The 144179-nt window shown below is 44.6% G+C and overlaps 1 protein-coding gene and 1 long non-coding RNA gene across 2 annotated transcripts; one reads left to right on the top strand and one right to left on the bottom strand.

Moving 5' to 3' along the window:
* Positions 1-47026: 47026 nt before the first annotated feature.
* LOC141147722 (uncharacterized) lies at positions 47027-49363 on the bottom strand. The gene is made up of 4 exons (XR_012245119.1): positions 48605-49363; positions 47489-47586; positions 47283-47391; positions 47027-47156 (listed from the first exon to the last, which is right to left on the bottom strand). It is a non-coding gene; the product is annotated as an uncharacterized lncRNA (long non-coding RNA).
* A 9755-nt stretch (positions 49364-59118) lies between these two features.
* WIPI2 (WD repeat domain, phosphoinositide interacting 2) lies at positions 59119-139236 on the top strand. The gene is made up of 12 exons (XM_073633110.1): positions 59119-59335; positions 77219-77301; positions 93250-93419; positions 97407-97503; positions 97947-98044; positions 104304-104396; positions 114313-114383; positions 115273-115380; positions 123714-123878; positions 127543-127650; positions 131229-131356; positions 138718-139236. The coding sequence occupies exons 1-12, from the start codon at positions 59262-59264 to the stop codon at positions 138828-138830; spliced, it is 1308 nt and encodes a 435-aa protein (XP_073489211.1). The 5' UTR covers positions 59119-59261; the 3' UTR covers positions 138831-139236.
* The last annotated feature ends 4943 nt before the right edge of the window (positions 139237-144179 follow it).

Below are 144179 nucleotides of genomic sequence, written 5' to 3'. Positions count from 1 at the left end.
TGGCTGTGTGTTTGTCTATAGTGCCCTTGCTTTTTGCCACCCATTCCTCTGCTTCCTTTATTTCATTAACCCTGCATATCCACTCCTCTTTGCTCGGTATCTGCTCCTTCTTCCAGAAGATGGGCAGTAGACGCTTAGCAGCATTTAGCAAGTGAGGTAGTGCGCTTTTTTTGTAGCGACTAACAGGTATAAGAAGGAATATGCAGGAGGAAATGTTCTGGGGAGAGGGAAATCTCTATCCCGAGAATATCTTTAATCTGGTCTTTAATAGTCTGCCAGTATATCTTTATACGTGGGCATACCCACCACAGGTGTATGAGGGTACCTCGGCCTCCGCATCCTCGCCAGCATAGGTCTGAACTAGCAGGATATATCCGTGCCATGTCAGATGGAACTCTGTACCAACGTGCTAATAATTTGTAATTTGTCTCCTGCATCTTTGAGTCCACTGAGCTGGAGTGTGTGAGTTGATACATATATGTTAGCTGAGACTCAGAAAACTCTTTCCCAAGGTCTCTCTCCCAGGCACGTACATAAGTAGGTTTAGAGACCGAGGCCAAGGACCCCAGCAGTTGGTAAATTTTGGAAATCATGTGGGGGACCGGTTCCTCCGCTATAAACATTCCCTCAAAAGGCGTGAGTGTTGAGATATCTCTTATAGAGCTACCGTGTACAGCAAAGAAGTGGTGTAGTTGCCTATACTTCCAGAATGTAGGTGCGGTCTGCCAGGCCTATTTCCCAAGGACTCAAAGGGCAGAATCTTCCCATTTCTCAGTAATTTACCACAACTTTTTGTCGTTTTTGTCGTCTACCCAGGCTCCAAAAAAGCCCACGTGTTCCCCCGGAGGGAACCAGAGGAATCCGCCCAGAGGCGCCAGCGGGGACACAGGCCAAGTTCAGCCTCCGGTTGATTCTGTCCCATGTGTCAAGTGTGGATATCGTTAATGGGGACGTAGATTCTGATAGTCCCCTGTGTTCCCGCGAAAGCCACAGAGCGTAGGACAGGTCTCTGCCTGCCATATATTTTTCCATAGTCACCCACATTTTGGATTGTCCATGGAAGTGCCAATTTAGAGTCCTCTGCAGGGCAATGGCCTGGCAGTACCGCTGCAAGTCCGGGACCCCCAGTCCACCACAGTGCTTCGAGCGCTTCAACACCTTCATAGCAATCCTCGGTTTCTTTGAATTCCATATGAAGGTGGTGAACAGGTTAGACACTTGTTTGAAGAAAGTTTTAGGCAGGGGTATGGGGAGCATCTGCATATAAAACAGAATTCTGGGGAGAACGTTCATTTTTATTATGTTCGTCCTGCCTATCCATGTGAAGGCTGTTTTCGTCCAACGTGTTAAGTCTTGCCTGATTTCGTTCAGAAGTTTGGGTTAGTTTGTAGTATATAGAGTGTCAAAGCAGTCAGTCAGTTGTATGCCTAGATAGCGTAGGGAAGAGTTAGTCCACGTGAAGGGAAATGCAGCCTTTAAGCTATATGTCATAGGGGTAGATAGATTTACAGGTAAGATTTCTGATTTATTGTAGTTAATCTTAAAGTTAGAAAGTGTTCCAAAATATTGGAGTTCCCGCATCAGGACCGGCAACGAGATCAGGGGATTAGTTAAGTGAAACAATACGTCATCTGCGTAAGCTGAGAGTTTATGCTCCACAGCTCCTACAGTCAGGCCTGTGATATCAGTATTTGCTCTTACTCTTTGTAACAGTGGCTCCAAGGCCAGGGCAAAGAGGAGGGGGGAGAGTGGGCACCCCTGTCTCGTGCCGTTCCCGATCGGGAACCTGGATGAGAGGATTCCATTAACCTAGACCTGTGCACTAGGTTCTGAATAAAGGGCTAGTTTCCAAGTTAGCATATTTGGGCCCAACCCTATTGAGGTTAATACCTCCCTGAGGTAGGACCAGTCAATGCGGTCGAATGCCTTCTCGGCGTCGGTGGAGAGTATTCTATAAGGGGGGGTACCTCTTTAGTTTTGGCCCAATGTATTAGTTGAATCGCACGTATTGAGTTGTCTCGGGCTTCGCGTCCCGCGATAAAACCCGTCTGGTCTAGATGTACTATAAGGGGGACAAGGTGTTTCCCCTGACATCATTTGACAGCTCTTTGGGCTTGCCCATGATATGCCACATGGGCACATACTGTAGCCAGTTTGTGGGAGCCAAAATTATTGTTGGTTGGTAGGGGACCAAATCTATATATACAGTATCTCACAAAAGTGAATACACCCCTCACATTTTTGTAAATATGTTACTATATCTTTTCATGCGACAACACTGAAGAAATGACACTTTGCTACAATGTAAAGTAGTGGGTGTACAGCTTGTATAACAGTGTAAATTTGCTGTCCCCTCAAAATAGCTCAAGACACAGCCATTAATGTCTAAACCACTGGCAACAAAAGTGAGTACACCCCTAAGTGAAAATGTCCAAATTGGGCCCAATTAGCCATTTTCCCTCCCTGGTGTCATGTGACTCATCATGTGACTCGTGTTACAAGGTCTCAGGTGTGAATGGGTGTTAAATTTGGTGTTATCGTTCTCATTCTCTCATACTGGTCACTGGAAGTTCAACATGGCACCTCATGTCATAGCACTCCCTGAGGATCTGAAAAAAAGAATTGTTGCTCTACATAAAGATGGCCTAGGCCAGTGATGGCGAACCCATGCCACAGCTGGCACGCAGAGCCCTCTCCGTGGGCACACGAAGATGAAGAGCCGGTGTCTTGCCGAGAAAGTTCCCCCGGCGGATAAGGACCCCCCTGTACTGCGCAGGCGCAACGCTTGCGCAGTACGAACGACTAGGAGCCGCCGAAAATAGCCGAAACTGAAAAACTTCAATCAGCTGTACACGGCGCCTGCGCCCTAAGTCCAGGTTCAAGCCCCACCATCCAAGTGGACCTAGAGGGAGAATAACAAACGTGCCGAGTGAAGCGAGGCCATGCCCGAAGCGTGGCGAGCGGCGCTCTCACAGGCGCCATGTACAACTGATTTCTATTCTATTCGGCTATTTCCGCCGGCTCCTACGCAGTACAGGGGGGTCCTTATCCGCCGAGGGGAACTTTCTCGGCAGAACACCAGCCATCCTGTACGAGGTGCATCTCGTCCACACCACACACCTGCCCCATAGAACTACGTTTCCCACAGGGCTCTGGGGCTAGGGGTGACGTGTCCGGGGTGGGTGTGGACAAGACAAAGCCGTGCCGCTGGGTTGGATGCCGCATCTCTCACGGGTGGTCTCGCACAGCAGAGTGGCTGTGGACCAAAGCCGTCTCCCCCCTCCTCGGCTGTGTATGTCTACACAGCCTGGAGCAAGGATACCCACACTTTTCTGAGGTATGTCCTACGTTTATTTTATTGTAGATGGATACAGGAGGGGGACAGAGTGACCAGGAAGGGGGTCTGTACTGAGTGGGAAGGGAGGTCTGCAATGACTTCATACATCAACTGTGTTTTTAGATATACAGAGGTTGGATCTCCAGCATAAGAAAAAGGGTCTCCAGAATAGCAGACTTTGGGCACTCTGGGAGGTTTTGTGTTGCAGTTTGGGCACTCTGGTTCAAAAAGGTTCCCAAGACACTGAAACTGAGCTGCAGCATGGTGGCCAAGACCATACAGCAGTTTAACAGGACAGATTCCACTCAGAACATGCATCGCCATGGTCGACCAAGGAGGTTGAGTGCATGTGCTCAGCGTCATATCCAGGGGTTGCCTTTGGGAAATAGACGTATGAGTGCTGCAAGCTTTGCTGCAAAGGTTGAAGGGGTGGGGGGTCAGCCTGTCAGTGCTCAGACCATATGCCACACACACTGCATCAAATTGGTCTGCATGGCTATCGTCCCAAAAGGAAGCCTCTTCTAAAAATATGCACAAGAAAGCCCACAAACAGGTTGCTGAAGACAAGCAGAGTAAGGACATGGATTACGGGGGGGCGTGTCCAAGATGGAGACGTGAGCGGACGCTTCTTTCTGAGCTCCGCCAGAGTCCTCACTGCCATCCGCGCCATCAGGGGCTAATCACCCTGCAATTCACAGGCGGAGGTAGCCTGAGGCATCGCCTACCTGAAGGACCGCTCGGCAGACTCCGGAACGCCCGGTAGAGGCCAAAATCCTCCATGCCCTGTCCCCCTACGTGGCGCATGGAGCCGGCGCCTCCTAGGCCTCCAGTGGGACCGCAGGCTTAGTTTGGCCGCTAGAACGGGGACCCCCCCAGGCATTGGCATAGCCTATCGGCTCCCCCTGCACGCCACAGCGGCTTTCGATTGCCCCCTCTCCTCCAGCTCCGGCCTCCCTTCTCCGCATAAGCCAGCACCCACCACCATCTACTAGGCCCCGAACGGAGCCGCGGCCTCGCCTGAATAGAAGGCTGGGAATCATCCACGGGCGCACCGTCCGTCGGTGGAAGCCGGGCACCTCCTCCTGCTCCAACACCATAAGGGACACCCCACTCAGATCCTGGGGCATAGGAGGCCTTGGTCGTGCAGATGCAGGATCCTGAATGAGGTGCCACCAGTTGGGTGCAACGGCCAGTAAGGGGAAAAAATACAAGTTTCCTCCCTCCCCAGAGACCCCCCTTTCACTGCCAGCACCTCCAACAGGCCCTAGGCCCACTCGCAGCACACACAAGGCTTCACAGACTGCCCTGATGGAAGCTAATGAGGCAAGACCTCCCCTGGCTAGCGAAAGTCATGGCGGCCATAGCCACCTGTCAGTCCACACTCACCGCAAAAATAGAAGCAGTGCAAATGGACGTGGGCCTTTTGAGACAAGACATGGATAAGCTCAAATCCAGGGTGGCAGAAACAGAGCAGAGGGACAGCAACACAGAGGACACAGTTGCAGAACACAGCGCGGCACTCCACACACTCCAAACCAAGGTTAAAGCCCTAGAGTACAGAGCAGAGGACGCCAAGAATAGGAACAGATGCAACAACCTGCGCATAGTGGGTCTGGCAGAGGGGTCAGAGGGTAACAACTCAACATGCTATGTGGAAGACATGCTACGCAATCTTCTGCCTGATGCCCGCCTTTCCCCCCACTATGCAGTAGAAAGGGCACACAGAATCCCACCCAAACCCGGGCCCCCCCTCGCACATTCATTCTAAGGCTTCTTAATTTCTGGGACAGAGACGAAATTCTTCGCACTTCCAGAAATGTGGATGACTTAAGGCATCAGAAAAACAAACTGATGATCATCCCTGACTTTTCAGTAGAAACACAGAAACTCAGGAAGTCATTCGATCACGTGAAAGCAGCATTGAGGGCGCGAAACATCAGTTACAGTGTCCTATTCCCAGCGCGCCTGAGGGTCCAGGGTGGAGAGACAACTCGCTTCTTCACCTCCCCCAGAGAGGCATTCGCCTGGCTGGATATGCTGCCACATGATCAACAACCAAGAGCCTGACATGTGAGTACTTACCATCAACGATTAGAATACACTGGGCCCTGAGTTCATATCTCCTGCAGTTGCTAACTCTACAACTCTTGACTCAATCCTCGTCGAAAGGCGGTTTAAATTGCATCTGTTGTGGCTGTTTCCAAAATGACTGCCTGCACGAGAGGCCCACACAAGAACCAAGATAGTGCCCCTGGATAGGTGAACCAGGAGACTCTCAATGCCGACATGGCGAGCGCTATTCCCTCTCACATAAGGACTTCAGGGAACTGGACTACCACTCACATTTACCGATGGTTGTTTTTTTCCCCTCCTTATTTTTTTCTTTTTTTCTTTCTCCATCTTCCACACTGAAGGGACACGCCCAGCTCTATGCTCAATTGGTCATTTCCCCCTTCTCCTCCTTACTATGGGTCCCCGACAGACTCAGCGACACTCCAGCGGAGCCCTTAGCCGGAAGGGAGCAGCTCTGCTCATCCGAGACCCCCAGGAACTCTTGAGGGGTCGAGGTGTCTCTTGCACAGGACCCCCCTTTTGCAGCCAGCGTGCTGATTATGGTTGGGATGGATACCTGCCTCAGTTTTAAGGGGTTGGGTGGGTTGCCCCAAGGGGACTGGTTTATTGTTTATGGTTAATTTTTGGTTTTTGAAAAGATTGATGTTGCTAATATGTTTTATAAATGCATTGCAAATGTCAGTACTGTATGTCTCCTCATGTCGTCCCCTCTGAGTCGGGCGGGCGGCCTCGGGGAGAGAGCATCTCGTGAGTCCTATTTTCCCCTTATCAAAAAGCAAATATGTCATCCCTTAACATACTATCATGGAACACCAGGGGCCTGAACTCCTCTGTCAAAAGGTCACTGGTGTTCCAATTCATCAAGGCCCACAGCCCACACATCTGTATCCTCCAGGAAACCCATCTTGTGGGTAGTAAAACACCAGCCCTAAAGAAACCCTGGATTGGATACCATTACCATTCCACACATTCTAATTTCGCAAGGGGCATTAGCGTCCTGGTCCATAAATCTCTCCCTTTTAGGCTGCTAGACCTGGTGCTGGACTCGGAGGGAAGATATGTAATAGTTCATGCTCAGATACGTTCTATGAAGTAGGTTATAGCGGGTGTATATTTGCCACCCCCAGCATCAATACCTCTTCTACACCAGAAAGATAGCCTCAAAGATAGCAGAATTTCAAAACGATAATATAGCTGCTATTCTAGGCAACTTCAATATGGCCCCTAACCCAGGCGTAGATAGGATGTCCACCAGTGGACACTCCCACCCTGGACTGGTGGAATGGGCGGAGATATATGGCCTGGCGGTGTGTGGCGCTGTAGGAATCCTCACCTTAGAGCATACACCTGCCATTCCGCCTCCCACAGATCCTTCTCCAGGATCGATTTGACATATGTGGATGGCCCTGCCCTATCCAAGGTAAAGGACACTAGGATACTTCCAATGGGTATATCTGACCATGCGCCGCTCCTCCTGACGCTGGAACTCTCCTCCACTCCAGAAAAATACCTTGTGGAGACTGTCCAGATTCTGGGTTTCGGACGAGGCGGTGGATGGTCACTTTGGGGGGCGATGCAGGAGTACTGGGCCATCAATCCCGGCTCGGCCAGTGCATTAACGGTGTGGGACACTTTCAAATCGTACACCAGGGGAAGATACCAGACCATTATAGCCAGGGTCCGTAGGGAGAGGAGAGCTGACTTGGTTACCGCAGAAAGAAAGGCTGACCTGCAAGAAGCGCAATATCTTAGATCTAAGGATCCCAGAGACTATGACTTACTTCAGCTTCTGAGTGGGGAGGTAGTTCGCATTCACACCTCCCTCACTCAGAAACGCCTTCTCGCCAAAGCGCATCGCATATTCGAACAGGGGGAATGGTCCGGGAAACTATTGGCATGGCTGTCCAGGGAACAAATGAGGGGAATGTGTTACCACACATACAGGGACCTGATGGGGATCTCAGATACGCCCCGGACGAGATAAACGACTGCTTTGTATCCTTTTATAGAAATCTCTACAGCTCTAAGGCCACATATACCAGCGACAAACTGACCTCCTACCTAGACCCCGTTGACGTCCTGACCGCAAAATACTGCGATAACCTTGACGCCCCAATCACTACAGACGAACTATTGAAAGCCCTTAAGACTCTCCAATCGGGCAAGTCTCCGGATCCTGACGGCATACCCGTCGAGTTTTACAAACAATATGCAGAAGAGCTGACGGGCAAACTGCATGCTATGCTAACCGAGGCACAAAGGCTGGGGGCACTTCCAAACTCCTTGAGCGAGGCAGTGGTGGTGGTGATCCCCAAGCCGGGTAAAGAACCGTCCCTGTGTCCCTCCTACCGTCCCATCTCCTTAATCAATGTCGATGCAAAGCTCCTGGCCAAAGTGCTGGCCATGAGACTCAACACAGTCATAACAGCCCTAATACACCCAGGCCAAACAGGGTTCATGCCGGGGAGGGGAGCAGACATCAACATCAGAAGGCTTTTCACTCATATGGATAGGGCACAGTCGGAATCGGCGGCAGTAGTCGTCTCACTGGACGCTGAAAAAGCCTTCGACTCCGTAAAGTGGGAATTCCTATGGGGGGTCCTCTCGAAATTCGGATTTGGACTGAAATTCTTCACATGGTTGCGGATGCTTTACGCTGATCCTAAAGCAAGGGTCCGCACGAATGGCACCCTCTCCGAGACCTTCCCTTTGGGCAGGGGCACCCGCCAGGGCTGTCCCTTGTTGCTGGGGTTTTTCGCCCTGGCGATAGAGTCCCTTGCCATTACTCTGAGGGTGGAGACAGGGGTGAAAGGTATAAAAGTGGGTACAATTGAAGAAAAAGTGTCCCTATACGTGGACGACACCCTACTTTATCTCGCTGATCCCTTGCAATCACTGCGGAAGGCTCTGGACATATTTGAAGACTTTGCCGATTCTCAGGCATCCGTATAAACTGGGGAAAGTCAGTTTTATTCCCACTGCACCCCTCGCTTCCCTGGGCGGACACCGGCACCCCACTCCAATGGGTGGACGAATTCACCTATTTAGGCATCAAAATTAGCAACACCACACACAAGTTTTTAGAAAAGAATGTGCAGCCTCTCATCACCCAGCTTACAGTAAAATGTACAGCTTGGCGCACCTTACTGCTCACCCCCGTGGGCAGAGTTAACTTGCTCAAAATGGTGTTCCTTCCTAAATTTCTATACTTTTTCCGCAACACCCCCTCCCATATACCCAGATCATTTTTCAGACGTCTAGAAGGGATTTTGACTTCTCTTGTCTGGGCTGGGAGGCCCCCTAGAGTGGCAAAGCGGGTGCTATACTTTCCTCTGTCGGGAGGAGGTCTGGCCCTCCCAACTTTCTATTATATTATTGGGCTACCATACTGGTCATGGTGCGCTGGTGGTTCTCCCAGCCCAGACAAAATCCTGCAGTGAGACTTGAAGCTGCCATTTTGGGCTTATACGCGGCCTTGACCAATCTAGTGTATAGTGGACCTAAAGCCCCCCACCCCCTGACGATCTCCATGAAGACTACTGTTAGAGCATGGAGGGAGGCCAGGGTAATATATGCTAAACCGAACTGCATATCTCCACACACTCCGCTTTGGTAACCCTACTCTCCCCCATCTTTACGAAATACCAGACCCCTCACAATGGGCCAAACAGGGAATCAACACCCTAAAACACATAATAGCCAACGGCAAGATTATGCCTTTCCAGGACATAAAACGACAGTACTCCCTCCCCCGATCCTTTGAATTCAAATACTGGCAACTGAGACATGCGATAAGGGCGCAATTCCCAGACAGGCTGACTCTGGAACTGGACTCAATCGATCGACTGCTGACCTCAAGTGCGATGGGAAGCCTCTATACACTCTGTACCTATACCTGACGGTGGCCCATGATGTTAAACCCACCCGCTCCATGGACAAATGGAGGGAGGATATCCCGGTTTTGGGGGAGGACGAGTGGGAAGACTGCATCTCGACCTACATCCCAACTATGATAGCAGCCAAGGACAGGTTCATCCAGCTCAAATTTCTTCACAGGGCTTACTTCACCCCGCATAGAATGGCCAGAATATACCCACATCTTGACCCGTACTGTCCTAGGTGCAGGACCGAGGAAGGGACATTCTGGCACATGGTATGGGCCTGTCCAAAGCTTGGACCATACTGGGAGGGGGTGGCGGACATGCTTAGCAACATTGGGGGAGGCCAGGGCGACCAGGGTGTCACTGGATCCCATTGTGCTTCTGCTGAGCTATTTGGATGAGGTGGAAGGGGATAGGTACACTAAACTCCTAATTACAATCTTGTTCTATGGAGGGAGGGAGGGAGATAATGTTACATTGGAAGTCAGCCGAAGACCCTACCCTCAACTCCTGGAAGAAGGCGGTGGACTCATTATACAAACTCATATATGAGAGCAGATAGTGCCCTGCCAAGTTCGAAAAGTTTGGTCGACCTGGATGGCTGCGCGTAAATGAAGGGCTGGGGATAGGGGACCTATTGATGGATTCCCCTCTGCTCAGTTGGGGATGCTTACTCCCCCCCCCACTTCATGCCGAATGCTGAATGTTTTGTAATGCTGATTTGTTAAATAAAAACTCTTTTCTGTAAAAAAAAAAAAAAGGACATGGATTACTGGTGGTATGATGGGACCAAGTAAAACTTATTTGGTTCAGATGGTGTCAATCCCAGGTGAGGAGTACAAAGACAAGTGTGTCTTGTCTACAAGCATTGTGGTGGGAGTGTCATGGTCTGGGGCTGCATAAGTGCTGCCGACACTGAGGAGCTACAGTTCATTGAGGGAACCATGAATGCCAACATGTGCTGTGACATACTGAAGCAGAGTATGATCCCCTCCCTTCCCAGACTGGGCTGCAGGGCAGTATTCCAACATAACGAACCCAAACACACCTCCAAGACGACCACTGCCTTGCTAAAGAAGCTGAGGGTAAGGTGATGGACTGGCGAAGCATGTTTCCACACCTAAACCCTATTGAGCATCTGTGGGGCATCCTCAAATTGAAAGTGGCGTAGTGCAAGGTCTCTAACATCCACCAGCTCTGTGATGTCATCATGGAGGAGTGGAAGAGAACTCCAGTGTCAACCTGTGAAGATCTGGTGAACTCCATGCCCAAGAGGGTTAAGGCGGTGCTGGAAAATAATGGTGGCCACACAAAATATTGACACTTTGGGCCCTATTTGGACATTTTTACTTAGGGGTGTACTCACTTTTGTTGCCAGCGGTTTAGACACAGGCTGTGTGTTGTTATTTTGAGGGGCCAGCAAATTTTCTGTGTTATACAAGCTGTACATTCACTGCTTTACATTGTATCAAAGTGTTGTCATATGAAAAGATACAAAATATTTACAAAAATGTGAGGGGTGTACTGACTTTTGTGAGATACTGTATGTATATATATATATATATATATATATATATATATATATATATATATATAAAATGTATTTATTTATGGTCCTGGCCCTATGACCAAGACAGATATGGATCACATAAACACGCGACAAGACTTACAACATAAATAGACCTGAAGTGTGCCTTGGTGGTCTGATCAGTATGCTAAGAAAAGGGGGCAAAAGACTCAGATAGGGAAATAACTTTTTATCGGTTCTTGGGGTTATTGAGCCTGCTTGGTGAAGGCCCGTGTCATTTCCACCTGAGGATTTGGGATGTATGTAGCAAAGCAAGCTGACTTCCATCTGCCTAACTTCTTGATCACGTGGTCTGGTACTCCGTGCTGGGATGCAGCTGAAGCTGCTTCAATCCGGAAGGAATGTCCAGAGAACGGACTTGGTTTAAAGCCCAAGTTGCCTAGGAGGATCCTGACGTGCCTGATAAACTGTCTGCCACTCAGAGGGCTGGTCAGAAAGGGTAGCATCGGGCTACCAGCTGATTGGCTGGGTATATGGGACAGTAGTCGGTCGAGCACCGTCACTGGGCACCAGGCCATGTTAGTCTGAAACAGGTTGATGTCAACCCCGGGGCCGGACGTCGGAGCAGTGTCTGACTGGCGGCGCTGTTAATGGTAGATTCACTAGGCCACAAGAAACTATAGAAGGCCAAGTAGATGGCTGCTTGGATGACTAGGCTGGCCAAAGCCCCAAATGGAGAACGAGTAAGGATTTCAGACATGTCCCTGAAGATGGCACTGGTGATAGTTAGGCGTTTGCCACTAGCTATGGGCTGGTGTTTCTGTATGCCCTGCAGGAGGGACCTGACTGCATCGGCCGTGAATACTGATGGTTTACTGGGGTCCTGTAAGGACAGAAAATGTTTGACACCGGCTAGGTATAGCCTGATGGTATTGTGAGTAAGGGCCAGTTGCGTGTGGCAATATGATATGAAAGCTAAGCAGTGCGATAGACCTTTGGTGTGTTGCGTGCCAAGGAGTGGTTAATGACCTGGGTTGCGTTGGCGAGGTGCGACTTAAGTCCAATCGTCAGCAACAACCAGGGTGGGACAGGAGTAGTTGTTGTGTTGGCTCCAGGCTCCTGCTGGAAAAACAAAGTAAAGTTGAAACGGACAGCGCATCAGCTGCGATATTGGATTTGCCTGGAACATATTTGCAGAAACTATTAAACTGATGATGGAGTGACAGCTGCATGAGCCTGTGCAGGATGGACATAATGGGGAGTGACTTGGATCTGCCTTTATTGATCATGTCGGCCGTGGCCTGATTGTCCGTGGTGAAGACCTCCATTTGTCCTGTCCAGATGTGGCTCCAGACCTGGGCAGCTGCCACGATGGGATACAGCTCGATGAGTGATGAGGACATGGTGAAACCAGGGATTAAGAGGATTTCTAGGGCCAAGGTTCTGGCGAACCAGTGGCGGTCGAAAATGGCCGCAAAGCCCATGGAGGCTGTGGCATCGGTGGCCACCTGTGGTGACTTAGCTGATATTGCTGGGATGAACATTGAAATGCCGTTCCAGCTGGTGAGGAACTCATCCTAAATGGCTAAGTTTGCTACTGCTGCTTGGTCTAGTTTGAGAACCCGATCTGGATCTTGCACTGGTTGCTCGATGAGCAGGGAGTCATCAAGGTAGTGGATGACTGTGTGACAGCGGGCCTGGTGAGAGAGAATCCATGTGAGGGCCTGAACGAAGATGTCGAACAGCCATGGGCTGCTCTTGGACCCGAAGGTCAACTTGGTGGCAAAATAGTAAGACTCCCTCCGCTTAATACCATGCCACCCCCAGAGGAACTGTTCAATAGGGAGGAGTTTGAACGCATCAGAGATGTCTGCTTTGGATAGCCAGGCACCGGGACCTATCCTAATGATGGTTTGGATGGCCAGGTCAAGAGGCGTACTTGAGGGAAAATTCCTCGGAGGGAATCGATTCGTCGATGGCCACCGACTGGAGGTTCCTGCACTCATGGATAGTGAGGGGTAAGGTGATGAGGCAGGTGTGGAACCCCGTTGTGAAGCCGTGCACCAGGAATATGGCCGGTGATAGACATGTGCTCCGTCAATAAATTTGTTTAGTTCCGTTTCGTATTAGCCGTTAATTCGTAATTTGTGTCCGAAATAAAATTTGGAGTCGTACGTCTTAGGTGCGCCCCTCTTCCTATGCTCGAGCTGGACTTCTAGTGGTCAATGGAAAAACTCTCTGACCGGTCAGGTAATCAAAACACCATGCACAGCGTGTGGATTATCAAGAATACAAGGTTTATTTCCGGCTTCACAGAATATAAGCAAAACACAATCAGAGCTGTACAAGGGGGAAGGCCCCTTGGGTAACCAATCACAAACAAATTACAAAAATGACAGAGGTTATACAATCGATACTATAATGAAACATATTTATGCCATTTCTGCCTAGAGACAGACTCAGCAACATATTCTTAAGAATACTCTAAACTTATCTACTTGACCTCAGACCAATGTCTCTAACACACACTATATGTTCTGGACATGTAACTGCTAAATATCAGCTCTAACCGCAGGAGCATCCTGCTTCGCATTCTGCACTTAGCACTTCTGAAAAACTTGCAAAAGCTAGCATGAGATACTCTGATGTGTTAACATAAGCTAAAACTTTGTTACAAACAACATCTCTGCTAAAATCAAGGTTAAGGAGAAACCCTGAATAAGGCCTAAAGTTGGCCCTGGATTATGTCTTATCCTTACAATCTCTCCTTTGATCATTACAAACGAAAAGTCTGTATTGATCACCAATATTATTCATTATACCATCTCTGTTTTGTGTAAAGCATAGAAACAAAAGAACATATTATACATGTCATTGAAAAAGCTGATAGGCAGATTGAAAAGTTTCTTTTAGGAGGGGAAAGGAGGAAAAAGAATGTGGCAAGTCACTTCACCCATTTGGGGAACAGGGGGAGAACCAGAGTCTGTAGGGGGTTCCTGTTATTGAGAGAATTGGAGTTCCATTGTTTCATCTGTGGACATGTATATTTTTCGGTGATCAGGGGCTTTTTTTATCCTTGATGTGTGGATCCATTGTGGGCTTTGGTCAGTCAGTACTGCTGTTCTGGATACTTTTTGGACTTCAAAGGGGCCTTGAAAGACAGGACCTGGTTGTTTACGGACCGTGAGCTGTTTGATGAGCACCTTGTCCCCCAGGACGAAAGGGTGTGTTGGTTCTGTGAAAAGAGGAGGAAAGGTGACAGCAACCTTGTCATAAGTTTCAGTAAGGCTACTTACCAGCTTTTTCATGTACTCTTCCTGTAAAGAATATAGATTAGGTTCCTCTCCTATTTCTGTCTATTTCCTCTGTGCTGGTTTTCCCATTAATATCTCATAAGGGGATAAGCTGTTTCTGGAATGGGGTGTGGTACGGATTTGGAAAAGTATTGCGGGAAGAAAAGCTAACCAGTTTCTCAAAGTTCCTCCTGTAGCTTTCTTTAGTTTATCTTTAATATTTCTGTTCATCCTTTCTACTAATCCTGCACTTTGGGAATGATAAGGGATGTGTAGTTTCCATTGAATACCTAACAAATCAACCTATCAGCGAGTGCATTCCCTTTTGCTATTTCTGTTTTATCATATGAGTGCCCGCGAACCTTAATTACATTAATGTGGCGAGGAAGAAGGAGCGCTTTCAATAAAGCGTCCACATGTTATCTGTGTAAACATTCACATCCTGTCCTTCAAATGGCGAACATGCTCTAGTAACAGCAATTCTGCTTGTTGCGCTGAAGTTACTTGCAGTGGTTTACTTTCTAAGATAATGTCTGGGAGCATGACAACTGAGTAACCAATCTTGTATGTGTGATAGTCAGGACGTGTACAGCTACCGTCTACAAACACATGTAGGTAATCAGGGTTGGGGGTGTCTTTTAAATCATAACGTGGTGAAGTAGATTCTAGAAGTTGCTTGTTACAGTAATGCTGTGGGATAGGGTTATCCTCAGAAAGATGTAAGAGAGAGTGTAAAAACCTGACTTGTGGTGTTGTCTCTGAGCATGATTTGATTTCAAGGTTCTGTGTGTTAAAGAGTATAACTTCATAGCCACTTGTATGTTGTGCTGTCATATGCTGAGTACTCATGTTCTGCATAAGGTGAACTACCGAATGTGTTGTGTATAATGTTGTCTGCCCTCCCAATGTTATTTTGGATGCCTCCTTTACAGTCATTGCACAAGCTGCGAGAGCTTGAAGGCAAGAGGACATCCCCCTGAACCTGCACGGGTAATTTCTTTGACAGATATGCAACTGGTCTCAAAACCCCACCATGTTGTGCTAGAATTCCTGCAAACACTGGGCCTGAGACTACACAATATAAACAGAATGGTTTATTATGGTCAGGTAGACCCAATGCAGGTACCCTTGAGAGGGACGCAGTGAGGGTGGCAAATGCTTGTAGCATTTCCTCAGTCCAATTAATCATTTTTGGAGAGCCCAACAACGTAGCTGCTCTAAGGATCAAATCCCAGTGTGAGCAATCAGGTATCCATTGTCTGCAGTAGACAATCGAGCCGAGGAAGGAGAGAAGCGCGGCTTTCTCCTTCGGGGGACTGAGGCATGTAAGTGCTTTGACCCGAGCCGGTGACACCAAGCATTCCCCTTGTTTGATTATACACCCCAAATACTCAACCTGTGACCTGCACCACTGGATCTTTTTGCAAGACGCCAAGTGACCTTCTGAGGCGAGGTGATGTAAAAGGTGCTCAGAGTCGGACTCACAGCGTCCCTGGCTCTCACTACACAGCAGTAGATTATCTACTGAAGCAGTATGGAACCCTGAGGAGGTGTCCAGTCGTCAAGGGATAATTTCAATACCATAGAGACAGCTGCTGGGCTGTCAACAAATTCTTGTGGGAGCCGTGTCCAGGTCAATTGACCTGGCCCCAAACAAAACCAAAGATCCTTTGTGCATCCTCCCCAACCGGTACACAAAAAAAAAATGTGTTCCATGGACTAACTATTTCCTTTAGTATGCCTTCCTTTTTGTATTCTTCAATCAATGGTGAAATGCCCTGAAGTTTTTCTTCTGTAAGGGGATATTGTTTTTTGGAAATGTGGTATTGTGTTGGGTTTGAAAGTAGGAGAGTAAGGTGTACAATTAAGATGTCCTACAGAGGTTTTGTCCTTAGCCCAAATTGGATGATTTTCTAGAGTTCCAGGTAGAAGCATGTAATGTCCCCTGAAGTCTTGATATTTAGGATTAGTTAAGTCACATAGTGGAGACTTTGCTGTCAATCCACCTTCCTGGTCAAATCTTATATTGATTCTTAAAGCAGACATTAAGTCTCTTCCCATTAAGGAAAGGGGGCAGTCAGTCAAAACAGCAAAACACATAGTTGTAAGAGGTTCGTCCTATAATGTACTAACTTGTAATGGAGGAGTCACTTTATGTTGGACGTCAGTTCCATTAATACCCATTGAGCAACCCTCTGTACATTCTGGAGTAATAAACCTTTGATCAGTGAGTGATATATTTTATGTAGACGAACTAAAAATGAGTAAAAATCTTCCCCGGGATTTTGTTTGCAAGACAACATAGTGTGTACACTTGTGTCCCCATTGTATGCTTTCTGCCAAGCTAGTCCTAGTTGGCCCCAAAAAATATCCCACCCTTCAGGTTTGTCATAGGGATCTGCCGCGATAAAAGCTGCCGCTACATCAAATTCAACCGTGATTTCAGGGTATACTGCTTGAATAATGATTTGGAGATCTTCTGAACTCATCCTAGCTCCTGTACAATACCTTTTCAGAAAAGCTGCAGCAGCTCTGGGATCCTTTCTAAGTTTGGGACATGTCTCTTTGATCTCCCTAACAGTGCCTAATGGCAGGGGAATTTGGACCTGGGTAGTGCCCATGGTAATAAGGGGAAAAGCTAATGCCATAGTTCCCCCGGATTCCTGACCCGTGGTGATCGGTGTCCCAGGGCGAACAGGGGATCTTACAGGGGAGGTGTCCGGTGTGTTGGCAAAAGTAAGTAAGGGGGCCCTGTCAGAAGTCTCGTCTGGTATATCCCCAAGTTCGGGCATATCCTCCTCATTAGAGGATGTGTCCTTTGTAGATGAAGGGGAATATACGGGGGAAGACTTTCCTATGTTTTTGATTTGGGACCTAGTCCTCATCTGTCCCTCAAAGGACAGCTGCTGAAGGGCTTTCCAAGTGTCCTCCTCTCTCTTTTTATCCCTTTCTCGCTTTGCCTGCAGTCTTTTCTCCCTTCTCTCCTCCTGAACTCTCTCTTCTTCCTCCTGCTCCTGGTCTCTCATTTTTTCTTTCTGAATCCTGTTAATTGTTTCTGTGGCTTTCCTATCCTTTTCTTCTTGGTCTAACCATGCCGTCCCCTTGTGGTCTACTATGGCAGTCAATGCCCCCATCGTTAATTCTAGGAAAGGATAGAGTTTTTTCTTTGGTCTCTGGGGCTCTGGATCTGGGTCTGTTTTGACCATAACGTAAGGTGGTGGGGGTGCCAAACGTACATATTCTCCTGGTCCTATTTCTTTGTTCTGACTGTAAGACCGGGTTAGAGGAGTAGAGGCAGTAGGGACAGGGGCAGGCAAGGCTCCCCTTTGGGACCTCTCTGGGGGTTGGGGAAACTTCTTTCTATATTCTTTTAATGCTTTGGACCAAATTTTATAACAATCAATCATATAGTCTTTATCATGAGGAAACGGTGGATAATTGTACTGTTTGTGTTGCCCACGCATTTTAGTGACCTCCTCCCATTCCTCCCCGTAACATGGACCATATTTAGTCAGTCCTGAAATTTGTAGAGCATGCACTCTGGCCAATATATTTGTCCAAAACAGTTCAGTACAATGTTTTCCATAGTTTCCCGACACGAAATCTAAAGGGGTGGGTCGATCCAGCTTACCTTCTGGACTACCCTTTCCCGGTTGATTTCCCATATTCAAATTTGCAAGAAATCCTCAAAATCTTATACTCTATATTATGTCACTATTTATACACATCAGATGCTGAAAAAACCATCAATGATTTGACAGACAACAAATCTTACACCAGTTCTAAATTCAATTGTACTCCTGACACCTTTGACTGTTAAACCTTCTTGAAATTCAAAAGTATTATGTATATTGAAAATAATATCTGTATTCGGGGTATACCCCTTCCCGAAACAAAGGGTCTTTGCCCACCTTATGAAAGTATCCACCTGGGACTGCAGAGACTAAATATGTCCCCTGTCCTTTGTATACAAACAACAAACCTGTTAAACATTCGGGGCAACGTCCCCCTGGCATTGAATATATTAGAGGTTTCCACTGACCAGTCCTATTGATTGAAAACAAGGTTTTCAATCTTTTATTATTCCTGGGATCCTGGCCAACCTAGCGAGGACTCCCCTTTTTGAGCAAGCTACCTATTAATGTCGCTAGAACTCAGGCAGAGATGACACTTCTGCTGAGTGTTACAGCCTGTTGGGGTGCAACATTGACAGAGCAAGCTATTCAAAAATACTTTTTTACAAAAGTAAATTTAAAGAAAGCTTACCTCTGTTCAAATGTACCCCACTTCCGGTACCATCTCTTAGGTGCGCCCCTCTTCCTATGCTCGAGCTGGACTTCTAGTGGTCAATGGAAAAACTCTCTGACCGGTCAGGTAATCAAGACACCATGCACAGCACGTGGATTATCAAGAATACAAAGGTTTATTTCCGGCTTCACAGAATATAAGCAAAACACAATCAGAGCTGTACAAGGGGGTAGGCCCCTTGGGTAACCAATCACAAACAAATGACAAAAATGACAGAGGTTATACAATCAATACTAATATGAAACATATTTATGCCATTTCTGCCTAGAGACAGACTCAGCGTCATATTCCTAAGAATAAAACGTATCTACTTGACCTCAGACCAATGTCCCTAACACACACTATATGTTCTGGACATGTAACTGCTAAATATCAGCTCTAACCGCAGGCGCATCCTGCTTCGCATTCTGCACTTAGCACTTCTGAAAAACTTGCAAAAGCTAGCATGAGCTACTCTGATGTGTTAACATAAGCTAAAACTTTGTTAAAAATAACACCTCTGCTAAAATCAAGGTTAAAGTGGAGGGCCACCCTGAAAAAAAAAATTCACCAAAAATCCTAAAAAAAATGTGAAAAAAAAATTTGAAACAAAAAAAATTTTTTTAATTTACCTAAACCCTTGTTGCTAGGCAGTCTTCCTAATCTGCCTCTTCCTATTCCGCGGCGTGTTCTGCTCCTCGTTGAGCAGCCCCGTTGTCTTCTTTTTTTTTCAGGGACGGAATCCCGCTTTAAGGAGAAACCCTGAATAAGGCCTAAAGTTGGCCCTGGATTATGTCTTATCCTTACAGTACGAAATACGAATTTTCAAACAAAGGTTTGTTAACTTTTCGTAATAATTACGAACGTTCGTTATGATGAATTTAAAAAGCAAAAAATACCTTTCTCAATATGGCAGTCGTCGGACTCATTATGGTCATTATGAGAGGCTCCCACCATCCCTATGCTGTGCTGACTTCCTCCTGGGGCTGTACCCCTGCTGTGCTTATTATGAGGGGCTCCCACCATCCCTGTGCTGTGCTGACTTCCTGGGTTTGTACCCCTGCTGTGCTCATTATGAGGGGGCTCCCACCATCCCTGTGCTGTGATGACTTCCTGGGTTTGTACCCCCGCTGTGCTCATTATGAGGGGGCTCCCACCATCCCTGTGCTGTGATGACTTCCTGACTTCCTGGGTTTGTACCCCTGCTGTGCTCATTATGTGGGGGCTCCCACCATCCCTGTGCTGTGCTGACTTCCTGGGTTTGTACCCCTGTTGTGCTCATTATGAGGGGGCACCCACCATCCCTGTGCTGTGCTGACTTCCTGGGTTTGTACCCCTGCTGTGCTCATTATGAGGGCGCTCCCACCATCCCTGTGCTGTGATGACTTCCTGACTTCCTGGGTTTGTACCCCTGCTGTGCTCATTATGAGGGGGCTCCCACCATCCCTGTGCTGTGCTGACTTCCTGGGTTTGTACCCCTGCTGTGCTCATTATGAGGGGGCTCCCACCATCCCTGTGCTGTGATGACTTCCTGGGTTTGTACCCCTGCTGTGCTCATTATGGGGGGCTCCAACCATCACTGTGCTGTGCTGACTTCCTGGGTTTGTACCCCTGCTGTGCTAATTATGAGGGGCTCCCACCATTCCTGCGCTGTGCTGACTTCCTGGGTTTGTACCCCTGCTGTGCTCATTATGAGGGGGCTCCCACCATCCCTGTGCTGTGATGACTTCTTGGGTTTGTACCCCTGCTGTGCTCATTATGAGGGGGTCCCACCATCCCTGTGCTGTGCTGACTTCCTCCTGGGGCTGTACCCCTTCTGTGCTCATTATGAGGGGCTCCCACCATCCCTGTGCTGTGCTGACTTCCTGGGTTTGTACCCATGCTGTGCTCATTATGAGGGGGCTCCCACCATCCCTGTGCTGTGCTGACTTCCTGAGCTTGTACCCCTGCTGTGCTCATTATGAGGGGCTCCCACCATCCCTGTGCTGTGCTGACTTCCCTGAGGAAGTCAGCACAGCACAGGGATGGTGGGAGCCCCTCATAATGAGTACAGCACAGGGATGGTGGGAAACTGCCATTCTGCTCCTGGACAGTGAGGTTGCTAGTTCCTTTGCTCCTGTGCTTCCAGAGACCAGGGGCTAGAGTTACTTCTCTGTCCCAGGAGAGATGCTGGATCTTGGGAAGGATCCTGGCGGGGGCCCCCTGGATAGGCCTCAGCCTGTGGAAGATTCTGGGCCTGGCCCAAGGAAAGATGAATCTCTGTCTGCCTTTAGACAGAGGATTGTGGAAACGTTGAAGGAAGAGGAGAAGTTGGTAGTTTTGAAAGCTGAATTTAAAAAGAAAAAGCAGATTTGTGCCAAGGTGTTCAGCAAGAAGAGACCGGCTCTGAGGCCTGAGTTGAAAGACCTGGAGCAAGCTGTGCGGAAACAGAAGGAACTGGTGTGTTCTCTGAAGGAGAATAGTGGAGCATTTAAAGAAAAATATAAGAATGAAGAAAGATTTAGGCAAATGAGAAGAGGAGCCACTTCCTGCATGGAGGCTGAGGAGATGCAGGTACAGAGAGCAGAGAGTGAGAAAATGGGCCCGAAGGATGAGCCCAGCTTTTCAACACCTCAGACATCTGCTGAGCCCTCAATGGTGGAGGCCTCTGTCCCCTTCCCTCCCCAGCAATGTGGAATATCTGAGCAGAAGGTTGAAGGTTCTGGCATGCTGGATTTCATCAATAAACTGGAATCCCCTCCAGATGTGGCTTCCCAGGATGATGAGGAGAAGATGGACACCATTCCTATCCCTGTCGAAAAAAGACCTGTGGAGAGAGCAGGTGCAGGTACAGTGTGTGTGCAAGATGTGAACTTTAATGACAATGGGCGTGCTGAGGGTTGTAGTGCTACAGGCAGTCAGCCCAGACCCATGGACAATGCACAGCATGCAATAACATCTGCTAATATCTGTCAGCCTCAGTCTGCAGAGAGGTCCATGGACTATACAGAGACTTTGCCTGGACCAGGTACAGCGGCTGTTCCTGTGAATGGTGGAGGAGATGCTGGGTGCAGTAGTGCTACAAGTCTCCTTGAATCTGCAGTGGACAGGATTGAAGCTGAGTGTTCAGAGCAGAGGGAGAGGGCAGGTCCTGCCTCTGCTAATCAGAAGACTGCTATCCCAGCTGATTCAGACTCTCTGCCAGCAGGTTTGAATGTGTCAAAGGACAAGACTGCAAATGCTGGTGGTGTAAAAAAACTTATGCTGGTGTTGCTGCCACAGGTTCTGTGAAGGAGGAGCAAGCAGGGAAGGAGCATGGGAATGTTCCATCTTCCTTCCTGTTTAAAAGGAGGAAAGTTGTCCAGTTAAAATGGGAAGGCGGTGGAATCCCACCACATAGGAGGGCAGTGGTGGATAAAATCCTGCAGATGGGGTTTACGCCCACGGATATCTTCGCCCTGATCAGTCCGGCAGGTTCCTATGAGTATGATTTGTCCTTTATCCGTCCGGAGTCTTTGGACATATTTTGGGAGAAGTATGGACATGTGTGTAGGGGCCTGCCAGACTGGAAAGGGCTCATCCCCAAGCTTGTTTCACGCCAGCCCCTCATTAAAATGGTGACAATTCTTGTCCGTAATGTATCCATACCACAAGGGGATATAACTGTATGGTTGAGGAGGTATGGAGACGTCCTGAGCCCCCTAAAAAAAATTTTGGATGATCGGGGAATATGGACGGGGGGATGGTCTGTGCAGCTAAAATTAAAGGTCGTTGACAATGTTGTCCAGCATCTGCCATCCTCAGCTTTCCTGGGGAGGGACAGGCTAAGCATCTTCTATCCAGGCAAGCCAAAGCTATGCAATAAGTGTGGAGATAAAGGGCATCTTGCATCCTCCTGTCCAGTGATGAAGTGCTCTCTGTGTCAGGGTGTAGGACATTTGGCAAAGGACTGTAATATCATCAGGTGCAATCTGTGCAATGCTGTGGGACATCCTTACAGTCAGTGTCCTGAGGCAATGCACAACAAGCCTGAGCTCATGAGAGAGTTCTTCCACCTGGACATGGAGGATGCTCAGAGCTCAGCAGGTGGAGTGCCTGTGATTCCATCTGAGTCTGCCAATACCCAATGTGTCTGTGTCTCCCCAGTCTGTGGTGCCCCAGTCTGTGCCAATACCCAGTATGTCTGTGTCTTCCCAGTCTGTGCATTTACCTAGCGTGCCTGTGTTTTCTGTAGGTAAAGTATCAGTTTCCGAGAATGTGTCCATTCCTTCTGTGTCTATGTCTTCTAAAATTGCAGAGGCAGCAAGAGGTGCTAAGGCAGGTGCATCAAGTGCAGTGCTAATTCCCCTCCCCAACGCTGCAGGGTTTCTATTGAGGATTGTGGGGTGCAGAGGAGTGGGGAAAATGGTGGAGAGGCTGGCCTGGTGGTAGATAAGGGAAGGGAGAGTGGGGGGAGGGAGGTGAAGGGGAGGATAGGTGTGGGGAGGCTGTTGATTCTGGTTTGTCTAAGGATGATATGGAGTGGTTGGAGGATAGGAGGGGCAAAATAAGGAAAAAAAGGGGTTCAGTTACCTTAAATCCTAAAGTTTTGCCTTTAGAAAATATGTTTGGGGTCCTGTCAGATGATGATGACGATGAATGGGACTCGTTCAGTTCAGCGTCCTCTATGGATGATGAGTGCCAGGGTGCAACGAAGTGCGCTGGTTCTCCAGGCAGAGGGAGTAGTCAGGCTAAGAAACGGCTGCCTCAACTACCCTAATGGCAGTTCCCACTCTATTAAAAGTGGCAACCATTAATGTTGCCAGCTTAAGATCAGTAAGTGCTCATCATATGGCCTTATTTTTGCTCAGCGAGTTTGATGCCGACATTTTGTTTTTGCAAGAGACCCATCTGAGTAGTCTGGCCGATTTACATCCGGCAAAGAAGGAGTGGAGACGTGGTCCCTCATATTGGTCTCTTGCGGCCGAGCCTTACAGCAGGATTGCGGTCCTTTTTTCTGGTATGGTACCATGCCGGCTGGTAATTGAAGTAGAGATAGGGAGATGCATGGTCTTGGACGTCTCTGTGAAGGGGCAGGACTTGCGCCAGATTAACATCTATGGTCCCCAGACGAAGTGGGACAGGAAATGCATCTTTACAAAGATTAAGCCTGTTCTTTTTACGGCCCAGCAGGTTATCTTTGGAGGTGATTTCAACACCATTACTAGGTCTAAAGACAGGAGAGGTTTCAGAGATAAGCTGGGCTATGACACCCTTTTTCTCAATGCGATAGTTAGGGAAGCAGGTCTGGTAGATGCGCACATTAAGCGCTGCCCAGACAGCACGGGGTTCACTTTTCAGCGAGGTAGTAGTCAGAGTAGGATAGATAGGTTTTTTTAAAGGGGGACTCTGCTTTTTCGGCACCTGTGTGTCGGGCAGTGGAGTTTTCCAATCACTGTATTCTATCTGTGACTCTGAATGCCTCAGACATGCCACCTAGGGAGAGGGGTATCTGGAGATTGAATTTGGCCTTCTTGGAAGACGAGAGAGTAAGACAATCCTTTGAGGATTTTTTTCAAGCACAGGTAACTATCCTAGACTTTTGCAGCAGCAAGTCAGAATGGTGGGAGCTTGTAAAACAGCGGAGTGTTGGGCTTTTCAAGGTCATAGGAAGAAAGAAGCAGAAAGATAAGTAAATCACCTACCAGCGTTTGCGGAGGAAACTTGACCGCCTTGTTTTGAATGGAGGAGATTCTGGGGCGATCTCTGAGGTGAAGCTCCTCCTTAGGAGACATCAATATGACCGGCACGCCTCTTTGGTTCAGGAGAGGGATTACGGGAAATACTATTCACCTGACCCTTACCAGAACTGTAAACAGAGCGTAGCAGTTAAGACGGTCAATGGCCTGAGGGACAGTACGGGCTCTCTGACGAAGTCTAGGTCAGGGATCCTGGAGGTTGTCAGGTCATACTATGCCCAGAGGCGGCTCTAGACTTTGTGAGGCCTTAGGTGAAATTTACACATGAGGCCCCAATCACGCCCATAATGGGAAAAGAAAAGTCAAGCAATAAAAATGGCTGCAAAAAGATGGAAAGATCTAGCACACAGTTCATCAGCACCACTTCCAGGGCACCCTACTCACCCATCAGACATATGCAGCCAATCAAACATCTGGGGCCCAGCAAGGTGGTAACCCCTCTAAGAATTTCCTGTGTCTTGGGAGAATGGGGAGGGGATGTCACTGAGTCATTCCACATCCACAGTAGAGTGGGGGGATCCCAGCACAGCGCAAGGGGAAAGAAAGAGGGGGGAGGGAGAGAAAGGAGGGGAGAGAGAGAGGGGGAGGGAAAGGGAGTGAGAAAGAGAGCGAGAGAAAGAGGGGAAGAGGGGGGAGGGGGAGAGAGAGAGAGAAAAAGGGGGATAGAGAGAGGGAGCAAAAGATTGTGAGAGGGGGAGAAAGAGGAGAAGGTGAGAGAGGGGTAGAGAAAGGGTGCGCAAAAGGGGGAGAGAGAGGTGGGGAGAGAGAGGGAGGGGAGAGGGAGGGAGGGAGAGGGAGGGGGGGAGAGAGAGAGAGGGAGTGGTGGGAAGAGAGAGAGAGCGAGTGGTGGGAAGGGGTAAGAGAGAAGAGTGTGATGAGAAAGAGGAAGGAGGGAGAGAGAGAAAGAGAGCGGGGGTAAGAGAAAGAGGGAGTGAGGAGAGTGACAGGGGGTGAAAGAAAGAAGGGGAGGTGAGAAAGAGGGGGGTGAGGGAAAGGGGGTGAGAGAGATCTCTAGCCCTGTCCCTGTCTGCAGCCCCTCCTGTGCCCCATGTCCCAGTCTGTGAAAGCACTGGGGGAGGCAAGGAGCAGAGAGGAGCTGGAGAGTGCTGGGGGTGGAGAGTGCTGGAGGGTGGGGGGTGGAGAGTGCTGGGGGGTGGGGGGGTGAAGAGTGCTGGGGGCGGAGAGTGCTGGGGGCCAGAGAGTGCTGGGGTCAAGGGAGTGCTGGGGGGTGGGGGCCGGAGAGTGCTGGGGGGTGGGGGCAGAGAGTGCTGGAGGGTGGGGGCCGGAGAGTGCTGGAGGGTGGGGGCCGGAGAGTGCTGGGGGGGTGTTGGCCACAGAGTGCTGGAGGGTGGGGGCCAGAGAGCGCGAGAGGGGGGAGAAAGAATTGGAGTGGAGAGCAGGGGGGGTGCTGATGAAATGGGGGCGGAGCCAGGGAGGACAAGGATGGGCTGAAGAGCAGGAGGGGTGGAGCCAGGGGGCACAAGGAGGGGCTGGAGAGCAGGAGGGGAGGAGCCAGGGGGCACACGGAGGGGCTGGAGAGCAGGAGGGGTGGAGCCAGGGAGAACATGGCGGGGCCGGAGAGCAGGAAGGGCGGAGAGCACGGGGATGCAGAAAAAGTTAAATAGGGGGAGCGGTGGGGAGACTGTACATAGTGGAATTGATTTTTCCATATTACTCCATGCAGCTGCTGAATGTCGTCAGGAAGGAGAGGAGGAGAAGTGATCATTCAGCGACTGCTATTGTCTATTCAGACACACAGGGAGGCTGCACGGACACTCACCTTCTTGCTGGTCGGCCAGGCAGCATAAGAGCTCTTTCCTCTTCACAATCATGGGGCACTGCAGCTCAGCTGGATACCTTCAGGGACCCCCCTGCCCCGACTGCAGAACCAAATAGGAGGCAGGTGCGTTGAGGTCGTGTGAGCGGCACAAGCAGAAGGAGCAGCTCAGCTGCGGGTCCCACATGGACATGCCGCTCGCATGCCTTGGAGCCAGGTGCTGTCACCCAGCCGCTGCCACCACCACCACCTAGAGGCCTCTATTGTCCCGCTCCCCACACTTGCTACCACTGAACCGGGATGAGACCTTGACAACATCAGTGATTGATCACAGGCAAATTAGGCAGCCGCGAGGCCCCTGTGACTGCGGGGCCTTAGGCGATCGCCTAATTTGCCTAATTAGAGAGCCGCCTCTGACTATGCCGATCTCCAGGGAGGAAGGAACCTTGATCGGACAAGGATGTTGGGTTTTTTGGACTCTGCACCATGACTGGAAAGTAATGTTCCTTTGATGAATTTGACAGATGAAATCACTGTAGATGAGGTAATCCAGGCTATTGATAAACTAGCCATCAAGAAAACGCCAGGGCCAGATGGTCTGACAGACGAATTTTATAAATGTTTTAAGACAATCCTGGCTTCCTACCTTGCGGAGGTTTTTAATAGTTGTTTGTATGAGGGTTCTCTCCCTCCCTCCATGAGGCAATCTGCAGTGATCCTTCTGTCAAAGGGTAAAGAACCTTTGATGATTGGGAATTGGCGCCCCATTAGCTTTCTTAATGTCGATAGGAAGATACTGGCAAAGATTTTTTCTGGCGATTATCACCAGTGGCAGGCAGTTTGTTAACCCGCCACCAGCACTGTCCAAGGTAGAAGCACTTTCTCAACGGTGTTAGCTGTCCAGGAGGCCTTGGAGCGTTGTAGGGCTGCTGGTTGGGGTAAATTTTTGCTGACATTGGATCAGGCTAAGGCCTTTGATCGGGTTAATCATGAGTACTTGTGGCTCCTTCTTAGCAAATATGGCCTGGAGGGGGGTTTCATTGATTGGCTCAAGATTTTGTAAAAAGGGGCTGAAAGCTTTCCTCTGGTTAATGGATGGGTCGGGCAGCCCTTTGAGGTCGGCTCAGGGGTGCGTCAAGGGTGTCCATTGAGTCCTCTGCTATATGTGTTTGCAATTGACCCCTTCATTAGAAGGTTAGAGAGTGGACCATTGTGTGGGGTACTTTTGAGCATCGCTGGTAAGCCTCCTTTGAAAGTTGTGGCCTATGCGGATGATGTTTCTGTTTTTGTCTCTGGCACTGGGGAGGCGCAGGAGGTGGTCTCAGTGATAAGGCAGTATGCAGAGGCATCAAGTTCAAAGGTCAACCAGGACAAGTGTGAAGCTTTCTGGATGGGCGTAGAAAGGTGAGAGCTTTGTTCTCCCAGATGACTTCCCGGAGCCCCAACAAAAAAATTTGAGTTCTAGGCATTGATTTCGGCCGAGGTGTCTATGGTCATGAAAACTGGGTGAACAGGCTGGAGAATGCCGATGCCAAGGTGGCAAGCTGCAAAGGTTGCCGGCTTTCCTTGAGGGAAAAGGTTGATCTGATCAAGACTTACCTGATTCCGGTTTTCTGTATGTCAGTTTTGTTTGCGTTTTGCCAGTTTCTCTCTATACCAGGGTCTATAGTTGTTTCTTCCAGCTGTTATGGGGGAGGTACATGTTGGCAGAGAGACCGCCTGGGTGGGTTGGTATTTTCCAGTCCTGGTTTAGGCCCTTTCTGCGAAACTGGGAAAATGGTGGGCCAGTGAAAATGATGGAACTAAATAATGGGGACAAAGGGATGTCTCCCGAAAGGTATAAAATAGGAGGGTCAGCTACAGTCTATTTGCAAAAAATGTAATACTTTATTGATGAAACAAAATTAGATAAAAGGCGTTAGGTTCACCAGAGGCGGTACAATCCGCGCACCCCCTCTAGTGTACCACGCTCTCACTTGTACCAATGAACAAATTACAACTGTAACACAAAAAGACATAAAAAGTCAATAAAAACCACTATGCTCAAATAGCCCCCCATAAACTCCACAGTCCAGGTACCACTCTCAAAAGGGGGGAATTAATGGACACTAGGTTGGAAAAATATTCATGCAAGATATCCCGTGGACATCCAGTAGAATTATCTGGCAATTAATAATTGGTAGCCGTGTCATGCATAGCTATACATTCCTTGCTGTCCACAAGCCAACTACTGGTGCAAAAAGCCGTGATACTAATTGAATTTGTTTCACTCCCAAATCTTGCTGCTATGATAGACGTAGACCAGACCTGTAGTTAGAGCCTATGTATTGCGGACCGTCACACAGAATGAGGGTTGTAAACGGATGTCACCCTGCAATCATGGATAACTGCATATTGCAGTTATCTACTGCAATTTTTTTTTTTTTGTGAGTCTATGCAGTTATCCATGATTGCAGGGTGACATACTTTTACAACCCTTATGCTATGGGACGGTCCGCAATACATAGGCTCTAACTGCAGGTCTGGTTTACGTCTATCATAGCAGCAAGATTTGGGAGTGAAACAAATTCAATTAGTATCCCGGCTTTTTGCACCAGTAGTCGGCTTGTGGACAGCAAGGAATGTATAGCTATTTGTTCATTGGTACAAGTGAGAGTGTGGTACACTAGAGGGGGTGCGCGGATTGTACCGCCTCTGGTGAACCTAACGCCTTTTATCTAATTTTGTTTCATCAATAAAGTCTTACATTTTTTGCAAATAGACTGTAGCTGACCCTCCTATTTTTTACCTTTCAGGAGACATCCCTTTATCCCCATTATTTCATTTCATAGTTAACTACTGGTACAACAGGAGGTATCCCGTCTGATTGACGAACCAGTCATTGCTTGCCAATTCATTATATGGTGATGTGGATTCAGTGGGGTTTTTATCTTTATTCTATAGATGGGCCAGTGAAAAGCCTGAGGGTCAAGCATGATAAGCTCCCGGCTTATGTTGCCCCATGTTTGAAAATGCTTCGGCAGTGGCAAGTAACATCAGGAGAAGTCAGATCTCTTCCAAGGAAATTTCTTGAGAAGCGGATCATGAGCTCTGCTTTTTGCGAGCCACTGGCCTTGAGAGATTGCCCAAGCCTGGTTTTTGGGGTGGGTTTGCAATTGATTAATTTGGAGAGAATCCCAATGAAGTTTAGGGATCAGGCTTGGCTTGCCTTTCATGGAAAACTATATGTGGCAACTTGAAGTTTCTTTCCATGAGTGATCAGGGCTGCCCGAGAGTGGAGTGTGGAGGAGTGGTGGAGTCCATGGATCACTTTCTACTTCAGTGCCCTTGTAATATAGAGGTGTACAAGAGGGTTGGGAGGGCTCTGAGTATACCCTTCCTCCCCCATATGAGTTATGCAGAGTGGGTGTATGGGGCATTCCAGACTCATCGGGATTATGATTTGGAAACACTTTTTTTAGTTAGTCTAGTAGTCCGTTATTTCACGTGGAGTGCACAGTGTCAGGTATCCTTATGGGGTAAAATTCTCCCTGTCGAAGTGGTGATGCAGGACATTCTGGGTGAGGTTGGAAAGATTCAGGGTCTTGAGAAAGGCAGGTGGTGGCAGGAGGCCTGGGTAAGGGTGTGGAGGAATATCAGGACTCTGTAGCTGCTGCTTGTTGATCTTGGGGTGTGCAGCTTTTCTTTGTATTCTTGTTTCACTCCCCTAGATTTTCAGATCAAATATATATTTTCATAAAAGGCTACATGCATGGTGACGGTGATGTTCTTTAGTCTGGCTCTCCTGTGGGGATTGTGTTGTGCGCAATTTTGTTTGCACCATTTATTATGTTCTTGTTTTGTATAGTCATATTCAATTACTTTGTAAATATGTTTTATTTATTTATTATGGTTTTATTGTATATAAGTTTTTGTTTGTAAGATTTTTCAATAAACAAAATTAGCCCCTCATAATGAGTACAGCAGGGGTACAAACCCAGGAAGTCAGCACAGCACAGGGATGGTGGGAGCCCCTCATAATGAGCACAGCAGAGGTACAGCCCCAGGAGAAAGTCAGCACAGCACAGGGATGGTGGGAGCCCCTCATAATGAGCACAGCAGGGGTACAGCCCCAGGAGGAAGTCAGCACAGCACAGGGATCGTTAACTTTTCGTAACAATTACGAACGTTCGTTAAAAAGCAAATAATACCTTTATCAATATGGCAGTCGTTGGACTCATTATGTTCATTATGAGGGGCTCCCACCATCCCTGTGCTGTGCTGACTTCCTCCTGGGGCTGTACACCTGCTGTGCTTATTATGAGGGCCTCCACCATCCCTGTGCTGTGCTGACTTCCTCCTGGGGCTGTACCCCTGCTATGCTCATTATGAGGGGCTCCCACCATCCCTGTGCTGTGCTGACTTCCTGGGTTTTTAACTTCATCATAACGAATAATCATAATTATTATGACAATAATAGAACGATATTAACGAACATTCTTATTTTGTCCGATTCTGAATCTCCCATCAACTATTAGTACCAGTCTCTCACTCCCATATTAAAAAAGGCAATTTTCCCAACCCTCACTCAGCAGCAGAAGAAAACCTCTGATTGGTCAACAAAACACCAGTCACATTTCCGTTGTAACGGAATTTGGATCCAAAATTTGTCAACGAAATTTCGTATTTCGTATACAATTCGGAAGCATAGAAATTCGTATTTCGGATGCTTCCGAATTAACGAATTTTCGGAAATTCATACGAATTTTCGATTCGTACGAAACAAACCGCACATGTCTAGCCGGTGAGGGGGTCGGATGTGTAGAGAGATAGAACCCTAACCAACTGACATCTATCCGGCCTAGTCAGGACTTTCCCTCCTGTTTCAGTTGACAGGTGGCCTTCAGGTGTGCTTCATGGCATGCTGTGGAAACATGGAGTAGCCTGCACTGGCCATGGAAGCATCTGCCATGATTGTAATTGTTACATATGGCGGACCCCTACAGAAATGATAGGCCATTCTAGTCTGTCCAGTGGCCGCGGCTGACCAGGGGCTGGCAAGCCCTGACCGGTGCCGTAGGAGGAAGGGGGTAGAAAGGACGCCTTGTGGCTGCTTCAGAGCACCAATTCGCCATGTGGGTAGCAGACTGGCAAATAGTACAGAGCGGGGAGGGAGGCTTGCGAAGTGGCGGTATAACAGCTCCATGTCAGAAAAGTTCCAGTCTGTCTTGACCTGGAACTAGCTGAGCCTGGCAGCTGCCTCGGCAGAAAATGACTGGTGGTAGTCGTAAAAGGCGTGCCCTCCGTACTTGTATCCTAAGACCGTGCCTGAGTAGAGATATATAGTGGATATAAAAAGTCTACACACCCCTGTTAAAATGTCAGGTTTCTGTGATGTAAAAAAATGAGACAAAGATAAATAATTTCAGAACTTTTTCCACCTATAATGCGACCTATAAACTGTACAACTCAGTTGTACAGAACAACAAACTGAAATCTTTTAGGTGGAGGGAAGTAAAAAAAAAAAAAAATAATAATATGGTTGCATAAGTGTGCACACCCTTAAACTAATACTTTGTTGAAGTACCTTTTGATTTTATTACAGCACTTAGTCTTTTTGGGTATGAGTCTATCAGCATGGCACATCTTGACTTGGCAATATTTGCCCACTCTTCTTTGCAAAAACACTCCAAATCTGTCAGATTGCGAGGGCATCTCCTGTGCACAGCCCTCTTTAGATCACCCCACAGATTTTCCATGGGATTCAGGTCTGGGCTCTGGCTGGGCCATTCCAAAACTTTATTCTGCTTCTGGTGAAGCCATTCCTTTGTTGATTTGGATGTATGCTTTGGGTCGTTGTCATGCTAAAAGATGAAGTTCCTCTTCCTGTTCAGCTTTCTAGAAGAAGCCTAAAGGTTTTGTGCCAATATTGACTGGTATTTAAAACTGTTCATAATTCCCTCTACCTTGACTAAGGCCCCTGTTCCAGCGGAAGAAAAACAACCCAAAAGCATGATGCTGCCATCACCATGCTTCACTGTGGGTATGGTGTTCTTTTGGTGATGTGCAGTGTTGTTTTTGTGCCAAACATATCTTTCGGAATTATGACCAAAAAGTTCAACCTTGGTTTCATCAGACCATAACACATTTTCCCACATGCTTTTGTGAGACTTTAGATGTGTTTTTGAAAAATTTAGCTGGGCTTGGATGTTTTTCTTCGCAAAAAAAAGGCTTCTGTCTTGCCACTCTACACCATAGCCCAGACATATGAAGAATACGGGAGATTGTTGTCACATGTACCACACAGCCAGTACTTCCCAGATATTCCTGCAGCTTCCTGACCAGTTTTCTTCTTGTCTTTTCATCAATTTTGGAGGGACGCCTAGTTCTTGGTAATGTCACTGTTGTGCCATATCATATTTCTCCACTTGATGATGACTGTTTTCACTGTGTTACATGGTATATCTAATGCCTTGGAAATTCTTTTGTACCCTTCTCCAGACTGATACCCTTTAACAATGAAATCCCTCTGATGCTTTGGAAGCTCTCTGCGGACCATGGCTTTTGCTGTAGGATGCGACTAAGAAAACGTCAGGAAAGACCTACTAGAAAAGCTGAACTTTATTTGGGGTTAATCAGAGACACTTTAAATGATGGCAGGTATGTACTGACTCCTATTTTACATGATTTTGAATGTGATTGCTTAATTCTGAACTCCGCTACATCCCCATTTATAAGAGGGTGTGCACAATTATGCAATCATATTATTTTAGTTTTTTATTTTTACTCCCCCCCCGCTAAAAGATTTCAGTTTATTTTTTAATTGAATTGTACAGTTTATAGGTCACATTAAAGGTGGAAAAAGTTCTGAAATGATTTTTCTTTGTCTCATTTTTTAACATCAGAGAAACCTGACATTTTAACAAGGGTGTGTAGACTTTTTATATCCACTGTAGGTCCAGATCTTCCCTCCTGCTGGGGGCAGCTGAACATACAACATCTCTGAACATCCCAAATGCTAAAATGAAATTGGTGTCTGTCTGTTTACGGTTGAGCCTGGAGTCTTTCGACTTGATGACCACCAAGACATTCCCCCGGCGTATGCTCTGTTGTCAGCCAAATCGTGCACCGAAATCAGCAGAGACGCTAGATTTACGTCCTTGCCCTCCAAGATGTCCTTCCTGAGACTGGCAGGGGTGAGGTGAGCAGGGAGGATGGTAGATGTGGACTCTGGCATACCTACGGGAGGGGATGCCAGCGCCGTGACTGGGTCAGGGAGGGTCGTGGGAGGGCGAACCTCCAGAGCTGCCACTCTGGTTTGCACGTCAGTAACTGATGCAAACTGTATGTCCCCCCTTAACCACTTCAGCCCCGGAAAAATGTATCACCTTCCTGACCAGGCCATTTTTTGTGATACGGCACAGAGTCACTTTAACTGACAATTACGCGGTCGTGCGACATTGTACCCAAACAAAATTTATGTCCTTTTTTCCCCACAAATAGAGCTTTCTTTTGGTGGTATTTGATCAACTCTGCGGTTTTTAGTTTTTGCGCTATAAACAAAAAAAGACCAACAATTTAAAAAAAAACATTTTTTTTTTACTTTCTGCTATAATACATATCCAAAAAAAATATATATAAAAAAACAAATGTATTCATAAGTTTAGGCCTATATATATTCTTCTACATATTTTTGGTAAAAAAAATTGCAATAAGCGTATATTGATTGGTTTGCGCAAAATTTATAGCGTCTACAAAATAGGGGATAGTTTTATGGCATTTTTTTTTAAATTAGTAATGGCGGCGATCTGCCATTTTTTATCGGGACTGCGACATTATGGCGGACACATCGGACATTTTTTACACTATTTTGGGACCATTGTCATTTATACAGCGATCAATGCTATAAAAATGCATTGATTACTGTGTTAATGACACTGGCAGTGAAGGGGTTAACCTCTAGGGGGGAGTGAAGGGGTTAGGTGTGTCCTAGGGAGTGATTCTAACTGTTAGGGGGCTGGGTTTTAACACACAGGACAGGGATGACAGAGAGCTGTGATCTCTGTCCTGTCACTAGGCAGAACGGGGAAATGCTTTGTTTACAAAAGCATCTCCCCGTTCTTCCTCTCCATGACACGATCGAAGGGACCCGGCCGCAGGCACACGCCCGTGACACTGCTTCTTAAAGGGGGCATACCTGTACGCCCTTTTGCCTACCAGCGCCATTCTGCCGACGTACATCGGCGTGCGCTGGTCGGCAAGCGGTTAAAGAAACAAGAACAACACTATCTTGCAAACACGAGAATGATGTTTTGGATTCTATTGTATGTATTGTATTGTATTGTATTGTATTCTAATGCACACTGAATGTTTTTATAGCTGCTTCTAGGGGCGTCTGATGTTTTTTTCTTCCTGCCTCTAAACAGTCCTCCACGTAAGCCTATGTGTCCATGCACACAGACTTTTAGAAGCCTTTAGAGGCAGGAAAAAAAAAACACTGCCAGTGCATCCAGGAGCAGCAGAGTTTGGGCAGAAAAAATGCTTGAAGCAACTAAAAGCTACTAGAAGCTGCTAAAAGCGCCTAAACATTAGTGTATGAGCATTAGTTCATTTCAAGGACAAGAGTAAAAATATTTTTTTCTGGCTAATTAACGCCCAAGAACTTGACTCCTGTAAAAGCTCCTAAAAGTTTGTAAAAGCTATAGATACTTCGGCTTTGTGCACACTGGATGTTTTTACAGGTGCTGTTTTCGGCTTCAGCAGTTTTTTCCTGCAGCCAGTAAACTCCCCAGTGTGTTATCCTATGCACACATAGGCTGTTATCTGCATTTTTTGGCAAGGGCCAAAGGGCCAAAATAAATCCAGAATTATTGGGGTTGACAGGTGTTTTTCCTCTGTAAAAATGCTCTAATTCTGTAAAAAGCTGAAAAATGCTGAATAACACAGCTATTCAACATTTATGATTAATGATTAAAAACGCTACTGCAAAAACGCGGAAAAACTTATTCTATAGCTACAGCTTTCCACAGCTAACGCTACTGGCACTTTTATAATGTCCAGTGTGCATGAGGCAAGCTTCAGGTATTTTTTCTGCAAAACCATTGCTGGCTTCTAGGAGAGTTAAAACGAAAAATTGTATACTCACCATTCCGTAATTTTCCTTTCCTGTCGCATCTTCAAGGCAGCATGCACTTTGACCTGATAGGACCACATAACTATAAGTTGCAGAAAGGGCCCCCGCCCCAGTATTCTCTGTATATATACACATCACCTCAGAAGGGTGGGCGATTGTATGCTGCCATGAAGATGCGACAGGAAAGGAAAATTATGGAAAGGTGAGTATACAATTTTCCGTTTTCCTGTCGCATCATGGCAGCATACACTTTGGGGAATAACTCGCAACTGGGTGGGAATGCAAATTAAGTTTATTAACAAAGAATAGAAGAGTTGGCCTGGATAACGGTTCTTCCGAAATCCACTGTGGATAAGTGAGCGGAATCCACCTTATAATGAGATATAAAGGTGTTCCTGGAAGACCAGGTGGCTGCTCTGCAAATGGTTTCCGCCGAGACTCTACAGTAGGCCACCCAGGAAGTTGCCACTGCCCTGGTGGAATGTACCTTTAAGCCCTCAGGTATCTGATGGTTACTCAGCGAACAAGACTTCTTGATGGCTTTTACTAGAATGACGCAATGGTGTGTGAAGATGTCACCTGACCTCTCTTGAATCCATGTGGGATAATTAGAAGGCTCTCTGTTTTTCTGATGGATCTGGTTGCCGAGAGGTACTCAAAGATGTGACTATGTGCTTGCTTCTCTTGAAGTTGTGAGGCCGTGTCCACCATCGCAGTGATTGCTTGACCTCCTCTGAGATGGAGATCGGCTGAGACATAGACATGCCATCTCATTGGCGCAGAAAGGAGATTTGGAGGGGTCTTGAGTTCCATTGTGCCCATTGGATCATTGGAATGGTCGCTGATAGTGAGCCTAAGATACTGAGGCATGCTCTGGCTGGTAATGTTGTGGTTGAGATTGACTTCCTCACTCTCTGGATTAGGAGAGGTATTTTTTCTGGAGGGAGCTCCACTGTATTCGCCCTGGTGTCCAGTTCTGCTCCCAGGAAGACCATTCTCTGGGTGGGCTGGATATTGCTTTTCTTCCAATTTATTAGCCACCCTAGACCCTGCAGTGTGGAGACTAGAATTTCCTGATGTTGGATGAGAGACTCCTGGCCGTCTGAGAGAAGCAGGATATCATCCAGGTAATGGTGGACCCTTAGTCCCTTCTCCCTCAAGTAAGCTATTACGAGTAACAGGACCTTCGTAAATGTCCTGGGTGCGGTAGAAATCCCGAACGGGAGGCTTCGGAATTGGAAGTGCCAATGGTTTAAGGTGAAACAAAGGAATTTCTGGAATGCGGCTTGGATAGGGATATGCAGATATGCGTCTTGGAGGTCAAATGAAAGCATCCAATCTCCGAGGTTTATTGCTTGGAGGATCGATTGTAGGCTTTCCATTTTGAACCACTCTATCGGTTGATCGGTTGAGGTTTTTCAGGTCCAAGACCGGACGCAAATCCCCTGGGTCCTTTTTGACTAAGAAAAGTGGGGAGTAGAAGCCTTTTCCTCTTTGTGTTAGCGGAACCTCCACTATTGCCTGTTTTTGAAGAAGATCCTGGATGTACTGGATTAATGACAGCTTTTTCTCCCGGGATGGTGGTAGTTTGGTTGAGCAAAACTGATCCCTTGGGGGGTGTCTTTTGAACGACCATCTGTGCCCGAATTGGATGGTGGCCACCGTCCATGGTTCTTTTTTTGTTTCCGCCCAAACCAGCCTGAACTTTGTGAGTCTGGCACCCACTACCGCTGGGTGGGCGGGCGCACCTTCAAAAGGACTTCTGGTCGCCGGAGGTGGGGGTTTTGGGTTTCTGGAATTTAAGGAAGGACGTCTGAGGGTTCTTCCAGCTCCTTCTATATTCCTTCCCAGATGCATCCCTGTATCTCTCAGGGAGATTGCGTCTGAAGGGAGGAGGTCTCTGCTGTTTTGGTCTTTTGTCCGAAGGGATAAGGCCCGACTTTCCGCCTGTCACTTTCGAAATTGCTGTATCCAACTTCGTCCCAAAGAGGTTTTCCTCGTCATACGGTATTTGGCACCAGTTGGACTCAGAGGTGGGGTCTGCCGACCAGGGCTTTAGCCCATTCTGGCCATTTCAGAGGCCAGCATGGACCTTGATGCGGATCTAATAGTGTCCACAAAATCTTCTGCTACGAAATCCCCTGCAAGGCGAAGTTCTTGTAAGGCCTTGACTATCCGCTCTTGGTCCGCGCCCTCAGCAGCGAGTTTTGCAGTGCTTGAGGACCACTGGAGATAGCTCTGCCCACCGCGGCCAGTGCCACGGCTGGTCTGCAGGCACCTCCCAGGAAATATGCAAGCTCTTTTAAGGTCAGTGTCAACTTTCCTATCCAACACGTCTCTAAACGTCACCGCATCTTCGATAGGAAACGTCACATGTCTAGCTAGACGCATAAAGGATGCGTCTACTACTGGAGGGGAGACTAGAGGGGACACCTTGGGCTCCTTGAGCGGGTACAATTTGGCAAGTCTGTTAGTTAGACTAGTCTTCTTTTCAGGATTCTGCCATTCCTCCTTGATAAGCTCATCTAACTCGTCGATGAACGGGAAAGCCTCTGGAACTCTTTTGAGATTTGGGAAATATTTCCTCTGTTTCTGTTGGGTCTCCTTGGGCTCCTCCCAGTTTATCGCTTCCTTGACCGATTTAACAAATGGTTCTATTAGCGAAAAATCGAATCCTGCTGATGTTTCCAGCTCTTCGGTGTCAGACAGAGGTTCTTGCTCCCTTGATGTACTGGGATGAGTGGGTGAGGCGCTTTGGGCTGTAAACTCCGCATCAGGAGTTGAGACTTGCGGAGTTTCTGGAGAGTTATATGGCGTCTGGCTCTTTCCCTTTGGTGGCTTCGTCGATGCATCTGCGACAAGCCAGTTTATCTGGTAGGGCGGTGGCCCCGCAAACCCAGCAAGCGTTCCCAACAGGACGGGAGGGGTGCACTGGTGACTGGTGTCTGCGTGCAGGGGATCTTCTGCGATAAGAGCAGCTATGTCTTGAGTAGGATCTGGAGCGACTCCTTCTGCGACTTCCCCTGTGGCCTGAGTGACTTCTTCCGCGTGAGCGGCTTCATCTGTGGCCGGAGCGGCTTCTCCTGTGCGAGGTCTCTCTTCGTCTTGATTTGGACGATCTTGAGGACCTGATAGGGCTGACCAATTTAGGCAGCGTTAGTGGAATCCCGCTCTCTTTTTCAATCTTCACTACTTACTAAAAGGATCCTCCCCCTTACCTGTTAGGCTGATGGTGATCTGCTGGGGCAGCGGCCTCCATAGAGAAAAAGAGTGATTCACCTAAGAGAGACAGGAAGGTAAGAACCTGCAGAGTAAGACAAGAAGAGTGTACATGCAATAAGACAGCCACTTACCCAGAAGGGGGGGAACACCAGGATCGCAGACAGAGCACACAGATAGCCAAACACACAGTGAACGGGCAGGAGCAGAGAAAAACAGCATCAGGAGGTTTTTAAAACTGTCCGCCGCCCAGTGAAGGAAACAGAATCTTGGAGACTGCTGCAAAATAACTAAGCCTGTTTAAGACTTATACTAAAGCCGCTGACATACCCCTGAGATCACCAGAGTGGGGCTCCTTCCATCTAGCTCGTTTAGAGGCTGCACAGGTAAGGACTTCCACCCAGGAGAGGCTATAACCTGGCTGGGGCGAAGCGGTAAGGGGGTGCTTCTTAATCCGTTCGGTCCTGACAGGTGAGGAAAAATAAGACAATACTGGGGCGGGGGCCCTTTCTGCAACTTATAGTTATGTGGTCGTATCAGGTTGTGGGGGCGTCACAACCCAAAGTGTATGCTGTCTTGATGCGACAGGAAAGCGGAGTTCCATCCATTTCTGTGTTTATCAAAAGTCAGCAGCTACAAAAAGTGTAGCTGTTGACTTTTAATAAACAGACATTTACCTGGCCCACGATCCAGCGATGCGGCCGCCCGAAGTGTCGCTTCTCTCCTTCTCCTCTCCGTAGCGCCGGCATTGCAAGTGTGGGCACCTGGCTGTGACAGCTTGCGGCTTCACTGCTGGGTGTGCATGCGCGAGTCGCGCTTCACGTTTTGAATGGCCAGGCAATCTTCTGGAACCTGTGACGTGTCCCAGAAGATTGCAGGGAGGGTGGGGGGAGAGGAGAACTTCAGCGCTGCGCCATGAGTAGAAGTGGGAGCTGGGTACCAGTCAAAACTAGGTACCCGCTCCCCCCCAAAAAAATGACAAGCCAAATGTGGCCTGTGAGGGGGTTAAGAGTTCTTAAAGTGGAAGTTCCACTTTTGGGTGGAACTACGCTTTAAATAAAGTCCTGTGTGCATAAAGCCTTATGCCCTGTACACACGACTGGTTTCTCCGACGGAATTCCATTCAAGCAGTCTTGCCTACACACGGTCAAACCAAAGTCTGACCGTCCAGAACGAGGTGACGTACAGCATGTACGACGGGACTAGGAAGTTCAACACCCAGTGTGCCACCCTTTGTGCTCCTTCTGCTAATCTCGTGTTTGTCTCGTGTTAGTAGAACTTTGGTTAGAGACGATTCGCACTTTTCAGACTCCAGCTTTTTCAGATCGTTTTACTGCTGTTCAGTTTGTGCTTGTGGGTTTGTATCCAGTTTTCAGTGCGTGTAGTCATTTCGTATCTGTTTTTTCAGTGCATTCTTGTCTGCTCGTTGCTGATTTTCAGCTCACTCTTCACAGGCCTTGCTGTTCTTTAGCGGCTCTGTTCTGACCAGCCGACCGTTTTGAAGCCATGTTGCGGGTACATACTCATAGAGTTTGTGCTGTGTGGGGGCTTGGTGTTGGGGTTCATACTTTGACCCAAGTCCAGTCCATGAACAGGGCGAGGAGGAGTTCATGGACCAAGAATTGGTTACTCCAGCGTGACCAATTCTTGCACATGCCTTTGCTTTGTGAGATCCGTGAGAAAATCCTGATCCTCTCAGGATGACGGACCCTGTTTTTCACCGTCTGTTAGCTTTGCTGACCCCTTATATCAGCAGGCAGGATACCTGCATGAGGCAAGACATCACTCTGGAGCAGAGGCTAGTCACCACGATGCGGTACTTGGAGACTGGGAGAAGCCTACAGGACCTCAAGTTCTCAACAGGCATCTCCCCACAGGCTCTGGGGATCACTATTCCAGAGACCTGTTCTGCCATCATTCAGGTCTTGCAGAGGGACTATATTAAGGCGTAGTGTAACGGTCACAGCCAAATAATCAGACCAGTGGTGATGTGCAATCTCTACTTTACTTAACAGTAAACTTCAACATAAATTGTACCGGAAATCGTGCGAAACTGGGTATACAGTACAGAACATTAATATGAACCGTAAAGGAGGAGGATAAAACTATTACACTGCCGTTCAACTAATGTCCACAAGGTGGCAGCAGTGTGTTCTGAGTCCAATCTACAGATAGAAATGAAAACTTAAGAATCTCACGTGTCCCAAAATAGTAATCGTTCGTTCCACAGACTGTGAGCTGAGTGGACCTCCTGCTGACACAAACTTCACGCTGGCACTGCTTTCTACTTGCTTTGGTCAGGGGGTTCTGGTAGCTGGAGATAGGGCCAAATCACTTAATGAACAGCTTCCACCAATGGACTGTAACAGAGTCCTCTCCAGTGACTGGGGCTTGGAAAGATACTGCGTGCTCTTGTGCTCACTGCTGGTGGCCTGCACACCAGACTTAACAGGGGAGGACCCAGCACCTGGGAACAGCTCACTTGCCCAGTCACTGCTGTCCGATCAGGCAGGATCTCTCTGAGCACAGGAAGCTGGGTGGAGCTGACTTTTATATCCCCTGGGCTTGTCCAGGAGCTCAGAAGATTGTGCGGAGTTGAGTTAAAGGGACCTGCACCAGAATCTGGACAAAAGGGCATCCCACTACACTCCACCCTGCTTGAACTTGCGAGTTTTACCGACCAGACAAAGTTCTCCTGTTCAAAACGTTCAGGTGGTTTCCCAAAGTTGTGTCTCTGAGAGCATCTCAAGGGTTGAGGTTCAGGCTCCTCTCCAGGAGCAGGCAAAGGTACATCTTCACTTTCAGGCATCTCAGTGGGTCAGAGGGCTCCACAGCAGGAGTAGGAATCTGAGCTGGGCAATCATTGGGCTGCCTGGCATTGTCTGTATCTGTAATCTCTCCTTGGAGGTTTGGAGGCAGCAGTGAAGGGACAGGGAGTAGCCACCACAGATTCTCTGCTGGGACTGCTACGGGTGGCTCGGAAACCTGTTCCTCCGGCTCTCTAGATAAGCTTTCAGGCACCTCTACGTAATTTCGAATAGGTTTGAGGAGCCGGCGGTGTAGCCTCCTCGGCCTATCTTGTGTATTTTCCTTCTGGACGTCATAGACTGGCACTCCTGGAATTGGTTGCTGTAGCACAACTCTGGGCACTTCCTCCCATGGAGTTTGTAGCTTGCCCTGCTGATGTGCACCTTTACGCCTGATCAAGACCCTGCCTCCTGGCTTCAGGTAATAGACCTCCGTTCCTGACTCTTCTTGTTCCTTTACAAACTGTTGGACTTCTGACAGGCGTCGCCTCCACTCTCTAATCCAGGTTGCTGGAGTATACTCCAGATCTTCAGTGGGGACAACACCCCATAGATCTGTGGGTCCCCCAAGAGTACGGCCAAACATCACGTGGTAAGGAGACCGAGCTGTCGCTGAGTGCACAGTATGATTATACTTCCAAACCACTTCGGCCAAGTAATGGGTCCATCTGGTTCGTTTCTCACGGGCCAGCCCTCTCAACAGTTGTATCAGGGTACGATTAAACCTCTCGCAGGCTCCGTTACCCTGTGGGTGATATGGGGTCGTATGCGTCTTCTTGACACCTAAGGAGCGACACCACTCCTGGAAGAACTCACTTTCAAAGCAGGGCCCTTGATATGAATGTATCTGCTGAGGGCAACCATAAGGGAGACAGAAGTGCTTCCACACTGCTTGAGCTGCAGTCTTTGCAGTCTGGTCACGAGTTGGTACAGCTACTGCAAACTTGGTAAAGTGGTCCACCATGACAAGGACATGGCGATGTCCATCTTCCGACATGTCGAGGGTGAGGAAGTCAACTGTCAATACTTCCAATGGGGCAGACGTGTTCCAAGTCATGGGGGGCACCTGGTCCTCTGCTCGAAGGTGTAGGATCAACTTCCTTGCTTCCCCTTCAAGGGCATTAATGGCCAGGTCTGCCTGCTGTGCAGGTGGGACCCCATATGACCGGATTAACCCCCGCAACCTCCTAATCCAATCCTCTAAGTCCTGATCCGGTCCTGTGTACTTAGGCAGCTGTTGTGGTAGCAATCCTGCCAGCAGTAGAGAAGCTATGGCAGACTGTTTAACTCCCTCAGTGCCGCTGTAGACTGGCTCTGCCCTTGTGCTGTTCTCCTCATCACTGTCTGACATGGCTGTATCCTGTTCGTGACGCCAAGTGTAGTGTAACGGTCACAGCCAAATAATCAGACCAGTGGTGATGTGCAATCTCTACTTTACTTAACAGTGAACTTCAACATAAATTGTACCGGAAATCGTGCAAAACTGGGTATACAGTACAGAACATTAATATGAACCGTAAAGGAGGAGGATATAACTATTACACTGCCATTCAACTAATGTCCACAAGGTGGCAGCAACGTGTTCTGAGTCCAATCTACAGATAGAAATGAAAACTTAAGAATCTCACGCGTCCCAAAATAGTAATCGTTCGTTCCACAGACTGTGAGCTGAGTGGACCTCCTGCTGACACAAACTTCACGCTGGCACTGCTTTCTACTTGCTTTGGTTAGGGGGTTCTGGTGGCTGGAGATAGGGCCAACTGACTTAATGGACAGCTTCCACCAATGGACTGTAACAGAGTCCTCTTCAGTGACTGGGGCTTGGAAAGATACTGCGTGCTCTTGTGCTCACTGCTGGTGGCCCACACACCAGACTTAACAGGGGAGGACCCAGCACCTGGGAACAGCTCACTTGCCCAGTCACTGCTGTCCCATCAGGCAGGATCTCTCTGAGCACAGGAAGCTGGGTGGAGCTGACTTTTATATCCCCTGGGCGTGTCCAGGAGCTCAGAGGATTGTGGGGAGTTGAGTTAAAGGGACCTGCACCAGAATCTGGACAAAGGGACAAAAGTGCATCCCACTACAAAGGTAAGTTTTCTCCTTTAGCATCATATTATATGTATTTAATGTTTGCTAATGTATTGTATTTATTTCATCATTCCCTAATTACCATGATTGGAATATGCCGTGAATGTCCCCTTTAACTTCATGCAAGCTGGAAGCGTTTGATCCTTTTTTGGCCTACATGCATATTTGCCTTCAATAACCTCCCCAGCATGCTATCCTGGGCCCATATACGCCTATAGCCTAGTACCTCTCTTAACAATGTATATTGTCAGCTCCATTGCACTGCTTTCCCCGAAACACCCCCTAAAAGGGGTTTAATAGTGTAGTGTTAATGGCAGTGCTGTCGGCACACTATGAGCACCTCTATGTGGACGTGGGGAAGAATGGCCGGATGGAGGAGTGTTTGCCCAGACTGAGTTTTACCAGCGTCTCCAGACTGGTGGCCTGGCATTGCCACCTGATGCGGAAAACGTGGAAGGACTCCCCTTCGTCTTTATTGCAGATGAAGCCTACGGTCTGGGCGAGCACCTGATGTGGCCATTCCCCCAAAGGACCCTCACCCCAGAGAGGAGGGTTTTTAACTACTGGCTGGCCAGAGCGAGAAGAGTTCTTGAGAATGCCTTCGGGATAATGGCCAGTCGGTTCCACCTGTTTCTGACAGCAATCCATATGCGGACTACAAAATTAACCATATCATCCTATGCTGCTGCATACTGCACAATTATTTAATTTAATTCACAGAATTATATAGCCTCAGTTGGGCCTGAGGCCAGACTTATTACAGAGAATTCCCTGATGGGCCTGGATACTGGCCGTACTGACTTGGCCCCCCAAAGCACCCGTGAAGTTAGGGAGAAATATGTTAATTATTTTACGGGTAGGGGGGTCATTGCAATGCCAGACAATGTCTCCTAGGTTCTCCTAGTGCACTTGTAGTGCCAAGTGGATTTTCCTTTAGTAAAATTACTTACAAAACTGGTATTGAGTATTGAAAGAAGAAGCCACACATTGTTGTTTCTCAAAAATTTTACTCTGTTAACATTCACATTTTTTTTTTCTCAATATTTTTTTTTTACAAACAGGTATGTTTTAAAACATAACATACACAACTCTGGAACTTAAAAAGTTCAACGTATAAAAACTGAAGGCAATATCAGACATTATAGTGTCAAAAATGTCTTAATATTGCCTTCATCAGATGGGATGATGTCACCCCTGTAAAAGCCAAATTTTGAAGATGCACACAAATTGGGAGTCCAAATGGGTAATGTCAACATGTGCTATCTCCCATCATGGGGGACCAATGGAAGTGTTTTGGGGGTGCAACCCCTTCCTCTCACCTACTAGAGTTACGAGGAAGGGGTTGCACCCACAAAACGCATACATTGAGATCCCCTGATGGCAGATAGCACATGTTGACACGTGTGCATCTTCAAAATTTGGCTTTTAAAATGTACAAAAACATTTTTTTTTTGGGGAGTCCAACAAAACTGAAAATAGATGTGATTAGGCAAAAATTTAGATTCTCCCCAACACATCTATCATGTTCTTCATTTGCTGTTCCATAATATTCAGTCTATTTCGAACATTGTCGATTTCCCCATTCCATTGCATGATGTCGTGGATGAGCCTTTGGGCGCTGTCCCTAGTGAAAGGTTCAGCTTCCTGTTCCACAACCAGCACATCACCTAAAAATTGGTTTAAAAAACATATATTTAGAAATATGCAGGCATACATAGATTACCTCAAGCTGGGGGTGTCAGACACTCACCTATTTGGGTGACCATCTCGCCCACTTCCTCCACCTCTCCTTCCTCCAGATCCTCGGGGGGGACTTGGGTTGATTTCCCAATCTTGTTGGCGATGTGGGGGATCTCTGGTGTCCTCTGAGTGTTGTCCTCTGAGTCTTTTCTCCCCTATGAGAATGAAACAAAAGGTATACTTAGCACACAGATATTTGAGTCCAGAAAACGGAATATGAAACATTGCTTGGAAATGGTGTACAATTGTCTGTTTGGACAGAGATCCAAGTTGAAGACATGATTAATTCCCTTTTAACCAAGCTGGAATAATTACCTTTTTTGGCCAAGTTTCACAGATGGAGACATTCCAAGTATCCACTGGAGCACCTGTGTGGGTCACCCTACAAAATGTGCTCTGGTGTCCCACACTAATGCTCCTGAGCCCAGATGTGTAAACAGCTGCTGAGTGTCCTCTCCTTACATTCCACTGATTGAAGTTTGCAATTCATTCTAGTTTCAAAAACATCTAGACAACAATGTCCTCAACTTCTTTTAATAAGACAAATTAGCATGACCAAAATGTAGTTAACCCTGTATCAGCTAAAAACATCATATTTATTTTTAAACGAACGATGTTTACTACGAACGATTACTGTACCCACGAACATGAAAGTAGCCATTTAAAACTGTACAACAGTAAAGAAAAGCACATGGAGTAGCATGCAAGTCAAGTACTTACTTTTTTGAAGCACTTTCTTTATTCTTCTATACTGATCGGGCTCCCTCAGTTTAAGGTCGGACCAGCGTTTCCTTAATTGGTCTTTGGAGCGTCGTACCCCAAAATTCTGCTACAGAGTCTTCACAACTTTTGTCATGATTTTGGCCTTGCGCAAATTCAGCTGGGTGTATGGTCTATGCTTCCCATCATAATCGTTCCTCCGCAAGATATCCACCATTTCTTCAAAGGCCATATTGGAGGCCTTAACTCTCCTCCTCCGGGATCAGGACGTTTCGGGCTCCGGGCTTTCCTCGTTACTGGAATCATTTCCAGCCACCTGCTATGTCTCCACCATGTTGCTCCTACTGCGCACCAAAGAAAGAATGGGCGGGGAATATTCGTGAAAAAGAACGTCAGGGGCAACGTGGGCGGAGTTTCACGCATGCGCAGTGTATATAAAGCAAACACTTTAAAAACACTTTAAATTTGTCGTACGTACGATCTGTGTGTAGGGAGGACGAACGGAAGTGGCGAGTGTGCTAAACAAAGGTAAAATTTTAACTTGGCCCATCACAGTGGCCTATTCTGCTTCAACATTGAGGCCTATATTGGGATAAGATAATGAGAGTTTAGGCTGACATTAGTGTCTCTGTCTTGTGTATTGTCTTACAGCAAAGATGAATCCCTTTAAAGACCCAGAATTCATGGGCAGTTTCATAGACAGATACAGGGAGATGAGGGATTTGTGGGAGGTGAAACACAGCTTATATTATAATAAACCAGCTAGGAGTTCATCGCTGGAGAAACTTCTGCAATTTGTGAAGACTCGGGTCCCCGATGCAAACATCAAGTTTGTGGAAAATAAAATTGGGATCTTGAGGAACATGTATAAGAAGGAGCATAATAAAATCAAGAAATCCCTCAGATCAGGAGCATCAGCAGCGCAATTGTACTGTATGTACCCAGACTGTGGTACTTCAACAAACTGCGGTTTCTGGATGAACAGACTGAAGCCAAGGAATCACTTTCTACCTTTCCCTGCAACCTTCCCTCCACCATTCCCTCAACCCCAGCAGAGGCTGACGAGAAACAACCTAGGGCCTTCCATCCTGGAAGAAGTGGATGCACCCAGCTGGAGTCAGGTATATTCTTTTTTAGACATATTTACTGTCCTAATATTAATGATGTTAGAATTGCTCACAAATCAATGATTTTATACAAAAAATTATGTATACATATGGTAAAGATTTTGATTCCGAATATGGGAAAAACACCCTCATATGTAGGCACCACATCCCTAAACAGAAATATATATAAACATGAGAAAGGACTAAAGGGATTTTGACGGTGCGATTTTTCCTTCTTAAAAACAGTTTATTGTTTACAATCAATTAAAAAGAGAACATAATTTGTATATAGTAACAGACAAAATTCATTTTGCAAACAATATAAGAACAGGGTGGTCAAGTAGGGAGAAAAGGTGTATACTACAAATTCACAGATGGTGGTTGTTGCATATTAACCCGACATGTTTCGCATTGTCGCTTTTTCAAGGGATATGCAGCTGTTAAGTGAGTCATCCAATACTTTTAGCAATTCTACAAAAATAGAAAGGAGAAGAATTTTTATGTGCATACATAGATGGGGTTCAATATTGATACAGCAGTAAATAAGTACAATGGAGAAACACGTGTTGTCACTCTGAGAAATCCAAGGTGGCTTACCCCCAAATTTGACCCAAACAAAGCCTCAACAGAACCGGCGTGACCAGACCCAACCAAAACGGGACAGCATGGAGGCCTAATTGCAACCACAGGGAGCAGAAAGATGGAGCTGTTATATGAATAATAGATGGTAGAGATTCAGTATCAACGGAATGATATGCAAAGGGTTAATTTAAATTAAAAAAACCAATAGGTTTGACACTTACACCGATAAATGATTAAAACTGCAACCAAGGATACAGGTGTACGTCAGTATCAGTAAAATGATGGTTACAGGGATTATTCGGATGGTAAGTAGATCAAACTGGAAAGTTGAATGAAACAAAAAATCTTATTACTACATGGAAAGATACTGAACTAAGTGATTTAGACTGGTAATATATTTATAGATGGATACTGAAGATTTACATATATATATCATAATAGTATATATTAGATTACTATCTCAAGGCCAACAAAGTCTCAAGGTTTTATGAACTGTAACAGCAATAGATACATATGCAGTTATAGATCTAAAAGGGTTCAATAGATAAGTAAGAACGAAGATAGGCATGTATGTATAGAGCAGAGTGTGATGTACTCACCAGTCACTCACTCTGCTGAAAACTTGGCTTCCATCTACCGGCGCTGGCAGACTGAACTGTCAGATGGGCCGGTTAAATAATGCTCCCCACATTTGTTGGCTTGTGAGTAATGATTGAATCGTCCCTTATCTCGGGCAATTAGGGACCTTTCTGCGAAAATAAGCAGGAGGTCCCTTCTTGCATTGGAGAGTTCTAGGAGAGACGAGTCAACTGGGTCTTTTTTGTGTGATTCTTCTAATTTGGCGATAGTGGAAAGAAGTCGTGTTATATCCGCAGTACGGGCATGTTTCAGTCGGGCTCCGTGCTGGATTAGTTTGCCCCTGAGTACACATTTAAGTGCCTCCCATTTAGTGAATGGGTTAGTAGTGTCTTGGGCATGATCCGAGACAAAGTGTCTAATGGTCTGTATAATGTCCTGCGAGCATACAGAATCAAATAATAAATTATCATTAAGTCTCCAGGAGGAGCTCCGTTTGCGTGTTGGGATATGCCCTAAGCTCAAGTGTATGGGGGCATGGTCTGACCAGAGGGTGAGACCGATAGAGGCGGAAGGTGAATAATCCAACATTGATTGGGATATGAAGAGGTAGTCTAGTCTGCTGTAAGAGTTATGTGCGGGGGAATAGAATGTGTAGTCCTTAGTGTTAGGATGTAGCATCCTCCATGTGTCTACCAAGGATAAATCAGATAGGAGTGTTCTGATGTTGGTCAGGGAGGTCGGGGAGATCGAGGACTTACCGGTGGATGAATCAAGACGAGGTATCAAGGCGGCATTGAGGTCCCCTCCCAGGATCATGTTGATTGTGCAGAATTTTTTCAGACGGGAGATCACGGAGGAGAGGAAGTGTTGTTGATTCTGGTTAGGAGAGTATATGTTAATGACAGTATAAATAGTATTCAGATAAGACAATTTAAGAAAGATATATCTTCCTAGGGGGTCGATATAGGTATCAAGGACATCTGGCGTGAAGGAAGCGTGAAATGCTATAGAGACTCCCTTAGATTTTGCAGAGGGGTTGGTGCTATGAAACCAAACAGGATATTGCTTATGGAAGACCTGTGGGCATTTATCTGTTCTAAAATGAGTTTCCTGTAGAAGGATTTGGGTCCTTATTTTATGGAAATGATATAATATTTGCCGTCTCTTCTCTGGGACGTTAAGACCTCTGCAATTCAGCGATGAGATCTTTAGGGAGGGTTGTACTGCCATGTAAAAACAAATTTACTGTGTGTACAATAATAAGGACCATGGAGGCTCGCTGCCTCAAAAGTATGGGAGAAGGGGGAGAAAGAGGAAGAGGAGAGACCTCTAGTGGCGAAACAAGAAAAGGGATTTAAGTGTAGAAAAAGGAAAAGACATACAAAAGTAAAAAGGGGAGAACGAGGCCAAAAAAGCCTCACTAATGGAGTTGTTAACAACATTTCAGCTAATACCGCTGTGGGCGCTGAAGGGCCTAAGTGGGGGGACAGCGGGTTATGCACAGAGGAGCCCGCACACGCCGGGCGACAATTATCAAAGGTTCAAGATATGAGAACTATAAACTTAACATCTCAGAACTCCGCGCTGCTACATAAATACTAAATAGGTACACATCTTAGCTAAAGAGGGCCTATTTCATAAAACATCTCAGAGTGTAGGCAGCCCAGAGGGCCTTCATATCCAGCTATAAGATACTAACATATTCAAAAGGGGATGTATAGGAGGAGGGAGGGGGGGAGGAGGGATGGGGGGGGAATTGGATGGGATGAGGTAGGGTTGGGTATAGTTGAGGAGTGGAGAGATGTGTGGCCCGCATCACAGGCAATCACACTACACGGGAGGCAAGTGCATGGAACATTGACACAAAACCTGTGTTTAAGGAAAAAGAAAGTAGGTTAGTAATAAAATGTCCCAACAAAAACTGCAATCGGGGACGTCTGCACTGGTCTGGAGCCTGTGAGAGAACTATAGAAAAGAGTCAGATATCATAGGACTGGATTCAGCCATCTGTCGCAGTGGAGAAGTCCTGTTTGGATCTCTTGTTCATCTTCGTTCGTTTCTGCCATCCTGCTGCAGTTTTGAAGCCGGGGGTGGCCGCATGAAGTGGCCAATCTGGAATGGAGATCTGTGGTAATTCAAAAGTTCCGAGGAACCTGGGGAGATCACCCAGTGTGCGAAAGGTCGCCGATTTCCCTTCATGAGATGCAAACAGATTAAAGGGGAAACCCCATCGGTATTTGATTTGTTTTGCTTGCAGGGCTCCAGTCAGAGGTTTTAGGGCACGCTGCATATCCAGAGTCAGTTTGGAGATGTCAGGAAGCAGGGATACAGCAGTACCATTAAAGTGTACTGCAGCTTGAGAACGTGCAGCTTGCATGATGGCATCTTTGACTGCATAAAAGTGTACTCTGCAGATCACGTCTTTGGGGTGCTCTAGGTTTGATTTCTTAGGGCCAACGACTCTGTGGATTCGGTCAAGTTCTATAGGGGCGTCTTTGTCTTTCTGGAGGAGTTCATTGAACATGGCGATTACTGTAGGAGCTAAGTTCTTAGTTTCAACTGATTCGGGTAGGCCGCGTATGCGTATGTTGTTACGTCTGGCCCTGTTTTCCTGGTCATCCTGATGGTACATCAGTTGCTGGATCTGGAGGGTATGTTCATGCAAGATAGTTTCATGCGCATGCAGGGTGGATGCAGTCTCTTCTATGTTATGTTCCACTTCCTCAATTCTATTGGTGAAGTCTCTGCGAAGTTCAGACATTTCTTGTTTGTATGAACGCTCCATGCGTTGCACACAGGCCTCAAAATCATGTCTGGTGGGGAGTGCTTTAATATAAGCCTCCATGTCCCATCCATAGGATCTGTGGGATTCAGGGGAATGACCTGCAGAGCGGACCGAGCCTGTCTCTGAGTCAGGGGGAGAGTGAGTACGCTGCCTGGTCTTCATGTGAGGTGTGGAGCGCTGAGACATAGCTCCCTGTGAGGCCGCATGTGTGCCTGGGGTCCGGGCCGGCGCCATCTTGGACGGGGGGGGGGGGGGTCGGAACGATTTTGGCCCAAATGTGTGAAAAATCGGTCGATCTCACCTGCGGGGTGTGGATCGGAGGAACGCTGGCTGTCTCCCCCACCTCTCCTCCCCATATCAGGCCTGGATGCTTGTGCTGGGAAGCGCTGAGAGCCTCTGTATGTGCGGCGTGTGCGGGAGCTCCAGGAACAAGCGTCCTACTTCCTCATGTGCTAAGCCACGCCCCCTTTAAAAGCCTTTAAAAGTCTTTACAGGTTACCACTTTAGATTTACAGAGGAGGTCTACTGCTAAAATTACTGCCCTCGATCTGACCTTCGCGGTGATACCTCACATGCATGGTGCAATTGCTGTTTACATTTGACGCCAGACCGACGCTTGCGTTCGCCTTTGCGCGAGAGCGGGGAGGACAGGGGTGCTTTTTTTTTTTTCTTTTTTTTTCTTTATTATTTTTTTTCTTTTTTATCTTATTTTTAAACTGTTCCTTTCATTTTTATTTTTTTAAAATCATTTTTATTGTTATCTCAGAGAATATAAATATCCCCTATGATAGCAATAGGTAGTGACAGATACTCTTTTTTGAAAAAATTGGGATCTATTAGACCCTAGATCTCTCCTCTGCCCTCAAAGCATCTGACCACACCAAGATCGGTGTGATAAAATGCTTTCCCAATTTCCCAATGGCGCTGTTTACATCCGGCAAAATCTAAGTCATGAAATGCTCGTAGCTTCCGGTTTCTTAGGCCATAGAGATGTTTGGAGCCATTCTGGTCTCTGATCAGCTTTATGGTCAGCTGGCTGAATCACCGGCTGCATTTTCAGGTTCCCTGTTGAGACAGGAGAGCCAGAGAAAAACATGGAAGACGGTGGGGGGGGGCGGGGCATTCCCTCCCACTGCTTGTAAAGGCAGTCTAGAGGCTAATTAGCCGCTAGGATTGCTTTTACATGAAAGCCGACTGCTGGCTGAAAAGAATGATACCAAGATGATACCTAAACCTGCAGGCATCATTCTGGTATAACCAAAGTCCAGCAACATACCAGTACGTTGCTGGTCCTTGTTGGGCATATATTGTAAACTTTTTTTCATGCAGCCTGTGGGCTGCATGAAAAAAAGATATTGATCGGTGGGTATGGCCACCATTAGAATACCACCCTTCATCCACCCACTTCTAATGATGGGCATACATGCACCGTTTATATATGCCGAAGCATGGGGGCATCCTCCCGCAAAAGGCTTGAGCAAATCGCTCCTCCACCTACTGCTGCCCCCACGCTTCGGCATATATGCTGAAGTATGTAACTGTGGTGGTGAAATCACCTCCGACAGCGCTGGAGTCACGGCTTTATGTATCGTGGGAGCAAACGCTGTTGCTGTCAAGATAAATAAATCCGCGCTGCAACTGAATGGCGTGCCTGCTAAGCAAATGATGGTTAACAAAAAACAAAGTAACATTACAGTATAACAGTAATACTTACCATACCTGCAAAGCAAATACAAAAAAACATAGTAAAAAATAAAACATTTAACGCAACCTGTGCCTACCTAAAATATATATATATGCCGAAGCATGGGGGCATCCTCCCGCAAAAGGCAGGAGTAAATCGCTCCTCCACCCACTGCTGCCCCCACGCTTCGGCATATATGCTGAAGTATGTAACTGTGGTGGTGAAATCACCACCGACAGCGCTGGAGTCAAGGCTTTATGTATCGTGGGAGCAAACGCTGTTGCTGTCAAGATAAATAAATCCGCTCCGCAGCTGAATGGCGTACCTGAAAACAAAAAAGTGGTTAACAATAAAAAAACAGTATAAAAAACTGCATACCTATAAAGCAAACATGATAAAAACATAATAATAAAACATTGCAGTATAGAATGCAGAACAATAGAGAGAGAACAATAAAATGATAACTATTTTTGTTTTTTTTATTTTATATATTTTTTTGTTTTTTTCTTTTTTTTTTTTTACACTTTTTTTTGTAACTTTTGTAACCAGGTTTGGGTCTCTCAAAATGCGATGGCATCTTGGGAGACCCTGTGAAAGTGTGTCCTAGTCTGTGCAGTGCTGTACCCTACGCTAATACTCAACTAGTGTATGGTAGCGTTCAAAACATTCACCAATGCAAAGACCAGGATTGTCAGGACAGAAGGGACAATAATACCGGGTGTCACGCCTAAATCCGTGCTCGCTGCAGACACGACATCTTTTTTGGGGGGCTCGTTGGGTAGGGGTACTCGGGAGGACATATTGAAAATGCCTCTCATGCAGCCGGCTTACTGCATTTGGTTGGGGATGGTGAGGTGGAGCACCGTCTGGAAATAGAAGGGCTCTGACGATCTCTTCCTGGAATTTAAGGAAGGATACAGTTCGTCCTGAAGCTCTGTATAGCACATAAGCATTCAGCAAAGCCAATTGAAATAAATAAACAGACACTTTTTTGTACCAGCGTCTGGCCTTACGGGCAACTAGGTACAGCGCCAACAACTGGTCGTTGAGGTCCACCCCTCCCATATTAAGGTTATATTCGTGGACACAGAGGGGTTTCTCCACAACACCAGTCGCCGTAGGAATTTGGACCGTCATGTCTGCATGAAGGGAGGTAAGAACGAAAACATTCTTATTGTCCCTCCACTTCATAGCGAGCAAGTTATTACACTTCAAGCAGGCTCTCTCCCCCAGCCTAAGACGGAATCTACAAGCCGCTGGGGAAAGCCCCGCCGATTAGGTCGCACGGTGCCACATGCTCCAATCTGATGATCAAAAAGGTGGCTATAAAGTGGCACGCACGTGTAATAATTGTCCACGTACAAGTGGTACCCCTTTCCGAATAAGTTTGACACCAAGTCCCACACTATCTTGCCAGCGCTTCCTATGTAGTCAGGGCAGTTTGTCGGCTCTACGTGACTATCTTTGCCCTCGTAAACCATAAATCTACATGTATAGCCTGTGGCCCTGTCACAGAGCTTTTACATCTTGACCCCGTATCTGGCACGCTTGCTGGGAAGGTACTGTTTGAATGACAAGTGGTCAGAAAATGTAATCAGGGACTCATCAACGCAGACAACTTGATGGGGAGTAAACAAGTCTGCAAAACGTTGGTTGAAGTGGTTTACGAGGGGCCGAATTTTGTAGAGCCGATCGTATCCAGGGTCTCCACGAGGACGACAGAGTTCATTGTCGTTGAAGTGCATGAACCGCAAAATCTGCTCGTATCGTGCCCTGGTCATGGAGGCAGAGAATACGGTCACATGGTAAATTGGGTCAGTGGACCAATATGACCGCAACTTACTCTTTTTATTTATGCCCATGTTGAGGGAAAGGCCCAGAAAGAGCTTAAATTCGGAAACCGTAATTGGTTTCCAATCTCTGGCAAGGGAGGACTGGGGAATAGTGGCGATGTGTTGACCAGCGTACAAATTGCTTTGGTCCACAATAGATCTATAGAGATCTTCGGTGAAAAACAGCGAATAAAAATCCAGTGGCGTAAAATCAACTGTTTCCACCTGAATTCCGGGTTGGCCAGTGAATGGGGGAAGTACGGGTGCTGCAGAAGTGGTGGGTTCCCAATTCGGATTGGCGAATGCAGCAGGAAGGGCACTATGGGCACGATGGGCCTGTCTTTGTCTTCTTGGTGGCAGCGGGACACTACTAGTGCTTGCCACCTCACCAGCTTGAACTGCACTTATGGGACTCGCCACGTCACCACGTGATACTGCAGTGCTGGATGTACGACCAGGGTGTACTAGGCCGCTGGTGCTTGCCAGTTCACCAGAAGGAATATCGGCGCTAGTACTTCTCTGCTCCATACGAGAGCCCTGCGGTTCTTGCACTTCAAGGACAGAAGAAGAAGTTTGGGGTCTGGTACGCCTGACCTTAGCAGGGACCACAACTCCGTCGTCAGAGCTATCTGTCATGGAGCCGCTGTGGTCTACAGGATCGTTTTCTGAGCCTGAATCTGACAGATGAGTGACTTCCTCTTCACTATCTGTCATGCTCAGAAACGTGTAGGCCTCTTCACTAGTGTACCTTCGATTTGCCATTTTGGGCTCCAAATTTAGGGGTACACTAGTGAGACTCACAGGCAAAAAAGCTCCTGACTGTTAGCGACTGATTCAAAACGCTACCAAAAAACTGTTAGCGATCGCAGGGATCAGGCCTGACTCTGCGAACGCTGCAGTTATGTGTGCTTAGTGTTTTGTAAGTGTCAGTGATCGATCGATACTGCACTTGGGTGGGCTGGGCAGGGCTGGGCCGAGGGGCAAAACGCAGGTGCTAGCAGGTATCTTCAAATATATATAACGTGTAGCGCTATGTGTATAAACAAAAAAACTTAAGTTGGAGCCATCTTTCAATGGCCAAAAAATGAAGTGAACATGAAAAATACTTCAAGAATGAGATAAAAGTGACTCTATACAAAAAGTGCACTATATAATACAAAATGATATGTAAAACATAATAATATCAACAATACACCAGTAAAATGTGAAGACAGGGCCAAATTATAATTAGATGGGAAATCAACCCAAAGAAAAGTCTGTAAATAATTAAAATTGTGTTCCTGGTGAAAATCAAAAACCACCACCAACAGTCTCTGAGGATTAACTGATGAAAACAACAACGGAATGTCACTGATGGGTGAGGAGGTAAAACACCAAATGAAATGTGACGTCTTGAATAGGTAACAGGACCATCACCAAATCATCTGCGGAGGCTTACCGGAAGTAGGGGACTTGAAAAGACATACGTCTTACAAGTCTCAAAACGCTTGTTTAGCCGCCAGGGCTGGCAGGATAAAACATCGGGTATCCACAACTTCAATTCAAGGAGGGGGGAAGATCTCAACAGCTCGAACCGTCCAGACGTATCCACAGACCCACCGGATGTTTATTTAAAAACCATGAGAGGAAAAAAACTCACATGGCATAATATCGTTTAAAAAGCATACATTTAATGGAACAAATAAAAAAACACTCACATGGTATATGATCATAAACAGCTCAAATAATGTCAAACGCGGTGATCATAGGGAATCCACCCAACATGTTTCGGCTACCAAGCCTTCATCTGGGGTGTGGACCCCCCCTATCCCACCGTTATTTAAACTAAAAATGACCCCCACTGGGAGTGTCACAACACAGGAAGTGACCGACTGACGTCACTTCCGGTTCTCAAATTAGTGTGTACATACTGTATATAAAATGTATCATAGAAACAGTAGGCGATGTTTATATCGCCAATCAAAAGATTCATAGTCAGAAGTAAAAAAATGTAAAAAATGCTGATATTGTAGCCGGCCGGTCCGGAAGTATTCGGGGTTAAAGCCAAGCCTCCTTCTCGGCCCGGCCAGATTGTATAGGACAGAGCGTCATCACGCTCCCCCCCCTTCTTTTTCCCTCGGTCAGACCCTGGAGCCATGCGCGGAAGCGGAACTCACAAACAGGAAGTTCGCCCGCGCACCACGCCTCGCTTTGGGCGGTGGATCGTATAGGTCGGGGCACCACAACACCACGCCCCCGGATCTCGCATCGATGTCTATTAAAAGTGCGGCCGGCCTCATTAAAGGTCTCTTGGTATCTTGGCTGATCCCGCTAACACTGCGTTTTTGGGAACCCTAAACTGCTGGGGAGTATAGATCTGATTGGATCAGATATCGATCCGTTCAGATACTATAGCACTAAGGGAGGTGTATGCTGCGTGCGTGGGTGTTAGCGGTACTGGCGCTAACCTGACGCTGCCTGGTGCGACGCAGACCTTATCTGATCCTAAAAACGTAACTTATATCACCGCCGGGCAATTAGGGGGTTAAACCTTTATAAGGTAATAAATGACGGGTGCCCTAAAACTATAATAAACTATAAAAAACAAACTAACCAGCGTCACCTGTAACACTTATACGGTGGTCGCTGGTGAAAGGGTTAACTAGGGGGCAATCAGGGGGTTAAACCTTTAGTAGGTAGTATATGGGGGTCCCTGTCGCTATAAAACACTGACAGCGAACCTATATACCGTATTAATCGGCGTATAACACGCACCGGCGTATAACACGCACCCCAATTTAGGAGGGAATTTTAAGGAAAAAAAACTTTTAGGAGGGAAGTTGAAGGGAAAAAAACTTACATTTAAATGCCCATCATTGCAGCCTTCTCAGTGCAGCCTTGCCCCAGTGCAGCCTTGTCAGTGCAGCCTTGTCAGTGCAGCCTTCCCCAGTGCAGCCTTGTCAGTGCAGCCTTCCCCAGTGCAGCCTTGTCAGTGCAGCCATGTCAGTGCAGCCTTGTCAGTGCAGCCATGTCAGTGCAGCCATGTCAGTGCAGCCTTCCCCAGTGCAGCCTTGTCAGTGCAGCCTTCCCCAGTGCAGCCTTGTCAGTGCAGCCTTCCCCAGTGCAGCCATGTCAGTGCAGCCTTCCCCAGTGCAGCCATGTCAGTGCAGCCTTCCCCAGTGCAGCCTTGTCAGTGCAGCCTTCCCCAGTGCAGCCTTCCCCAGCGCAGCATTTCCCAGTGCAGCCTTCCCCAGTGCAGCCTTCGATCCCCTGTCTTCAAAATCGCCGACCGCGATTTGAAAATGGCGCCGCCGGCGCCGAAATACACAGAGCCGGTCCTTGGCTCTTTCCGGCGGCTCTCGTTCACTTTCGGCTCCACTCGTAGTCCCGAGCGGAGCTATCCGAACCTAGCCGAGTAGGTTCGGATAGCTCCGCTCAGGACTACGAGTGGAGCCGAAAGTGAACGAGAGCCGCCGGAAAGAGCCGAGGAACGGCTCTGTGTATTTCGGCGCCGGCGGCGCCATTTTCAAATCGCGGTCGGCGATTTTAAAGTTGTGCAGCTCAGGATCGCATGGTATCGGAGTATAACACGCACCTGCGACTTTCCCCTGATTTTAAGGGGAAAAAAGTGCGTGTTATACGCCGATAAATACGGTACTTACCTCCCTAACTAGCGTCACCTGTGTCACTAATACAGCGATCAGAAAAACGATCGCTTAGCGACACTGGTGACGGGGGGTGATCTCGGGGTTAACCTTTATTAGGGGGGGTACCCTGAACCTAAAGGGGGGTACCCCAGACCTAAAGGGGGCTAACCTAACTGCCCTAACACTTATAACTGTCACAAACTGACACCAATGCAAAAAAAAAAAAAAAAACTGCTATTGGTGTCAGTGTGACAGGGGGTACAGGGGGGTGAAAAGCGTGCCTGGCGTGTTCTACTGAACGTGTAGTGTTGGTGCACTTACTTGATGTCTTCTCTCCTTGGCGCCGGAACGAAAAAGACCGGCTCGAGGAGGGATGACATCACTTCCTCTCCCTCTGTTTACATTACAGAGGGAGAGGAAGCATTTTAATTCGCCGGGAGCGATCGGGAGGGGGTGGCCAACAATGGATGGCCTCCCCCTCACCTCTCATCGCCCGAGAATTAGAGACGGCCGCCTCTGGCACCGGGGGGGGGGGTCCGATTGGACCCCCCACCCGCGGGAAGGCAATCATGTACCAGGTACGGGATTTTGCCTGCCCGTGACATTCTGCTGACGTATATCAGCATGACGCGGTCGTCAAGTGGTTAAAAACCGGCATTTAGCGTCTGAAACGTGGAAAACTTTTGCGTCTGAACCCATTTTTTTGCTAAGGATAAGCGAGGATAAACGCAACTGCCTAAAAACGAGACTGTGTACATGGACACATAGGATAACATTGAATGAGTTCAGGGGCAGTTGAAAAAAGTGTCCAACTGCCTCTGAACGCGCGTTTAACAGAGTCTCGTGTGCATGAGGCCTTATAGTTATTTCTAGGCAGTTGTGTTTAGAGGCTTTTTTTGGAACCCAAAAAAATGCGTTCAGAAGTTATGATCAAGAGGCATTTTAAATGCCAAATGCGGTAACTTGCATTTAGCCGCGTTTGATTTACATGCGTTTTTCATTTTTGGCTATTTTGAAAAAAAATATTTATTTTTTTAAACGCGGCTAAACAGCCGTTTTTAGCTGCCAAGTTAAATCATTCAGGAAAGGTTTAACAACGTCCCGTGTACATGAAGCCTTAGTAGCTATGTTCTCATTTCAGTCTGGCATGTTTACAGACAGAAGGTGGATGAGCTCTCTCTTAGCACACCCCTCTGAGATATCAGTCCTCCCCCAGGTTAAGAGGCAGGTGTTCGGGTTCACTACACGCCTCACAGTCCCTTCACATTACTGGAGCTCAGCCGCCCTCCTCTTCGCCGCTCTCCAGTCAGCTGGCAGCGCATGTAAATGACGTCACGGCGCCTTTGGGTTACCTGCGTAATCCTGTGGCGCTCGCATGCGCAGTGAGGTGTCACGTCCAGGCCGGTAAACAAGGAATGAGGCGGCAGCAGGCTTGGAGCTGTCGGCAGCTTGAATACCGCTGTGCCTAGGTGATAAGACGGGGTCACTATGAACCTGGCCAGTCAGAACGTGGAGGCCGGAGCGGCTCAGCTCTTATTCGCCAACTTCAACCAGGATAACACGTACGTGAGTGTAGGGAACCTTCCTGCTGAGGTAGCTGTGCATTGTACCATGCTATAGACATGGAGAGATATACAGCAGTCATAACATGGGGGAGGAGCTAGGTGGGCAGTGTGGAGCTCAGTAGTGAAAGTCCTGTACACATGTGTGGTGGAGGGTGAACATGGACACTTTATAGACTGATAAGGGATAATGCTGGATCTTGTAGTTCACCTCCAGTGGAGAGCAGTCCTTGCTTGAACCTGGTACAATATTACACATCCATGGTGGTCCTGTGGATTGCCTGCTAGCTGGGCAGATGGAAGTGACCATTGTGCCTTCTCTGGACCAGATGTGATGTGCCTCAATGTGAAAATACTTGTGTTTTTACATGCTCATTTACACATGCTCCTCCGAAAAGTGATCCACACTCTGATCGCTTTATAGAAGTGTTTGAGGAAGCAAGATGTTGCCTCATCACCTTTTTTAATCACTTAAATGCTGCACTACTGTTCCACAGCTGTGTTATTGTGAGTTGGCTCAATTCACTTGAATGGGTTGCATTTGGTGGGTGGTAGTGGTCACCAAATGCGATGGGGCCTATGCATGTATACACCCCTGTCCACTGTCTTTGCTGCATTAGGGACCATTCACACGGGCTTTGTTGGTTCAGCAGGGGATCTGTGAGCAGATCACTTACTGATTTAGAAATGAATGGGACAGTCGTCAGTTTTTTTACATCCATGCCTTTTCAGTGTGTGTGTTCACATTTACAAAGCGGACAGGAGTGGATCCGTGATGACCCTATGGGTGTCGTTTTTTTTTCTGGGCGGACTCGGTGGTCCGTTGTGTCAATGGACACAAGTCTAGTTTCATCAGATTGCCCATAGGCCCATATGGAGCTTCCAATCAGTTCCACCTGAAAAATTGACAGGCACACTTGATTAGAAAGCTAATGTGAAAGGGCTTGTAGAGAGAGTGGTTGTGGCGTGGTAAAGCCGTGGCTAAACCGCATGTTTTACCACCCTCCAACAGCAAGTGTAAACAAGCCCTTAGCTGGATAATATATCTAAACCCAAAAACAAACATGTAATGCAGGGGTCTCAAACTGGTGGATCTTCCAGCTGAAACAAGTCCCATCATGCCTCTGCCTGAGGGAGTCATACTTGTAACTGTCAGCATTGCAATGCCTCATGGGACTTGTAGCTTCGCAACAGTTGGAGGTCCGCCAGTTTGAGACCCCTGATGTAATGTAATACAGATTACCTGTCGTTTGTGGTGGCTACATTAATTTCCTTTATTTAGTCTCTTCTTTAAAAAAATCGTATTCACATCTGCTAATCCTGCAAATAACCCACTTCCTGTCCTTGGGTGACTATGCTCTTACCTCCACAGTATCTATGGAGGCAGCCATGATTGCTCGTAGGAATGAGCTCAGGCATGTTCGGATGCTCTTCCAAACCCACTCCTGCCAAGAAGCTGTCACATATAATGGGCCAATCATCTGTGGCCTGAGCATTCCTGACTCTACAGCAACACGTATACTAGGGACGCATATACGTGCCGCTGCAGACAGATGAGGAATACCTTCGCTGCAATTGGTTGGCCCATTACAGGTTACAGCTTGCCGACAGCCTCGACCATATTGGTTCGGAAGTGCATCTAAAAATGCCCAAACTCATTTCCAGTTGTTGCCCAAGTTGAGCTTCAAACATATGATTACCAATTCATCAAACCAATACTGCACAGGCATCCCGTAGGTAACCCTTGTGAAGAGTGGGTTCATGTCGGTACTGAACAAAATCCAGCAATGACGAGGAAACCAGTACACGAGAAGTGAATTCTGAAGCAGGATTTACTCAAGTCTCCTTACACCAGCTTATGATCTCTGTCTCTCAACCTGAAAATAAGCCCACCATGCTCTTAAACCACTTCCATACCGGGCCTATTCTGGCACTTCTCCCCTATATGTAAAAATCATCATTTTTTTTTTTTTTTGCTAGAAAATTACTCAGAACCCCCAAACATTATATATGTTTTTTAGCAGACACCCTAGGGAATAAAATGGCGGTCATTGCAACTTTTTATCTTGCACGGTATTTGCGCAATCATTTTTCAAACGCCTTTTTTTTGGAAAAAAAACGGTTTCATTAATTAACAAAACAGTAAAGTTAGCCCAATTTTTTTGTATAATGTGAAAGATGATGTTACACCGAGTAAATAGATACCTAACATGTCACGCTTTAAAATTGCGCACACTCATGGAATGGCGCCAAACGTTAGTACTTAAAAATCTCCATAGGCGAGGCTTTGAAAATTTCTACAGGTTACCAGTTTAGAGTTAAAGAGGAGGTCTAGTGCTAGAATTATTGCACACGCTCTAACGAACGCGTCAATACCTCCCGTGTGGTTTGAATGGCGTTTACATATGTGGGCGGGGCTTACATGTGCGTTCGCTTCTGAATGCGAACATCCCTTGTAATAGGAATCTATTGTGACAGGTCCTCTTTATGGAGAGATGCGGGGTCAATAAGACCCCACATCTCTCCTCCAGGCTGGAAAGCATAAGATCGGGAAAAAAAAAAAAATCACCGATCTCGTGCTGACAGCCGCGATCGCGGCCTCTGACGATCATAGAGATGACTGGTGACCATCTGGTCACTGGAAATCTCTATGGTTGTCATTCGGTGGCGGCAGATTCTTTCTCCGGGCCCCCAATGGCATGGGAGAGCCCGGAAAAGCACCGGATCGCGGCGGGTAACCCCTAACAAAGTAAAGGACGTCATATGACGCCCTTGGTATTGAAGTGGTTAAACTTTGTAACTTTTCAGCAGAGGACTTCCTCATTTCATGTTTAAGAATCTACTTCTTGGAGCGTTGGTTTTCTCTTTATTGCTTGACTTCAGACATAATTATATTACAAATTAAAGGCCGAGTAGTTTACACAAGACATAAAGTTTTTTGCGGTCTTTGCAGCTCAAGGAAAGTGACAAGGACAGAACATTTCTGGCAAGATCAACATGTATTTCCTGTACTTGCTGAAAATGTTCTTAGCCTGAAATAAGAAAATGAATGCAGTCACAGCATCTAGAGACTGTAAGATATAAAATAAAATAAGTTATAAAATAATTGTTCTCAGGTTTAGTTGTACTTTAATTTTCATCCAAGTGGAACTCCAGTTAAACAGCTAAATTCACAGTTGGCCTACATATGTATTACATTGTATGTATATCTAATTAGTACTGGGTAGGGGGTGGTTAAAGCCACTGTCAATTTATTTTGTGCATTTTTGTCCTGTCCTGAAATAAGGGGAAGTCTCTACAAAGTGAGTGGATTCATGCTCTCGTACAGCTGTCAATCAAACAGGGGTCCCCCTTTAGAAGACGTAGGCCTACCTTTTGTTCTGGCAACAACTGTGACATGCTAATTTTCTCTTCACTGCCTGCCTTGGTGACAATTGCTACCAGAAGAAATAGAAAAGATTACTCCCCAATATGAACATAAAAACCCAAAAATTTTGAAAGTCATAAGCACACCAGAAGATTGTTTTCACTTTTAAATGTGGAGAATTCATGGCAGTAAATTTGGTATTAATTGTAACATGAATACTTCACAATAAAAAGCGAGGGAGAATCCTCTGGAGTTGTGGAAACGTTACACATTTTCATTTTTTTTTTCACCAAAGGTGCCATGCATTACAGTGAGGGGAAAAAAGTATTTGATCCCCTGCTGATTTTGTACGTTTGCCCACTGACAAAAAAAAATGATCAGTCTATAATCCTAATTTAACAGTGAGAGACCGAATATCAACAAAAATATCCAGAAAAACGCATTTCAAAAAGGTTATCAATTGACTTGCATTTTAATGAGTGAAATAAGTATTTTAGCCCTTGGCAAAACTCTTGTTGGCAATCGGAGGTTAGACGTTTCTTGTAGTTGGCCACCAGGTTTGCACACATCTCAGGAGGGATTTTGTCCCACTCCTCTTTGCAGATCCTCTCCAAGTCATTAAATTTTCAAGGCTGATGTTTGGTAACGCAAACCTTCAGCTCCCTCCACGTTTTCTCACCTCGTCTTTCAGGACAGCACCTGGAGAGAGAGCGCAGCTCCACCCACTTTCCCAGGAAACACTGCAGTCAGTTTTCTTTATAGACTGGACACTTCCACCATGGCCTCAGTTGTAGTGTTTCCTCCGACCATGGTGGAAGCGCTGCAGGGAACCAAGGGTGTGCTACGCTTTCTCCAGGTGGAGACAGTATAGGGCATACCTGTGTATTTTGTCTTTTCTCTCTTCAGGCCAGCCCAGCATCTCCACTTACGTGAGGGGGATTCTTGGTGTCTGCTCCCCTTCATACCCGGCGAGGGTTCAGGCTGCAGGAGGTCCTGCCCTCATCAGACCAGTGGCTGTAGGCTGGAAGGAGGAGGTGCGATTCACAGAGGTGAGAGCGGCGTCTCCTCTGTTTGTTTTTAGCCTCCATGCTTCTTCCGGGTCCCGGCCGCTGGAACGCAGGGGGAGGAGGCGGCCTCAAGCTGGTGTCTTTTCTGGTCCGCACAGCGGTGTAAGGACCGGGAAAATTTTAAATAGAAGCAACCGGACGCGGCTACAGCTTTGCCAAGATGGAAGAGGAGCAGACGGCGGTGGCAGGAGCAGGAGCCACTAACACCAGCCAGGCTCAGGTAAGCAGGGGAAGAGGTCCAGTGGTGTATTTAGGTTTTGTGCTGCCCTAGGCCTGACTAAATGCGGGCGCCCCCTAATTTAAATCAGACACACCCCTTCCTGTCAAGGCCACACCCCTTACAGTTTAAGACCCGCCCTGTCATCTGTAAACCATACCCCTTCAGTGCCTTTTATCAGTGCAGCTTAAGAATGTCGCCTCATTAGTGGCTGTCAGTGCCCATCAGTGCAGCACTGCCTCATCAGTGCCCAGCCCAATGGTGCAGCTTCTCAGTGGCCACCAGTGCAGCCTATCAGTGCCCATCAGTGTAGCATATCATATCATAAAGTGGAGTTACACCCAAACATGGAAGCTCTGCTTATCTGCTTCCTCCCCCCTCCGGTGCCACATTTGGCACCTTTCAGGGGGGAGGGGGGGACTGGGTACCTGTTTTTGACAGGTACCCTTTCCTACTTCCAGGAGACCGTGCCATCCCTTGGAAGTTCGGCCCTCCTCCTCCTTCCTCTGCCGCCAGGCCATTCAGAAAGCGTTTCGTTCTCTTTTGGATAAACATCCGGCGGCACAGCCAAACAGTAGCGGCAATTCGCCATCCTGTTCTCGTCCACGTATCCCTGTACCCAGAGGGGACAGTGATTCAGAGGACGAAGTGTTTCCCCAAGTTCTGAGGAAGAGGAGGACGAAGAAAAAGAAGTTTCTTCTTCTCGCTATAGATTGTCTTTAGATGAAGTGGATGATCTGTTAAAAACTATACATACAACTCTAAACATCAAAGAAGACAAGGCTCAGCTGTCCCTGCACGATAAAAAGTTCCAGGGTACGGGGGAAGTAAAGCACCGGGTATTCCCAGTACATACGTTTATATCCGAAGTGGTGAAAAGAGATTGGAAGGACCCAGAGAGGGCCCCTTTTTTCTCTAAATCTTTCAAACGAAGATTCCCTTTCAAGGACGATAGTGATCAGGTCTGAAATAAAAAAGCCAAAGCTTGATGCGGCCTTTTCACAGGTGTCAAGGAACAAAGATTTGGCGTTCGAGGACATGGTCGTCATGAAAGACCCCATGGACAAGAGAGCAGACTCCCTGTTAAAAAAAGGCATGGAATTCAACTCTAGCCAATTTAAAACCAGGTATGACATCAACTGTGGTGGCTAGGAACCTGGAACATTGGCTCAAGCAATTCAAAACCCACATTGAAGCAGGAACTTATCGCAAGGACCTGTTAGACACTCTGCCTGTACTACAGAAAGCCGTAGGGTACATGGCAGATGCCTTTGCTGAATCTATTAAAATGTCGGCAAGATCTGCGGCCTTGGTGAACTCAGCTCGCAGAGCTTTATGGGTTAAGACATGGTCAGGGGATACGGCCTCAAAGGCAAAATTATGTGGGTTACCTTTCGGGGGGAACTTAGTTTTTGGTCCTGATCTAGAAGCTGTACTTGATAGAACGGCTGATAAGAAAAAGGCCTTCCCAATAAAAAAAGAAGGCATTTCCACAGGCCAAAAAGAATTTTCGTTCTTTTCAACAAATTGAAGAGAAGGAGGAGACAGGGTATAAAAGACCCTTGAGGTCCCAAAGAGGAAGGGGGAAGTCAGGTGTACTATTCCGACTTCCTGGCCAAACCACAAAGAACCAATGACAGTCCTCCGACTGTGGGAGGAAGGTTGCAAGCCTTTTTTCCACAGTGGAAGACAGCGACCTCCAGTCCATTCGTCCTCAAAATAATAGCAGAGGGCTACAGACTGGAGTTCTCTCAATCCCCTCCAAATCACTTTTATGTAACCCAGGCTCCCCGGGACCTAGAAAAATCTCTAGGGATGTCAGCTCTACTTCAGGAACTCATCCAACAGAGGGTGATTATAACTGTTCCCCCCGAAGAGGAGTGTGCTATTCGCACATATTCCTGGTAAGGAAACCATCAGAGAAATTCCGTTTAATCTTAAACCTGAAAGTACTAAACGGATCAATCCGATACAAGAAATTCAGAATGGACACAATCTTTTCAGTAAAAAATCTTCTGACGCCAGGCTATTTTTTGGCATCAATAGATCTGAGAGATGCGTACCTGCACGTGCCTATAGCTCCAACATCGCAGAAGTATCTAAGATTAGCAGTCAAGATGGGAGAGTCAATTTCACATTTACAGTTCAGAGCCCTCCCTTTTGGCTTGTCGTCCTCACCGAGGATATTTACAAAAATTAAAGCCGAGGCCCTAGCACCCCTCAGACTAAAGGGGATATCAATAGGCCCATACCTGGACAATCTTTTATTTGCCAGAACAAGGGATCTATTGGAGAAAGATATAGAAGAGACGAGTACACACTTTGGAGAGTCTCGGATGGATCATCAACAAAGAAAAATCAAATATGATCCCGTCCCAGACAAAGTTTCTGGGTTATCCGTTCCATTCAGGAAAGAATTTTTCTCCCAGAGGACAAGATAGAAAAAGACCAGAAGGCAGTAAAAGGGACTCAAACAAATCTGCCAGTTTCAATCAGGGCAGTCATGTCTGTTCTAGACCTCCTAACGTCCTCAATACCAGCAGTGCAATGGGCATGTCTCCATGCAAGAGATCTCCAGCAGACAATTCTCAGGAATTGGTCCTATGGAGAACCGCTGGAGAAATTGATCAGGATCCCCCTTCAAGTTCAGAGAAAACTATGGTGGTGGTGGAGTCAGTCAAATTTAGACAGGGATCTGCTTTGGTTTTTTCCCATAGAGCCTAAGGGCTTTCAGGAACCAAGTTCTGAGTCACCACATTCAAGTGCTGTCGGACAATGCCACAGCAGTGGCTTATATAACAAGACAGGGAGGCACGAGGGACAGAGTGTTGCTTTCCTCAGCCCTCCAAATTATGTCCTGGGCGGAATCCAATCTAGCATCCCTGGTGGCGGTACACCTAAAGTGAGATCTGAATCAGATCGCAGATTTCCTAAGCAGGGAAAGGGTACTGGAATCGGAGTGGAGTCTGAATACAGATGTATTCCAGAGAATACCAGGAAGATGGGGATCTCTCCAAATAGACCTGTTTGCATCTCACTCCAATACAAAGGTAGAGACTTCTCCCTAAACAGATGCGATCAAGCGGAAGGACTAGACGCGCTAGCTCAACCATGGACCTTCCACTTGTGCTACGCCTTTCCCCCCCTTCTAAATGATTCCATTAGTACTAAAAAAGCTACAGAGGGAGTCTACAGCCATGATCTTAGTAGCCCCGTTCTGGCCCAAGAGGGCATGGTTTTCAACCATACAGAAGATGGCAGTGGAACCCCACTGGTTTCTTCCTTTACAGAAATACCTTCTAACCCAGGGGCCCCTTCAACACCCCAATATCGAGCACCTCAGACTAGCTGCTTGGTTACTGAGGAGCAGATCCTAAAAACTAAGGGCTTGTCTAATAAACTAGTTTCAACACTACTAGACAGCCAAAAGAAGGTCACCAGAGCGATTTACTTTAAGACATGGAAATGTTTTAATTCCTGGTGCGCAAGTAAAGTATTTTCACCAAAGGAAGTTGTTTCCGTGTTAGAATTCCTACACAAAGGAAAGGAAAAAGGTGTTCGGTGTTCCTGGAGAGACAATTATCCCAGGATCCGTTTTATTAAATTTTTTTAAGGCACAGACCAGAGCTAGGCCAGTACCTTTTTAAGTTTTTCCCAAAATGGGACTTATCTCTGGTATTACAGGGTCTGACTAAAAGGCCCTTCGAACCTCTAGAGGAAGTGAACATCAAATGGTCGCTTAAATTAGCACTTTTAGTGGCAGTCACGTCAGCCAGGAGGGTGAGCGAATTGCAAGCTCTGTCCGTTATTGAACCTTTCTGTTCTATATTTCCGGACCGGATCGTGCTGAGAACTGACCTGGGATTTTTACCTAAGGTTTCAACAGTATTCCACAGGTCACAGGAGATAGTTCTCCCGATCTTCTGCCCTTCACCATCTGGCACGAGGGAAAGAGATTTTCACAGCCTAGATGTAAGGAGATGTATACTACATTATCTGAAGATCACAAGTGAATTCAGAAAATCAAATTCACTGTTTATACTATACTCTTGCCCATGTAAAGGATACGGTGCTTCCAAAAACACCATAGGTAGGTGGCTACAAATGGCCATCAATGAAGCCTATAAAGCTTCAGGGGTAGATCCTCCCGCAGGAGTGGGGGCCCATTCAACCAGGGCAGTAGCGACATCCTGGGCGGAACGGGCAGATCTGCAAGGCGGCTACGTGGACAAGCTTCTCCACTTTTACCCGCCATTACAGATTGGATTTCCTCCCTGCATCAGAGCAGTCCTTTGGCAGAAAAGTCCTACAGGTGGTGGTCCCACCCTAGAGTAAGTACTCTTTTATCATCTCCAGGTGCTGTCCTGAAAGACAAGGTGAGAAAACCTTAGTTAGACTTACCGGTAACGGTATTTCTAGAAGTCTTTCAGGGCAGCACTGATGACCCACCCTAATATTATAAAATGTGGTGTTATTGCTATGTTCTGCTTATCTAATTTCAGCATGGCTGGAGGTACTCTAAAACAACTGAGGCCATGGTGGAAGTGTCTGGGCTATAAAGAAAACTGACTGCAGTGTTTCCTGGGAAAGTGGGTGGAGCTGCGCTCTCTCTCCAGGTGCTGTCCTGAAAGTCTAACTAAGGTTTTCTATGAGCTTAAGGTCTGGAGATTGGCTAGGCCACTCCAAGACCTTAATGTGCTGCTTTTGTTGTCATGTGTTTTGGGTCATTGTCATGTTGGACCCAATTTCAGTGCCCTGGCTGAGGGAAGGAAGTTCTCGCCCAAGATTTGACGGTATATGGCCCGGTCCATCGTCCCTTTGATGCGGTGAAGTTGCCCTGTCCCCTAAACAACCCAAAAAGCATAATGTTTCCACCTCCATGTATGACCATGGGGATAGTGTTGGGGTCATTGGCAGCATTCCTCCTCCTCCAAACACGGTAAGTTGAGGCCTAAGCGCTTGATTTTGGTCTCATCTGAACACTTTCACCCAGTTTTCCACTGAATCATTTAGATGTTCATTAGCAAACTTCAGACAGGCCTGTACATGTGCTTTCTTGAACAGTGGGACCTTGCGGATGCTGCAGGATTTCAGTTTTTTATAGCGTAGTGTGTTACCAATTGTTTTCTTGGTGACTATGGTCCCAGCTGCCTTGAGATCATTGACGAGATTCTCCCGTGTAGTTCTGGGCTGATTCCTTACCGTTCTCATGATCATTGAAACTCCACGAGCTGAGATCTTGCATGGAGCTCGAGACCAAGGAAAATTGGCCGGGATCCTGGGGCCCCCTTATTAAAGGGGGCTCCCGGATTCCGATAAGCCCCCCGCCTGCAGACCCCGCCAACCAACGGCCAGGGTTGTCGGGAAGAGGCCCTTGTCCTCAATATGGGGACAAGGTGCTTTGGGGTGGGAGGGGCTGCAGGGCGCCCTCCTGCCCCAAAGCACCCACCCCCCCATGTTGAGGGCATGCAGCCTGGTACGTTTCGGGGGGGGGGGGGGCGCTCGCTCGTCCCCACCCCCTTTCCTGACCGGCCGGGCTGCGTGCTCGGATAAGGGTCTGGTATGGATTTGGGGGTGACACACACGCTGTTTTTTTCGGCTTAGGGGGTTCCCCTTAAAATCCATACCAGACCCAAGGGCCTGGTATGCTCTTGGAGGGGGAACCCATGCCGTTTTTTTATTTAAAATTTGGCGCGGCGTTCCCCCTCAAGATCATCTGAGCACAAGTCGCATGCCAAAGTCTGATCATGCAAGACGGCGATCAAACTTTGATCCGACTTCAATGATAGTCAATGGGCTGAAGTAGGATCAAAGTCGGACCAAAGTAGTACAGGGAGCATTTTTAAAGTCGGGCCGACTTGTGTCGGACCAGTTAGGACGGCTCCCATAGGGAAACATTGATTTTCACACGTCATGCGACATGAGCTCCCAATGTCGGAGCGTTTGTCGCACTGGTGTGAACTTCGGCCTGATAGGGGATCAAATTAGAGGTCGACCGATATATCGGCCGATATTTGGTGTTTTTTACTTAATCGGCATTAGCCGATTGTGCTGATAAAAAAGGCTGATATCAGCGGACTTGCAAATTACTTCTGTAATAGAAGTCAATACAAGTTGCTTGAAAACTTCTATGAAGAGACTTCTCCCCTTCTCTGGGCAGCCTGCCAAATCTGATAAAAAGAACCTGAAGGATACAATGTTTACACTTATGAATGAACTGAGCTCCTAGAAGCTCTCAGTTTAACCATTTAAAGACTAAATCTTTTCTGACACTTGTTGCTTACAAGTAAAAATCCTGTATTTTCTGCTAGAAAATCACTTAGAAACCCCAAACATATATATATATATTTTTTTAGCAGAGACCCTAGGGAATAAAATAGCGGTTGTTGCAATATTTTATGTCACACGGTATTTGCGCAGTGGTCTTTCAAAGGCAATATTTTTTGAAAAAATACACTAATAAATTAAAAAAAAACTAAGCAGTAAAGTTAGCCCATTTTTTTTCATCCAAAAGTTTTGATTACCTGTTTTTGTGTATTTAATATTTTAAGATATAGTTTTTTTTTTTTTATTTTTTTTTTTTATCTAAATTCTACATACAAGTGAACTGATTGGAGGTTTGTTTTGTTTAATAAATGTTTAAATGTAAAAAATTTTCTGTATCATTTAAGGTTGCTTTCACACTGGAGCAGGCATGTGTTGACGCTAAAACGCTGCTAGTTTTAGCGGCACTTTACCCTCATTTTAGCGGCGCTATTCGACTGCTAGCAGGGCGCTTATAACCCAGCTAGCAGCTGAGGAAGGGGTTAAATGCGCCCCTGAAGCGCATTCATTTCAATGGGCAGGAGTGGTGGAGGAGCGGTATACACCGCTCCAAAGATGCCGCTTGCAGGACTTTTTTTAACATCCTGCCAGAGCATCGCCTCAGTGTGAAAGCACTCGGGCTTTCACACTGAGACTGTAGAGGAGCCGTTTTACAGGCACTTTACAGGCGCTATTTTTAGCCCAAAAACGCCCCAGTGTGAAAGGGGTCTAACTGTTAGATTTTATGAGATGAAGGGAAAAAAAAAAAATCGGCCTAATATATCGGCCCAAAAAAAAAAAAACGGCATCACATATCGGCCACTGCGATTTCTAAATATTGGCATCGGCCAGAGAAAAACCCATATCGGTCGTCCTCTAGACCAAATACTCATTAAAATGCAAATCAATTTATAACTTTTTTGAAATGCGCTTTCCTGGATATTTTTGTTGTTGATCTGTCTCTCGCTGTTAAAATAAACCTACCATTAAAATTTATAGACTGATCATTTCTTTGTCAGTGGGCAAACATACAAAATCAGCAAGGGATCAAATACTTTTTTCCCTCACTGTATGTTATCACTCCCACCATTGCCAAAGGTCATAAGGTGGGTGCACGCTAATAAGAAAATTGTGTGAACGATCCTCCGATTTTCTTCGCTGCTTCACAGCAAGTCAAAACAGAGGATGTAAATAATGTACCAACATTGTTGTACGACAAAGGCCTTTTTTTAACCACTTAACAACCGGCCCATAGCCGAATGACAGCTACAGGGCGGTTTCTTAACTGTGGGAGGGCGTACAGTGACGTCCTCCCAGAATTCCGCTCTCGTGCACCCTCTGGGATGCGCACCTGAGAACATCCGTGACCGCTGGCTACAGATCGCAGCCGTTTACCATGTGATCGCTCCGTCAAATGACGGAGCGATCGCATGTAAACAAACCATGACGCCGGTTCCTCTCTCCCCTCTCTAGCGATCGGTACAAAGGGGGAGGGATCGGATGGCAGCAGCACTGTGGGCTGGATGTGTAGTGCCCACAGCGCTGCTCTGTGACATGTGCAGTCACATCCAGCCATACATCCATCCATGCTCAGCCATCCCTCCATTCTCAGAAATACCCTGTGCAAAACTCTGCAATTCACTGTGCAAAACTCTGCAATACCCTGCCATGCTCTGCCATGCTCAGCTGTACTCGGCCTCTGTATGTGGCCAGGCTGTGGAAGTCTCACACACGTGGTATCGCTGTACTCAGGAGGAGTAGGAGAATCTATTTTGGGGTGTCATTTTTGGTATGTACATGTTATGTGTTAGAAATATTGTATAAATGGACAACTTTGTGTTAAAAAAAGCGTTTTAACCACTTCCCGCCCATCGTCATATGACGTCCTTGACTTTGTGCGGGGATATCTGAATGATGCCTGCAGCTACAGGCTTCATTCAGATTTCAGCTTTTTCAGCCGGCGATTCCCTACACTATAAGAATGATCATAGCAGCTGTTCCGCTGCTTGATCGTTCTTACGGGAGGCGAGAGGGCCCCCCCCCCCTTCCTGCCACCCTCCGGTGCTTCTACCGACTCACCGCTACGATCGAAGCCAGGGTCGTCTTTTTTTTTTTTTTATTACTATTATTTCAGGCTTCCCAGCCTAGAGGTGAGATGTGGGGTCTTATTGACCCCGTATCTCACTGTAAAGAGGACCTGTCATGACATATTCCTATTAGGAATAAAAGTGATAAGAAAACAAAGATTTTGGGAAAAAGTGTCAAACTAAAATAAAGTAAAATGAACAATAAAAAAAAAATAATTTTAAAGCGCCCCTGTCCCATGTGCTTGCATGCAGAAGCGAATGCATACGTAAGTCCCGCCCACATATGAAAACGGTGTTCAAACCACACATGTGAGGTATTGATGCGATCGGTAGAGCGAGAGCAATAATTTTGGCCCTAGACTTCCTCTGTAACTCAAAACATGTAACCAGTAAAAAATTTTAAAGCGTCGCCTATGGGGATTTTTAAGTAGGGAAGTTTGGCGCCATTCCACGAGCGTGTGCAATTTTGAAGGGTGACATGTTAGGTATCTATTTGCTCGGCATAACTTCATCTTTCACATTATGCAAAAACATTGGGCTAACTTTACTGTTTTGTTTTTTTTTTAAGTGCAAAAAAACGCGTTTGAAAAATTGCTGCGCAAATACCGTGCCAGATAAAAAGTTGCAATGAACGCCATTGTATTCTCTAGGGTCATTGCTAAAAAGACATATATAATGTTTTGGGGTTCTATGTAATTTTCTAGCAAATGATGATTTTTACATGTAGGAGAGAAATGTCAGAATTGGCCTGGGTGCTCCAGAACGCCTGAAGGTGCTCTGTGCATGTTGGGCCTCTGTATGTGGCCACGCTGTGTAAAAGTCTCACACATGGTATCGCCATACTCGGGAGTAATAGCAGAATGTGTTTTGGGGTGTAATTTGTGGTATGCATATGCAGCGTGTGAGAAATAACCTGCTAATATGACAATTTTGTGAAGAAAATAAATAAATAAAATAAAAAAAAATCTTGATTTTGCAAAGAATTGTGGGAAAAAATGACAACTTCAAAAAACTCATCATGCATCTTTCTAAGTACCTTGGAATGTCTTCTTTCCAAAAAGGGGTCATTTGGGGGTATTTGTACTTTTCTGGCATGTGACTGCCAGTTCACAAAGGGGCAACATGACTTGCAGGCCGACTCACAGAGGCGTCCTGCAAAACGACTTCTGTATAGAAGTCAATGCAAGTCGCCTGAAGTCGCCCCAAAAATAGTACAGGAACCTTTTTCTAAGTCGGTGCGACATGCGTCGCTCCTATTAGAACGGTTCTGTAGTACAGAACCGGACGCGACTTGTCAGGCGGCTAGATCGCCTGACAAGTCGCCCCTGTGTGAACCGGGGCTTGGGGTCTCAAGAAATTAGATAGGCCGTCAGTAATTCAGGTGTGATCAATTTTCAGATATTGGCACCATAGCTTTTGGACACTCTAACTTTCACAAAGCCCAAATAATATCCACCGATTTGTACTTATTTTTACCAAAGATATGTAGCAGTATACATTTTGGCCAAAATTTATGAAGAAAAATTATTAATTTGCTAAATTTTATAACCGAAACAAAGAAATTTTTTTTTTTACCAAATTTTCAGTCTCTTTTTTTCTTTTATAGCGCAAAAATAAAAAAACCCAACGGTGATTAAATACCACCAAAAGAAAGCTCTATTTGTGAAAAAATTTCATATAGGTACAGTGTTGCATGACTGAGTAATTGTCATTCAAAATGTGAGAGCACCGAAAGCTGAAAATTGGTCTGGTTATTAAGGGGGTTTAAGTGCCCAGTGGTTAACTGGTTAATGTATTTATTTTATGTTTTTGATCATGCACAGTCTTTTCTTGTTTGTAAAAAAAAAAAAAAAAAAAAAAATGTACACATTAAACGGAAATCGTTCGTTCTGCCGAGCTCCATAGATTTACACAGCGGGACTTAGGCAAAAGAGCAAGAGCCAATGGCTGCTGCTCGAATGCTGTGTAAAGAGAAAATATGGGGAGCATAGATGCCGCCATGCACAGCACTTATCTCTTCTCCCCTCTCTTCCCCTTCACACAGGGAAAGGGGGGGGGGCAGAGAAACTAAAAACATTTTTTACCTTAATGCAAAAAATGCATTAAGGTAAAAAATGTTTTTAGCTTTTGTAACACTTTAAATCCTGTGAGAGGGTTGCAGTAATGAATTAAACTCGTGTCTTTCTTTAAAGTTTAATTAAAGGCAAAACCTTTTTTTTTGGACAGACTGGAGAGGGATTAGGCCTGTCAGGTTTTTGATGCTGTCTGTGCCCCCATTAGGGAGTTTAACCCTCTCTATTTGTTTCCTTCTTTCATTGAAAGTAAAGAAATTCCCAAATCCGCACTAATCTCTATGTGCAGATACTATGAAGTCATTTATCCTCAAATGTTCTGAGAGAAAATACTTCTTCTTACTTTTGTTTGCCCTCCATTTTTCCCCCCACCATCAGCAATGCCTTGCCAGATTTCTAATCTAATGCAAACAAAGAGCAGGTGCACAGGAACAGGAGAGAGCACAGTGCAAAGCCCTGACTTGCAGGACCTCACTGGATCTCTTCAAAACCTTGAGCGTGAATTGCACTACAGTGTCTGCAGCTAGAGAGGTTAGTAAGGGCTTGTTTTGCTACTTGCTAAAAATATGCACATAAGCCTACTTTAAATATGTCGGCTTTATTGAGATTTCCTGTCACATTCTGTCTTGTCTAAGGCTTCATGTACACTTGACCATCATTTACCGCGGCTGCAGGAAAACGCAAAATGCGGCTAAATCGTAGCGTTTTACTGCAGGCAGCGGTCAAAATGTTCTTATCCTGAGCAGTCCGATTCTTCCCCATTCAGCAGAGGGAACCTCAACCTCTCCTAAACTCTGCTAAAAGCCTATGTGTACATTAACGCATAGGCTTTTATGGAGTTGAGTTTAGGAGCTTTGTCAAAAGATGCCAAAAGCTCCTAAACTCAAGTTTAGGAGCTGCGAGTGTACATAAAGCCTAACATCTATGGCGGGGAATGAGGAAGTGCTCAGTAAGGCTCCATTCACACTGTGACATGCGATGTCAAGTTGCGATTACAGGCGGTCCCCGGGTTACAAACAAGATAGGGTCTGTAGGTTTGTTCTTAAGTTGAATCTTTAAATCGGAACAGGTACTTTTTTTTTTTTTTTTTTTGTGTAGCTCCAGCCCAAACAATATTTTTAAGCTTTTTGGATTGCATAGGGCAGAGTTAACACCCTGTAATTTTTGTTTTGTTGTCTGTGCCCCCTTGTTCAGTAGATATTACCTCTTTCTGTCCCAATGACAATTGGATTTTGAAAATTTTGGGTTGTTGTGAAAACAAGCCTTGGTTGATAAAGCATCAGTGGAGACACCTTCTTCCCATTAATAACTTACAGGAGTGAATTTCTCTTCCTTGGGGTAGATTTCCTCTCAGTAACTGTTGTCTCCCTCTGTTTGTAAGTAGGAGTCGGATGTTTGTAACTAGGGGACCACCTGTACTTGTGTTTTCTTTTTTTTTGCGCGTTGTCGCGTTATGTGCTTAGAGCAACCTGTTCATTTATTGGGCTTCCCTATGCATGGCAAAGTAGCTGATTGCACATCGTCAAGTTTTTCATGCTTTTTTCCATCTGCTCGCCATGTTTGGGATACCATTATCAATAAATAGCACCTTAAGCGTGTGTTTTGTGACCGTATGCAAAATAGCACGATTTTCCACACATTCATGTGCTGCTGTTATGTGAATGTGTAGCCTGAAGCATAGACAGCAATGCAAACCCTACAGAGGTTGCAACCCTTGTTAAGTTTTCAATATACAGTATGTAAAGTGTAGATATGCAAATTCTTAATTTCAACTTGGTTATGGAATGTAACAGGATTTTTTGTTTTTTGATTACTGCTGTCACCTGCATTTAAAGATAATGAAAGGAGTTTTGCCTTCCTTCATGGAACTGGGCTAACGTCTTTTGTGTGGTCAGGGATGAATACCTTCCCCCCCAGCACAAATTGCTGTAGTCTGAGATGTGACACTTGAACAAAGTAAATAAAATAATAGCTGTTGTTGGACAAACATTACTGGTTATGCTCAGCAAGGATTATTTATTGTGAAAACAAATTCTTACACAAATATATCATTTTATTCCAGGCTTTAATTTTTTTGCGGCGATGAAGTTAGTCAGATGTGCAATCTCTAATTATACTCTGTCTGACTGATAAAAAAGGATATATAGTGACAACTAAGCTGAACTCGATAGGGTATACTGTATGTTTTTTATTCTTACAACTCTGCCTTTTTCTATAGCAAACATATATCTGCCATGTTGAAAAATTAAACCACATACACATGACTAAAACTATCATTCGATAATTATTCAATAGATGTTACTTTTAGGCTAGATTCACACTTCTGCGTTGCTGTAACTGTAATGTCATTAATGTGACCCACCCCTCCAATGCACCTTGCCAACAGATGTGTTGCAGCACACTACACAGCATAGTAGCACATTACTGTGGGTTGTGGTACACTGCATTTCCACAAAATAGAGCATACACTTTTTATTTTGGTGCATTAAGCAGCCTATTCATATAAATGGGATTTAATGCTCATGCTTAGCTGCAGTGCAACAGTTTAAACCCATCTTCTTTCCTGGTGTTTTGACTGTAAGCAATGCAGTCTATAATTTCTCTTCAATCACAACCAGAGAAGTGAGTAGCCACACTTTGAGATAAAAAGCATTGATCTATGTTTGATAGGTCTGACACACAAGACCACCTGTGTCTTCAACTGAACTTTGGAAGTTTTCTGAACTATAATTCGTATGCATTTTCAGAAATTCCATTTTATTTTTTACAGATCTCTGGCTGTTGGTATCAAGTCTGGATATAAGTTTTTCTCTTTGTCATCTGTGGACAAGCTAGAGCAAATATATGAATGCAGTAAGTTTACTTTTAAGATTCTAAATTATAAGGCGAATTGCAAGTTCTCCTCCAGCTGTTGCTGGCCATGACATCTTAGGTTTGATTCTGTGAAACTGTGTCTGTAGCAGTGGAGGCCCATCCATTAAGGGCGCACAAGCGCCGTCCCCTCTCTCTACGCCACCCCTATATACAATGGATAGATTCATGCATAGCATGAATCTATCCACGGCCATCCCTATTCATGCGTCTGGCCTTTTTCAGGGCAGGGGGCGCATGGATTACAGCGGCCAGGTTTTTTTTTTTTTTTTTTGAAGCACCTGATTAGAGCCAGAGGCTCTAATAGGCTTCAAAATAGGGTGGACTCGGGTCGCAGAGAATGCGCTCCAATTCCACCCAGGTGTGTTGCATATACGCTGTTGCAACACTGATCCTCCCCCCGGCCAATCAGGAAGCAGGTATGAAACCGGGAGAGGACACCGGAGCAGCTTTCCCCCGAGCCCTGCACACTTAAGGACAGGGGTGACCACGCTGGAAGAGGGCCGCATCAACTCCGCACTCCATTAAGACCCGACCGCTGCTCTCACCACCTGCATCCAGGGTAAGGACTGACCGTCAGACAGCGGGTGGGGATTTGCTGGGGGTGTTAGTGTTGCGCAGTTGTGCTAGTGCAGCTCCACCGGTGGCCCGAGGTTGTTTGCTGCCACCCCCACCCACCAGCCGCCACTGATCTGTAGTCATAATTGTAGCGGAGGAGAAGCCCAGACTGTGCTATATGTCCACATCCATGTACAACCATGAACAACAGAATATGTAGTCATGGACTTTGTGGACATATAGAACAGCAGCTGAGTACCTTTTTAAAAACAACTTTTATTATGTACCATTGAAAATCTATTACTCTACACATAGGGGTTTGCAACATGCAAAGTTTACACTTCTAATCTTTAATACAGTAATCTCAGCCAGTAAGACTAGAATTCATAGGACGTGTATGTTGCCCATAGAGGTGCAAATGAGTAAGATAAGGTGAAGCCACTGCCTTTCAGGTGGAAAATTCAGGTACATTCAGTAAACAGCCAATGGTTTTATACGCATAATTTTCAAATAAAAGGACCAACTTTCCAATGGAGAACCATCCAGACCCACTGTGAGTATGGCACCATAAAGACAGCATGGTAGTTAAGGCACATACTGTATATTCCAAAAGTGGGCTCTTGATAAATATCTGAGAAACAAACTCAGTTCACATGAATCCATGATCCTATTTATCAAGAGCCCCCTCTTTGAAATATATGTACCTTGACTACTTTTTTTTTTTTTGGGGGGGGGGGGGTAAGATGAGAAGTGTTATTGAATATAAGAAATACCAGTATAACAATGCCAGAACAGAGTATCCACCAGAACATAGATCAGTGGTTTTGTGTACAGTGTCAAAATTAGACAGTGATACAACCTGAGTACATCATAGCAAGACCAATTGGCCGACCATAATGTTAACAGGTAGCACATCAAAGGAAAGACACAGCTTATGCAGTATCCCCAGCCAACCAACCACTCAACCAAGAGCATAAGCCAATGTAGTATGTATTAACCTACAAAGAGTCTATCCATGACTAGGTCTAGCGGGGTATCCAAAAATGGACCCCAAAGGTACTTTTATTTACGGGGAAACCTCTATGTTGGTATGTGAGTTTCTCCAGGCACTTCTTCAGTGGGAACAGGCAGTTGAAGGTCATCTAAAATGCCCAGTAGGCAGGGTTTAGGGTAGAGTAGCATGGATAGTTGGAAAACCGCAATCACTGTGTTAACCACCCCCTACCAGTACCTATGTAATTTGGGGCATCTCCACAATAGATTAAGTCCCCCTGGTCTCTGCAGCATTTACCACAAATAGGGGTATCTAAGAGGCCCATTTTGTGTAACCTGACTGAAGTATAATAAACTCTTATATAACTGCATGAGCCTTTGCGTCATGTTAACCTCCCTGGCGGTATGATTCTTTCGGATTTTAGGTGCTGAAAGCGGTACAATTATTTTGCATGGAAATTTGGCGTTTTATATTGTAGGTCTGTAAATCTTAACAATAACACACTTAAATCTGTCCAAACCAGAGTCTAGTAGATATCCCGGGTATGATAAAGTTTGAAACACAAAAACATAAATTATAATATAATAAATAATTTAAAAAAATTAAAAAAAATAGTAATAAAATAAATTTCCCCACAATTCACTATCGCTCAATTCTGCAAGTGTTCTAATTTACTATCGCTGTTTTCTAGCTGGTCTAAAGCCACTTTTGACGTAAAGGGACACTTTTTGGTTGCTATGGACAATCTCCAGTTTCCAGGCAGAAAGAACAGTGTATATCATGTAAAACTGCATGCAGGGCATGGGCCAGAGCACTGGGGACAAAAGGGATGTGAAATCATTTCATACAGTACTGCAATCTGTAAGATTACAGTACTGTATGTGTTATGATTTTGACATTTTTTTTAATTTGCCGCCAGGCCCCGCCCCCGTGCGTCGCGCCGCTCGCAGGGAACGGAGCCTGGCACGGAGAGGCTTCGGAGGAGGACGGAGCCCTCGGACACTGCGGGGGACATCGCAAGATTCCCGGGGACAAGGTAAGTAAAGTCGCCCCAGGATCCTGCAATGCGATCCCGAGTGTGGCTCGGGGTTACCGCTAATGGTACTAAATTTTAACCCCGAGCCACACTCGGGAATACCGCCAGGGAGGTTAAGAGAACATCGTGGCACCACTTGAAGAGCATCTTCCCACTGGCCCTTCACAAAAGTGCACTACTTTGACTACCCTGTTGTCTTTATGGTGACTTGCTCATACTGGGTCTGGATGGTTCCCAATTAGGAAGTTGGTCCTTTTATTTGAAGATTATGTGTTCAAGACCATTGGCTGTTTACTGAAGGTACCTGAATTTCTTTAATCGTACATCACGGGACACAGAGCCATAGTAATTACTATGTGGGTTATAGTCCACCTTCAGGTGCTGGACACTGGCACACCCTAAGCAGAAAGTTGCCTCCCTATATAACCACTCCCGTACCGGGAGCATCTCAGTTTTTTGCCAGTGTCTAGGGTGTTGGTCACGAGTGAAGATGTGCTGTGCTGAGTTCCACTGGAACAATCCTTGCTGGGGCTAGCTATGCAGCCGGATCCATTCAAAGTGTCTTTTAGGCTGAATTGAATGGTGCCTGGGCCTCGTATCTGAAGAAACAAGGTTTTGCTTGTAAACTCTTCTCTTTTTAGAGAGCTGGACCCCTGGATCCAGTACTTTTGGTATTAAGGCCATAAAGTTTTACTGGCGGGATGCTATTACAGGTCCAGGATTGTGGGTTCCCCGAGGGTCCCCGGTTCCTGAAGGTTTGTTAATGGAACTCACCGTGAAGGGTGAAGCTTGGGTCTGTTGGTTTTACCACAGAAAACCCTGCGGTGGGAAAGGTAAGTGGAGTTTTCTAAGGAATTTTTAAATTTTCTTATAAAATGTCTCCTTTAAAGTAAATGTTGTCATGCCTAAGTGTCACCACTGGGGGCTGTATGGAGCATGCACCTTCTCATGCTTTGCTCAGAGATCACGATGTTTAACAGAAGTGGCAGACCTCCGGTAAGTTTGGGGGTTTTTGCTTCCTCCAGACACCCCCACCTGGGCTGAACTCTTCCCCCTCTTCATGAGGCTGAGTATAAGGGAGAACTAAAAACGATCATCAGTGCTGTTTTCTTTCACATCCCCTACTCGGCTGCGGCTTCCAGGTCTCCTCCACGCTATCCCTCCCTCACTCACAAGCCGATCCTGTCGGATCTGGGCCTGTGCTTGTGCGGGAAAACTCTTTTGAAAGAGAAAGGGGGGTGCGATGCGAGGTGGGGGCAGGGCTTAGCGCAGCGTTGGCGTCCTCCAAGTGTGTTTAAAAAGAAAAAAACTTGTGCTGGCTGCAAAATTGTCGGAGAGACATTGGAGTAAAGAGGAGCATGAAAGAGGTTTTGGTGACACAGGCATTTCCTATTTGACACATTTACTGTTTGCATTAGGCTGAGCATTAATAGCAGTGGCTGGACTATTGGTCAAGCAGTGGATGCGATATCTTCTAGTAGTACCTCTGCTTTGTGCATCGGGCTAAGGTCAGAAGGGGGGGTTGAAACACCCCCAAAAAAGAGCTAAAAGGGTATCCCTCAAACTCTGGAAACCCTACTCATCTTTACAAATGGCATCCTCCCCTGAGAGGGGGTGGCTGGTCAGAGTGAGCATCGGGGCCATGAAATGTTTTGCAACTGTTTTCAACACTGCAGCCCCTGTTTATTTTACTAAAAAGATCTTTTTTTCCTCAGCCATAATAGGTTTTTCATAAAAAAAAAAAAAAAAAGTTTTAGAGACTTTAATCGCATCCCAGTGTGGGTCAAAATGTGACGGGTTCTCTTGCATTACCCAGGACCCTCAAACTGAGGAACTAGGGGCGGGAGAAGACGAATTCCCTCAGGGGACCATGGTGAGGCTGATGACTTCTCTTCTGAGGTGTCAAATGGAGAATCAGCTGTTTCAAACTTAAGATTGATGGTGCAATTTCTTGCGGAATGTTTGGGTTCGCTAAAGCCTCCTCAAGCTGTGCATGCCTTTTCCTGTCCATTCATTGCTGGAAAAGTTTTTTTGTATCTGAGAGGATCACCCAAATAAGCATTATTTTCCCTCCTAAAAAAGTTTTCACACTTTATCCTATGGTGGAGGAAATTCACTAAGTAGGGTATACCAGCAATTAACGCTGCTATATCCTCTGTGAATAAGAGTTTGACTTGTCCGGCAGACAATGCTCAAATGCTTAGGGATCCAACGGATAAAAAGTTGGACTTCTATTATAAAAAAAAAAACACTTTTCTCATTCGTTCATTGACAGACACAGCCTTCATAACGATTATATCGCCTCTATTAGGAGTAGGACTAGGCATAACAAAAAAAGCAAACTAGCACCTGGCTATGCCCATAGGCCGTACTAAGTCAGTATATAACCCCCTCCCTGCTCTAGGTATTCAGTTTTTTTTCTGCCTAGTCAGGACTAAGGACCTGGCTCCCTGTAGGGACCTGTGATTCTTTGGATTTTTGTTTCATTTCTTTTATTTTTCCTTTTTTTTTTCCTGTAATGATCTGCAATCAACTGCTGGGCTGGGTGACAGGCTGGATAATATAGCTCCTGGTAGTCTCCCCCAGCTTGGCCATTGAGTGCGCAGACCTTAGCTCCGCGCTGGGTCGGCCGCGACAGGCCCCATTCTGGACCGGGGCGGCCGGCGAGGTACAGTCTCGCAGGGACCGGGCTACTGCTGTCTGAGTCAGTGTCGCCATGGCCGACAGCCACTCCGTCTAGACGAGAGATGGATCTGTCTGTGGAGTGCGTCCAAAAACTGTATACAAAGGTTAAGTACAGCGCTACGCTGAAAGTAAACTAAAACAGCAGCCAACACACCCGTAGACTCAGGATCAAAATAACAATAGAAAATTCAAAAGTGTGGCGCTATAAGCTCCATAATTATGTGATGAATAAATATATCAAAAATGATGAGAAAATCCTAAAAATTAAGTGACTTCAAAGCAAACATTTCAGTGTGAACCAAAAAGTGCCACGTGAACAAAGTAATAACACTTATATACATTCACCAATTCAATTAATAAGTGGAAAAAACATCAAACTTTGGTATTAAATAAAAAAGTCCATATCACAATAAGTAAGATAATAATAAAAAAAAAAAAAAAAAAAAAAGCCTGTGATAACAGTGCATAGGCGATGATAAACAAGTGTCTCCTGATCATGCAGAGGGATGCTATCATGCTATTTCAGGCCACTATTTCTGGTGAGCCTCCATGATTTCTGGTGATGGTCCTGGCACTGATTTCAACCTTCCGTGCACTTCTGGTCTCCCTACGGTCCATTTATCTGCCAGGTTGCCGGGTCTAAACAATCCCTCTGCATGATCAGGAGACACTTGTTTATCATCGCCTATGCACTGTTATCACAGACTTTTTGTTTTGTTTTTTGTTTTTTTATTATTATTATCTTATTGTGATATGGACTTTTTTATTTAATACCAAAGTTTGATGTTTTTTCCACTTATTAATTAAATTGGTGAATGTATATAAGTGTTATTACTTTGTTCACTAGTTACTGCTACATTTGTTCACGTGGCACTTTTTGGTTCACACTGAAATGTTTGCTTTGAAGTCACTTAATTTTTAGGATTTTCTCATCATTTTTGATATATTTATTCATCACATAATTATGGAGCTTAAAGCGCCACACTTTTGAATTTTCTGTGGAGTGCGTCCAGCAATCCCTGCAGGAGGTGTAAGTATGGGCTCCACCGGTCCAGGCACGGTGGAGCAGCTGGGCACTCCCTGGGGGGGTCGGTTTGGGGAACCATGCTCTCCTCCATCCCCCCCCCCCTTTCCCGGGTGAGGTCCAGGCTTCTGGCCTAGGGACTTTTTGGGACACATGCCCTCTTTTTTTTTTTTTTTTTTCCCCCATCCTCGGTTTTTGTGTTGGGGGCGATCGGGTGTCCGGAGGCTAGTTTAGGCCATTGCGGCCTACCGACCCTCACTCTCGGTGGCTGCAGGGCCGGCGGGTCCATCCAGGGCTCAGGGCCGGCCCGGTCCCCCTGAGGGTCGTGGGCCGGCGGCGGACGACCAAAAATTTAGTCCGCAGCTTTTGCCGCCTACCGCGGGTGTCCGAAAATTTAGCCTGCGGCCTACCGTGGGCCGCGTGCAGCCAGAAATTGAGGCTGCGGCTTTTGTGGCCTACCGCGGGCGGCCAGAAACTGAGGCTGCGGCTTCTGTGGCCTACTGCGGGCTGCCAGAAATTTAGGCGACGGCTTTTGCGGTCTACTAGGCCGCGGCTTCGGCGGCCTGCTAGGCCTCGTGGCCCCCCTTTCCTGAGGGGTGGGGCTGCGGGGGTCTGTGCTCCCTGTGAGGGGCCACGGTTGGGGGCTCCCTGTGAGGGGCCACGGTTGGGGGCTCCCTGGGAGGGGCCACGGTTGGGGGCTCCCTGTGAGGGGCCACGGTTGGGGGCTCCCTGGGAGGGGCCACGGTTGGGGGCTCCCTGGGAGGGGCCACGGTTGGGGGCTCCCTGGGAGGGGCCACGGTTGGGGGCTCCCTGGGAGGGGCCATAGTTTGTGTCCCCTGTGGGAGGTCCCGGTCTGTGCCCTCTGTGAGGGGCCACCGGTTTGTGTCCCTGTGAGGGATTGTGTCCCTGTGAGGTGCCACGGTTGGTGACCCTATGAGGGTTTTTGTCCCTGGAAGGGCCACGGTTTGTGCCCCCTGTGATGGGCCCCTGGGTCTGTGCCCCTTTTGAAGAGCCCTTGGGTCTGTTTCCCCTGTGAGGGGCTCCGAGTCTGTCCTCCCTGGGAGGGGCCCCGGTTCTGTGGGGGGCTTCGGTCTGTGCTCCCTGTGCGGGGCCTCGGTCGAGGGGCGCTGGTTTTCGCACTTATTGCATCTGTGCGGGAACCTTTTCAAGATGGTGCAGCAGTGGCTGCGGCGGAGGGCCGGTATCCCTTTGGATAAACTGTTTTGCGCAGCAAACGCGTTCCCTTCTCCCTCTTATTCTGACAAGTTTGTCCATGAGGTCTGGGGTTGTCCAAAGTATCTTTGCTGTTTCCAAGAACACTTGTGGTTAGGTACTCCTTTGGGGAGTCCCTCCTTCAGTAGTGGACTGTTCCACCAGTAGTGTACCCCCGCTGTCTCTAGGCTGCTCAAGGCAACCATGGTGCCAATAAAGGAATCTCTGGTTTCTAAAAGGTCCAGCTGACATGCCTGGAAGGGGAGCAAAGTCCCCCTGTATTTGCTGCATTGGTGGACCTGTTGGTCCAGGTGCTGCAGTTGTCCGCTAGGTCGCTGGCGCAGTTACCCTGGTTGCTGAGCTCTCTGTTTCCTCAGTGGGGCTGAGACATGTATTTTGGGGGGCGACCCTGAATGGCAGCATGTCTCGCCTTGATCTTGTCTGGTTAAAGATACATTTTCCGGCTGTGTTCCTCCAAAGAGTTTTTTGCATGGTACATGCCTTATGGGGGTGCAGTAATTCAGGATGGAGTCTGTCCTCACAGCGGTAGCACTCCTTCATCAGGGGAACTTTCTGATTTCTATCGACACCGCGAATGCGACTTATGCATTCTGCTATGTGCCCATCTCCAGTACTTCCTCGGAATTTAGCCCACGGCTTTTGCGGCCTTCCACGGGTGTCCGAAAATTTAGCCTGCGGCGTTTGCGGTCTACTTCGGGCCGCGGGTGTCCGGCTGCCTGGACAATCTTCTTCTCTGACTACTCGACTACTCAGAGGGGCACCATAGTTCTTACAAAAGCCTTGACTGATTTCAGTTGGGGGCTATACTATCGGACGTCTGCTTGGCTCTGCCAGATTGTTGGATTATCAGAGCCTGACCCAAGCTTCAGCTCTGGCCAGTGTGTTTCTTCTCCCGGACAATACTCCGAAAGTTGCATGCTGCGTTTCTTTCATCCACCGTCTGGCAGGCGGGCTCCTCTGCGGATCTGCATGTGGGGTTCGTTTTTTGAGACAATTCTATTTGCATAGTTCCATACAAGCTCCCTTAGGGGAGATCCTGGCATAATATGACAAATACCCAGGGTATCTTGACAATCGGATTCGGCTGAGTTAGGAATCCAGAGTTTTTCCTAGTCTGGCCTCACTCTCCGGTTCTTCGGTGGGGTAAATCCTTTCTCCCCTTGTATTGAACAGGGTGGCCACCAATGCCAGTCTGTCTGGGTGGGAGAGGTCCTAGGACTGAGCGCTGCTCAGGGTTGTTGGACGTTGGTGAAATCTGGACTACCAAGTAATATCTCGGAACTTCATGCAAACAGACTAGTTGTGGATCATGGAAGGATCGACTTCGGGGGCTCCCGGTACGGTTCCAGTCTGGCAAGGCAACGGCGGTGGCTTATGTCCTTCACCAGGGCGGGCCAAGATGGGCTGTTGGCAGTATCCTCCGGTGGGCAGAGCGTCTCGTTCCGGCCCTTTCTGGCATACGCTTTCCAGGAGTAAAATACTGTAAAACGGATACCTCAGTTGGTTAGGGCGGACCACTGGGTAGGCCCTTCACCGGGCCGTGTTTCATAGTATTGGTCTCTGCTGGGGCACGCCTGAGGTAGTTCTGTTTTGCGTCTTGGCTCAACAGGACTGTACCGGTGTTTCTGGCAAGGTCACGGGAGCTTCTGGCGGCTCTAGTGACCCACGTTTTCTCTATGCCTTTCCTTCTCCAGCCTCTGCTGTGTCTTTTTGGCGGGATCACGGCTACGGTGATTTTGGTCATTCTATTGGATCTGGTTGGGTCCTGGTGGTCTAGGTACGCCGACCGGGTGTGCCCGGTCACCGACGTTTACCTTGGCCACTGCCTCTCAGGAAGGGCCTACTGTTTCATGGACCGTTCTTCCATCCTGTTTTTAGAGTCGCTAGTTTTTAACGGCCTGGCTGTGATGAGCCAGGTGCTGCGGCTTCCAACACTGCTGATGGGGGGCCTGGGTGGTCTTCTTCAGCGTCTCCTGGTCTCGCACTTCCTGGTGCGTACCTTTTTTATTTCAGGGGTTAGACGTCGGGAGATTCCAATATTTACTCTGGCTTGGGAGGTGGTCTCTTGGGGGTTATTACCTCCACTCACAGGGTGTCAAAAAGGGGGACGTTATCTTGTCGTTCACCTTACCCGGGTTAAGGTGGTGCTTTGCCCTTTTTTTACTGGGTTCCATCCTTGGATTTCCATTTGAATAAGCACATTGTGTTGCTTTTCTTGTGTCACTGGTCAGCACTTTCCAAGGAATTTGCCTTATCCGCCCTGAAGGGGTATTGGCGGATGGGCCAAGAAAGGGGCGTTCTGTTTTTTCTGCGACCCTTCTCCGGAGGGAGGGCTATTCGGTCAAGGATCGGGTGTCTCTTTCCTGTTATGGAGCTTTCTTCTCGGGCGCTTAGTGCTTCTGGGGCCTTCGGTCATCATGCGTCCGTTGTGCAAGTTTGCAAGGCAACCACTGGTCTTCGGTGTACTTGTTCGCTAGTCTCCGAAGTGAACGGGTTGGCATCTGCGGATGCCTCTTTTGGCCGCAAGTTTTTTTGCAGGCTGCTGGTTAGAGGGCCTGTTCCCTCTTGAAGGGGTATCATTCAGGTTGGGTTCCAGCGTGTCCTGGGTGAAGTTCCTGTTACCTGGTTGGCTCTTGTATTAGCCTTGGGATTTTTCGTTCTCCCACCCCTCATGTTTGGCACTGCTCTGGGACGTCCCTATCGTTATGAAGGCTGTGTCTGTCAATGAATGAATGAGAAAATAGGATTTTTTACTTACCGTAAAATCCATTTCTCTGAGTTCATTGACAGACACAGCACCCACACCTCTATGGAGTTCTTTTGAGACTTCTGTTACTGCTTGCTACTAAACTAAATACATAGAGCAGGGAGGGGATTATATACTAAGGACGGCCCATGGGCGTAGCCAGGTGCTCATTTCCTTTTTTGTTCTGCCTAGTCCTACTCCTAATAGAGGCAATATAACCCTATCGTTATGAAGGCTGTGTCTGTCCTTCAGGCCTTGCGCCCTTCGCTAAGCACCATGCAGAAGCTCCTGGCTAGTCTTCCTTTTTGCGGTAAAACAGCTATTTGGGATGTTTTGGATAATACATCCAAAGATATTTTATTGGGAAAAGTACCCCTTTTGCCATTTAAGAAAAGGAGTAAATGTATTTTAGTTTTAAAGCTCCTTCTTCTGTGCCAGTAGCATCAGCCTCCAGGCAGTAATGACAGCTTCCACCGTCAGGTTCAAAAGATAACCCCAGGGACAAAAGAGGTCTTGGGGGGAGGAAACCCACAAGATTCTGAAGCCTCCTTATGAGGAGGCGCCCCCGCTCGCTGAATAGGGGGAATTCTTCTGCAGTTCTTAAGGATCTGGCAGGAAGAGTGTCAAGACGAATGGGGGACTTCCTCAATAGCTCCAAGCTACAAACTGCAATTCCAAGTGTTCCCGTCTCTTCTTTTTCTCTGGATCCTTAGGAACGTTTGAGCTGAGAAGATGAGGTCTTTCTCTCAAACATTGGACCATCTTTTGGCAAAAAGCGATCATTGTGTCCCCCATGTAAGAGCAGAGGTTGGGGTTTGGTTAAATCCAAATGGACATTTTGGATCCCAAAATTCTAAATTCAATTCCTGAATATAACCACTCTTTTTTTTCTCATGGAGTCAATCCAATCAGTTATCTCCATCCTACAAGGAGGAGAACTTCTGGCATCAATCGACGTCAAAGATCCATAACTCCATATGCCCATTTCCTCGCTCACTAGTAATATCTACTTTTCAAGGTGGAAAATCTTCATTTTCAGTGTGTAGCTCTGCTTTCCGGTCTAGCTACTGCACCTTGAGTGTGTACAAAGGTTCTGGCCCCTCTTCTAGCCAGATTAAGGGCCCGAGGTATAACAATTATGGTTTCCTGGGCGATCTGTTCTTGATAGTCCAGTCGGTAGCCCGCTTAGACCAAAGTATGGTTACCACATTCAACTACCTGGAATATCTAGGTCGGAGTCTCAGCCTAGGAGAAATCTTCTTTAAAACCATGAAAAGGGCTAAGATACTTAGGTCTGATCATAGGTACACCCAGAAAAGGGTATTCTTGCCCCAGGCAAAGATCAGCGCCATTAAGGAACTGATTTAGGTGGTCGAAGCAAGATGAATTTGTCTATTCAACTTGGCATGAGGTTGTTGGGAAAGATGGTGGCTTCATTCGAGGCCGTTCCTTATGCTCAGTTTCATTCGGGACTGCTGCAAAACATTATCCTATCGGCTTCAACAAAGGGTTCAAGCTCTAGCTCTAGATTCCCAATGTGTCTGACTCCAAAGCCTATGGCCGCATCACCCTGAAAGCGCCCGATCTCGTCTGATCTTGGAGGATCAAAAGGGTCGGGCCTCGTTAGTACCCGGAAGGACCACCTAAAAATACCAGGTACTGTATGCTGGGTACGCCGGAGCCTCAGTTTATGGTTAATATTCAAAAATCTACAAAGAGGAAAATCATTCCTTCAGTTACCACGGAAGTGGACCAGATCAGAAATGATCTTGCCCATTATCATTCTAGAAATTCAGGCAGAGCACTTGGTTCTGAGGGCCTGAACGTTCAGTTTACGGTATTGTCCTGCCAGGATTCAATCCGACTATGCCACAACACTGGCCTATATTAATCACCAAGGGGGCACAAGAAGTTGTGCGGCCCAGAGAAACGTGAATCATATCCTATCTTGGGCAGAAAACAATTTACTTTACCTATTGGCAGTCTTCATTCTAGGAATAGAAAATTGGCAGGCGGACTACTTTTGCCAGCAGTTGTTCCCGGGAGAATGGTTCCTTCACCCCGATATCTTTCTGTCAATGTGTCAAAGATGGGGGATCCCAGACATAGATCTGTTTACATCCAGGTTCAACAAAGAAATCAGAAAGCGGAACAGATGCCTTGCTATTCCCGTGGAATCGGTTCTCACTAATTTATGCATTCCCTCCTATTCTGCCTGCTTCCACCACTTCTTTGCAGGATCATGCAGGAAGGGAAGTCAGTGATTCTTGTGGCCCAGGAAATCTTGGTATGCAGGGATCGTAAAAATGACAGTAGGGGACCCATGGACCCTATCGCCAAGGCCAGACCTTCTTTCGTAAGGTCCGGTATTCCATCCTATTTTACAAACACTAAATTTACCGGTTTGGCTATTGAGACCCATACTCTGAAGAAACATGGGCTGTCAGATTCAGTGGTTTCTTTCTTGGTTAATGCAAGGGAGCTGGCCTCCATAATTAAATATTATGGAGTCTGGGAAGCATGTGTCTCCTGGTGTGAAACCAGGGGTTGCACCCCAGGAAATAGGTCAAAGGTAGAATCCTTGACTTTCTGCAGATGGGGTGAGAAATAAAGCTGGCCTTAAGTGCTTTCTAAGGACAGGTCTTGGCCTTATCGGTATTATTTCAACAACCACTTGCTTTGCTTTATTTGGTTCGTAACTTTATTCAGGGAGTAACACGGCTTAATCCCTGGTTAGGTCACCCCTGAACCCTTGGGACTTGAATTTAGTTTTAGCGGCATTACAGAAACAGCCTTTTTTTGGACCGATACGACATATTCCCTTGGTCCTTTTTTGACAAGGAATCTATTTTTTCTGGTAACCATATCTGCTGCAAGAAGGGTATCAGACTTGGCTGCTTTTTCTTGTAAAGAGCCATATTATTATTATTCTCAAGGATAAGGTAGTATTGCGTCCTCATCCTGACTTTTTACCAAAGGTAGTATCAGGTTTTTCTCTAAACCAGGGTATTGTTCTATCTTCCTTTTTTCCAGAACCCTGTTTTATGGAAGAAAAAACATTACATTCTCTTGGTGAGAGCGGTCTACTTAAAGACGATTCGGAAAACGGATGTTTTTGTTCGTATTGCCTGAAGGCCCTAAAAGAGGACAGGCAGAATGGAAATCTACTATTCTAAATGGATTTGACAAGTAATCATTCGTTCTAGCTTATGGTTTAAAGAGGTAGTTTCTACCCTCTCAAATCAAAACGCACTCCTCTAGGGATGTTAATGCTTCGTGGGCAGTGCATCACCAAGCTTCAAGGCTGCAACTTGGTCTTCAATCCATACATTTACCAGATTCTATCACATGGATCTAAAAGACATGAGAATGTCGCCTTTGGGCGCAGTGTACTGCAGGCAGCAGTATAAGTCCTCTGATCTCATGGTGCCCTACTTTTGTTGTCTCCCTCCCCTCAGTTGGCATTGCTCTGGGACATCCCACATAGTAATTACTATGGCTCTGTGTCCCGTGATGTACGATTAAAGAAAATAGGATTTTTATAACAGCTTACCTGTAAAATCCTTTTCTTTTGAAGTACATCACGGGACACAGAGGTCCCGCCCCTCTTTCTAGTATACACGTGCATTGCTTTGCTACAAATCTGAGATGCTCCCGGTTTTGGAGGGGTTATATAGGGAGGCAACTTCCTGTTTAGGGTGTGCCAGTGTCCAGCACCTGAAGGTGGACTATAACCCACATAGTAATTACTGTGGCTCTGTGTCCTGTGATGTACTTCAAAAGAAAAGGATTTTACAGGTAAACTGTTATAAAAATCCTATTTTTCCACCCAAGAGACAGTGGCTTCTCCTTGGCTTAATCATTTGCACCTCTATGGGCAACATACACAATCTACCCTACTGGCTGATCTTAATCTATTTAAGCTTAGGAGTGGGTTCAAGTGTACTGATTCTGTCACGTGTTTCTGGAGAAGGATTCCCGAAATGCGTCAAACTGTAATCTGAATCTTTGCGTGTTGTGAACCCTATGTGGCATCTGTAGTCATAATTCATTTCTAAGTTTTGGATAGAGGGAAAAGGTTAGACTTTCAGCCATAAGAAATGGAGTGTGCATTAGAAGCAGCAGCAAGTCAGAGCCCACCCTATTTCCTGACTGGAGGATATCTATCATCTAGCCCTTTTCTCCTAGCTGTACTGTTCATGACCCACCTCTTTCAATTATTGGATATAAGTTCTTTCATTGATGAAGATTTAGCATCACACATGGGCATTACTTAGAGCAGTCTATAGCCTTCCTTGGAGTTCCCACTCCTCCAGACTGTCTTCCACCCATCAGATAATTTTGATTAGGGTTGCACCGATACTGGTATCGGTGCTGATACTAAGCATTTGGACGATTATTCGTACTCGTGCAAATGTGCCAATACTAGAAACCGATACCTTCAGGTTTGGTTCTTTCATCTGTCAGTGGGTTTCCCCGCTGACAGATAAAATGTATACAAAAGAATGCAGGCAATTATCAGTTGTTAAGGAGTGGGGCCGCCACGTACTTAACGGATAAAGTTTCAGCTGTCGGGATTTCCCTGCCCCGCCCCCTCCTGTGCCAGCCATGCCCCTCCCCCTTAGCTTTGTGTCCTCCAGGCGATGTGCTTCTCCTCGGGCTCCTCTGCGGGTGGCTGCCGGGTGAATAGTGTGTCCTGCACTGAGCCAGGCTTTGCTCCCCCTTCCCCTCCCTCCTCCTTTCCCCTCCCGCATATACAAACGATAACCCCCTCCCCGTTTCTTCACCCTAACCAAAAACGCCCCTCCCTGTCTCTCCACCCTAAACAATAACCCCCCGCCCCTCCAACCTAAACAAAAACCCACCTCTCCATTCTAAACAAACCTCCCAGCCTCTCAACCTTAAACAATAACCCCCTCCCCCTCCTAAACAACCCCTTCGCCGCCTATCTCGGTCAGTTCGGCCGCCGGCAGTGGCGTAGCATGGGGAGGCGCAAAATTATTACTGTGCCGTGCCAAATCTGCTGACAGTGCCGCCCCAAATGTGCTGGGTGTTGCGGCCATGTTATTCATCCTTTGTAATAGCAATAACATTGATCAAAAAAAAAGTTAAAGGTACATTGTTAAAAAAAAAAAAAAAAAAAAATTTAAAAATAGGTATCTCTAATTTGTATCGGTGAGTACTTAAGGAAAAGTATCGGTACTCTGTCTTAAAAAAAAAAACCTGGTATCAGTGCAACCCTAATTTTGTTATTTGCATAATTTCTCCCATGAGCCAGCAAGGGCTTTTATCAGGACTGAGGGCACTTGATAGGAGTACTGAGGCTGGCTGCTGTGATGTTTTCATATGTACAGTAACCTGCCAACTCCTCCTTCTAGCCATGATCTGTCTGCATCACACAGACAAGCACAAAGACCCAGTGATAGTGCCAGGTCTAAAAAAACAAAAAAAAAAAAAGTATTTCGTATGTCAATGAGGAGAGAGGGAGGAACCAGGGAAGGCAAAATATAAGCAGATTAATCTTCAATATTAAGATCTGAAGTATAACCAAGCAGTGCAAAAAATAATCAATTGTCTAGTTGAAGATCTCTGTTTTGTAGGCATGCTAAGATACTAATAGACTGCCTTTTCTCTGTCCCATTTGTTTTCCTCAGCTGATACAGAGGATGTCTGCATTGTGGAACGACTGTTTTCCAGTAGTTTGGTTGCTATTGTCAGTCTTAAAGCGCCACGAAAACTTAAAGTATGCCATTTTAAAAAAGGAACAGAAATCTGTAACTACAGCTACTCTAACACAATTTTGGCTGTAAAGCTAAATCGGCAGGTAAGGATGTGACCAATGTATTAAAATAGTCACTATGAACATCTCTGTAAAGTTTATCTAATATATCATGATTGGGTGAAGATGAAAAGGAAGCAATAACTACTTTGGCAATAGCAAATAAGACTTTTATAACCTGTTTAATACTTTTGTTAAATCTTTCTCATGAATCCTAAGATTTTATTGTCCGTGCATTCATCCGCTAAGTGATTTCTGAATGGTGTAGGGGCATGGTACGATCCTCGGTGACTTGCTCTTTGCATGCAAACTGAAAAATCAAATCTCCTTTCTCCTGTGTGTTTTTTTATTTTTTTATACACAAGCTTATGCTGACTGTACACATGGGAACTATCGGGTATAAAACCATCTCTGGAGTATAGGCCAGTGAATATTTTATAACACATTTAGCTGAGCATTCCCTTGTCGCATTCACCCTATTTAAAATGGGCCAAATGTCTATTTGTCAATGTGACAACCAGTAAATGGGTGCTGTCACGTTTTACAGTATGCTGTAATTCAGCTGGCAAATTTGGTGATCATTGGTCTCCATTGTGCAAAAACTGTTAAACTGATCTAATCTCATGAGTCATGTGTCTCTGTGGTTTACGTTTTATGTTGCATTTGAGTAAATTATTCTAGCATGTATTACTATATGCTACTTGGCTTCCTCAGATTGCTTGCTCACTTCTCTACCAGTGTGAAGTTGGTTAGATAACTGGGTGACAGGGAAGTGCTAAATCATGCTTGAAACATTTGTGTGTCACCTGTAGACATGGGCCGAAAACCCCCTGTTCGGTTCGCAGCAGAACTCCTGACCAGGGGAAAAGTTCTTACCCGAATTGCGAACCCCATTGAAGTCTATAGGAGCCGAAGAGGAAAAATAAAAAGTGCCCATTGTGAACGCGTATTCAAGGAATTGGCCATAAAAGTGGTATGAGGGTTCGGGTACTGCCCTGGGGGACATGTATCAATGCAAAAAAAAATTTAAAGATTGTTTTTTCAGGAACAGTGATTTTAATGATGATTAACCATTTCCCGCCCAGCCTATAGCAGAATGACGGCCGGGAAGTGGTTCAGCTATCCTGGCTGGGCATCATATGACGTCCAGCATGATAACAAGCCAGTGTGCACCCGCAACGCGGTGATCGGTGGTGTGGCAACTGACGCACTGCATCTCCGATCTTGGTAAAGAGCCTCTGTTATAGGCTCTTTACCACGTGATCAGCTGCGTCCAATCACAAGTGATCACAGTGTAAATAGGAAGAGCCGTTTGTCAGTGCGAGTGGATGAAAAGCTGATAGCCCCCCCACCCAGGACCACCAGGGATGCCAATCAATGCCCAATAGGGATGGCACTCGGTGTCCATCAGTGATGCCTGCCAGTGCCGCCTATGAGTGCCCGCCAGTGCTGCATATAGGTGCCACCTCATTAGTACTGCCTCATCGGTGAAGGAGAAAACTTAGTTACAAAGATTTGTAAACGGAGACAAAAACTATTTATTTTTGTTTTTATTCAAAATCTTCTGTCTTTTTTTATTTTTATCGCAATAAAAAAACCCCACTTCTGATCAAATACCACCAAAAGAAAGCTCTATTTGTGGGGGGAAAAAATTGTCATTCAAAATGCAACAGTGCTGAAAATTGGTATGGGCAGGAAGGGGGGAAATTGCCCAGTATTGAAGTGGTTAAAGTGCAAACAATAAAAATGAAAAATCCTTTAAATATAGTGCCTGGGGGGGTCCCCTTAGTCTGCCTGTAAAGTGGCGCATCTGTAGCATGCATAGAACATGCTGCAGCAAAAATTGCATTTCTTAAGGGAAAAAAAAAAAACCACGACTCAAATCACGCATGGGAAAGATACAAATACAGAACGATAAAGTTGCTGCGCACACCGGATAATAAAATATGTGAAGGTTCCCCCAAAGAGGGGATTTTTAGCAGCAAAGTACATAAATACTACGGAATTCAAGGAAAAGTGTTTTTATTATTAAAATTTATTGACGTACAATACAATGACGTACAATTGACGGAACCCCCGTGCCGAGCTCATATTTTAACCTTCATGGTAAAAAATCTTTTGTACGTCAGTAAATTTTATTAATAAAAACACTTTTCCTTAAATTCCTTGGTATTTATGTACTTTGCTGCTAAAAAAAAAAGCCCTCTTTGGGGGAACCTTCCCATATTTCACGACTCGAATCGCATTTAAATTGACCCGCAGTTGCAATTGCCGTTACCCGGCTATTGAAAAAAAATATAAAGAAAAAAAAACATTGTGGGGTCCCTCCCCCAGTCCATGCCAGACTCTTATCCAAGCATGCAGCTTGACCCCCTACCCATTCACCAAAAAAGTGTAAAAGTAAATAAACTATTTTTAACTATTTTTTAATTAAAAAATAAAAGAACAGTCGCTCCCCAATGTAAATTCATCATCCGAAAAAGAAAGTAAATGCTCTGCCTTCATTGACGGCCAAATGCCTCCTCTGCTGTTTAACAGTTCTTTTATAGGTAAGAGCGGAACCACCTGGCGACATGCCCTTGTGACCGCATGGACCAATTCATGCTTGGTTGTGACGTCACAAGGGGCGGTGCCACCAGGTGCCGTGGCCAGGTGGCCCTGCCCTTACCTTTTTAGAAGAACTTTCAAACGGAGGAGGAGGCATTCAGCGGTCGTCAATGAATGCTCAGCAGTTTTTTTTTTTTTTTTTTTTATCAGCAGTGTTTTGACAATAAAACGCCAAATGCTGCAATATGCGCCTAAGCTAATCTAAATGCTACTAAACGCTAGGCACGTTTAGCATTTCAGCATTTATTTCAAGTGCCAGAATAAATTAAAATTCTGGCCAAAGAAAAACGCCCAAACTCCAAACGCTGCTAAACTCTGCTAAGCTGATTTGAGAAAATACAGCTTAGGTGAGTATATAAGACTGATTTTCTCCTGTCAAGAGAAACAGCGTTTACAATAAACCAGTGTGCATAAGGCCTTCCAGCAAATCTGTAAGGTGACCTTACACTGGACCCTCTCTCCATCCCACCCGGTCCTGCTGTACCAAATTGCTGTGATATCCCCCGCTGTCAGACAGCAAAAAGCCACTTTACCTGTTCGTAGATTTGAACCCCCCCCCCCACGTCTTAATCTCATGTCCGTTTTGCTTAGCCAGTATGGATTACAGGGATTCTAGTTGTCAGCACCATCACATGAATGGCACTGACCAGTCAGAGGCTGTCCAGCCCGTACTGTCAGCACGGAGAAGAAGCTGCCTGGATTTCAAATCCCTGGCTTGGTGAAGCGGGTGGTTGGGGCAATCTGGTACAGCAGGACCAGGTGGGATGGGGAATAAGGTCCAGTGTAAGGTCACCTTACAAATTTTCTGTAAAGGTAAACTTGGACTTCAACGCAAGTTTAGGAACAGCAGTGTGCCTAAATGTAGGAAACTTGCTATAGCATGTAAAAAATCCATTCACTAGTTTATGGAAGATGAATATGGCAAAAAGATAAGAATTGTAAAACAATCTATCTACATGGACAGCAAGTGAGAGGCTGATAAGATACATGTGACCAAGGCAAAAATAGAACAGTCAGAGTTAAAGTAATCAGTGTCCAGAGCAGGGCAAACAGTATGAGGCCTGCTTTAGAAGGTATAAACATGAAGTGCCTGGGGATTGTGAAAACAATCTTTTTAAACGTGCTAATATTTCCTGTCGGTATGAGAACTCCTACCTGTCAGCATTAGCAGTGTTTCAGCGCTGATCTGGTAGTGAGCAATGTGGCTGGGGAGCACAGCAAGATCCACAGGTTATTTGACATGATATGACCTCATCACAAGTATTTGTTTTCTCTTCTCTGGAGTTGGTTCTTACAAAATGTTATATATGCAACTGATTTACAGCATAGGTACTATATAAAATAATAAATGGAGTTGGGCTTTAATTACCCAAGGATCATTGTTTATAACTGCACAAAAATAAAATGATTATTCTTGCTCCCTAGAGGCTGATTGTATGCCTTGAGGAGTCTCTCTACATACACAACATAAGAGACATGAAAGTCCTGCACACTATTCGAGAAACTCCTCCTAACCCTGCAGGTATGCTTCCCTTTGTTTCCTCACAAAATAAATGTCTAAATATTACACATCTGTGTATAGTAATGTATACCTAAATTGTGTGTTTTTAATTTTGTTTACTACCTTCATGGAAAAACTTCTGCCCCCCTTTTTTATTTCAGAAACAATTTTGATGTACAGATAAGCATACCAAGAAGAATTTAGTAAAACTGGAGCAACTGTTCATAACAACCAGTCAGTCAGCTGTTTAGCTTTCATTTTCAAAGCTTATCTAAGCTGATTGGTCATTATGCACAGCTGTTCCAGATTCTGGCTGCTACCCTGCTACCGTTTTAAATTTCCTCCACTGTGTCTGATGGGGTATTGTAGAGAATATTGGATATTTTGACTAGATATATTTTAGATGGTACAAATATTTATCTAAAACTCAGGTGTGGTGTGTTTTTTTTTTTTTTTTTTTTTAGGTCTATGTGCACTGTCCATTAATGGAGACAACTGCTATTTAGCATATCCTGGTAGTGCATCTATTGGAGAGGTCCAGGTCTTTGACACTGTTAATCTGGTAAGTGCTGGTTGTAGGGATGCACCAATAATGTTTTGAGTACATACAAAATGAATGAGCGCAAATTCCACTGCAAAGAATCGCATGCGATTTAAACAGGAGTGCAGTGCGATTCCTGTCCAAATTGCGTGCGATTTCCCCCACTGCTACTGTGTGTGAACTCAGTAAAGAAAGCGAAGCGCCATGTAGTGCAGCAATAGGCAATTTATTAAAATGTTGTTATAACAACTCGCAAAGTAAATATCTTGTCAAATTTATATCTGTATTGTCCCCAATCCCCCCCCCCCCCCCCCCCCCCGCCACGATGATAGTAAACAGCCGCTGGAGGTGCTTACAGCACTGGATTCTGGGACTCCTGTGGGTATAAGGTGGAAGTAATGTCAGCTTGGGGTGGATCACCAGACATCTCCAGCCATATGAGCACCTCCAATGGCCGTAGTTTGCTATCATCGGCGGTACAATGTCACCCGCCATTGCTAGTTTGGAGTTCAGCTTCAAGTGAAAACCCAGGTAAACTGTACCTGTTATTTTACAAATCTATATTATATTTCTTTATTGTACATCCCAGGACATGTGGATCTTCATATCTATTATGATAATGCTATGCTGCCACCTTCAGGTGATTGGATACTGGCAAAAAGACAGTAAATCCCCACCTAGGCATAACCTCTCATCTAGGCAAGTCTTGTTTTTTTGATAGTTTTGTAGGTGATGGTCATGATTATGCATTCTCTGCACAAAAACTAGCTTCTCAAGAATTCCACCTGTGATTAGTTAACTGGCTCTGCAGGATTCCTTTATGTCAAATAGTGCTTTACCAAATCACTCTATAGTTGCTAAGTATTAAAAGACATTGTGGAATAAATTATAACAAAACAGTTTCCATAAAGGTGATAGTGTAATATCTATCACACCTCACCTACCCCAGTAGGTGAGTACTAAAAGTTATCACCAAAAATGTAATGGCTTACAAATTAGTGTATAAAACATCCAGACATGAATATCATGATAGTATAGTGATCCTCTGCTTGTAACAGTGCGTATAGTGTCCAAGCCCAAAATACAGGATGTTAGTGAACCAAATCCAAAAAAAAATTCAAAGAATCGCACCAAAATGTAATTTTCGCACCATATACAAAAACATATAAGTGTATACATATAGTGTTCCAATCATAAAATCAAGGTGTATATAAACCCAAGATGCAAAAGAAAAACCAAAAAAAAAATGCAAAAAAAAAAAACCGCACTAAAAAACAGAAAAAATACAAAAATCGCACCAAAATGAAAAATTACACCAAGATGCAGTTTATCGCACCGTGTACAAAAGACACATAGGTGCATTCATCCCAATGAAGGTGACTGTTCGTGTTTAGAGGAATTGTAGCAGGTGACTTTAGTGATCACAGAATCTTGACAGGTGACTTGCGTGCTCCCCCTCAAGGGTCCCCACTCACCAGATCGTACTACCCCTACAGGGGTAATGCGCATGTAGCTCCTTAGGTTGGCAGGTAACCACTGGTGTCAGCCTTTGCAGTTCCTTGAGCAGCCTTGGGATATCCGGGTTGTGATAGATGTAGTTTTCATAATCCTCATAAAAAAGAGAAATTGGCTCCCATAGTGCAGTATAACCAAAACTTCCGTTTATTAAAAGGTTATTTAAAAATTTATAAAAACAAACAGACAAAAAAATGCAGTTCATGCAGCGTAATGCCTAGTCCCATAGGGGCTGCACTTGCTGGTATAAAGCATAGGCAACCGAGCTGTAGGTGGACAGCATGCACTCTGGTTGCATTCCACCCACTCGCTCAGCTTCCTGGAAGTCACGTGCTGTGCGTAGTGACGCCGTACGCGTTTTGTCATAGACGTCTTCAGCGGCAATGTCTTACCACTGCACGTCACGTATTTTATAAGGAGTGGCTTGTAACCTTGCCCCCTTAAAACCGACCCGCCCAGCTAATACTGGGAACCAGGAAACCCATGCATCGCATAACAATGCTAAATAGGTGCCCATCCCGGGGGGGACCAAATATGGTTTCAGGTGAAGGTAGATAATAATACACCTACTCTCCCTTAATAGCATCATAAACTTCATAAACACAAATCAGTTAATACAGAGACCGAGGTAAATATAGCAATATAAGATACATTTGTACCATTAGTATATAATCTAATTGCCCCAGAATCCCCCTAGTGGCTAAGGATAAAATCTTAAGGATAAACTTAGTAAGAGAGCAAAGCCAGATATTAACCAGTAAAACTGTCTGAATACCCATCAATCATTACTGATTACTCAAGCCCTTTGGCCCGTAATGTGTACAAAGTGACACAGAATAGGGTTAAGGATAAAATGAAAATAAAGGTAAACCTAGAATTACGATTAAAGGAAAAAAGTACCTATAGAGATATAAAAATAAAATAGATTGCCTAGTCCAATGATTTGTGTTTATGAAGTTTATGGTGCTATTAAGGGAGAGTGGGTGTATTATCTACCTTCACCTGAAACCATATTTGGTCCGCCCCGGGATGGGCACCTATTTAACATCGTTATGTGATGCATGGGTTTCCTGGTTCCCAGTATTAGCTGGGCGGGTCGGTTTTAAGTGGGCGGGGTTACAAGCCACTCTCCCTTATAAAATACGTGACGTGCAGTGGTAAGACATTGCCGCTGAAGACGTCTGTCGAAACGCGTACGGCGTCACTACGCACAGCACGTGACTTCCAGGAAGCTGAGCGAGTGGGTGGAACGCAACCAGAGTGCATGCTGTCCACCTACAGCTCGGTTGCCTATGCTTTATACCGGCAAGTGCAGCACCTATGGGACTCGGCATTACGCTGCATGAACTGCATTTTTTTTGCCTGTTTGTTTTTATACATTTTTTAAATAACCTTTTAATAAACGGACGTTTTGGTTATACGGCACTATGGGAGCCAATTTCTCTTTTTTATGAGGATTATGAAAACTAAATCTATCACAACCCGGATATCCCAAGGCTGCTCAAGAAACTGCAAAGGCTGACGCCAGTGGTTACCTGCCAACCTAAGGAGCTACATGCACATTACCCCTGTAGGGGTAGTAGGATCTGGTGAGTGGGGACCCTTGAGGGGGAGCACGCAAGTCACCTGTCAAGATTCTGTGATCACTAAAGTCACCTGCTACAATTCCTCTAAACACAAACAGTCACCTTCATTGGGATGAATGCACCTATGTGTCTTTTGTACAAGGTGCGATAAACTGCATCTTGGTGTAATTTTTAATTTTGGTGCGATTTTGTATTTTTTTCTGTTTTTTTTGGTGCGATTTTTGGTTTTTCTTTTGCATCTTGGGTTTATATACACCTTGATTTTATGATTGGGACACTATATGTATACACTTATGTTTTTATATATGGTGAGATAATTACATTTTGGTGCGATTTTATAACTTTTTTGTTTTTTGGTGCGATTCTTTGCGTTTTTATTTGGATTTGGTTCACTCACATCCTGTATTTTGGGCTTGGACACTATACGCACTGTTACAAGCAGAGGATCACTATACTATCATGATATTCATGTCTGGATGTTTTATACACTAATTTGTAAGCCATTACATTTTTGGTGATAACTTTTAGTACTCACCTACTGGGGTAGGTGAGGTGTGATAGATATTACACTGTCACCTTTATGGAAGCTGTTTTGTTATAATTTATTCCACAATAACACGGTGTCTTTTAATACTTAGCCACTATAGAGTGATTTGGTAGAGCACTATTTGATATATAGGTAGCGCCGCTCGCCCCTTCACATCTTCTTCTTTCTTTTATATTTTAGAGCCCTCTTACGGGGTTTTTTTTGGGGAGGCTGCAACCTTCACACACGTCCTAAGTGCAGACTTTCTTAATAATTTATTTACCTGCAGGATTCCTTGCCTACAGCTTTCCTACATCCAGAAGCATGATACCTGGACCTCACAGTGAAGACACGGGTACAGCCTGTAAGTTGCTAGTCAGCGTGGGACCCTGTGGAATGCCTTGCCTTGCGGACAGGTAGGGGATCCTGCGGCTGGACTGCTGAGTGCCCTGGGGTAGTCCCTGCTGGCAGCTCTGCTCTGGTGACCCCCCCCCCCCCCCCCCCCCTTCGCTCAGCTCAGTTTGTTTTTGCTGAGCGCTACATAGTGATGATATATTGCCTCTCCTGGACTGAGAGTGCCAGATGAAAGGGCAGACAGTTTCTCTGCCCCCTGCATTCACTCACACTCAGTTTAGGCCATGTATGCCCAGTGTTGCCGGTGGCATCACAAATAGAGATGCAGAGATGGATGACCCTTGGACTCTCCTGGATTGACCTGACCTTCCTGTTGCAAAGTCCAATCTTAAATCCTTATTTACAGTCACTGGCATTTAACAGAATGGCTGTTGAAGCCAGGATCCTGAGAGACGGGAGATTCTGATTCAGTTATTCCTACTCTGCTGAAGGCTAGGGAGGCAAGGAAGATTTTACCACAAACCCTAGAAATCTTATTTTACTTGCTATGAGGATAGGGGATTTCTGCAAGTATTTCATTGCAACCTTTCTCCAGTCTGGAGTTTATCTGGGACTAGCCTTGAGTACCAGCCTTTACGGTCCTTTTTCAGAGACCGATTGCTTCACATTCCTTGGTGCGAGCTTTTGTGCAAGGTGTATTGTTTCACTGGTTACGACTTCATTGACCCCGTGGGACCTCAGCTTGATACTTTATTTTGCAGAAATCTGTTTGAACTCATCTGGGATATTCCTTTAGTCTGTCTGACTAATAAAGGTTATTTTTCTCGTCATTTCTTCAGCTTTGGGAGTTTCGGAATCGGAAGCTCTTTCCTTCCATGACAAGGTGATTCTATAGTCTCAGCTACCCTTCTCTCTCTCTGTCTTTTTTTTTTTTTTTTTTAACCTAAGGTGGTTTCTTCATTCTGTCTTAAAGGATATCTAAAGGTAAAAAAAGAAAACATTTCATACTTTCCTCCTCTGTGCAGTTGGTTTGGCAAAGAGCAGCCCCGATCCTCCTCTTCTGGGGGTCCCTCAGCTGCGCTCCTGGCTCCTCCTTCTCGGATGCCCCATCTGAGAAGCGCTCTCCCTCAGGGCACCTGTGCGGGTGCGCACTCATGCCCTGTTGCTGTGTCTGTTAACATAGACAGCAGGACTTGGCACTACCCCCGCATCATTGGATTTGATTGACAGCAGCAGGCGCCAATGGCTGCACTGCTATCAATCTATCCAATCAGGACACAAGACACCGGCTGGAGCTGGTGTGCTCGTTCTTGGCGTGGGAATGACAGGGTTCAGGTACGTAAAATAGGGGCACTGGGGGGCTGCTACACTAAAGGAGGTTTTTCACCTTAATGCATAGAGTGCATTAAGGTGAAAATCCTAGAAGGTTTACAACCCCTTTTAACTAGAACATTGTGCTGCTGTCCTGTTCTAAACCTCAAACTCTGGGGTACAAGGCTCTTTATACCTTGGATGTTGTTCAGGTGTTGCCTGAAATCGACTGCTGAAATTTGTGCTTCTGGAAAGCCCGAGCAGCTTCTAAATCTACCATTTTTTTTAATTATTATTATTTATTTTTTTTTTTTAATGGATCCGTTGGCTTATTTCTCAAGCTTGTGGACTGAAAGGAAAAGTTCTACTGTTTTCTAGAAGTGCTTATTCTGACAGGAATGTAGCTACTTCTGGGCTATTTGTTATCCTGCTTCAGTAAGGATGCTACCTGGTCTTTGGTTCATACTATTTACCAAGTAAATGTTTGAGCAGCAGAAGAAGCTTCCTTTGGTCAGTAAGTTTTGCAAGTTGCTGCATGAGGTTCTAACCTGTTTTTGGTTTGTTTGGACCTGTTGGCTTGTTGTGCTTCCTTCATATTCTTCGATGCTTTGTGATATCCCTAGCATAATGAATATTCAGATCCACTATCCCCTGTTATGTAGAATAAAGATATGATTTTTTTGGTTTACCTGTAAAATCCCTTTCTTGGAAATGCATCACAGGACACAGGGATCCCACCCTCTTCCCGTGGTTCATGGCTTGCCGTTCCCCAAAAACGGAAGCTTTTCCTAGATGGGTGGGGTTATCCTTAGGGGATTTCCTGCTTTTTTTTTTTTTTTTTTTTAAAGATTACTCTATCAAGAAGGTTCACCAAAAAAACTCTCTCTCTCTCTCGTATAGGTTATGTGCTTAAGGGATAGATGGAGGAAGTTTAACAAATTGTGCTGTAACATTTTATAGGTGTTTAACATTATGTAATGTTTTACAGAGAGCTGCTAATATGATCCCTGCTCATGACAGTCCTTTGGCAGCTTTAGCGTTTGATGCAACTGGGACAAAACTAGCTACAGCATCAGAAAAGGTAATTACATTTTTTTCCTGTCTTAAAGACCATGTACACTTTTAAATGTTTAGTGTAGTCATATTCCCTGTGCTGTTTGCTTTACTTTGTAATGATGGGCTTACACGTTATGGCTGCAGTTTGCAGTGTCATAACTGATCGATTCCCCTGCATCCAATGTTTGCTACAGCTAACCTGTCCCTAATTGCCAGAGGGATGAGACAACTTTATGTTCCAGGTCAGTGTCCAGTGCATGCTTCGCCATTCATTTTGTGCCACATCACAAATGTGGGAGTGTTAATGTAATCTTTCTGTTGCATGGTAAGCTCTCTCTGTGTGTCTGTGAATTCAAATCACAGTCCCATCTAATTAACCAGCACAGAACTAAACTGAGACCCAGGGATTGTAGTATATGTAGTTTCTTTGCAGGAAACTGCAGTTCTCACACTAGACAGAGGTCATGCATTTACCTGTGCAGTGCCATGTGGCATGCCCTAGGCTTCTACACAAACCGAAACTGACACAGGAATGTGAAGATGTACTATACTACAGACAACAAATGATGCCATGAAACTACATGATCAATGTACATCTTATGCAGGTGAAAACACAGGGTGAAGGTAGGAAGATTTATAACGCCTTTAAATTTGTATCCATTTTGCAGTTGTCAATCGCTGATCTGTATTTATAGAGTATGCAAACAAAAGGACAACTTCTGCCATAACTGGCATTGACATTTTGGATCATAGGGTACATTGGATGCAGTGGTTAACTGTTGCTTATCTATGTTCCCTAGAATCACTACCCTTAGAGCATTTATGAATCTTAGAGAAAGTAGTAATATCCTGAATGATATTTTCAGAGTATAATATAAGTAAATACCTATAATAAGTGCACATCAACACAAAATGAACAAAAGTCCACAATAGAATATCGGGAACCTTTCCCAGGCCATCAATTCAGCCCAATCAAGATTTGTTGGGTGAAAATATCTTGATGAGTCGACCAAACACTTTGTGCCCTCCAACACAGGTACAATGGCATCTTACCAGATAAAATTGATCCCTTTGACAGATCAAGCAAGTATGCTGGTAGCAAGTCTCCAGATATCTGCCAATGATCACAGCAAACTGCCAACTTTAAACTTCAGTAAGTTCTTAGATAAGCATATTGAGCCGGACACCATCCACGCTTATAGAAGGGAATAGAGGCCGCATATAGTATAAAACTACTATGTTCTCTTTTATTAAAAATGGACAGGTACTTACAGAGAGAGAGATTATAATTATTCTAATATAAATCAATGGGGAACTCGCATGAGAACTGCAGTTTCTGCCTAATGACATAAGAAGGTGGTCTATGTTATGGAGTTCTCCTAATTTTGAATTCCCAGGCTAATGGGGTGTATTGACTCGCTCACAGATAGATAGATAGATAGATAGATAGATAGATAGAGATATATATATATATATATATACATACATACATATACAAAAATATTTAAAAAAAGACAACCTTTAAAATTTCAGCTGTACCAGCAGGTAGAATCTTTATTATTTGACTCTTTCCTACAGCCGTGAAGGGACACCCTAGTGAAAATAAGGTCAGGTGCATCCTATTTCCACTGGTCATCTTTTGAGATGTTTCCACAACTTGATTGGAGTCCACCTGTGGAAAATTCAATTGATTGGACATGGTTTTGAAAGGCACTCTGTGCAGGCCAGTCAAGTTCCTCCACCCCAAACTCGCTCATTTATGTCTTTATGGACCTTGCTTTGTGCACTAGTGCGAAGTCATGTTGGAACAGAAAGGGGCAATCCCCAAACTGTCACCACAAAGTTGGGAGCGTGAAATTGTCCATAATGTCTTGGTATGCTGACGCCTTAAGAGTTCCCTTTACTGGAACTAAGGGGCCAAGCCCAACTCCTGAAAAACAACCACACTCCATAATCCCCCCTCCACCAAGCGATTTTGAAGAAGAAAAATTTTATATATATTTACAAAAAACAAGGATTGCTGTACTTAAAAACTTTGTTTATTCGTGCAAAGATCCATCTCAGAAAGTGTTCAAAAAGATTTCTGTTTCGGGCTCACATGCTCACGCCCTTCCTCAGATCAGAACACATCTAACATTTTGATCACGGCGCCCCACGGTGTCCTCCACACTTAGAACGCTGATCTCCGTCACACCATTCTGCACCTGGGACTCCATCAGACTGGACTCTGCAAGCCTCCCCTGGCCTGGCACCATGGTCCAATCTCTTTAGTGTCTGAAAAATCCACTGGCCGGCATCACATTACCCCCCGGCCAGCAGCACCAGGGACCCCCTGATCTCGGGGGGTCACTCAGCTGGGGTACTACACCCAGCCACACAGGACCCAGGCCCAGACGTCCTCTGCTTATACCCCTCCCAGCTTCTCGCCATTAAACCACTGACAGGCCTACTCAGACTGGAGCCCTCCCAGGATCATTCCACTCACTGGTGGCCTTTTTTGACGCCCTCTGTTGGGGATTTTCTCCCTGGTGGCCGCGCCTTGGGTGGGCACACAGACCTTGCGGGTTGTGGACCAGGAGCGGGACATACGTCCAGTGGTGTTACGTTCCTCCCCGAACCCCTTTTCCTTTTTTATATGGATGCAGCATTACACACATGCCCTCCAAGCAATACTACATGACACATCTTTTGTTTGATTCCAATCTGATACCCCTGAGGAAGAGTATAACTCGAAACGCGTCGGGTACTCCCCGCATGTGTGTTCCATGTGTATTGGAGTTCTAGGATTGTGAATTATTCTTTGCATGTTTGTATTGCTATTTTTTTGTATGTATCACGCATGCTGCATATTTACCCCATGTACCACAGATCCATTTAAAGATCTATACTACTAATAAACACTTTATCATACAATCCTTACATCCTCCATACTCTTTATGACCTGTGAGTAGGTGTTTCCTTTTAAAGTCCCATCAGAGGAATAATTTCCATGAAGCTAGTTTAACTTGGGATGTGGGTTCACCTACCCCTTAGACCAACCTAGCACCAACCCCTGCCTATTTAAACATTTTGATCACAGACATTGCAATTTTAACATTTTTCCCAAAAAAAAAAAAAAAAAATCACATATGGAATCGGTCTATGGTTAATCACACATTAGTAAAATTGTATTCCTTCGTTCATTAATCATTTCACACCACTGATATACAAATGGTTAACCATGTAGAGACTCATCTCACTATTCACTCAGGAACCATCACATTATCATTCTGTAGAAAAAATATATATACATATGTAAAAAACATCATAAACCAAATATTCAGAAGGATACCATAAAATACTTATAGCTAATGTATTATAAATCATACAAATAGATAAGGATCCAAATCTGTATTTAAAACTTTTGGAGTAATAGTAGTAAGAAAATGTATCCAATGAGCCTCACGTTTTCTTAAGATTAGTTCACGATCACCTCCTCTCCTGTTTTTATTAATGCTTTCCAGCACCATGAATTTTAACTGGCAAATTGTATGCCCTTTCTCTATAAAATGTCTAACTAGTAGTAACTGTATTAATTTATCTCTAATTGAATATTTATGCCTGGCTATATGGTCTTTAACCTTTTGGGTTGTTTCCCCAATATATAATAATCCACATTTTATATGGACATTTTATGGCATAAATCACATATGATGATTGGCAGGTATAGTGACCCTTGATAGGAATATCAAAGCCTTTATGTGGGTGTGATATACTTTTTCCCTTTATCGTAGAATTACATTGGATGCATGATAGACATGGAAATGATCCCAGATTTTTTGGTAAAGTTATCCTGGGAATAAGAGAATATAATTGATCGGATCTTACCAATAAATCCCTCAAAGTTTTCCCCTTTCTATATGAGGGTATTGGTAAATTCTGAAATTCTTCTATAGTGGGATAACTTTCCCTTAGTAAATTCCAATGTTTCTTAATTATGTTAAACACAGTATGTGAAAAGGGATGAAGTTGTGTAACAAAAGGTATCCTTTTAGTGTGTTTTTTATTTGGATTAGTTTTATTTAAATTTAAACGTTACTTTTTTATTGATGCTTCAGGATAATTTCTGTTGATTTAGTTTAGTTTCCATTTCTTTTAAAATTTGTTCACGACGTTGCGGATCACTAACTATTCTCTGAACCCGCATTAGTTGGCTTTTAGGAATAGAATTAAAAACAGATTGAGGGTGAAAACTGTCAAAATGTAACAGTTGGTTGCGATCTGTACTTTTTAACATAAAGATCACTATCCATTTTCATCTGCTTGGTTTTCAACATGGTGTCCAGGAAGGACATTTTTGTCCCACTGTACTCCATATTGAATTTCAAACCAAGAATAAGATAATTCAAATATTGATCAAACAATAATAGGTTTCCAATGTCGCCTCCCTACACTGCAAACACATCGTCCACAAATCCATACCATCCCTGGAAATTTTACATAAAGATTGTATTATTTTATATAAAGGACATTTCAATCACATTTATAAATGCGTTTGCTTATGGGGGTGCGACATTGGAACCCATCGATGCACCTTTGAGCTGTAAATAATGAGTTTCCTTGAAGAGAAAATTAATTTTCTTCAAGGACAATTTTTAGAAGGTCCAACAAAAAGTCAATTTGTCAACTATTCAAAATACTCAAAACACTGCGCTTACTCAATTAAATAGCAGCTCGCACGACAAACAAGGAGATTTGTAAAAGGTACAGATGCATATATAGTGTAGCGCTAACTTAAATTGCAAAGATTTTTAAATTGAAAAAAATGCATACACAAAAAACACAAATGACTGCATATATCACAAATATTGATGTGAGATACTCTAATAGGCATCTATAAAAACAAGATTTTGAAAAAGGGTAAAAGTCCCATGTACATTATGGTGTTGTTCACCACGTGGATAGCTGGTAAAGAAGTGACACAGGTATAATGGGTCCCCCGCGTAGAAGCAATGCAGGCTTACCAGAACAGTTGGACTCATACAAACATATGTCTCATGAGTCAGTAAAGCTTGTATTGCCAATAGGCAATGAAGTGGGGTCTCCCAACCAAACGATATGGAATCCAAATTGCATCTAGGACTCTGGGCAGAGCTCTTCTACACGTAACTTGGTCTCGGTGTGATGACCCCTCAGATTCTGACTCCTTTCTGTCTCTGGATGTGCTGCCCTGGCTCCCTTGCTATGTACACAGCATAGCAAGGGAGCCAGGGCAGCATATCCAGAGACAGAAAGGAGTCAGAATCTGAGGGGTCATCACACCGAGACCAAGTTACGTGTAGAAGAGCTCTGCCCAGAGTCCTAGATGCAATTTGGATTCCATATCGTTTGGTTGGGAGACCCCACTTCATTGCCTATTGGCAATACAAGCTTTACTGACTCATGAGACATATGTTTGTATGAGTCCAACTGTTCTGGTAAGCCTGCATTGCTTCTACGCGGGGGACCCATTATACCTGTGTCACTTGTTTAGCAGCTATCCACGTGGTGAACAACACTATCATGTCTATGGGACTTTTACCCTTTTTCAAAATCTTGTTTTTATAGATGCCTATTAGAGTATCTCAGATCAATATTTGTGATATATGCAGTCATTTGCGTTTTTTGTGTGTGCATTTTTTCAATTTAAAAATCTTTGTAATTTAAGTTAGCGCTGCACTATATATGCACCAATTTGTCGACTATTGTAGCAATCTGATTGTCTCAAAAGTCGTTTACAGGCTTCAATACCCAATTCATGGGGGATAATAGTATAGAGACTGGATATGTCCCATGTGTCAGATGACAACTTAATTCTTTTAATTTTTTAAAGAAAATCTGTAGTATCCCATATAAACAATTTAGTGTTTGTTAATAATGGCGTTATACATTTATCAAGGTATTGTGCTAATGGAGTTGTCACTGATTCCATCCCAGAAACAATGGGATTTCCTGGTGGGTTAATAGGATCCTTATGTATCTTAGGCAAGATATATATTACAGGAGTAATGGGATTTATGTTTCATTTTATGTTTCATCATCAATAATTTTATCTTTTAATGCTGATGTCAGTACTTTTTTTAATCCTGGTTTGTACTTTAAATACCGGACAAGAGTCTAATTGTATGTATTGACATCTGATAGTTGTTTCAACACTTCCAATTCATACTTAGCGGTGTCCATAATCACAATGGCTCCCCCCTTGTCAGCCGGTTTGATAGTTATTTCACGCTGAGCTGACAAGGAGGTTAATGCCGTAATCTCTTCCGACTTAAATTGTTCCGTCTGTGGTCAGTCTTATTTCTATCATCAATAAATGATTTCATATCATTATTAACCCTATCAATGTACACCTGCACAGCTGAACAAGATGTGGGAGGTACCCTAGTACTTTTTGATTTGAGATCTACGTTTCTTATAGATAGCTGTAAAATTTCTTTATTCAAAACAGGTGGTTGACATGCAAAATATGCTTTAAATCTCAGTTGCCTAAAAAAACGATAAAGGGCCTGTCTTAAAACAAAATGATTCATTTTTTCTTTTGAACAAAATCCTAAACCCTTATTCAAAACCCGTATCTTAGTCTAAGTTAAAGAAATAGAGGAAATCTTATATACCACATTGTCGTTCACCATCTCTGACGATTTTTTCATCTTGTTGTCACTTCTCTGGCTGTGGCTTTTCTTATTTCTCTTACCTCCCCTCCTAATGAATTGGTTGTTGCTGGAGGTAAAAAAGATGTAGTTGGTACATTTGCTGATGACCCAGTAGAGGCAGTGGACGAAGAGGAATTAGAAAATTGCTGCTTTCGTTGGCCTTTTCTAAATGTTTTGGTCTGATAAATGGGATTTGACCAATTATAAACTCGATCGTTGTTATAATCGTCACGATCACGTTCCAGTGTTGTTCTTTTCCGTAATTGAATATTCTTCTGAAATCCATCAAGTTTAACATTAGATTTTTTAAATTCAGACAGTTCATCCTGATTAGAACATTGCTCAAGTTGTTTCTCCAACTCCATAATCAGTTTAATAGTCAGTCTTTCTTGTTGTAAGAATTGTACCGTCAAAGTCATAATGTCAAATGAGCACTTATTCAAAATCTGGGGATGTATCTGTGTTCTGAATTAAGCAATTGCATTCAAACTCATGTTAAATAAGAGTCAGTACACACTTGCCATCATTTTAAAGTACCTCTGATTAACCCAAATAAAGTTCAGCTGTTCTAGTAGGTCTTTCCTGACATTTTTCTTAATCACATCCTACAGCAAATGCCAAAATGCCATGGTCTGCAGAGAGCTTCCAAAGCATCAGAGGGATCTCCTTGTTAAAAGTTATCAGTCAGGAGAAGGGTACAATATAATTTCCAAGGCATTAGGTATACCATGGAACACAGTGAAGACAGTCATCAAGTGGAGAAAATATGGCACAACAGTGACATTACCAAGAACTCGACGTCCCTCCAAAATTTACGAGAAGAAAACTGGTCAGGGAGACTGCCAAGAGGCCTACAGCAACATTAAGGGCGGTTCACACCACAAAAACGCACTCCAGATCTGTTCTGCATGCGCATTTCTGCATATATTAGTGTAAAAGTATGTTTTTGATGCGTTTTACTGCGTTCCAGTACAGTCCAGTACAGGAAAAATGCAGCATGTTCCACTTTAATTTTTCTGGACCTGAAAAGCCCTGGAACTGACTACACTGCTGTGAACTATGCCATTGGAAACCATGTAACGTACATTCCATGCGTTTTTGATGCAGAACAAAAACGCACTGGACTGCATGTGGTGTGAACTGGCCCTTAAAGAGGAAGTAAACCCTGATGGGTTTTACTTCCTCTTTATTCCCCTACAAAGTAAAAGCATAATGGGCTAGTATGCATCGCATACTAGCCCATTATGTGGCACTTACATGCAAATGAAGCCCGCGATGTCCCTGCTGGTGGAAGCGTCCATCTACGCCCCTCTTCCTTCCGGGGCTGCGGACTCCGGCTCTGTGACTAGCCGGAGCCGCGTGACGTCACTCCCGCACATGCCATGGCACACTCTGGGAAAGAAACGGCACAGAGGGCTGTTTCTTTACTGTGCATGTGCCGATGACATCTGCGCACTACATGGCAAATATCTCCTAAACGGCACACGTTTAGAAGAGATTTTCAGTACATATAGGCAAGCCTTATACCCTTGCCTATATGTAAAAATAGGTCGGGGGGGTCTACAACCGCTTTAAAAAGCTGCAGGAATATCTGGCAAGTACTGGCTGTGTGGTACATGTGACGACAATCTCCCATATTCTTCATATGTTTGGGCTATAGGGTAGAGTGGCAAGACTGAGGCCTTTTCTTATGAAGAAAAACATTCAAGCCTGGCTAAATTTTGCAAAAACACATCTGAAGTCTCCCACAATTATGTGGGGAAAAAGTGTTCTGGTCTGATGAAACCAAGGTTGAACTTTTTGGCCATAATTCCAAAAGATAGGTTTTTGGTGCAAAAATATCACTGCAAATCACCAAAAGAACAGCATACCCACAGCATGGTGGTGGCTGCATCATGCATGACAACGACCAAAAGCATACATCCAAATCAACAAAGGAATGGCTTCATGAGAAGATTAAAGTTTTGTAATGGCTCAGCCAGAGACCAGACCTGAATCCGATTGAAAATCTGTTGGGTGCTCTGAAGAGGTCTGTGCATAGGAGATGCCCTCGCAATCTGACAGATTTGGAGTGTTTTTGCAAAGAAGAGTGGGAAAATATTGCCAAGTCAAGTTGTGCCATGCTGATAGACTCATACCCAAAAAGACTGAGTGCTGTAATAAATTCAAAACAAAGTATTAGTTTACGGGTGTGCACACTTATGCAACCAAAGTATTTTAGTTTTTTATTTTTACTTCCCTTCACCTAAAAGATTTCTGAGTTGTATAGTTTATTCACAATAAAGGTGGAAAAAATTCTGAAATTATTTCTTTGGCTCGTTTTTTTTTTTTTTTTTTTTTTTTACATCACAGGAACTGACATTTAACAGGGGTGTGTAGACTTTTTAGATTGTGTGTGTGTGTGTGTGTGTGTATAATAATAATAAAAAAAAAATATATATATATATTTTTGCAAAAGTTAAATTGTTTTGATAAAGAGGTTAGTTTTTTTTTTTTTTGTTCTGTGTCCCAGCTGGAGAGATTTATGCTTTGTCCTGGTTTTTTTTTTTTTTGTTTTTTTTTTTGTTTTTTTTTTAAAGCACCGTGTTTTTTGTGCAGGTGCAGGAATGCGTGTGATTTACATAAATACCCACACCGATGTGAGCCTAGCCTAAGGCTGCTTTCACACTGGGGTGTTGGGGACGTCGGCAGTAAAGCGCTGATATTTTTAGCAGTTTTAGCAGTGCTATTCGGCCGCTAGCGGGGCGCTTTTAACCCCCACTAGCAGCGGAAAAGGGTTAAAACTTTGGGCAGCGCTTTGCCGGAAGTTTAGTGCCGCTGCCCATTGATTTCAGTGGGCAGGGGTGCTTTAGGAGCGGTGTATACCGCTCCTACAGCGCTGCAAACATGCTGCTTGCAGGAGTTTTTTTTTTGTTTGTTTTTTTGCCGTCCTGCAAGCGCACTGCTCCAGTTTGAAAGCACTCGGGCTTTTGCACTGGAGTGAGAGGAGAGGCTCTTTACAGGCGCTATGCAGGCGCTATTTTTAACGCCTGTAAAGCACCTCAGTGTGAAAGAAGTCTAAGAGGGGAATTTCCTCACTTTTGGAGACATGCTAGTGGTGTGGTGGCCAAAGGGGATTGTAACAGCCGGCAGCAGGAAGTGCAGCCGTCTGACACACCTGGAAATGTCAAAATTTTAGAATAGTTGCAGAGCCTGTAGCTCTGCAGCACAGCAATACGTTGGACTTAATAGTGGTGCTAACAATGAGAATTTTCTATTTTTCTTTAGGGCACAGTGATCCGTGTTTTTTCCATTCCAGAAGGTCAAAAACTATTTGAATTCCGGAGAGGAGTGAAAAGGTGACATAGAAATATATTTTATAATAATTTTCTATGAAATACTGGTGTAATAAAAGGTTTAGTATTGGTGTTTTTTCTGAGGGAAGGCGTTGTATAGGAGTGGTAAGAGAAGGGAGGCTGCAGGTGTGGTGGGTGATGAAAGAAGGGGGAGTGTAGGTACATTGACACATTATTATAATATTTTTTTTTTCTCCCCATAGTCTGACACCTGTGACCAGACTATGGACGATAAGCTATTTTACATATTATTTCTGCTGTTAATGTAAAATTATTTTTCTCAAAAAAAAAAAAAAAAAAAAAAAAATCAATGATCACAACAAAGACTCTAGAATCAGGTTTCAGTCAGTTTATAAGGCCTCTTTTACACTGGCAGAGAGTGAAGTAACACCCACTTCTGTTTACCTGACAGTGGAATGAGGCAGTTTAGACTAGCAAGCTAGATGTATTCAGCATGTCATGGTCAGCAGACCTTATTCTTGCCCGTGGCACCCAAACGTGGGTATGGTGGTAGCGCCACAGTATTTTTTGCCTAAAATCCCTCTTGCGATCAAAAATGGTGCCACCAGGGGGTGGCAGTATCGCCTCCTGAACACCTGTAAACCAACTGTAAGCCCTTGTTTAAAAAGTGATCCATTGAGGATTGCTTTTCAGATCCTACTGTCCTATATGAAAGAAGACCAGCAGCTTAGAAACACCTGCTGGTTGTTTTACAAGATTCTGTTCCATAAAAATTTTTGAAAATAAATACAAATCTTCACAATGCTTATAGGTACAGAGATGATTGAGGCTTGTTTTTAAAGTGCTTTTACAGCTTGTTCATGATATGTAAATGTAACCCCCCCCCCCCTTTTTTTTTTTACCTTACTTTTTTTTCTTTGTTGACTTGTAGGTGTGTGACAATATTTTCCCTAGCTTTCAGCATGGATGGCATCTTTCTGTCAGCCTCAAGTAACACAGAAACTGTGCATATTTTCAAGTTGGAGACTGTGAAAGAAAAGTATGTATTCATTTTATCTATTCAGTTCCTTTTTGAGTTTTTTTTTTTCTTTTATTCTTTAAATGCTGAAAAAGTTTGATACTGACTTTGGATTTTTGCTTAAAAGAGAAGTGTTTGAATATATTCACCAGTCAGTCACTGGCTCTCCTCTGCCCCTCCCAGCACTCCTTGCATCTCCGAGCTATGGAGGGGGCGGGAGCAGCTGGATCAGGCTCTCAGCGCGCTAAGAGGCTGAACTAGCTGCTGGTCAGGCATTCAGGTGGATCCCGACATTAACCACTTCAGCCCCGGAAGGATTTACCCACTTCCCGACGGGCCATTTTTTGTGATACGGCACTGCGTCGCTTTAACTGACAATTGCGCACCCAAGCACAATTGATGGCCTTTTTTTTCTTCTTTTTTTTTTTTTTTTTTTTTTTTTTTTTTGCACTATAAACAAAAAATGAGTGACAATTTTGAAAAAAAAAAAATTTTTTTACTTTCTGCTATAAAACATTTCCAAAAAGAAATGTAAAAAAAAAATTTTTATCAGTTTAGCCCAGTATGTATTCTGTGACATATTTTTGGGGAAAAAAATCGCAGTAAGCGTATATTGATTGGTTTGCGCAAAAGTTATTGCGTCTACAAATTTTAAATGGGGGATAGATTTATGGCATTTTTATAATATATTTTTTTTTTTTTTTTTTTACTAGTAATGGTGGCGATCAGCGATTTTTAGCAGGACTGTGACATTGCGGCGGACAGTTCGGACACCTAGCTGACATTTTTTACACTTTTTTTGTGAACCAGTGACATTATTACAGTAATCAGTGTGCTAAAAATATGCACGGTTATTGTACTAATGACACTGGCAGGGAAGGGGTTAACATCAGTGGCAATCAAGGGGTTAAATGTGTTCCCTCACTGTGCGTTCAAAATGTATGGGGGACTGTGTGACTGGGGAAAAACACAAATCCGCTTTCCTAAATAGCAGAAAGACAGGATCTATGTGACCTCCCCTGTCAGAACAGAGATCTGCCTTGTTTACACAGGCAGATCCCTGCCCTGTCCCTGCAGGGAATGGATCGTGGGTGGCCAGCGGACATAGAGTCCGCTGGACCCGCTAATTGGCTCCCCCGCGAGTTCCCACGCTGAAGTGCAGCTATGGCGATTTGAGGGAACGAGCTACCTTGCTGCAGTATGACGGCGGCTGGTCGGGAAGCTGTTAAAGTTGGAATCTCTCTAGAGCCTGGACCACCTGAGTGACCTCAGCTGAATACGGGTCACAGGAGTGCAGAGCAAAGTACTTTTTTTTAACTTTAACAAAAATAAATATTTTTTGTTATGGTGGTATTGATATGCATTCGTTTAAAGGAAAGGTTTTGGGAGCATGTTACATGTTCCACCTGTTTTTAGGGTGGAACATGAAACATGTTCCCAATGCTGCTGCCCAGTTCCCACACTCCCTGTGACAGCAGTACGGGGAGAAGTTCCTCGTATTAGCTGTCAAATTTTGAAATCGGCTCCGCCCACACAGCAGCATCATTTACACAGCTCTGTGTGTGAATGAGCTACAAGCCCGGACATCCTTTGTGGCTGTCTGCTTCTAGTTCTCAATGAACTACCACAGAGCTAGTAAGTAAGACCTCAGTAAGGCCATACATATACTGTATATACGTCCTTGTTATTGAGGTGGTTATACCAGGATCGTGGTTGCAGCTACAACCATGATCCTGGTACCGTTTTCTCAGGAGGTGATTATCTATCTTTCTTGTAAAAATGATCCCCAAGGAGTTATACAGCCACACAATCACTTTTACAGGCAGCGGAAGTTGTCACCATTCTATGGGCATTTGCAATTTTAAAGCGTGACTTGTTTGGCTGCTATTTACTGGGCCAACATCATCTTTTATGTTTTACCAAATAATTGGGTATTATATTTGATTGTATCCTCTAAAATTGATTAAAGTGTTTCTTTCCCCAAAAATTAACATTTGAAAAACCGCTGTGCAAATATCGTATGACATAAAAAATGTTAACACCCACCAATATAATCCCCAGGTCCTCTGCTTAAAAATATATAACTTTTCAGGGTTCCAAGTAGTTTTCTGGCAAAAAATGCAGATTTTTACATGTTTGTCAAAATCGGCCCAGTTTTGAAGTGGTTAAACATTAATTCAAGCATCTTTCCCTTTCCTTGCAAAGAAAGAATAGATCATTTAAAAATAACCTCCCAAACTGTGTCTGTGACTATTACCTGGTCATGTAATTTATGCAGAGCAAAGAAATCCTTTATTCTGCACTGAAGCCATTCTCTTGTCCTTGCTTGTTAAGAGCTACCTACTGTAGCCTTATTCCAAAATTGATTAAATTCATTTTTCTCCAAATTCCAAAAACAATACCTTCTAATGACAACGCAAAGAAAGTTTGTTTGAAATCTTTGAAAATTAAAAAAAGAAAAACGAAAAAAATCACATGTACATAAGTATTCACAGCCTTTTCCATGACACTCAATATTGAGCTCAGGTGCATCCTTTTTCCACTGATCATAATTGTAGTTGTTTCTACAAGTTGATTGGAGTTCATCTGTGGTAAATTCAGTTGAGTGGACATGATTTGGAAAGGCACACCGTCTATATAAGATCCCACAGTTAACAGTGCATGTCAGAGCACACACCAAGCCATGAAGTCCAAGGAATTGTCTGTAGACCTCCGAGACAGGATTGTATCGAGGCACAGATCTGGGGAAGGTTACAGAAAAATCTCTGCAGCATTGAGCCCAAGTTCACACTGACAGCACACAATTTAATTCCCGCATATCAGTCCCGACTTCCGGGGGCGATTTCAGAGACATCTGTGCGGGTTGCTGCACAGATGTCAATGGAAATTGCACCGCAAAGTCGCCAAAACTAGTACAGAAGTTACTTTTGGGAATCGGTGCGGTGCGGCACCGATTTAGATGTTGGCTACGACTAAGGCTATTACAGAAACGCGTCAGCTTTATTGTTTTATTGTCGCTCTGATGTACCAATAAACGACACTTCAAGGATTACAGTTTTGCCGGCTCTTCTTACTACCATTGCCATTGATTTGACATGCCAAATCGCTCCAATGAGCACAGTGGCCTTCATCTGTAAATGGAAGAAGTTTGGAACTACCAGAACTCTTCCTAGAGCAGGCCGCCTGGTCAAACTGAGCTATCGGGGGAGAAGGGCCTTAGACAGGGAGGTGACCAAGAACCAGATGGTCGCTCTGACAGAGCTCCAGTGTTTCTCTGTGGAGAGAGGAGAACCTTCCAGAACAACCATCACTGCAGCACTTCACCAATCAGGCCTGTATATTAGAGTGGCCAGACGGAAGCCACTCCTCAGTAAAAAGCATGTGATGGCCCGCCTGGAGTTTTGCCAAAAGGCACCTGAAGGACTCTTGGACCATGAGAAACAAAATTCTCTGGTCTGAAGAAACAAAGATTGAAATCTTTGGCCTGAGTAACAATTGTCATATATGGAGGAAACCAGACGCCACTCATCACCTGGCCAATACCATCCCTACAGTGAAGCATGGTGGTGGCAACATCACGCTGTGGGGATGTCTTTCAGAGGCCGGAACTGAGAGACTAGTCGGGATTGAGGGAAAGATTAATGCAGCTATTTATAGAGACATCTTTGATGAAAACCTGTTCCAGAGCGCTCTGGACCTCAGACTGGGGCGAAGGTTCATTTTCCAACAAGACAATGACCCTAAGCACACAGCCAAGATAACAAAGGAGTGGCTATGGGAAAGCTCTGAATGTCCCTGAGTGGCCCAGCCAGAGCCCAGACTTGAACCCGATGGAACATCTCTGGAGACATCTGAAAATGGCAATGCAACGATGCTCTCCATCCAACCTGATGGAGCTTAAGAGGTCCTGCAAAGAAGAATGGGAGAAACTGCCCAAAAATAGATGTGCCAAGCTTGTAGCATCATACTCAAAAAGACTTGAGGCTGTAATTTGTGCCAAAGGTGCTTCCAAAAAATATTGAGCAAAGGCTGTGAATACTTGTGTACATGTGATTTTGATTTTTTTTTTTACATTACATTTTTTTTTACATTTTCAAAAATTTCAAACAAACTTCTTTCACATTGTCATTATGGGGTATTGTTTTGTAGAATTTTGAGGAAAATAATGAATTTAATCAATTTTGGAACAAGGCTAACATAAAATGTGGAAAAAGTGAAGCACTGTGACTACTTTCCGGATGCACTGTAACTAGAATTTTTAGAAAGAGGTGAATGATATCCCATGTACTTTTTTAGATGCACCGGTAGTTGGGAGAAGTGTGATCTTGAATATTTAGTAGCTAGTTGTTCATTTCATGTATATTAACCATTTCAGCACTGGAAGGTTTACCCCCCTTCGTAACCAGGCCATTTTTTTGCAAAATTACACTGCATTACTTAAACTGACAATTGCACGGTCGTGCGATGCTATACCCAAATAAAATCTTTTGGTGGTTGATCATCTCTGCAGTTTTTTTATTTTCAAATCTTTTATTTATTAGTCAAAAGACACCAACCATGGCATCAAAACACATTGGAGAAGTACAATGGTGTATAGAACAGTAGACCGTCTCAAATATGAGATTGTAATAAAGGAAAAAAGACATACACATTTAATGTCCCCATTGATTCACATATCCCTGGCTAGAGGACCAATGAAGCATGACATCATACCTTCACAAGAGTGCAATAGAATCCTGCCGGAGAATACATTGCTGCATAGGACAAGTTCATGGAACCTGCCTAAACCAATTTCCAATTTTCTTGAATCCGAGAATAAGTTGAAGCCCTTTCACATTGCGGCCACATAAGCGGAAAAGTGCTACAAGTTTAATCAGCGTTTTAGCAGTGCTATTCGGCTGCTAACGGGGAGCTTTTAACCCCAGCTTGTGACTGAGGAAAGGGTTAATGGCGCAGGGACTGCAGATGAGGCATTTTACAGGCGCTATTTTTAGCGCTAAAGCACCTGAAAAATTTCCTTCTGTGTGAGAGGGGTCTTAGAGAACCGCATGAATACGGTGACAAAAAGAAAAAACAGGAATTGAAAAAAATAGGAGCAAGCTAGAAATGAAAGGGAAAGAGAGCACAGAAGAAGAGGGGGGGGGGGGGGAGAGGGAGGGACGGAGGTTGGGGAGGGTAGTAGCAGGGGTATAAAGAGCATGAGGGAATGGAGGGGAAATGGAGGGATGTAGACTCACAAAGCACATTGTCAACAGAGCACAGAGTCTGTGTCATCAAAATACCACTGTCGCCCATAAATGTGTTAGAACAAATTTAGTCTACGGTGTCGCTTTCAATGAGGGCTTGTCCCTCATCAAAAAAAGACATACTTATTTCATAATGTCCATGTTTTAGAGTAGCGTTCATGTTGATGATGCTCCGTGAGGATAAGAGCCTCCATTTTATTTCCTCAGCTTTTTTGAGCCATAGACTTATGGTCGGAGGCTGCGTAGATTTCCAGTGGAGAGGGATGCATGCTTTCACAGCGTCAAGATGGCGAATGGCCGTTGTTTTTTTTTTTTTTTTGTTTTTTCCCCTGGAATATTGAAGGTGTGACGTAAAAATAAAGCAGGGTCATCAATGATGGACAATCTGTAAATTTTTGGGCAATGAGGCAGAATTCCCTCCAGAACTGCTCGAGTTTGGGACAAGCCCAAAAATTGATTTGCGCAAAAGTTATATCATCTACAAACTATAGGATACATATATGGAGAGAGATATAGATAGATATATAGATATATATATATATATATCTATGTCGGGACACGAACTCCAATGCAATTCTTTATCTTGATTTTCAGAAATATGTACAAAACATGCAAGCCACTGTACAGTTGCGAGCGATACTGCTCTTCATCAAGCTTATCTGGCTGTGTGTAGTGTGTCTTTACAAACATTGTGTCTATATACCAATTCAAGGGTGTGTCCCACAGGTATATCCCATTTATCCAATCACCCAAAGCACTAATTTCACATTAACCCCATGATCCTACACATGTCTATAGTTAAATCCACTTCAGTGTCTAATTGGACAACCCAAAAATTCACTATATACATATATTTACACAAAGAATTCGAATTGTCGGTATCTAAATATAAATCATCTTAATATTGTTACAGCAAACATTTCCATGTCCACATAATCCTCTTCGGGAAAAAATCTCTTGTTCCAATAAATCTTTGCCATAGGACCTAAGGGAGAGAAATAAACATAATACAATCCCAATCATCTTTACAGGAACAAATATAAATCATAGTCCCTATTGATTCTGTGGGGATGAAGGGATTGTAGCCTATTAATCCACCAAACCTCCCTTTTCTTGAGCTTTAGAATGCGATCACCCCCTCTTTTATCCTTAAATACTACCTCCAACACAATGAAATGTAAATCAGTATCCTTATGTCCCTAAAATGTCTAGAAACCGGTAATGTGGGTTGTTTCAATCTGATCGTACTGCTTAATGTGAAATTAGTGTTTTGGGTGATTGGATAAATGGGATATACCTGTGGGACACACCCTTGAATTGGTATATAGACACGATGTTTGTAAAGACACACTACACACAGCCAGATAAGCCAGATGAAGAGCAGTATCGCTCGCAACTGTACAGTGGCTTGCATGTTTTGTACATATTTCTGAAAATCAAGATAAAGAATTGCATTGGAGTTCGTGTCCCGACTTTTTTTCTTATTTAATTGGTGGAAGATTGGGAGTCCATCTTGACAGTACTTCGATATCCAAAAGAGAAAGAAAAGGAAGTAGCCCACCCATTGAAATTTTAAATATATTTAAATATATATGTATGTATATATGTGTGTGTATATATGTATAATTTAGTAGTAATGGCAGCGAGCGGCGATTTTTTTTTTTTTTTTTTTTTTTGGGGATTGCAGCAGAAAAATCTGACACGAAGTGACACTTTTTGGGGACCAGTGACACTAATACAGTGGTCAGTGCTAAAAAAAAAAAAAAATGCACGGTCACTGTACTAATGACACTGCCAGGGAAGGGGTTAACATCAGGGGCAATCAAAGAATAATATGTGCTCCAAGGGAATGCTTTCTAACTGTGTGGGGGGTGCTTTGACTTGGGGAAGACTGAGATCCATGTTCCTGCTTGGCAGGAATACAAGATCTCCATCTTCCCCTCTCACAGAACGGCGGTCTGCCTTGTTTACATAGGCAGACCGCCATTCTGCCTCTCCTGAGAACGATTGGTGTGTCCCAGATTTGCTCCTACTGTGTCCAACACAGCGGGAGCGTGTCACCGGTGGCATTTGTGCCCCAAACCCAGTGCACAAAATTGCGTACAGGTAAGTGATCTCATGCAGGAGGGCCGCCCTGCGGCAATATCTGTGTGGGGCAGTCCATAACAGGTTAAAATCGTATTAAAACATCAGTGTTTCCCGAACCTGAACACGTTTCGGGAAACCTGCTTGTGCACATTTTCTGCCCCACATTCCAAGCTCACTGGGTGTGTGATCTGCTGCATTTTTCAATCATTTTGCTGAGTTTTAGATCAGGCACACTGCTGTAATATTTCCTGATACAACTATTCATTCCCCCAGTGACTGAAAACCCTGCAGATCGTGAGGATGTAAAGCTGCCCCACACCATTGGGGTGAGGTTTCTAAGTTTAGTATGCAGATTTTCTTTATTTACCAGAAAATGAAACTGTTTCATGAGGCCTAAAACATTTGTTTACGTAGCCTCAAAAATTCAGGTGGTCATAGGCAAACTTCTGATAGGCAACATTATTTTGGAGGAAAAGTGGTTTTCTCATTGACAATAGCCCATGAACACCACTTTTGTTTAGTGATTTTCTTATGATGGACTCATGAGCACAGATGTTACCAAGTGTAAAGGAGGTCTTCTGATTTTTATATCACCGTAGTGATTTGTCACTAGTTTGAATAGAAGCACCTCCCGCCTTTGTATTGATCTTCTTGTAATGATGGTGTTTCTTGTAAAGTACTGCAAAAAAAAAAGTACAGCTCTGTATGAACAAGGAGAAGGGTACACCTTCGCATGCAACTGACAATGAGGGTACATGAGACTGTTAGTCAGCATAGTGCCTTTTAACTCCCAGCATCGATTCCAGGGATGCAGACTGAACACACTGCCAAAGATCTGCTTCTGTGCTTGGGGTGATCAGTATGAAACATGAACCGAGGGGGAGTATTGGTAGAATCACCCGATGTACTATAAAACAGAGGCTAGAATTGAAAAGAAATGTTTAAAAATATATATTTGTGTGTATATACTTATATAATTGTGTTTCTTTTTTTTTTTTGTTTTTGTTTTTTTTTTTTTAGGCCTGTCGAGGAGCCAACCACCTGGACGGGTTATTTTGGAAAAGTTATCATGGCTTCCACCAGTTACTTGCCCTCTCAAGTAACTGAAATGTTTAACCAAGGAAGAGCTTTTGCAACTGTTCGTTTGCCTTTTTGTGGTCACAAAAACATCTGTGCATTAGCAATGTAATTTCAGATCTTTTTTTTTTGTTTTTTTTTTCCCACTACCTCCTGTGAAAAATAATTTTGTGAATGGGGATTTAATGCCCAACTTTAGGATTTAAAAATTAGTTGGCTCAATTGCTATAAAAACAAAATGCAGCATTTACTGCAATCCCAACCTCCCCAGGATGGATTCTCGCTTAATCTGGTAGCTGCTGTCACACTTCCAGGTTAAATGACGTCCAGACTCGCTCAACCCAGAGGTCAGCACAGTCAGTCACGACTTCCCCACCTGTAATCCTACGGGATACAGAAAGTGTAGTCATCAACCAGCCTGCCAGCTGTTTTGAAATGAGCAGGTAAAGTTTTAAACCTCTGTCAGGTTTGTGTTGCCTTCTTTGTCCCTTTAGAGGTGAATTCTCTATATCCCCTAAAGAAAGTTATAGGAAATTAGGAGATCTCTTTTCTTAGGGAATTGTGATGACACATAGTAGAAAAAGGATTTAAACTTAAAGTGTTACTAAACCCAGTAATATGAAAATAGTTTCCCCCCCCCCCCACAGTGCCCACAGCTTATAAATCTTCTTTTTACATTAAAATATTGCCACTATATACCTTTTTGTATGATCTGTATACCATGGTCAGTGGTAAACTGCATAGTTTCTCCAGTGCTGAGAGTTCAGGTAGGAGATTTCCACTGCAGCTTGTATACATGTCCACATGTGTGATGCCAATATCATGTGGCCTGACTAGCTCTGATAACAAGTAAATGTCCTCTCCATCATAAAAGACACAACTGAGCATGTGCAGGCTGGCTACCTTGCATGTGTTAGCTGACCTTCCCCAGATAGACAGTGCAGGAGGGGAGGATCTATGCATACAGGATAAAAAAGCCTGTTTACACAATGCAGAGGATTAACTCCTAAAGTTCCACAGTGAGTATAACAAGTATGCTATGCTGCATATACAGACTGATTTTACTGTTGTAGGTTTAGTAACACTTTAAGACATTGTTTTTACTCCTACAGTTGCCTTTCTGTAGGTGACAATTATGACCTTATTCTTTTTTTCTAGTGACGAGCAGGGGTGAGCTCAGACGTGTGTTTGAATCCACCTGCTCTATCCCGCCAGGAAGCTGTCCCTGCACACCACCAGTCATAAGTGACCAGCTACCTGCAGTTATGACTGGCAGCCAGTGTTAATTTTGGCAGCAAATTTCAATTTAGTTTTAGTCTTGGTCTTATGCCGCGTACACACGGTCTGACTTTTCGACCGGACTTGTCCGACGGGCGCCGACGGACCAAATCCGGCGGACAATCAGATCGCGTGTGGGCTTCACCGGACCTTCAGCAGACTTTTCCAGTCGCAAATCTGATGGACTTTAGATTTGGAACATGCTTCAAATCTTTACGTCAGACCCAGAAATCCGCTCGTCTGTATGCTAGTCCGACGGACAAAAACCGACGCTAGGGCAGCTATTGGCTTCTGGCTATCAACTTCCTTATTTTAGTCCGGTGTACGTCATCACGTACGAATCCGTCAGACTTTTGTGTGATCGTGTGTAGGCAAGTCTGGTCCTTAGAAAGTCTGTCAGACGGGCTGTCGGACTTTTGTAGCTGAAAAATCCGACCGTGTGTATGCGGTATTAGGACTAAAATGGCATTTTAGTTTTGGTCACATTTTAGTCTTCTGCAATTGTTTTTTTAGTTTAAGTCGTATTTAGTCGACTAAATCTTCAGGACATTTTAGTCATTTAAAACTAATTTTAGTCGACTAAAATCTAATGGGTGTATTTAACCTGATGTCACCATATTCTGAGTGAGATATCTCTCAGCAGCCACTTAATACAAAAAGAAATAAAAATATGGATGAATGAATGTACTATATGAAACTGCAATTAACCCATCAAAGCAGCGCTATTTTCAGTCCTCAATGCTGACTGATAAAACAAAGTCTTTGTAAATGCAAGCAAAACACATGCAGGCAGGCAAATTCCAACAAAGACACAGCGGTTGGAGCTCGGTCTGGATTCCCTTATATGAATAGTAGATTTGATGAGTGCACCTTTCACCATCTATTGGGACACCTTGTGCTGCACACACCCCGTAGGGGTTCAAACTCACCGGAGCCAGGAGGTTAACAAGCCTTGGATCAAATCCTCTCTCTGGTTACTCCCGAAGTCCTCCAGGGTTGATAATCAGATAACGGCAACAATGTCCACATGAAAAAAAGAGACCCCGAATAGTCCAGTACCGTTTTGATAATTTATTGTAAGTCACAAATAAGCGAAAAAAACGAATAAAGTAAATACACTGTAAAAATTAGTGGGCGCAGTTCCTTACAAAGGATAGCCTTCTAGCTTTCAGTTGGTTGGTAATAGTGGATAACTCAAACTGCTTCTCTCAAAGCACAAGGGTACTGGTTGCAGACTGGATAGATGATACACACTCACAGCTGATCAGTCCTTCATTCCACTAGTATACAACTACAAGCTTGGAGCGCACTGCGTGTCAACCAGGCACAGCTGATCCGCACTTCCTCCTTCTCGTGTGTGAAGCTTCAGGCTAGAAGCACCCTGCGTCCTCACGTGATAACGGTTGCCGTGGTATCGTGCTCTGACTAGTTTCGTCAGGAAGACTTTGAAAAAGACTTTGAAAAAGTCTTCCTGACGAAACTAGTCAGCGCGCGATACCACGGCAAACGTTATCACTTGAAGACGCAGGGTGCTTCTAGCCTGAAGCTTCACACACGAGAAGGAGGAAGTGCCTGTAGTAAGGAAGCCTGCTGTAGAGGTTTCCCCATATTTTTCTCCAGACAAAAACTTCACAAATGTAAAGAGTTAATTTCACCAGTAGGGACACCGTTTTGGCTAGAAATTATTTTTAAAGTGACCCAATTTCTTCTCTAAACAAATGCCAGCAGCTGCAACCTCTTAAAGGAGGAGGAATACTTGCCTCTCCAGCAAGCAAGAGGCAAGTCGATTCTTATGTCTTCTAAAGAGCTAGTAGCACTGCTATCCAACACTATTGGGTGTATCGGATAGTGTGTACCCTGCCGGATGCCTTGGCTACACCTGCCGGACACTGAGCCCTGTAGTGACTGCCCATTGCAGAGTATTCATCCTTTTCTATTACAGGTTAGCTGTTGCCATTTTAATTTGGAGAAGAAACCTGATCATTTAAACTTTTTAAATGGAGCACGTTTGCTAACATTCAATTTTCACTATTTTCTGTCTTTTGAGATCTGTGCTCAAGGGTATCTGTTTAGATCTACCTTTCTAAGCATCTGGTAGTCTTGCAGCTGTGACTTTACACCAAGTAAGGCATTTCAGTAGCCCTTTAGATATGCAGGCTTTTCCTAGCAAAAAACTGGCTGGTAAAACTCACATGAGATGACCCCAGCTAAGTTGCTTAGACTATAAAAGCTCCTCCTTCAGGTTTTCTATTCTGTGTTGGTATTTGTTATGCATGCTTTCTTGCACTGCATTAACGGCAAGGCTATACAGAAATCCTTTTATGGCTTGTGACTTTAAAATAATCAGGTGGTAAATGCTGTGAAACACGTAATTTTTGTCCAAATCCCTAGATGTTTTGCCTGTGGGGACCATGGGAGACGTGCAACAACCTTTATCGTAATGACACTGATTTATTTAGATTTTGTTAACGTATATTAAAATGTTCACATTTAGGATTCAAAAGATTCCTCGTTTACTTGTTGCTGCAGCAGATGGTTACCTTTACATTTATAATCTGGACCCACAGGAGGGCGGCGAGTGCACTCTAATGAAACAACACAGGTGAGAAAAAAAGTCTTACAAAATAGAATATTACAAAGCTGTGAACACTTAATTGCTGCTATTAACCTCTTTCAGCTAACGATCTCTAACGATTTCCACCATATTATCTCATGCTGCGTTATTGATTTTATTGTCCCCCTTTCCAGAGTAAACCACTAATGATTTGAGCAGCTGGTGGCTCCCAATTCTAGCTGCATTTAACAGCTCTGATCTGTACTTGGTATCAGGAACCAGGATCGGAGTGATTCCTGAACACTGTTGGCATATGATGTAGCATTCGCATGCAGGCTAGAGTTGACAAAATATGCCTGCAGATAACACTGCAGCCTGAACTTAGTTTTTCCCTGTTTAATACTGTACCTGTCATATACAATTACAGTATTTAAAAATATTTTAAAATTCATTAAAAAATTGAAAACCATCTTTGCATCTGTGTGCATTTGTCAATCTATAATAAAAATATTAGTTAGCTTAGGCATATAAATATCTATGATCTCTGGTCAGGGAAAGGGTAAAGTAACCTGTAGTCTATTGAACTGCCCCCAGAAGTTTATAGTAGGCCCTACCCACCTATAAACTATTGTATACAGGCTACTTCCTGAAATTGGTGCCTGGCCTGCCTCTTTTCTTCGCACAGACCAACTAATGAGAATAGCTCAGAAGCAAAGGGAAGGGTGGGTATAGGCAGTAAAAGTGGGTGGCAGTTATTTAAATCTGTTGCTTTGCGATTTTGACCAGGGTATGTGAAATTAAAGGAGAAATAGAGGTTTAACGTTTCAGTTAAAAGAAACTGGCAGTGAGGTTTAGACCCCTTTCACACTGGAGCGTTTTGCAGGCCTTATAGCGTTAAAAATAGCGCCTGCAAACCGCCCTAAAACAGCTGCTCCATTCACTCCAGTGTAAAAGCCCGAGGGGCATTTTGGGGGTGGATTTAACCCATTTTCGGCCGCTAGCGGGGGGGTTAAAACAGCCCCCGCTAGCGGCTGAATAGCGCAGCTAAAACGACGGTGAAGCGGTGCTAAAAATAGCGCCGCTTTACCGCTCACGCCGTAGGTGGCTCGGTGTGAAAGGGGTCTAAATGCATACGTCTTAGTGATGGTGACACAGAACAACTATGTAGGTCAGGAGGTCAATTTGACTTCTCTTGCTGCTTGCTTGTTCTGGGTCTGTAATTCAATTATTCAGATCTGTTTTCTGATTACTGACTCTTCTGATCTACATACTTGTTCCAAAAATGATTAAAGCTGGATACTGTCAGCAATGAGCCTTTTCAAAAGATGTCAAGCATGAAAGCCCATGGTGTTCTCTCAGTGCAGGTTTTATGAAGGAAAGGTAATCAAATCCTCTCAGCTAAGCTATCCATAAGCGTCATGTGACTTCCTTATACCACCAATCTAAACGGGTACCTGTAGCTTGTGCCAGGGCTGTTGAAACACATGTGACAAGCTTCAACCAATGATAGGTATATGGTTTGTGCTGGAAGTGGAGAGCAGAGTTTGAGGCATAAACTGGATGACCCTCCATTTAAAGTGGTACAAAACCTGAGAGCTGATATAACACACAAAGGATGTGTTTGACCTCCTATAATACAAAAGGTCCATTTGTGAGGGCAGGCTTCCATTTTTTGAGCACACGGGTGCTGGTGGAGGACTGATCCGGTGGCGGCTGTCTTATGAAGTGAATAATTGAAATTAGATTTGATGGTGATAGACACGTTTTTAGAACGTCTGGTAATTTGTCATTTTCACCTTGGTGACTGATAATTATTGATATTTCTTTCACAGATTTAAATTGATGAGTACATTGTATATTTTAATTGATTTTACCTGTCTTTTAATATTGATGTTCTGCATTTTTTTTATTTTTTTTTATTTTATGATGAAGAAAATTTCACAGTGGGAGATACTTTAATACACAGTGTATCACCCTGCACATTTTTTTTATTGAACTAAGCTTATTTTCACGTGTTTTCACGAGCATTGAAGATTTGAGGCTAGGAGCACTGCACTATTCGGTGAATTGTTTCCTTACGCAGGAAAGGACACTTGTTATGAAAATTGAGTAATGGTAAGGGATCTGGTAGGCAAGAAATTGGGACAGGACAAGAAAATAGTTTACATTCTAACACTTTACCATAGGTTTATTAAATCCTCTTTTGAACATCTCAGTAGTTTAAAAAAGAAAAAAAAAATAGATTTTTTTTTTTTTTTAAAACAAGACCGTGGATTGTTGTCACAGGTGACAAAAACATTTCCTCTTCCATTTATTTATGGTCTTGGCTTTAACACGGCAAGCGTCACGAGCCTACCATAGCATGAGTTGACTGTTTTGTGATTATTAGCATTATTTTTTCCATGTGCTTGTCTGTGATACTTGTCAGACCCCTTATTAGTCACTGGAGAGTGACATTTGTGACTTTGGAAAATCTACTGCTGTCCTAAGAAAATGTGTTGGGCAAAGCAGTAGATTCCAAATTTACAGACCATAATCTGTGCCATGTAATGCTTTTATGTTTTAGCTTAACAGGTATGTAAACCCTGACTGTGAACCTTTCTTATGTGCTCTCCTTTATGCCTCATATACATGAGATTATCGGACGAATGATCGTCCATTTTTTGTTGCATCCTAGTCTCATATCGAAGATGAAGAGGTTACTAAAGTTACGAAAATTCTCGTACAACAGAATACAACTTGGGAAGTTTTGTAATGTATTCTTTTGTTTCCGAGCATGTGTGGTCTTGATCGTCTGGTTTTTTTTTTTTTTTTTTTGAGCGAATACTGTACTGATTAAACGAAAATCGTATGATCTGGTAACGTACAAGATGAATTTTCATGCTGGTTCTTTCGGATGTTGGATGAACTGTCGTGATCATCTATCGAAAGCTGTGTACAAACGATCAGATTATCGTACGATCGATCTGAAAGCGATTTTTGTCATCTGATTTTCTGATTGTGTGTACTACTCATTCGTCTTAACAAAATGCATTCAATGATATATTCAGATCTGTTAAGTGCAAAAATTACCTGATGATCCTAAAGGAAACCCACTGCTGACCTGTGCACTACACCCAATCTTATTGTTACCTCTGTGGACTACAGAACTCTTCTTCCTTATATTCTGGAGGAGAGAGATTCTGTAGCTCTAGCATACTTTTATTCTTCAGACATGTGTTTAGGGCAGGTGGTGTGATGCTGGCAGGATCACCAGGTGGGGGGGGAGATAAAAATGCCTGAAAGAAAACAATGAGTGCGGCCACCACATCTAAGGACTGATAAGCTGCAGTATATTACATTTGTGTTCTCTGGTTTAGATAATTACCCTAGATTTAGTTGTTGTTGTTATATTGTAGGTTCAACTGTTTGTTTGTTTTTTGTTAATAATTGATGTGAGAAGAAATTACTATTTAAAAAAAGGTTATAAAGGGAAGTCGATTCCTCCTTTTTAAAACGTGTAAATAATTAACAGAAAAGATAACCTTTTGTACTAATCCTTGGAAAGCTCTATATTAGGCAGTTTATTTGCACTCTTCCTTTTAGTAAGAAGAAGTGATTGGTAATTATGTTTGCATTTTGCTCAGGTTGGATGGCAGTATGGAGCCTGGCAATGAAATTCTAGAGCCGGCATCACATGAAAGACCATTAGTATCCAAGAACTACAGTGGTGCAGCAACAAAAGATACATATTCTACATCACCAACAAATCATGGTAAGACATCATTTTACACGACTGTTGTAAAAGCTGCAATTTGTTTATTGGCCATTTTACTTAGTCATATTAAACTCAAAAACAAACCTTTCTTTTGTATACACCAAGGGAAACAGAGCCAGGCTAATATTCATTACCTGCTGGGTTATACTCCATTAGGTGAATGGACACTGGTAGACCAAAGGTCTTTAGACAGGAAGTGATCCCCTATATAACCCCTCCCATACAGGAAGTACTTTAGTTTTTCACCAGTGTCTGCAAGGTGGATGGCACAGTTTGTTTGAGCTCTCTGAGCTCCAGGTCTCTAGTCTAACAAACGGTTCTAAAAATGAGTCAAGGGATTGACCTATCAGATCCATTTGACACAGGCTTTTATGCTTAGCTAAATGGTACCCAAGCCTCGCAAAGAAGACTCAAGATCATGGGAGGTTTTGCCTGTAATGTAGCCTCCAGGCGCTGGACCCTGCGGAGTGGAAATCTTGGACACTGCAGTGCTAAGGCATTTCCTTCAGGGTGCTGTACAGGTCCAAGGGAGTGGACCCTAAACATGAAAGGGTACCCAGTCCTTGAAGGGTGAAGATTGGGCCCTTAGCTTCTAAGTGGCCCTGCGCCTGGACGGGTAAGTGAAACCCCTTTATTTTATTATTGTGGGGTGTCCCAGTGATTGTAACAATCAGTCAAGCTAGCTAAAGGCTGGACTCCTGTGTGCGGTGACCATGGGGGAGTTCTGGGCTAGTTGTGGGTGTTTGCAAAGTGTACTTTTTTTGGTTGTGTCTGGCTGTTTTTTACCTGTATGAGGGCGCACTATCGTGGTTCTCCATGGTGCTCGTGCTTTCGCAAGAGCGCCACTGGGCTCAGCAGTTTGTTTTATCTGGGCGCACGAAGATTTGCGTCGTACGCGAATAGTCATGCCCGCTCGCCGGGAGCGCGCATATGCGTGCACACACACGCATAGAACGTTCCGGCGCACACCCAGCTTATTTAAGCTGTGCAGTGCTGTGCTGATTCTAAACACGGTTCAAGCAAGAGTATTTTTGCCACCCGTAAGGATCTGTGCCCTGAAGGATCAGGTGCGTCAGATAAGGGGCACCAGACAAGCCTATATTCGGCTCTGTATGAGTCTTCTAGGGAGGATGGTATCCTCCGAGGCAGTGCCCTATGCCCAGTTCCATTCCAGGCCTCTACAACAAGACCTCTTGTTGGCTTGGAACAGAGGAAGAAAAGCCCTGGATTATCTCCTCAGGCATGCTTAAGCCTAAACTGGTTGCAGGATCAGAACCTGCGAAAGGGAAAATTCTTTCTCCCAGTAACTTGGAGTACTGACTACAGATGCCAGTCTCTCAGGCTGTGGAGCGACCTTAGTCGGGCTCACAGCTCAAGGGAAATGGTCAGGGACAGATCAGACCCTGCCCATCAATGTCCTAGAATTCCGAGCAGTATGTCTGGCCCTGCGGTCCTGGATGGTGGAGCTTCAGGACTGCCCAATCAGGGTTCAGTCTGACAATGCCACGGCAGTGGCCTACATAAACCACCAAGGCGGTACCAGGAGTCGTTCAGCTCCGAAGGAGGTGAACTTCATACTAGCCTGGGCAGAGGGACATGTGCTAATGATATTGGCAGTCCATATACCGGGAGTAGAGAACTGGAAGGCAGATTATCTCAGCCACCAGCAGATCTGCGGCTGAGATAATCGGGGGAATGGTCCCTACACCCAGAGGTGTTCCAGGAAATTTGCCAACGTTGGGGATGGCCAGAGGTCGTCCTACTGGCATCCAGGTTCAACAACAAGCTACAGCAGTTTGTGTCTCGAACAAGAGATCCTCTGGCAATTGGAGCAGATGCTCTGATAGTTCCATGGAGCCAGTACTCCCTGGTTTATGCTTTCCCTTCGATCCCTCACCTTACACATTTGTTGTGCAGGATTCAGAGAGAGGGGGTTCCAGTCATTCTGGTGGCACCAGCCTGGCCCAGAAGGCCCTGGTTCCCGGAGATTGTGAGACTGATGATAGACGGGCCATGGACGCTTCCACGTCACCCCAATCTACTGTCTCAAGGTCCTATATTCCACCTCAATTTGCAGTCTCTAAATTTGATGGCATAGCTATTGAAGCCAGGGTGTTAAAGGACCGTGGCATCTCGGGACCAGTGGTGTCTACTCTAGTGAATGCTAGAAAAGCTGTCACTAGGAAGATTTATCATAAGGTCTGGAAGACTTTATATTGCTTGATGTGAAGCCAGAAAATGGCATCCTCGGAAATATGTGATTGGGAGAATTTTCTTTTCTACAGTCAGCTGTGGAAATCAAATTGGCTTTGATTACAGAGGTCAGGTTTCGGATCTATCAGTATTCTTCCAAAAGCCTTTAGCCTCCCATTCACTGATCCGAACCTTTGTGCAAGGGGCAACTCGCTTGCTTCACCCCATTAGGTCACCTGTGTGTCCTTGGGACTTGAACTTGCTAGCCTTCCTGATGGCTATCACCTCGGCTAGAAGGGTGTCGGAGTTGGCGGCCCTTTCATGCAGGAAACTGTACTTGATTCTTCGCCATGACAATCGTGTTACGGCATGTTCCATCCATTTTGCCAAAGGTGGTGTCGGCCTTTCATTTTAATCGGGACGTTATTTTGCCTTTTTTCCTCTCAGCCTCATTTGGCAGACGAGAGATGACTGCATTCTTTGGATGTTGTCTGGGCAGTCAAGGTTTATCTGTCTAGATCTGCGGAGATCCGAGGATCAGACTTTTTTTTTTTTTTTTTTTTATAACCAAAAGGACCCAAGAAGGGGCAGGCAGCTTCCATTGCCAATTGGGTTTGTCAATTGGTCATTCAGGCCTACGATCTGAAACATAAAGCTCCTCCCTTTTAGGGTGAGCGCTCATTTTACCAGGGGTGTAGGAACCTCCAGGGCTTTTCGCCATCCGGTATCTGTGACTCAGATTTGTAAGGCTGCTACCTGGTCTTCAGTGCATACATTCACAAAATTTTATCAAGTGGATGTTTGAGCAGCCGAGGATTCGGCTTTCGGCCGCAGTGTACTGGGGGCTGCCGTATAAGTTCTGATGGCTATTGTTTGGCAGGGTGTCACCCTCTCCTAAAGGCTATTGCTCTGGGACGTCCCAGCAGGTAATGAATATTAGTCTGAGACTGTGTCCCATGATGTATGAAAAAGAAAATAAGATTTTTATGTCCATACTGTAAAATCCTTTTCTTTGAGTACATCATGGGACACAGAGTCGGGCGAATATTCAGGGGTGACCGAAGTCGGATGACCTGTGAAATTCAACGTTTCCCTATGAGAGCTGTCTTAACTGATACTACACAAGTCTGTCTGACTTTAGAAAAGGTTCCTGCACTACTTTGGTCCGACTTTGATATGACTTCAATGCCACAGAGTGTAAAAGGTCAAAGTCTGACTCCAAAGTTGCACTGAAAGTTGCGTGACTTTGGAGTCGGGCTAGTGTGAACTGAGCCTTCTCTCAAAAGGTTAAAAAAAAAAAAAAAAAAAGTAACTTCCTAAATTATTTTTTGGCTTTAGACTGCAGAGACCTGCTGTCTAAAGGTGCCTCTGTTGCTCCAGTGTGTTACTGGCCTGGATCATCAGGTGGAGAAAAAAAATATATATAATGAAACCACTTTTAGGGACTGCAATATATGAAATTGTTGTTTGTGTTTAATACCACTTGAAACACTGGTGCTGCCCAGGTTTATTTCTCATCCATTGAGTGGCATAAGAATACTGTCGGATTATACAGACATCTGCAGGAGGACTTGACGCTGGCAAACGAAAAAAAATGTGGGCCAACCCTGGATAACCCCTCCTACTGCCAGCATGCCTCAGTTCTTTTGCTGTTGTCGTAGGAGGTTGGATGCATTTTCTTCAGTCTAGCTCATTTTGCTAACCTCCTTGATCTAAGAACATGGAACTTTGATCTCTGGCTTAACCCGTTCGCTGCCAGGCAATGTGCTTCATTTTGTACACTCAGGTGGCCAGACCATTTTTAGTTTTTCTTTTGCTTATTTATTTTTCACTTATAGCTTTTAGAGTTTGTAAAAGATCCCCAAACCATATATTTTCTGAAAGCACATAATCAGTAGAATAAAAAGGTGCTACCGATTTTTTTTTTTTTTAATTTTTTTATTTTTTTTTTTACCCCCGCGGTATTTGCGCAAATGTTTATCAAACCAATATATTTGCAAAAAATACACTAAAAATATTATTAGCAGATAAAAACACAGCAAATGTTACAAAATCCCTACTAAATATAAAAGCTTAGCCTGTATTGAGTTAACAAATATTTGTAACTTTTTTTTAAATTGTGCCTTTTTTGTGAAATGGGGAAAATTGAAAAGACGCATTTTTCCCTTACAGCTTTCAGAATTTGTAAAAGACCACCAAAACCATATATTTTCTGAAAGCATATGACCTCTAAAATAAAAAGAAGGTGCTACTGATTTTTTTAGACCCCTGCGGTATTTGCACAAATGTTTATCAAACCAAGATATTCGCAAAAAATACCCTTAAACCATTATTAGCAGATAAAAACGCAGCTAATTTCTCAAAATTCCTGCTAAATCCCTACTAGATATAAAAGCTTAACCTGTATGGAGTTAATAAATAAAAAATTTTAATTTTTACTTTTGCACCTTTTTGAGAAAATGGTGAAAATCGAATGTACGCAAAAATGTAAATATCCAAATTTCTCAAAAAATCTGAAGGTTTTCATTTTTCCCTTACAGCTTTCAGAATTTGTGAAAGACCCCCAAAACCATATATTTTCTGAAAGCATATGATCTCTAGAATAAGAAGGTGCTACTGATTGATTTTTTTTTTTTTTTTAGACCCCGCGGTATTTGCGCAAATGTTTATCAAACCAATATTTTCATTAAAAATACATTAAAATCATTAAAGTGGAGGGCCACCCAAAAAAAAAAAAAAAATTGCATCAAAAATCTTAAAAAAATGTAAAAAAAAAAAAACGTGGAAAAAAAAAAAAATTAACTTACCTGAAACCCTTGTTGCTAGGCAGCCTTCCTAATCTGCCTCTTCCGCGGCACTTCCTCTTCGGCTAGCGGCCCCGTTGCCTTCTGGGAACTGTGTGTGTCCCAGAAAACCACAAGGCCATTCACAAAGCGCCGCGCGACTTGCGCATGCGCGGTAGGAAACGGGCCTGTTTCACTTTAAGATGAAGGCGCCGGCGGCCGATCCGATGGACGGATCGGCCTCAGGGGGCCGACATCGCGGACTCGCTGGACAGGCAAGTGCCCTTATTAAATGTCAGCAGCTACAGTGTTTGTAGCTGCTGACTTTAAAAAAAAAAATATTGCGGCTGGAACCCCCCCTTTAATGGTGGATGCATACATGGCAAAATGTACAATATTCCTGCTGAATTCCCAGTAAATAGAAAAGTTAAAACTCTATTGAGTTAATAAATAACAAATATTTGTACATTTTTGTGAAATGGTGAAAACTGAAGGCGCGCAAAACTGTAATTAACAATTTACAGTTTTGTTACCATTTTTCACTTACAGCTGTCAGAATTTGAAAAGACCCCTCAAACTAGACATTTTCTAAAAGCACATGACCTGTAGAATAAAAAAAAAATGCTACAGATTTTTTGAGCCCCGCAATAATTGCGCAAATGTTCGTCATATCGCTATTTTCACCAAAAAATACACTAAAATCATTAATATTGCACATAAACACAACGTAACTTACAAAATTCCTGCTAAATTAGTACTAAAGCATCAGTCACATGTGGCATACTAAAGTGTACGCCCATGGAGGGCCATGTTTACCCGCACAGGGATGCACAGGTGTTCCGTGCATCCCCATTTATGTCAATTGGGATGCAACGGCTGCACAGGCATAGCTGCTGTTTCCAATCTGACATCCGTGTGGGTGTGGGTACACGACCCTGAATGCAGACAGTGTGAGCTCAGGGACATGCACGTGGACCTACATGGATGTAAAATTGGGAGCAACGGCTCTGTTCGTGCAGTTGCTACATCCCTAATGACATCAATGGGACTGCCTGCACAGAGATGCATGGAACACCTGTGTGTCCATGTAAAGGTACGCCATGTATGCCCTGTGTGAACAAGGCCTTAGACCCCTTTCACACAAGCACACCGATCGGATCTGCTTGTCCGTTTTTCAGATGGGCATAATTGGACTACCCATTGTTCTCTATAGAGAGGCTGATGTAAATTGACGTGTGTCTGTTTACACCCGCCTGCATCTGATCCAGTCCAGTCCGCTAAAAACAGACGGATGGGATTCCATTCCCCAGCCATCTAGCAGATTGGATCAGATGGTATCCGATGGAAATGCACAGGCGGTCCGTTTCCCTCCGACTTCCGCAGAGAGAACAGCGGGCTGTTTCTGTGTCCGCTCTGCATCAGCAGAGAAGGACACGGACCTATCATTTACCTGCTCAGTGGGGATCAGCAGACAGATCCCGGCTGAGCAGGCGGATCTGCTTGACAGAGTCCGCTCCATGTGAAAGGGGTTTTAGGGGTGCCAGACTTACTCATTTGAGGCTCCTTAAGGTGCTCCCTGAATTTTGGGCCCCACTATGCATCTAGGTTGTGGAATAATTATCACGTGATATGCCCATGCTGTGTGTGAGAAATAAGTTAAAATGACAACTATGTGAAAAAAAAAAATGTGACAAATGACAACTTCAAAAACCTTGCCATGCCTGTTGCTAAATACTTTCCCAAAGGAGGGGGGTATTTGTACTGTCTTGGCATTTTAGGGCCTCAAGAAATGAGATGGGCAGTCAGTATATCACAACTGATCAATTTTCAAATATATATACCATAGATTGTAGACTCTCTAACTTTCACGCAAACTAAATATACACTGATTTTGGGTTATTTTAGTCAAAGAAATGCAGAATATATTCTGCAAATATATATTTTGACCTAAATTTTTAATTTATTTGCAAAATTTTAAACAAACTAAGAATTTTTTTTCTTTTTCAAAATTTTCGGTCTTTTTTTCCTTTTTATAGCAGAAGGTAAAAAACCCATTGGTGATTTAATAGCACCAAAAGAAAGCTCTAGCTGCCTCCAAATTATACAAATTTCATGTGGGTACTACAGTGGTGCATGACTGAGTAATTGTCATTCTAAGTATGACCTTGCTGAAAGCCCAGACTGGCAGGCGGTGAAAGTGTGTGGACTTGAGGTGGTTAAAATGAGCATGAACTGTATAGTTCAACATCCTGTACTTGTTTGTACAAGCCCTTAGAGGTTAACTTATTTAGGCTGTTTCATCGCATAGTGGGCTGAGAAAAAGAATAGGCAATGTCTGCATATGAATATCTGAAACGTAATCCATTTTGTTTCTCTGTACAGCCTTTTCTGATGAACTTGGAGCTGTGGGTGGGACAAACCTGGAAGATGACACCCATGCTCTTCGGCTAGATGAAGACAGTGAGACCCCCCCCATGGTTTTGAGAACAGAGTGAATATTTGTGCTAGCAGTTTCCCATTGTAGATACAAAACAAGGCGACCAATCCATGGGAATCTCTTGTGTTTGCTGCTATGGACATCTGTAAGAGTCAGGGAAGTATCGGATGCAGTTTTGATTTCTTCAGAATATATTTGGGTTCTTTTTAACAGTGCAAGTAATACAGATATTTTCACTTAAGTTTCAGTCCAATTTTAGCTGTTGTCTGATTGCCAAATTAGGATATACTCTGTTGCTTAGCATGTTGCCGTTTTCCAACCGAGTCTAGACAAATAGAAACTGCTACACTAATCTTTGAATACTTTTAAAACTTGTATGTGTGTAAAATATATTGTGTGTATATATGTATGATTTTTTTTTTCTTGGCTAAAGTAAAAAAGGCTAATCAGCTGTGAATATATAATAGTTGCTTCATCCATTATTCTGCTGTTATTTCTGCTCAAAACAACTTGTATAGTCATCTGTGAAGCCATCATTTGACCAAAGCAGTGCTGTATAGTAAGGCTATATGCCTAACAAAATTCATGTTCTCAGATCTTTACTATGTGTCTTTTGCCTACAGGATACCTTCTTCAGTTATGTTTGCGATATTTATAGATTTATGTTTATTAAGAACAATTTTTTTAATTCATTTTCTTTTTCCAAGGTCCTTTTGCTTTACCCGTGTCATTAAAAGTAGGGAACCAAAGGAAACTGAAGTTTGCCAGTGCAAATATTTGCTGAAAGATTTTTGCTCAGATCAAGATGTGGTGCAGCTTCAAGTGTAATGTGAAATAAATACACTCATTAACACATTTAGTTCACAAATGGAAATAATCAATCATTCTGTATAAAACTGCCAAACGCATTATTTTGTTTGCTCATGACATTCCAGTGCACATTTTATAAAGTAAGCTAGCTAGAGTGTGTATTCCAAAATCAAAATAAATGCTCCATTTTTGGTATACTGTTGCTTGTTACTGTGATGATCAGGTGAATCACACCTGCAATTTCGGGAATGATACATGTCTTGAAAGCACATAGCCTTTCACAGAATTATGAATATTAAATACTCAGTCCACCCAAAACGAATATTCCTGTTTTTGGTAGGTGATGGACAGTTAAACCGCCTAACAGTATTTTTTTTTTTTTTTACATCTCTAAGGGACTAAATTTGTTGTCACAATTATCAGGGCTTGAATTCCTGGGTCTGTACACCTGCTGTGACTTGTATAAATGGGTGTTCTTTTCCTACATTTAAAGCATGTTTGAAAAGCACTACAAAGGGAGGTTAGCTGATTCCCATTAATTTTATTGGAGTAGTGTAGCTGACAGCTTAAAGGCTTTATTGACCTGCTTTGCATTCCTTGACTTGTTTTTGGATGCAGCAAGGCCTATTGAAATGCATTTGGGTTGCAGATAAAGCAGGTCAAATGCAGCTTTTTTTTTTTTTTTTTTTTGTCAAATGCTGAATTTTGCATTTTAAGTATAACTAAAGGTAAAATATTTTTTTTTTTTTTTTTTTATTTTAGTTGTGGATAGAGTACAGAAAGATTTGAATGTTCCCCAGTTTTTATTACTGTCTGTGCCCCCCATTAACCACTTCAGCCCCGGAAGAATTTACCCCCTTCCTGACCAGAGCACTTTTTGCGATTCGGCACTGCGTCGCCTTAACTGACACTTGCGCGGTCGTGCGACGTGGCTCCCAAACAAAATTAAAGTCCTTTTTTTCCCACAAATAGAGCTTTCTTTTGGTGGTATTTGATCACCCCTGTGCTTTTTATTTTTTGCGCTATAAACAAAAAAAAGAGCGATGATTTTGAAAAAAAAAACGCATTATTTTTTACTTTTTGCTATAATAAATATCCCCCAAAAATATATAAAAAAACTATTTTTTTCCTCAGTTTAGGCCGATACATATTCTTTTACATATTTTTGGTAAAAAAAAAATCGCAATAAGCGATTATTGATCTGTTTGCACAAAAGTTATAGCGTTTACAAAATAGGGGATAGTTTTATGGCTCTTTTTAATAAAATTTTTTTTTTAAATGTCGGCGATCAGCGATTTTTATTGTGACTGCGACATTATGGCAGATACATCGGACATTTGTGACACATTTTTGGGACCATTGTCATTTATACAGCAATCAGTGCTATACAAATGCATTGATTCCTGTGTAAATTACACTGGCAGTGAAGGGGTTAACCACTAGGTGGCAGTGTAGGGGTTAAGTGTGTCCTAGGGGCGTGTTTCTAACTGTAAGGGGGATGGGCTATGTGTGACATGTTATTGATCTCTGCTCCGATGACAGGGAGCAGAGAACAGTGACACTGTTACTAGGCAGAATGGGGAGATGATTGTTTACGTTAGCATCTCCCCGTTCTTCCTCCCCGTGAGGCGATCGCGGGGGGACCCGCGACCCGACTCACTGAGCTTGCCGCGGGCGCGTGCCCGCTGGCCGCCTCTTAAAGGGGAACGTACAGGTACGTGATTCTGCCTGTACGTGCCCTTCTGCCGCAGTATATCTGCTTGAGGCGGTCAGCAAGCGGTTAAGGAGATTCTCACTCTCACTGTCCTGTTTACCATTGTCATTGAACATTAAAGTAACTGAAAATCCAAAATTTTGGGTTGTCCCCAGAAAAGTAATGGAGGGTAGTCTTCCAATGGGGACACTGGTTTTGGTGAACTGGGTGGTCCCCAAGGAATTCCCTCAATTTGCAGGGATTTGCTCTCGCTGCCTATTTGGCTATGGGACAGGAACTGATGGGAAATCTCTGCAATGGGACAAAAAAAAGTTTTGCTTGAAAGCACTATGTTTGAATAGGAAAAGGCATGACATGAACGTCTATCTACACAAGCCCTTACCAGGGGTTCTCCATTTTCTTTTTAGATCTTTTATTACACGTTATATTATAATAAGAATTTTAGCATGCGGTGCTAGAACATCCAAAACTCACGGCTGGACAAGAATTATGGAGAGATCTCAGTATTTGAGTATCCTGGACATGTAAGAAGCAGAGAGCTGACTCTCCATTTAGTCTACCTGTTGACTAAAAGTTTACTGGCTGGACTGACCCTACAGTCTTATAATTTGATTTTCTTAATTGTTTACTAGGGACACAGCATCAGAGGAATTCTGGCACACTTTTTTTTGCTGCCTGATACAACAGAATTGGACATTGGCACCAACAAAAATAGTTGAACAGGCAGTATTAACCTTTTACCACTCCCATGATATGCTTCAGTTTTTGGTAGTGTTCTTGAAGAATGAATGTCGTGTGTGTTTTGTTTTTTTTTCTCCAAAGAAAAGGCTATTGCTATCTTTTTCATTTTTATCAAGACATTTTCTCCCAAGTTTTTTTGTTCACTGCAGAGCCAAGAGAGCTCACTTTGCAGATTTCCAGATTGCGGCACTACTTTGGTGGACATATCTGGAACCCACCATCAAGATGCAATACCAGGCTATAATGTCACCCTAGGGCACTCGACTCTGCTGTTGCTGCTTTCAAGGCACTTTGTGACCTATATTAGCCACAAAGTGCTTTAAAGGTCTAGGGCTGTTCTACACGCACTGATGTAAGCCTATTAATGAAGACAACTTTTGAGTATGCCTACTGAAAGGGCAAAGGCTGTCTGAAATGCGATTGTCAGTTGGAGGACGCTTGTGCTTTACAAATTGCCTGGGAATGTGCTATCTGGTGAATCCCATGTGGGGCAGAGCTGGGAGGGCAGCACTGTGACACCATGTGTGTTGCAAGCTCAGTTACTAAGGAGTAGGAATTTATTATGAATCTAATATTCCTACGCTATTTAAAGGTAGGAAATTCACATTTCACAAGGTCTGCCATCGGACACATTCTTATTTTCTCTAGTCTGGTCTGGATCAAAGGTTTGCTTTGAGTACTATCAAGAGTCAGATCTTAGCTCTAGCAATTCTATTTCAAGGACTGCTTGCCTTTTAGTCGTTGGTAAAAGCCTCTGATGGGGTTGGTTAACATAGTTCCATCTGTTTGTCCACCTTTGACTGCATGGGACCTCAGCCTTGTTCTGTCAGTTCTTCCGAAACGTCCTATAAATTTATCAGAGCCATCCCTTTGTCTGCCCTCACTCACAAGCTGGCTATTTCTATTTGGTAGTTAACAGACAGCAGAGGGTGCAATCGAAGTGTAGTAAACATATGTTTATTAAATAAAAAGACAATTGGCAACTCTTGTGCATCAGCAGAACAATTGCCTCCCTGTCAATATTATCTCATTCTGATGGTCTGCTTGAATCACAGTATCACAGATGCAGGGAATCCAGTTTACCATATGCAGCTAGCAGCACTGACTCAGTCAACCAGGAAGCATCAAAGCTCCTCTGACAATGTGGGAACCAAGTTGGTGAGGTCAGACACCAGGAGGCATCAAGGGAATGCTGTGAATTTCAAGGCGATACTGCCTTTTTCTCTTTGCCATCATCTTGAGTTTGAGTTGGAAGCCTCATCTTTGTAAAGAACAATTAAGATACAGGATTTTTGACATGACGTGAAATACTTTTCTTGGAGTTCAGTAACGAACACAGGTCCCAGCCCTCTGTCCCATCACTCCTATCACTGCTTTTGCACAAAACTGAAGCATGAAGGCATTGGAAGTGTTTATACTGCCTGTGCAACAATTTTTTTGTTGCCAGTGTCCAATTCATCAATAGGTGGCTGTATAACCAAGTGTCCCAATATTTCTTCTGACCCTGTGTCCCTTTAATACGTTACAAGAAAAGGATATTGGAGGAAGTTAAAATCCTGTTTTAATTGCTGTATGCTTTAATTTTTTTTTTTTTGCCAAAACTTTAATTATTACCAGTCTGTCTGTTCCACATTTAAAGAAATTGTTACCTTACAGCAGGGGTCTCTAAACCTTCTAAACAAAGGGCCTGTTTAGGCCTCATGTACGCTGCTGGTAAACGGACGTTCAGAGGCAGTAGGCTGCTTTTTTCAGCTGCCCCTGAACTCATCCAATGTTATCTTATGTGTACATGTACACAGGTTCGTTTAATGTTGTTTTTAGGCAGTTGAGTTTAAGGGCCTTTTTTGGAAAGCAAAAAAATGAGTTCAGATGCTGAGTTTAGGGGCATTTCAAGCGCTAAATGTGGTAACTCACATTTAGTCGCCTTTCGTTTACAGGCGTTTCTCATTTTTGGCTATTTTGGGGGGAATAAAACTGTTTTTTTTCTTAAACGCAAACGTGGCTAAACACGGCATGTAAATGTGGCAAAACGGACATTTTAAACGTGGGTTACTATCTGTCAAGTTAAGTCGTTCAGGAGAGGTTGTAAAAACGTCCTGTGTACATAAAGCCTTACAGTGCTTCAGACTTTAGGGGTGCCAG

Source organism: Aquarana catesbeiana, linkage group LG06 (genome assembly GCF_042186555.1).
Source record: "Aquarana catesbeiana isolate 2022-GZ linkage group LG06, ASM4218655v1, whole genome shotgun sequence".
NCBI lineage: Eukaryota > Metazoa > Chordata > Amphibia > Anura > Ranidae > Aquarana > Aquarana catesbeiana.
Note: the sequence above shows the minus strand (reverse complement) of the source record. Positions and strands in the feature narration are given on the sequence as shown.

Coding starts and splice junctions, on each gene's coding strand:
- WIPI2 (XM_073633110.1), top strand. CDS start 59,262: ATGAACCTGGCCAGTCAGAACGTGGAGGCCGGAGCGGCTCAGCTCTTA. Junction 93,420..97,406: donor CTGTAAAGCTAAATCGGCAG/GTAAGGATGTGA, acceptor CTTGCTCCCTAG/AGGCTGATTGTATGCCTTGA. Junction 127,651..131,228: donor ACTCTAATGAAACAACACAG/GTGAGAAAAAAA, acceptor CATTTTGCTCAG/GTTGGATGGCAGTATGGAGC.